The sequence below is a fragment of the Eucyclogobius newberryi genome, unplaced genomic scaffold (assembly GCF_026437365.1).
Source record: "Eucyclogobius newberryi isolate DKJ021-1_F unplaced genomic scaffold, fEucNew1.0.hap1 SCAF_69, whole genome shotgun sequence".
In the NCBI taxonomy this organism is placed as follows: domain Eukaryota; kingdom Metazoa; phylum Chordata; class Actinopteri; order Gobiiformes; family Gobiidae; genus Eucyclogobius; species Eucyclogobius newberryi.
The window spans coordinates 141,003-248,502 of NW_027316378.1; the positions used below are offsets into that span (position 1 = coordinate 141,003).

General features: G+C 46.3%; 1 protein-coding gene across 1 annotated transcript; it reads left to right on the forward strand.

The window, feature by feature from the left end:
- The first annotated feature begins 4,451 nt into the window (after window positions 1–4,451).
- Window positions 4,452–76,304, forward strand: jakmip3 (Janus kinase and microtubule interacting protein 3). Its single transcript, XM_072434354.1, has 23 exons — window positions 4,452–4,818; window positions 9,716–9,903; window positions 11,321–11,563; window positions 13,971–14,210; window positions 35,211–35,384; window positions 43,480–43,593; window positions 43,700–43,855; window positions 49,717–49,854; window positions 50,239–50,274; window positions 50,355–50,414; window positions 50,872–50,979; window positions 51,155–51,277; window positions 51,346–51,429; window positions 61,151–61,213; window positions 61,541–61,639; window positions 61,740–61,838; window positions 61,987–62,040; window positions 63,568–63,633; window positions 63,720–63,788; window positions 65,053–65,130; window positions 67,364–67,582; window positions 75,422–75,487; window positions 75,737–76,304. Exons 2-23 carry the CDS (start codon window positions 9,778–9,780, stop codon window positions 75,785–75,787), a joined length of 2,466 nt encoding a protein of 821 aa, XP_072290455.1. The 5' UTR covers window positions 4,452–4,818; window positions 9,716–9,777; the 3' UTR covers window positions 75,788–76,304.
- Window positions 76,305–107,500: the final 31,196 nt, after the last annotated feature.

A 107,500-nucleotide genomic window follows, 5' to 3' on the forward strand; every position in this document is an offset into this window, starting at 1 on the left:
AGAACTCGCTCAGTAGAACTCGATCACTAGAACTCGCTCAGTAGAACTTGATCACTAGAACTCGATCAGTAGAACTCGCTCAGTAGAACTCGATCACTAGAACTCGCTCAGTAGAACTCTCTCAGTAGAACTCGATCGGTAGAACTCGCTCGGTAGAACTCGATCAGTAGAACTCGATCAGCAGAACTCGATCAGCAGAACTCGCTCAGTAGAAATCGCTCAGTAGAACTCGATCAGTAGAACTCGCTCAGTAGAACTCGCTCAGTAGAACTCGCTCAGTAGAACTCGATCAGTAGAACTCGTTCAGTAGAACTCGCTCAGTAGAACTCGATCACTAGAACTCGCTCAGTAGAACTCGATCAGTAGAACTCGCTCAGTAGAACTCGCTCAGTAGAACTCGCTCAGTAGAACTCGTTCAGTAGAACTCGATCACTAGAACTCGCTCAGTAGAACTCGCTCAGTAGAACTCGATCAGTAGAACTCGATCAGTAGAACTCGCTCAGTAGAACTCGCTCAGTAAAACTCGCTCAGTAGAACTCGATCAGCAGAACTCGCTCAGTAGAACTCGCTCAGTAGAACTCGCTCAGTAGAACTCGCTCAGTAGAACTCGCTCAGTAGAACTCGATCAGTAGAACTCGCTCAGTAGAACTCGATCAGTAGAACTCGATCAGTAGAACTCGCTCAGTAGAACTCGCTCAGTAGAACTCGCTCAGTAGAACTCGATCACTAGAACTCGCTCAGTAGAACTTGATCACTAGAACTCGATCAGTAGAACTCGCTAAGTAGAACTCGCTCAGTAGAACTCGCTCAGTAGAACTCGCTCAGTAGAACTCGCTCAGTAGAACTCGATCACTAGAACTCGATCACTAGAACTCGCTCAGTAGAACTCGATCAGTAGAACTCGCTCAGTAGAACTCGCTCAGTAGAACTCGCTCAGTAGAACTCGATCAGTAGAACTCGATCAGTAGAACTCGCTCAGTAGAACTCGATCAGTAGAACTCGATCAGTAGAACTCGCTCAGTAGAACTCGCTCAGTAGAACTCGATCACTAGAACTCGCTCAGTAGAACTCTCTCAGTAGAACTCGATCGGTAGAACTCGCTCGGTAGAACTCGATCAGTAGAACTCGGTCAGTAGAACTCGCTAAGTAGAACTCGCTCAGTAGAACTCGATCAGTAGAACTCGGTCAGTAGAACTCGCTCAGTAGAACTCGATTAGTAGAACTCGCTAAATAGAACTAATGTGTGTAAAAGTACTACAAGTGTGTAAAAGTACTACATGTGTGGAAAAGTACTACATGTGTGGAAAAGTACTACATGTGTGTAGTAAAGAGTTTATTCTTGTTCTCGAGCCATGGAATGGAACGTTCATTCCATGGAATGCTGGAGTTCTTCCCCTGGGGGCGCGGCCTTGGGGGCGTGGCCCGGGGGGCGCTGCCATGGGGGGTGCGGCCCTGGGGGTGTGGCCCTGATGGTGTGGCCCTGGGGGTGCTGCGCCCGTCCGTGTGGCTCAAGCTCCATTTTATTGGAGTTGGGGCTGAGCCGATGGCGTCTATGTCCCATGTGTGACTTTCATCCATGTTCAAGGTCAAACATGCCCCAGTGTGAACATGAAGAACACGAAGAACACGAAGAACATGAAGAACATGAAGAACACGAAGAACACGAAGAACACGATGAACACGAAGAACACGAAGAACACGAAGAACACGATGAACACCAAGAACACCAAAGAACACCAAGAACACCAAGAGCACCAAGAACACCGAGAACACCAAGAACACAGAGAACACCAAGAACACCAAGAACACCAAGAACACCAAGAACGCGATGAACGAGATGAACGCGATGAACGCGATGAACACGAAGAACACGATGTACACGAAGAACACGAAGAACACGAAGAACGCGATGAACGCGAAGAACGTGAAGAACACGATGAACACGAAGAACACCAAGAACACCAAGAACACCAAGAACACGATGAACACGATGAACACGAAGAACACGACGAACGCGATGAACGCGAAGAACGTGAAGAACACGATGAACACGAAGAACACGAAGAACACCAAGAACACCAAGAACACGATGAACACGATGAACACGATGAACACGATGAACACCAAGAGCACCAAGAGCACCAAGAACACAATGAACACGAAGAACACGATGAACACGAAGAACACGAAGAACACGGAGAACACGATGAACACGAAGAACACCAAGAACACCAAGAACACCAAGAAAACCAAGAACACCAAGAATACGATGAACACGATGAACACCAAGAACACCAAGAACACCAAGAACACCAAGAACACGATGAACACGATGAACACGAAGAACACGACGAACGCGATGAACGCGAAGAACGTGAAGAACACGATGAACACGAAGAACACGAAGAACACCAAGAACACCAAGAACACGATGAACACGATGAACACGAAGAACACGATGAACACGATGAACACGATGAACACGATGAACACGATGAACACCAAGAGCACCAAGAACACCAAGAACACAATGAACACGAAGAACACGATGAACACGAAGAACACGAAGAACACGGAGAACACGAAGAACACGAAGAACACGGAGAACACGATGAACACGAAGAAAACCAAGAACACCAAGAACACCAAGAACACGATGAACAACAACAACAACAACAACATATAGTTTAGTTGTGTAAAGAAGTGTAATGTGCAACATTTGTGGAAAAGGTACTGCATGCATGTGTGTGAAAATACTGCATGTGTGTAAAACATGTGTGACAGAGTACTACATGTGTGTAAAACATGTGTGACAGAGTACTGCATGTGTGTAACTCATGTGTGTCAGAGTACTGCATGTGTGTAACACATGTGTGTCAGAGTACTGCATGTGTGTCAGAGTACTACATGTGTGTAACACATGTGTGACAGAGTACTGCATGTGTGTAACTCATGTGTGTCAGAGTACTACATGTGTCTAACACATGTGTGTCAGAGTACTACATGTGTGTAACACGTGTGTCAGAGTACTACATGTGTGTAACACGTGTGTCAGAGTACTACATGTGTGTAACATGTGTGTCAGAGTACTACATGTGTGTAACATGTGTGTCAGAGTACTGCATGTGTGTCAGAGTACTACATGTGTGTAACTCATGTGTGTCAGAGTACTACATGTGTGTAACACATGTGTGTCAGAGTACTGCATGTGTGTAACTCATGTGTGTCAGAGTACTACATGTGTGTAACACATGTGTGTCAGAGTACTGCATGTGTGTGACACGTGTATCAGAGTACTACATGTGTGTAACACATGTGTGTCAGAGTACTACATGTGTGTAACACATGTGTGTCAGAGTACTACATGTGTCTAACACGTGTGTCAGAGTACTACATGTGTGTAACACATGTGTGTCAGAGTACTGCATGTGTGTAACACGTGTGTCAGAGTACTACATGTGTGTAACACGTGTGTCAGAGTACTACATGTGTGTAACACGTGTGTCAGAGTACTGCATGTGTGTGACACGTGTATCAGAGTACTACATGTGTGTAACACATGTGTGTCAGAGTACTACATGTGTGTAACACGTGTGTCAGAGTACTGCATGTGTTGTGCCCGTCCATGTTTTCTGCTACGTTTTGCGTCACCAATGACGCTCAGTAATTCACAGTTGATGATGTCGTAGTTTGCGACTCAAATAGTTCATCCAGACAAATTGCAAGATGGTGCTGAACGCAGACCTGAGCAGGGAGAAAGAGAGAGAGAGCTTCTGTGACCCGGCTGCACCCCCTCCTCCCTGTAGAGATGCTGATTAGCGTTAGCATTAGCAATTTACAAATACTGAAAAAAAGTACGGTTTGTAAAAATGTCAAAAGCAACAGCCCCTAAGACGGTGAACGCGATCGTAAAGAGGTGAAACTTGTTGAAATCGGTGAAAGTGTTAAGGAGGTGAAACACAATCCTCAAAAGTAATAACATAGTGTCTGTTTTATGACATCATGAACAGACACTCAATAAGTTGAATGTCTTTTCTTTTTGTCTCACTCTTGATCGTAACAAGATCTTTACAAATGTTATGTAATATTATGAATATTACATACGGTAAATGCAGGTCCGAACTAATTTCTAAAATACAAGAGAAGTTTTTTTTTTTTACGTCCTGTTTGTGTAAGTGAGCTCATTAATGTGTATTGTCCCTATCAAATAAATAAATAAGTCACATAGTGCACCTTTAAACATTTTCAAAATTATTATTTGAATTCGTGTTTTCTATATATTTATTTAATTTTCCTGATTTAGAATCGTTGTAATACCTTACTTTTCCAGCAGAGGGCTCTGTCTCCATAACACAGTGAGTGTAGTTCCTCTGAAGCTCCAGCAGAGGGAGCTGTGCTGCAGAGCCACACTCGGCCTGAGGAGGCGCTGTCTCTCCTGTGAGTCAGAGCTGATGCAGCAGAGGATGCTGGGAGACGGAGGAGGCAGAAGGATGCTACTGTGCTCCTCGTCTCCTTTCCTTGCTCCTCGTCTCCTGTGTCCTAGCACCGATCGCCTCACCTCCTGCCTCCTCATCTCCTAGCTCCTGTCTCCTCCTCTCCTTGGCTCCTCACTCCCTCGTCTCCTCGTTTCCTTCCTCACTGCAGAGGAGAAGCTCAGAGGCTAACGCAGCAGCTAACCATTCATTTCTCTGTGTGTGAGAGAGAGAGGGCCACAGACTCATATAAGAGAAGCAAAGACATGAGACTGCACTGAAGAACCCCGAGGAACCCCCGAGGAATGTGTGAGAACATGGAGGAGCCCAGAGTCCAGCACACACTGTGAGTAAAGCTGAACTTCAGTCTGTTCCAGTAACTTTCCTCCTCGTGTCATCTTCATAAACATGAAGTATAAGTTTATTATTGTTACCCAAATCTTAAACTTCACTTTTTAAACAGATTCTGCTCCTCACATTTAGTTTGTGATCACATAATTTGAGCTTCTTTTAGTTTAGGCTCAGGGCTGTGAAATGTACTACTACATGATCCTTTCCTTGAATACTCTTACGTTTACCTTTGTGATTTATGATTATTATTATAATTACACATGAATATAGAGCAAATGTAGGTTCAAAAACCTCTAAACTTTGTTTACTTTTGTTTACTTTGTGGTGTGTACTTTGTGGTGTGTACTTTGTGGTGTGTACTTTGTGGTGTGTACTTTGTGGTGTGTACTTTGTGGTATGTACTTTGTGGTGTGTACTTTGTGATGTGTTCTTTGTGGTGTGTACTTTGTGGTATGTACTTTGTGGTGTGTACTTTGTGGTGTGTACTTTGTGATGTGTTCTTTGTGGTGTGTACTTTGTGGTATGTACTTTGTGGTGTGTACTTTGTGATGTGTTCTTGTTCGAAGCTCTTTGAATTGCCATGTGTATGAAATGTGCTCTACAAATAAACTTGCCTTGCCTTGCCTTCTTTGTGATGTGTACTTTGTGGTATGTACTTTGTGGTGTGTACTTTGTGGTGTGTACTTTGTGGTGTGTACTTTGTGGTGTGTACTTTGTGGTGTGTACTTTGTGGTGTGTACTTTGTGGTGTGTACTTTGTGGTGTGTACTTTGTGGTGTGTACTTTGTGGTATGTACTTTGTGGTGTGTACTTTGTGGTATGTACTTTGTGGTGTGTACTTTGTGGTGTGTACTTTGTGGTGTGTACTTTAACATGTGCGACTAATGATGTCACTAGTATGTAAAAGCCTGTGAGGGGTTTGAGTCGAGTTTGGTCCCGATCTAGTTCTGGTTCAGACTCTGGTTCTGGTTCAGACTCTGGTCCTGGTTCAGACTCTAGTCCTGGTTCAGACTCTGGTTCAGACTCTGGTCCTGGTTCAGACTCTGGTCCTGGTTCAGACTCTGGTCCTGGTTCAGACTCTGGTTCAGACTCTGGTCCTGGTCCTGGTCCAGACTCTGGTCCTGGTTCAGACTCTGGTTCTGGTTCAGACTCAGGTCCTGGTTCAGACTCTGGTCCTGGTTCAGACTCTGGTCCTGGTCCTGGTTCAGACTCTGGTTCAGACTCTGGTCCTGGTTCAGACTCTGGTCCTGGTTCAGACTCTGGTTCAGACTCTGGTCCTGGTCCTGGTCCAGACTCTGGTCCTGGTTCAGACTCTGGTTCTGGTTCAGACTCAGGTCCTGGTTCAGACTCTGGTCCTGGTTCAGACTCTGGTCCTGGTCCTGGTTCAGACTCTGGTTCAGACTCTGGTCCTGGTTCAGACTCTGGTCCTGGTTCAGACTCTAGTCCTGGTTCAGACTCTGGTCCTGGTTCAGACTCTGGTTCAGACTCTGGTCCTGGTCCTGGTCCAGACTCTGGTCCTGGTTCAGACTCTGGTTCTGGTTCAGACTCAGGTCCTGGTTCAGACTCTGGTCCTGGTTCAGACTCTGGTCCTGGTCCTGGTTCAGACTCTGGTTCAGACTCTGGTCCTGGTTCAGACTCTGGTCCTGGTTCAGACTCTAGTCCTGGTTCAGACTCTGGTCCTGGTTCAGACTCTGGTTCAGACTCTGGTCCTGGTCCTGGTCCAGACTCTGGTCCTGGTTCAGACTCTGGTTCTGGTTCAGACTCAGGTCCTGGTTCAGACTCTGGTCCTGGTCCTGGTTCAGACTCTGGTTCAGACTCTGGTCCTGGTTCAGACTCTGGTCCTGGTTCAGACTCTGGTCCTGGTCCTGGTTCAGACTCTGGTTCAGACTCTGGTCCTGGTTCAGACTCTGGTCCTGGTCCTGGTTCAGACTCTGGTTCAGACTCTGGTCCTGGTTCAGACTCTGGTCCTGGTCCTGGTCCAGACTCTGGTCCTGGTTCAGACTCTGGTTCTGGTTCAGACTCAGGTCCTGGTTCAGACTCTGGTCCTGGTTCAGACTCTGGTCCTGGTCCTGGTTCAGACTCTGGTTCAGACTCTGGTCCTGGTTCAGACTCTGGTTCTGGTTCAGACTCAGGTCCTGTTTCAGACTCTGGTCCTGGTTCAGACTCTGGTCCTGGTCCTGGTTCAGACTCTGGTTCAGACTCTGGTCCTGGTTCAGACTCTGGTCCTGGTTCAGACTCTGGTCCTGGTCCTGGTTCAGACTCTGGTTCAGACTCTGGTCCTGGTTCAGACTCTGGTCCTGGTCCTGGTTCAGACTCTGGTTCAGACTCTGGTCCTGGTTCAGACTCTGGTCCTGGTCCTGGTCCAGACTCTGGTCCTGGTTCAGACTCTGGTTCTGGTTCAGACTCAGGTCCTGGTTCAGACTCTGGTCCTGGTTCAGACTCTGGTCCTGGTCCTGGTTCAGACTCTGGTTCAGACTCTGGTCCTGGTTCAGACTCTGGTCCTGGTTCAGACTCTAGTCCTGGTTCAGACTCTGGTCCTGGTTCAGACTCTGGTTCAGACTCTGGTCCTGGTCCTGGTCCAGACTCTGGTCCTGGTTCAGACTCTGGTTCTGGTTCAGACTCAGGTCCTGGTTCAGACTCTGGTCCTGGTTCAGACTCTGGTCCTGGTCCTGGTTCAGACTCTGGTTCAGACTCTGGTCCTGGTTCAGACTCTGGTCCTGGTCCTGGTTCAGACTCTGGTTCAGACTCTGGTCCTGGTCCAGACTCTGGTCCTGGTTCAGACTCTGGTCCTGGTTCAGACTCTGGTTCTGGTTCAGACTCAGGTCCTGGTTCAGACTCTGGTCCTGGTTCAGACTCTGGTCCTGGTCCTGGTCCAGACTCTGGTCCTGGTTCAGACTCTGGTTCTGGTTCAGACTCAGGTCCTGGTTCAGACTCTGGTCCTGGTTCAGACTCTGGTCCTGGTCCTGGTTCAGACTCTGGTTCAGACTCTGGTCCTGGTTCAGACTCTGGTCCTGGTCCTGGTCCAGACTCTGGTCCTGGTTCAGACTCTGGTTCTGGTTCAGACTCAGGTCCTGGTTCAGACTCTGGTCCTGGTTCAGACTCTGGTCCTGGTCCTGGTTCAGACTCTGGTTCAGACTCTGGTCCTGGTTCAGACTCTGGTCCTGGTCCTGGTCCAGACTCTGGTCCTGGTTCAGACTCTGGTTCTGGTTCAGACTCTGGTCCTGGTCCTGGTCCAGACTCTGGTCCTGGTTCAGACTCTGGTTCTGGTTCAGACTCAGGTCCTGGTTCAGACTCTGGTCCTGGTTCAGACTCTGGTCCTGGTCCTGGTTCAGACTCTGGTTCAGACTCTGGTCCTGGTTCAGACTCTGGTCCTGGTTCAGACTCTGGTCCTGGTCCTGGTTCAGACTCTGGTTCAGACTCTGGTCCTGGTTCAGACTCTGGTCCTGGTTCAGACTCTGGTCCTGGTTCAGACTCTGGTTCTGGTTCAGACTCAGGTCCTGGTTCAGACTCTGGTCCTGGTTCAGACTCTGGTCCTGGTCCTGGTCCAGACTCTGGTCCTGGTTCAGACTCTGGTTCTGGTTCAGACTCAGGTCCTGGTTCAGACTCTGGTCCTGGTTCAGACTCTGGTCCTGGTCCTGGTTCAGACTCTGGTTCAGACTCTGGTCCTGGTTCAGACTCTGGTCCTGGTCCTGGTCCAGACTCTGGTCCTGGTTCAGACTCTGGTTCTGGTTCAGACTCAGGTCCTGGTTCAGACTCTGGTCCTGGTTCAGACTCTGGTCCTGGTCCTGGTTCAGACTCTGGTTCAGACTCTGGTCCTGGTTCAGACTCTGGTCCTGGTTCAGACTCTAGTCCTGGTTCAGACTCTGGTCCTGGTTCAGACTCTGGTTCAGACTCTGGTCCTGGTCCTGGTCCAGACTCTGGTCCTGGTTCAGACTCTGGTTCTGGTTCAGACTCAGGTCCTGGTTCAGACTCTGGTCCTGGTTCAGACTCTGGTCCTGGTCCTGGTTCAGACTCTGGTTCAGACTCTGGTCCTGGTTCAGACTCTGGTCCTGGTCCTGGTTCAGACTCTGGTTCAGACTCTGGTCCTGGTCCAGACTCTGGTCCTGGTTCAGACTCTGGTCCTGGTTCAGACTCTGGTTCTGGTTCAGACTCAGGTCCTGGTTCAGACTCTGGTCCTGGTTCAGACTCTGGTCCTGGTCCTGGTCCAGACTCTGGTCCTGGTTCAGACTCTGGTTCTGGTTCAGACTCAGGTCCTGGTTCAGACTCTGGTCCTGGTTCAGACTCTGGTCCTGGTCCTGGTTCAGACTCTGGTTCAGACTCTGGTCCTGGTTCAGACTCTGGTCCTGGTCCTGGTCCAGACTCTGGTCCTGGTTCAGACTCTGGTTCTGGTTCAGACTCAGGTCCTGGTTCAGACTCTGGTCCTGGTTCAGACTCTGGTCCTGGTCCTGGTTCAGACTCTGGTTCAGACTCTGGTCCTGGTTCAGACTCTGGTCCTGGTCCTGGTCCAGACTCTGGTCCTGGTTCAGACTCTGGTTCTGGTTCAGACTCTGGTCCTGGTCCTGGTCCAGACTCTGGTCCTGGTTCAGACTCTGGTTCTGGTTCAGACTCAGGTCCTGGTTCAGACTCTGGTCCTGGTTCAGACTCTGGTCCTGGTCCTGGTTCAGACTCTGGTTCAGACTCTGGTCCTGGTTCAGACTCTGGTCCTGGTTCAGACTCTGGTCCTGGTCCTGGTTCAGACTCTGGTTCAGACTCTGGTCCTGGTTCAGACTCTGGTCCTGGTTCAGACTCTGGTCCTGGTCCTGGTCCTGGTCCTGGTTCAGACTCTGGTTCAGACTCTTTACACTTTAGTGTGATGTTGTTGTTTGTTTGATGTCTTTGTGTTTTCTTTTACAGGAAGTCGAGTCCCGGCTCAGGGGGCGGGGCCGTATTTGATTGACAACTGTCACGTCAGGATCATGGCCAAAAAAGGCAATGGGGGGCGGGGCAAAGTTGACACCATGGCGACGCTGCAGGCGGCAAATGAGGAGCTACGATCCAAACTCACGGAGATTCAAATCGAGCTCCAGCAGGAAAAGACCAAGGTACGAAATATACTTCTACTACTACAAATAGAACTGCAAATACTACTACTGCTGCCGAAACGACTATAAATATCTATCTAAAACTACTGTACCATATATATATAAATATATATATATTTAGAGATACTCTAACAGCCATTTAAATAGGTCAAATATAATAGAACATTATCTGCAGCAGATGTTCTGTCTCACCATCAGTTGAAAGTTGTTTCAGATTGTCTAATATATTAGCTCAGTGCCGCCAGGTGGTGGAGTGGTTAAGGCGGCAGCACATGTGCCAGGCTCCAGGTGCAGCCGGCCGAAGGGTTGTGAGTTTGAGGGACCGAGCACACCCCTGCCTTACCCCTCTGAACACACATACAGGGGGATCGAGTACACCCCTGCCTTACCCCTCTGAACACACTTACAGAGGGACCAAGCACACCCCTGCCTTACCCCTCTGAACACACATACAGAGGGACCAAGCACACCCCTGCCTTACCCCTCTGAACACACATACAGAGGGACCAAGCACACCCCTGCCTTACCCCTCTGAACACACATACAGGGGGACCGAGCACACCCCTGCCTTACCCCTCTGAACACACATACAGGGGGACCGAGCACACCCCTGCCTTACCCCTCTGAACGCACATACAGGGGGACCGAGCACACCCCTGCCTTACCCCTCTGAACGCACATACAGAGGGACCGAGCACACCCCTGCCTTACCCCTCTGAACGCACATACAGGGGGACCGAGCACACCCCTGCCTTACCCCTCTGAACACACATACAGGGGGACCGAGCACACCCCTGCCTTACCCCTCTGAACACACATACAGGGGGACCGAGCACACCCCTGCCTTACCCCTCTGAACACACATACAGAGGGACCGAGCACACCCCTGCCTTACCCCTCTGAACACACATACAGAGGGACCGAGCACACCCCTGCCTTACCCCTCTGAACACACATACAGGGGGATCGAGCACACCCCTGCCTTACCCCTTTGAACACACATACAGGGGGACCGAGCACACCCCTGCCTTACCCCTCTGAACACACATACAGGGGGACCGAGCACACCCCTGTTTACCCCTCTGAACACACATACAGAGGGACCGAGCACACCCCTGCCTTACCCCTCTGAACACACATACAGGGGGACCGAACACACCCCTGCCTTACCCCTCTGAACACACATACAGGGGGACCGAGCACACCCCTGCCTTACCCCTCTGAACACACATACAGAGGGACCGAGCACACCCCTGCCTTACCCCTCTGAACACACATACAGAGGGACCGAGCACACCCCTGCCTTACCCCTCTGAACACACATACAGAGGGACCGAGCACACCCCTGCCTTACCCCTCTGAACACACATACAGGGGGACCGAGCACACCCCTGCCTTACCCCTCTGGTGGTTTCAGGTCAGCAGACTGGAGCGTGAGAAAACGCAGGAGCTGAAAGCCGAGCATCACCGCTCGACCGCCGCGCTCAGCGCGCTCAGGTCCAAACTCCACGAGGAGAAGATGCGTGAAGTGGGCGGAGTCAGGGAGCAGTTGCTACGGCAACACGAGATGGAGCTGATGAGAGTCATCAAAATCAAGGACCAGGAGATCCACCGACTGAACTCGCTCGTGTCCAGCCTCCAGCAGGGCTCTACTGACAAGGTACGAGTACAAAGCTACTACTACGGGTACTACTGGTACTACTGGTATTACTACTGGTATTACTACTGGTACTACTAGTACTATTACTACTACTACTTCTACAACTGGTACCACTATACGGAGCTGAACAGTGACCTCCCATCGCTTGATTCCAGAAGTACATTTCTCATGCAGTTGCTTTCACATTTGTGTGTGATGATGTCATAACTCAGATGGAGGCGGGGCCTGTCTAACCATGTGGAGGCGGGGCCTGTGTAACCATGTGGAGGCGGGGCCTGTCTAACCATGTGAGCGTTAGATATAACATATAAGATATTTACTAAATCTAACTCCACAAATGTTTGTCCTTGTCATTCTCACTTTGGTATTAGCTCCACAAACGTCATGTTCATCTGTCAATCATGAGTTCAATAATGGCACCAATTTAATAATGTGATAATAATGTGGTAATGATGTGATAATAATGTGATAATAATGTAGTAATGATGTGATAATAATGTGATAATGTGATAATAATGTGATAATAATGTAGTAATAATGTGATAATAATGTGATAATGTGATAATAATGTGATAATAATGTAGTAATAATGTGATAATAATGTGATAATGAGATAATAATGTGATTATAATGTAGTAATAATGTGATAATGTGATAATAATGTGATAATAATGTAGTAATAATGTGATAATAATGTGATAATGTGATAATAATGTGATAATAATGTAGTAATAATGTGATAATAATGTGATAATGAGATAATAATGTGATTATAATGTAGTAATAATGTGATAATGTGATAATAATGTGATAATAATGTAGTAATAATGTGATAATAATGTGATAATGTGATAATAATGTGATAATAATGTAGTAATAATGTGATAATAATGTGATAATGAGATAATAATGTGATTATAATGTAGTAATAATGTGATAATGTGATAATAATGTGATAATAATGTAGTAATAATGTGATAATAATGTGATAATGTGATAATAATGTGATAATAATGTAGTAATAATGTGATAATAATGTGATAATGAGATAATAATGTGATTATAATGTAGTAATAATGTGATAATGTGATAATAATGTGATAATAATGTAGTAATAATGTGATAATAATGTGATAATGTGATAATAATGTGATAATAATGTAGTAATAATGTGATAATAATTTGATAATGAGATAATAATGTGATTATAATGTAGTAATAATGTGATAATGTGATAATAATGTGATAATAATGTAGTAATAATGTGATAATAATGTGATAATTTGATAATAATGTGATTATAATGTAATAATAATCTGATAATAATGTGACAATGTGATAATAATCTGATAATAATGTAGTAATAATGTGATAATATTGTGACAGTGTGATAATAATGTGATAATAATATAGTGGTTCTTAACCTGGGTTCGATTGAACCTCAGGGGTTCAGCGGAGGTCAAAACACACATCAGACTCACATGATTAATGCTGCAGGTGCTGCTGCAGGTGCTGCTGCAGGTGCTGCAGGTGCTGCTGCAGGTGCTGCAGGTGCTGCAGGTGCTGCTGCAGGTGCTGCAGGTGCTGCTGCAGGTGCTGCAGGTGCTGCAGGTGCTGCTGCAGGTGCTGCTGCAGGTGCTGCTGCAGGTGCTGCAGGTGCTGCAGGTGCTGCAGGTGCTGCTGCAGGTGCTGCTGCAGGTGCTGCTGCAGGTGCTGCTGCAGGTGCTGCTGCAGGTGCTGCTGCAGGTGCTGCAGGTGCTGCAGGTGCTGCTGCAGGTGCTGCTGCAGGTGCTGCAGGTGCTGCTGCAGGTGCTGCAGGTGCTGCAGGTGCTGCTGCAGGTGCTGCTGCAGGTGCTGCTGCAGGTGCTGCTGCAGGTGCTGCTGCAGGTGCTGCTGCAGGTGCTGCAGGTGCTGCAGGTGCTGCAGGTGCTGCTGCAGGTGCTGCAGGTGCTGCAGGTGCTGCAGGTGCTGCTGCAGGTGCTGCAGGTGCTGCAGGTGCTGCAGGTGCTGCAAGTGCTAAGACCTGTCACCATTCTGGCCCCAAAAGGTCCCAAAGGTCAGCCTCTGGGGTCATTTCCCTTGTCCTTTTCTATAACTACTATAATATAATATAATATAATATAATATAATATAATATAATATAATATAATATGATATAATATAGAGAGGTGAGACCTGAAGCCTCTGAATCCTGCACTAAATATTCATCATGTTTTTGTGTGAAAATCTTGTTTTGATGATTTTGTTCTTGAACACAGCGATGGCCCCGCCCCCCATGGCCCCGCCCCCCATGGCCCCGCCCCCCATGGCCCCGCCCCCCATGGCCCCGCCCCCATGCATGAACCCACATTTGTTGAAAAGAACAAGATGTAACTATGGTTGTGATGGAGTTCTTCTTGTCCCTCAGGTTCGGTCTTCTGTCCTGGCGGAGCTGGAGGAGACACGTCGCTCCTGGGACGTGGAGAGGACACGTCTTCAGCAGGACGTTCTGGAGCTTCGTGGATCCAAACGAAGCTCAGACGACGCGCTGAGTTCTGCCCAAGAGAACGTCCAGGCCCGGTCTAACGAGCTGCGGAGCGCCCACTACAGGCACCAGGAGGAACTGCAGCGCACCCGGAGGGAGAGCGAGAAGGAGATACGCAGACTGGTGAGCTCTAAAGTGACCCAGACCCAGACTGGTGAGCTCTAAAGTGAACCTGACCCAGACCCAGAGCTCTAAAGTGAACCTGACCCTGACCCAGAGCTCTAAAGTGAACCTGACCCCGACCCAGAGCTCTAAAGTGAACCTGACCCAGACCCAGCGCTCTAAAGTGAACCTGACCCAGACAGAGAGCTCTAAAGTGAACCTTACCCAGACCCAGAGCTCTAAAGTGAACCTGACCCAGACCCAGCGCTCTAAAGTGAACCTGACCCAGACAGAGAGCTCTAAAGTGAACCTTACCCAGACCCAGAGCTCTAAAGTGAACCTGACCCAGACCCAGAGCTCTAAAGTGAACCTGACCCAGACCGGGAGCTCTAAAGTGAACCTGACCCAGATCCAGAACTCTAAAGTGAACCTGACCCAGACCCAGAGCTCTAAAGTGAACCTGACCCAGACCCAGAGCTCTAAAGTGACCGAGACCCAGAGCTCTAAAGTGAACCTGACCCAGACCCAGAACTCTAAAGTGAACCTGACCCAGACACAAAGCTCTAAAGTGAACCTGACCCAGAGATCTAAAGTGACCCTGACCCAGACCAAGAGCTCTAATTTGAACCTGACCCAGACCCAGAGCTCTAAAGTGACCCAGACCCAGAGCTCTAAAGTGAACCTGACCCAGACCCAGAGCTCTAAAGTGACCCAGACCCAGAGTTCTAAAGTGAACCTGACCCAGACCCAGAGCTCTAAAGTGAACCTGACCAAGACCGAGAGCTCTAAAGTGAACCTTACCCAGACCCAGAGTTCTAAAGTGAACCTGACCCAGACTGGTGAGCTCTAAAGTGAACCTGACCCAGACCCAGAGCTCTAAAGTGAACCTGACCCCGAACCAGAGCTCTAAAGTGAACCTGACCCAGACCCAGAGCTCTAAATTGACCCAGACCCAGAGCTCTAAAGTGATCCTGACCCAGACTGGTGAGCTCTAAAGTGAACCTGACCCAGACCAAGAGCTCTAAAGTGAACCTTACCCAGACCCAGAGCTCTAAAGTGAACCTGACCCTGACCCAGAGCTCTAAAGTGAACCTGACCCAGACCCAGAGCTCTAAAGTGAACCTGACCCAGACCGAGAGCTCTAAAGTGAACCTTACCCAGACCCAGAGCTCTAAAGTGAACCTGACCCAGACCCAGAGCTCTAAAGTGAACTTGACCCAGACCGGGAGCTCTAAAGTGAACCTGACCCAGACCCAGAGCTCTAAATTGAACCTGACCCAGACCCAGAGCTCTAAAGTGAACCTGACCCTGACCCAGAGCTCTAAAGTGACCGAGAGCCAGAGCTCTAACGTGAACCTGACCCAGATCTAGAGCTCTAAAGTGACCCTGACCGAGACCCAGAACTCTAAAGTGAACCTGACCCAGACCCAAAGCTCTAAAGTGACCCTGACCCAGACCCAGACCCAGAGCTCTAAAGTTACCCAGACCCAGAGCTCTAAAGTGAACCTGACCCAGACTGGTGAGCTCTAAAGTGAACCTGAGCCAGACACAGAGCTCTAAAGTGAACCTGACGAAGAGCTCTAAAGTGACCCTGACCCAGACCAAGAGCTCTAATTTGAACCTGACCCAGACCCAGAGCTCTAAGGTGACCCAGACCCAGAGCTCTAAAGTGAACCTGACCCAGACTGGTGAGCTCTAAAGTGAACCTGACCCAGACCCAGAGCTCTAAAGTGACCCAGACCCAGAGCTCTAAAGTGAACCTAACCCAGACCCAGAGCTCTAAAGTGACCCTGACCCAGACCCAGAGCTCTAAAGTGACCCTGACCCAGACCCAGAGCTCTGAAGTGAACCTGACCCAGACCCAGAGCGCTAAAGTGAACCTGACCCAGATCCAGAGCTCTAAAGTGAACCTGACCCAGACCCAGAGCTCTAAGGTGACCCAGAGCTCTAAAGTGAACCTGACCCAGACCCAAGAGCTCTAAAGTGAACCTGACCCAAACCCAGAGCTCTAAAGTGAACCTGACCCAGACCGAGAGCTCTAAAGTGAACCTTACCCAGACCCAGAGCTCTGAAGTGAACCTGACCCAGACCCAGAGCTCTAAAGTGAACCTGACCCAGATCCAGAGCTCTAAAGTGAACCTGACCCAGACCCAGAGCTCTAAGGTGACCCAGACCCAGAGCTCTAAAGTGAACCTGACCCAGACCCAAGAGCTCTAAAGTGAACCTGACCCAAACCCTGAGCTCTAAAGTGAACCTGACCCAGACCGAGAGCTCTAAAGTGAACCTTACCCAGACCCAGAGCTGTAAAGTGACCCTGACCCAGACTGGTGAGCTCTAAAGTGAAACTGACCAAGACCCAGAGCTCTAAAGTTAACCTGACCCCGAACCAGAGCTCTAAAGTGAACCTGACCCAGACCCAGAGCTCTGAAGTGAACCTGACCCAGACCCAGAGCTCTAAAGTGACCCTGACCCAGACTCGTGAGCTCTAAAGTGAACCTGACCCAGACCCAGAGCTCTAAATTGACCCAGACCCAGAGCTCTAAAGTGATCCTGACCCAGACTGGTGAGCTCTAAAGTGAACCTGACCCAGACTGGTGAGCTCTAAAGTGAACCTTACCCAGACCCAGAGCTCTAAAGTGAACCTGACCCAGACCCAGAGCTCTAAAGTGAACCTGACCCAGACCCAGAGCTCTAAAGTGACCCAGACCCAGAGCTCTAAAGTGAACCTAACCCAGACCCAGAGCTCTAAAGTGAACCTGACCCAGATCCAGAGCTCTAAAGTGAACCTGACCCAGACCCAGAGCTCTAAGGTGACCCAGAGCTCTAAAGTGAACCTGACCCAGACCCAAGAGCTCTAAAGTGAACCTGACCCAAACCCAGAGCTCTAAAGTGAACCTGACCCAGACCGAGAGCTCTAAAGTGAACCTTACCCAGACCCAGAGCTCTGAAGTGAACCTGACCCAGACCCAGAGCTCTAAAGTGAACCTGACCCAGATCCAGAGCTCTAAAGTGAACCTGACCCAGACCCAGAGCTCTAAGGTGACCCAGACCCAGAGCTCTAAAGTGAACCTGACCCAGACCCAAGAGCTCTAAAGTGAACCTGACCCAAACCCAGAGCTCTAAAGTGAACCTGACCCAGACCGAGAGCTCTAAAGTGAACCTTACCCAGACCCAGAGCTGTAAAGTGACCCTGACCCAGACTGGTGAGCTCTAAAGTGAACCTGACCCCGAACCAGAGCTCTAAAGTGAACCTGACCCAGACCCAGAGCTCTGAAGTGAACCTGACCCAGACCCAGAGCTCTAAAGTGACCCTGACCCAGACTCGTGAGCTCTAAAGTGAACCTGACCCAGACCCAGAGCTCTAAATTGACCCAGACCCAGAGCTCTAAAGTGATCCTGACCCAGACTGGTGAGCTCTAAAGTGAACCTGACCCAGACCAAGAGCTCTAAAGTGAACCTTACCCAGACCCAGAGCTCTAAAGTGAACCTGACCCAGATCCAGAGCTCTAAAGTGAACCTGACCCAGACCCAGAGCTCTATAGTGAACCTGACCCAGATCCAGAGCTCTAAAGTGAACCTGACCCAGACCCAGAGCTCTAAAGTGAACCTGACCGAGACCCAGAGCTCTAAAGTGAACCTGACCCAGATCTAGAGCTCTAAAGTGACCCTGACCGAGACCCAGAACTCTAAAGTGAACTTGACCCAGACCCAGAGCTCTAAAGTGAACCTGACCCAGACCCAGAACTCTAAAGTGAACCTGACCCAGACCCAGAGCTCTAAAGTGACCCAGACCCAGAGCTCTAAAGTGAACCTGACCCAGACCAAGAGCTCTAAAGTGACCCTGACCCAGACCAAGAGCTCTAATTTGAACCTGACCCAGACCCAGAGCTCTAAAGTGACCCAGACCCAGAGCTCTAAAGTGACCCTGACCCAGACCCAGAGCTCTAAAGTGACCCAGACCCAGCGCTCTAAAGTGAACCTGACCCAGACCCAGAGCTCTAAAGTGACCCAGACCCAGAGTTCTAAAGTGAACCTAACCCAGACCCATAACTCTAAAGCGACCCTGACCCAGACCCAGAGCTCTAAAGTGACCCTGACCCAGACCCAGAGCTCTGAAGTGAACCTGACCCAGACCCAGAGCTCTAAAGTACACCTGACCCAGACCCAGAGCTCTAAAGTGAACCTGACCCAGACCCAGAGCTCTAAGGTGACCCAGACCCAGAGCTCTAAAGTGAACCTGACCCAGACCCAGAGCTCTAAAGTGAACCTGACCCAGACCGAGAGCTCTAAAGTGAACCTTACCCAGACCCAGAGCTCTAAAGTGACCCTGACCAAGACTGGTGAGCTCTAAAGTGAACCTGACCCAGACCCAGAGCTCTAAAGTGAACCTGACCCCGAACCAGAGCTCTAAAGTGAACCTGACCCAGACCCAGAGCTCTGAAGTGAACCTGACCCAGAGCTCTAAATTGACCCTGACCCAGACTCGTGAGCTCTAAAGTGAACCTGACCCAGACCCAGAGCTCTAAATTGACCCAGACCCAGAGCTCTAAAGTGATCCTGACCCAGACTGGTGAGCTCTAAAGTGAACCTGACCCAGACCAAGAGCTCTAAAGTGAACCTTACCCAGACCCAGAGCTCTAAAGTAAACCTGACCCAGACTCAGAGCTCTAAAGTGAACCTGACCCAGACCCAGAGCTCTAAAGTGAACCTGACCCAGAGCCAGTTCTAAAGTGAACTTTACCCCAAACCAGAGGTCTAAAGTGAACCTGACCCAGATCCAGAGTTCTAAAGTGAACCTGACCCTTAACCAGAGCTCTAAAGTGAACATGACCCAGACCCAGAGCTCTAAAGTGAACCTGACCCAGACCCAGAGCTCTGAAGTGAACCTGACCCCGAACCAGAGCTCTAAAGTGAACCTGACACAGACCCAGAGCTCTAAAGTGAACCTGACCCAGACCCAGAGCTCTAAAGTGAACCTGACCCAGAGTCATAAAGTGAACCTTACCCAGACTCCGAGCTCTAAAGTGAACCTGACCCAGACCCAGAACTCTAAAGTGAACCTGACCCAGATCCAGGGCTCTAAAGTGAACCTGACCCAGACCCAGAGCTCTGAAGTTAACGTGACCCAGACCCCAAGCTCTAAAGTGAACCTGACCCAGACCCAGAGCTCTAAAGTGAACCTGACCCAGACCCCAAGCTCTAAAGTGAACCTGACCCAGACCCAGAGCTCTGAAGTTAACGTGACCCAGACCCAGAGCTCTAAAGTGAACCTGACCAGAGCTCTAAATTTAACCTTACCCAGACCCCGAGCTCTAAAGTGAACCTGACCCAGACCCAGAGCTCTGAAGTTAACGTGAACCAGACCCAGAGCTCTGAAGTGAACCTGACCCAGACCCAGAGCTCTAAAGTGAACCTGACCCTGACCCGGAGCTCTAAATTGACCGAGACCCAGAGCTCTAAAGTGAACCTGACCCAGATCTAGAGCTCTAAAGTGACCCAGACCCAGAGCTCTAAATTTAACCTGACCCAGAGCTCTAAAGTGACCGAGTCCGAGAGCTCTAAAGTGAACCTGACCCAGATCTAGAGCTCTAAAATGACCCAGACCCAGAGCTCTAAAGTGAACCTGACCCAGATCTAGAGCTCTAAAGTGACCCAGACCCAGAGGTCTAAAGTGAATCCGACCCAGACCCAGAGCTCTGAAGTGAACCTGACCCAGAGCTCTAAAGTGACCCAGACTGGCGAGCTCTAAAGTGAACTTGACCCAGACCCAGAGCTTTAAAGTGAACCTGACCCAGACCCAGAGCTCTAAAGTGACCCTGACCCAGACCCAGAGCTATAAAGTGACCCTGACCCAGACCCAGAGCTCTGAAGTGAACCTGACCCAGACCCAGAGCTCTAAAGTGAACCTGACCCAGACTGGTCAGCTCTAAAGTGAACCTGACCCAGACCCAGAGCTCTTAAGTGACCCTGACCCGGACCCAGAGCTCTAAAGTGACCCTGACCCAGACCCAGATCTCTGAAGTGAACCTGACCTGGACCCAGAAATCTAAGGTTACCCAGACCCAGAGCTCTAAAGTGAACCTGACCCAGACCCAGAGCTCTAAAGTGACCCTGACCCAGACCCAGAGCTCTGAAGTGAACCTGACCCAGACCCAGAGATCTAAGGTTACCCAGACCCTGAGCTCTAAAGTGAACCTGACCCAGACCCAGAGCTCTAAAGTGAACCTTACCCGGACCTAGAGCGTAAAAGTGAACCTGACCCAGACCCAGAGCTCTAAAGTGAACCTGACCCAGACCCAGAGCTTTAAAGTGAACCTAACCCAGACCGAGAGCTCTAAATTGAACCTTACCCAGACCCAGAGCTCTAAAGTGAACCTGCCCCAGACCGAGAGCTTTAAAGTGAACCTTACCCAGACCCAGAGCTCTAAAGTGAACCTGACCCAGACCCAGAGCTCTAAAGTGAACCTGACCCAGACCCAGAGCTTTAAAGTGAACCTGACCCCGAACCAGAGCTCTAAAGTGAACGTGACCCAGACCCAGAGCTCTAAAGTGAACCTGACCCAGTCCCAGAGCTCTAAAGTGACCCAGACCCAGAGCTCTAAATTGAACCTGACCCAGTCCCAGAGCTCTAAAGTGAACCTGACCCTGACCCAGAGCTCTAAAGTGACCGAGACCGAGAGCTCTAAAATGAACCTGACCCAGATCTAGAGCTCTAAAGTGACCCAGACCCAGAGCTCTAAAGTGAACCTGACCCAGACCCAGAGCTCTAAAGTGAACCTGACCCAGACCCAGAGCTTTAAAGTGAACCTGACCCCGAACCAGAGCTCTAAAGTGAACGTGACCCACACCCAGAGCTCTAAAGTGAACCTGACCCAGTCCCAGAGCTCTAAAGTGACCCAGACCCAGAGCTCTAAATTGAACCTGACGCAGTCCCAGAGCTCTAAAGTGAACCTGACCCTGACCCAGAGCTCTAAAGTGACCGAGACCGAGAGCTCTAAAATGAACCTGACCCAGATCTAGAGCTCTAAAGTGACCCAGACCCAGAGCTCTAAAGGGACCCTGACCCAGACTTGCGAGCTCTAAAGTGAACCTGACCCAGACCCAGAGCTCTAAAGTGAACATGACCCATACCCAGAGCTCTAAAGTGACACTGACCCAGACCCAGAGCTCTGAAGTGAACCTGACCCAGACCCAGAGATCTAAGGTTACCCAGACCCAGAGCTCTAAAGTGAACCTGACCCAGACCCAGAGCTCTAAAGTGAACCTTACCCAGACCTAGAGCCTAAAATTGAACCTGACCCAGGCCCAGAGCTCTAAAGTGAACCTGACCCAGACCCAGAGCTTTAAAATGAACCTGACCCAGACCGAGAGCTCTAAAGTGAACCTTACCCAGACCCAGAGCTCTAAAGTGAACCTTACCCAGACCCAGAGCTCTAAAGTGAACCTGACCCAGACCCAGAGCTTTAAAGTGAACCTGACCCCTAACCAGAGCTCTGAAGTGAACCTGACCCAGACCCAGAGCTCTAAAGTGACCCTGACCCAGACTCGTGAGCTCTAAAGTGAACCTGACCCAGACCCAGAACTCTAAATTGACCCAGACCCAGAGCTCTAAGGTGATCCTTACCCAGATTGGTGAGCTCTAAAGTGAACCTGACCCAGACCAAGAGCTCTAAAGTGAACCTTACCCAGACCCAGAGCTCTAAGGTGAACCTGACCCAGACCCAGAGCTCTAAAGTGAACATGACCCAGACCCAGAGCTCTAAAGTGACCCTTTACCCAGACCCAGAGCTCTAAAGTGACCCTGACCTAGACCCAGAACTCTGAAGTGAACCTGACCCAGACCCAGAGCTCTAAAGTGAACCTGACCCAGACTGGTGAGCTCTAAAGTGAACCTGACCCAGAGCTCTAAAGTGACCCTGACCCAGACCCAGAGCTCTAAAGTGACCCTGACCCAGACCCAGAGCTCTAAAGTGACCCTGACCCAGACCCAGAGCTCTAAAGTGAACCTGACCCAGACCCAAGGCTCTAAAGTGAACCTGACCCAGACCCAGAGCTCTGAAGTTAACGTGAACCAGACCCAGAGCTCTGAAGTGAACCTGACCCAGACCCAGAGCTCTAAAGTGAACCTGACCCTGACCCGGAGCTCTAAATTGACCGAGACCCAGATCCAGAGCTCTAAAGTGAACCTGACCCAGTCCCAGAGCTCTAAAGTGACCCAGACCCAGAGCTCTAAATTGAACCTGACCCAGTCCCAGAGCTCTAAATTGAACCTGACCCAGTCCCAGAGCTCTAAAGTGAACCTGACCCTGACCCGGAGCTCTAAAGTGACCGAGACCGAGAGCTCTAAAGTGAACCTGACCCAGATCTAGAGCTCTAAAGTGACCCAGACCCAGAGCTCTAAAGTGAACCTGACCCAGACCCAGAGCTCTGAAGTGAACCTGACCCAGACCCAGAGCTCTAAAGGGACCCTGACCCAGACTTGCGAGCTCTAAAGTGAACCTGACCCAGACCCAGAGCTCTAAAGTGAACATGACCCAGACCCAGAGCTCTAAAGTGACACTGACCAAGACCCAGAGCTCTAAAGTGACCCTGACCCAGAACCAGAGCTCTGAAGTGAACCTGACCCAGACCCAGAGATCTAAGGTTACCAAGACCCAGAGCTCTAAAGTGAACCTGACCCAGACCCAGAGCTCTAAAGTGAACCTTACCCAGACCTAGAGCGTAAAAGTGAACCTGACCCAGGCCCAGAGCTCTAAAGTGAACCTGACCCAGACCCAGAGCTTTAAAGTGAACCTGACCCAGACCGAGAGCTCTAAAGTGAACCTTACCCAGACCCAGAGCTCTAAAGTGAACCTTACCCAGACCCAGAGCTCTAAAGTGAACCTGACCCAGACCCAGAGCTTTAAAGTGAACCTGACCCCTAACCAGAGCTCTGAAGTGAACCTGACCCAGACCCAGAGCTCTAAAGTGACCCTGACCCAGACTCGTGAGCTCTAAAGTGAACCTGACCCAGACCCAGAGCTCTAAATTGACCCAGACCCAGAGCTCTAAAGTGATCCTTACCCAGATTGGTGAGCTCTAAAGTGAACCTGACCCAGACCAAGAGCTCTAAAGTGAACCTTACCCAGACCAAGAGCTCTAAAGTGAACCTGACCCAGACCCAGAGCTCTAAAGTGAACATGACCCAGACCCAGAGCTCTAAAGTGACCCTTTACCCAGACCCAGAGCTCTAAAGTGACCCTGACCTAGACCCAGAACTCTGAAGTGAACCTGACCCAGACCCAGAGCTCTAAAGTGAACCTGACCCAGACTGGTGAGCTCTAAAGTGAACCTGACCCAGACACAGAGCTCTAAAGTGAACCTGACCCATACCCAGAGCTCTAAAGTGACCCTGACCCAGACCCAGAGCTCTAAAGTGACCCTGACCCAGACCCAGAGCTCTGAAGTGAACCTGACCCAGACCCAGAGATCTAAGGTTAACCAGACCCAGAGCTCTAAAGTGACCCTGACCCAGACCCAGAGCTCTTAAGTGAACCTGACCCAGACCCAGAGCTCTAAAGTGAACCTTACCCAGACCCAGAGCTCTAAAGTGAACCTGACCCAGACCCAGAGCTCTAAAGTGAACCTGACCCAGACCCAGAGCTCTAAAGTGAACCTGACCCAGAGCTCTAAAGTGAACCTTACCCCAAACAAAAGCTCTAAAGTGAACCTGACCCAGATCCAGAGCTCTAAAGTGAACCTGACCCAGAACCAGAGCTCTAAAGTGAACATGACCCAGACCCAGAGCTCTAAAGTGAACCTCACCAAGACCCAGAGCTCTGAAGTGAATCTGACCCCGAACCAGAGCTCTAAAGTGAACCTGACAAAGACCAAGAACTCAAAAGTGAACCTGACCCAGACCCAGAGCTCTAAAGTGAACATGACCCAGACCCAGAGCTCTAAAGTGAACCTGACCAAGACCCAGAGCTCTGAAGTGAATCTGACGCCGAACCAGAGCTCTAAAGTGAACTTGACAAAGACCAAGAACTCAAAAGTGAATCTGACCCAGACCCAGAGCTCTAAAGTGAACCTGACCCAGAACTGTTAAGTTAACCTGACCCAGACCCAGAGCTCTAAAGTGAACTTTACCCAGACCCAAAGCTCTAAAGTGAACCTGACCAGAGCTCTAAATTTAACCTTACCCAGACCCCAAGCTCTAAAGTGAACCTGACCCAGACCCAGAGCTCTAAAGTGAACCTGACCCTGACCCGGAGCTCTAAATTGACCGAGACCCAGATCCAGAGCTCTAAAGTGAACCTGACCCAGTCCCAGAGCTCTAAAGTGACCCAGACCCAGAGCTCTAAATTGAACCTGACCCAGTCCCAGAGCTCTAAATTGAACCTGACCCAGTCCCAGAGCTCTAAAGTGAACCTGACCCTGACCCGGAGCTCTAAAGTGACCGAGACCGAGAGCTCTAAAGTGAACCTGACCCAGATCTAGAGCTCTAAAGTGACCCAGACCCAGAGCTCTAAAGTGAACCTGACCCAGACCCAGAGCTCTGAAGTGAACCTGACCCAGACCCAGAGCTCTAAAGGGACCCTGACCCAGACTTGCGAGCTCTAAAGTGAACCTGACCCAGACCCAGAGCTCTAAAGTGAACATGACCCAGACCGAGAGCTCTAAAGTGACACTGACCAAGACCCAGAGCTCTAAAGTGACCCTGACCCAGACCCAGAGCTCTGAAGTGAACCTGACCCAGACCCAGAGATCTAAGGTTACCAAGACCCAGAGCTCTAAAGTGAACCTGACCCAGACCCAGAGCTCTAAAGTGAACCTTACCCAGACCTAGAGCGTAAAAGTGAACCTGACCCAGGCCCAGAGCTCTAAAGTGAACCTGACCCAGACCCAGAGCTTTAAAGTGAACCTGACCCAGACCGAGAGCTCTAAAGTGAACCTTACCCAGACCCAGAGCTCTAAAGTGAACCTTACCCAGACCCAGAGCTCTAAAGTGAACCTGACCCAGACCCAGAGCTTTAAAGTGAACCTGACCCCTAACCAGAGCTCTGAAGTGAACCTGACCCAGACCCAGAGCTCTAAAGTGACCCTGACCAAGACTCGTGAGCTCTAAAGTGAACCTGACCCAGACCCAGAGCTCTAAATTGACCCAGACCCAGACCAAGAGCTCTAAAGTGAACCTGACCCAGACCCAGAGCTCTAAAGTGAACATGACCCAGACCCAGAGCTCTAAAGTGACCCTTTACCCAGACCCAGAGCTCTAAAGTGACCCTGACCTAGACCCAGAACTCTGAAGTGAACCTGACCCAGACCCAGAGCTCTAAAGTGAACCTGACCCAGACTGGTGAGCTCTAAAGTGAACCTGACCCAGACACAGAGCTCTAAAGTGAACCTGACCCAGACCCAGAGCTCTAAAGTGACCCTGACCCAGACCCAGAGCTCTAAAGTGACCCTGACCCAGACCCAGAGCTCTGAAGTGAACCTGACCCAGACCCAGAGATCTAAGGTTACCCAGACCCAGAGCTCTAAAGTGAACCTGACCCAGACCCAGAGCTATAAAGTGACCCTGACCCAGACCCAGAGCTATAAAGCTACCCTGACCCAGACCCAGAGCTCTTAAGTGAACCTGACCCAGACCCAGAGCTCTAAAGTGAACCTTACCCAGACCCAGAGCTCTAAAGTGAACCTGACCCAGACCCAGAGCTCTAAAGTGAACCTGACCCAGACCCAGAGCTCTAAAGTGAACCTGACCCAGAGCTCTAAAGTTAACCTTACCCCAAACAAAAGCTCTAAAGTGAACCTGACCCAGATCCAGAACTCAAAAGTGAACCTGACCCAGACCCAGAGCTCTAAAGTGAACATGACCCAGACCCAGAGCTCTAAAGTGAACCTGACCAAGACCCAGAGCTCTGAAGTGAATCTGACGCCGAACCAGAGCTCTAAAGTGAACTTGACAAAGACCAAGAACTCAAAAGTGAATCTGACCCAGACCCAGAGCTCTAAAGTGAACCTGACCCAGAACTGTTAAGTTAACCTGACCCAGACCCAGAGCTCTAAAGTGAACTTTACCCAGACCCAAAGCTCTAAAGTGAACCTGACCAGAGCTCTAAATTTAACCTTACCCAGACCCCAAGCTCTAAAGTGAACCTGACCCAGACCCAGAGCTCTAAAGTGAACCTGACCCAGACCCAGAGCTCTGAAGTTAACGTGAACCAGACCCAGAGCTCTGAAGTGAACCTGACCCAGACCCAGAGCTCTAAAGTGAACCTGACCCTGACCCGGAGCTCTAAATTGACCGAGACCCAGAGCTCTAAAGTGAACCTGACCCAGATCTAGAGCTCTAAAGTGACCCAGACCCAGAGCTCTAAAGTGAACCTGACCCAGAGCTCTAAAGTGACCGAGTCCGAGAGCTCTAAAGTGAACCTGACCCAGATCTAGAGCTCTAAAATGACCCAGACCCAGAGCTCTAAAGTGAACCTGACCCAGATCTAGAGCTCTAAAGTGACCCAGACCCAGAGCTCTAAAGTGAATCCGACCCAGACCCAGAGCTCTGAAGTGAACCTGACCCAGAGCTCTAAAGTGACCCAGACTGGCGAGCTCTAAAGTGAACCTGACCCAGACCCAGAGCTTTAAAGTTAACCTGACCCAGACCCAGAGCTCTAAAGTGACCCTGACCCAGACCCAGAGCTATAAAGTGACCCTGACCCAGACCCAGAGCTGTAAAGTGAACCTGACCCAGACTGGTCAGCTCTAAAGTGAACCTGACCCAGACCCAGAGCTCTTAAGTGACCCTGACCCGGACCCAGAGCTCTAAAGTGACCCTGACCCAGACCCAGAGCTCTGAAGTGAACCTGACCCAGACCCAGAGATCTAAGGTTACCCAGACCCTGAGCTCTAAAGTGGACCTGACCCAGACCCAGAGCTCTAAAGTGAACCTTACCCGGACCTAGAGCGTAAAAGTGAACCTGACCCAGACCCAGAGCTCTAAAGTGAACCTGTCCCAGACCCAGAGCTCTAAAGTGAACCTGACCCAGACCCAGAGCTTTAAAGTGAACCTAACCCAGAACGAGAGCTCTAAATTGAACCTTACCCAGACCCAGAGCTCTAAAGTGAACCTGCCCCAGACCGAGAGCTTTAAAGTGAACCTTACCCAGACCCAGAGCTCTAAAGTGAACCTGACCCAGACCCAGAGCTTTAAAGTGAACCTGACCCCGAACCAGAGCTCTAAAGTGAACGTGACCCAGACCCAGAGCTCTAAAGTGAACCTGACCCAGTCCCAGAGCTCTAAAGTGACCCAGACCCAGAGCTCTAAATTGAACCTGACCCAGTCCCAGAGCTCTAAAGTGAACCTGACCCTGACCCAGAGCTCTAAAGTGACCGAGACCGAGAGCTCTAAAATGAACCTGACCCAGATCTAGAGCTCTAAAGTGACCCAGACCCAGAGCTCTAAAGTGAACCTGACCCAGACCCAGAGCTCTAAAGTGAACTTTACCCAGACCCAAAGCTCTAAAGTGAACCTGACCAGAGCTCTAAATCTAACCTTACCCAGACCCCGAGCTCTAAAGTGAACCTGACCCAGACCCAGAGCTCTAAAGTGAACCTGACCCAGACCCAGAGCTCTGAAGTTAACGTGAACCAGACCCAGAGCTCTGAAGTGAACCTGACCCAGACCCAGAGCTCTAAAGTGAACCTGACCCTGACCCGGAGCTCTAAATTGACCGAGACCCAGAGCTCTAAAGTGAACCTGACCCAGATCTAGAGCTCTAAAGTGACCCAGACCCAGAGCTCTAAAGTGAACCTGACCCAGAGCTCTAAAGTGACCGAGTCCGAGAGCTCTAAAGTGAACCTGACCCAGATCTAGAGCTCTAAAATGACCCAGACCCAGAGCTCTAAAGTGAACCTGACCCAGATCTAGAGCTCTAAAGTGACCCAGACCCAGAGCTCTAAAGTGAATCCGACCCAGACCCAGAGCTCTGAAGTGAACCTGACCCAGAGCTCTAAAGTGACCCAGACTGGCGAGCTCTAAAGTGAACCTGACCCAGACCCAGAGCTTTAAAGTGAACCTGACCCAGACCCAGAGCTCTGAAGTGAACCTGACCCAGACCCAGAGCTCTAAAGTGAACCTGACCCAGACTGGTCAGCTCTAAAGTGAACCTGACCCAGACCCAGAGCTCTTAAGTGACCCTGACCCGGACCCAGAGCTCTAAAGTGACCCTGACCCAGACCCAGATCTCTGAAGTGAACCTGACCTGGACCCAGAAATCTAAGGTTACCCAGACCCAGAGCTCTAAAGTGAACCTGACCCAGACCCAGAGCTCTAAAGTGACCCTGACCCAGACCCAGAGCTCTGAAGTGAACCTGACCCAGACCCAGAGATCTAAGGTTACCCAGACCCTGAGCTCTAAAGTGAACCTGACCCAGACCCAGAGCTCTAAAGTGAACCTTACCCGGACCTAGAGCGTAAAAGTGAACCTGACCCAGACCCAGAGCTCTAAAGTGAACCTGTCCCAGACCCAGAGCTCTAAAGTGAACCTGACCCAGACCCAGAGCTTTAAAGTGAACCTAACCCAGAACGAGAGCTCTAAATTGAACCTTACCCAGACCCAGAGCTCTAAAGTGAACCTGCCCCAGACCGAGAGCTTTAAAGTGAACCTTACCCAGACCCAGAGCTCTAAAGTGAACCTGACCCAGACCCAGAGCTTTAAAGTGAACCTGACCCCGAACCAGAGCTCTAAAGTGAACGTGACCCAGACCCAGAGCTCTAAAGTGAACCTGACCCAGTCCCAGAGCTCTAAAGTGACCCAGACCCAGAGCTCTAAATTGAACCTGACCCAGTCCCAGAGCTTTAAAGTGAACCTGACCCTGACCCAGAGCTCTAAAGTGACCGAGACCGAGAGCTCTAAAATGAACCTGACCCAGATCTAGAGCTCTAAAGTGACCCAGACCCAGAGCTCTAAAGTGAACCTGACCCAGACCCAGAGCTCTGAAGTGAACCTGACCCAGACCCAGAGCTCTAAAGTGAACATGACCCAGACTGGTGAGCTCTAAAGTGAACCTGACCCAGACACAGAGCTCTAAAGTGAACCTGACCCAGACCCAGAGCTTTAAAGTGAACCTGACCCCGAACCAGAGCTCTAAAGTGAACGTGACCCACACCCAGAGCTCTAAAGTGAACCTGACCCAGTCCCAGAGCTCTAAATTGACCGAGACCCAGACCCAGAGCTCTAAAGTGAACCTGACCCAGTCCCAGAGCTCTAAAGTGACCCAGACCCAGAGCTCTAAATTGAACCTGACCCAGTCCCAGAGCTCTAAATTGAACCTGACCCAGTCCCAGAGCTCTAAAGTGAACCTGACCCTGACCCGGAGCTCTAAAGTGACCGAGACCGAGAGCTCTAAAGTGAACCTGACCCAGATCTAGAGCTCTAAAGTGACCCAGACCCAGAGCTCTAAAGTGAACCTGACCCAGACCCAGAGCTCTGAAGTGAACCTGACCCAGACCCAGAGCTCTAAAGGGACCCTGACCCAGACTTGCGAGCTCTAAAGTGAACCTGACCCAGACCCAGAGCTCTAAAGTGAACATGACCCAGACCCAGAGCTCTAAAGTGACACTGACCAAGACCCAGAGCTCTAAAGTGAACCTGACCCAGACCCAGAGATCTAAGGTTACCCAGACCCAGAGCTCTAAAGTGAACCTGACCCAGACCCAGAGCTCTAAAGTGAACCTTACCCAGACCTAGAGCGTAAAAGTGAACCTGACCCAGGCCCCGAGCTCTAAAGTGAACCTGACCCAGACCCAGAGCTTTAAAGTGAACCTGACCCAGACCGAGAGCTCTAAAGTGAACCTTACCCAGACCCAGAGCTCTAAAGTGAACCTTACCCAGACCCAGAGCTCTAAAGTGAACCTGACCCAGACCCAGAGCTTTAAAGTGAACCTGACCCCTAACCAGAGCTCTGAAGTGAACCTGACCCAGACCCAGAGCTCTAAAGTGACCCTGACCCAGACTCGTGAGCTCTAAAGTGAACCTGACCCAGACTGGTGAGCTCTAAAGTGAACCTGACCCAGACACAGAGCTCTAAAGTGAACCTGACCCAGACCCAGAGCTCTAAAGTGACCCTGACCCAGACCCAGAGCTCTAAAGTGACCCTGACCCAGACCCAGAGCTCTGAAGTGAACCTGACCCAGACCCAGAGATCTAAGGTTACCCAGACCCAGAGCTCTAAAGTGAACCTGACCCAGACCCAGAGCTATAAAGTGACCCTGACCCAGACCCAGAGCTATAAAGTGACCCTGACCCAGACCCAGAGCTCTTAAGTGAACCTGACCCAGACCCAGAGCTCTAAAGTGAACCTTACCCAGACCCAGAGCTCTAAAGTGAACCTGACCCAGACCCAGAGCTCTAAAGTGAACCTGACCCAGACCCAGAGCTCTAAAGTGAACCTGACCCAGAGCTCTAAAGTGAACCTTACCCCAAACAAAAGCTCTAAAGTGAACCTGACCCAGATCCAGAGCTCTATAGGGGACCTGACCCAGAACCAGAGCTCTAAAGTGAACATGACCCAGACCCAGAGCTCTAAAGTGAACCTCACCAAGACCCAGAGCTCTGAAGTGAATCTGACCCCGAACCAGAGCTCTAAAGTGAACCTGACAAAGACCAAGAACTCAAAAGTGAACCTGACCCAGACCCAGAGCTCTAAAGTGAACATGACCCAGACCCAGAGCTCTAAAGTGAACCTGACCAAGACCCAGAGCTCTGAAGTGAACCTTACCCAGACCTAGAGCGTAAAAGTGAACCTGACCCAGGCCCAGAGCTCTAAAGTGAACCTGACCCAGACCCAGAGCTTTAAAGTGAACCTGACCCAGACCGAGAGCTCTAAAGTGAACCTTACCCAGACCCAGAGCTCTAAAGTGAACCTTACCCAGACCCAGAGCTCTAAAGTGAACCTGACCCAGACCCAGAGCTTTAAAGTGAACCTGACCCCTAACCAGAGCTCTGAAGTGAACCTGACCCAGACCCAGAGCTCTAAAGTGACCCTGACCCAGACTCGTGAGCTCTAAAGTGAACCTGACCCAGACTGGTGAGCTCTAAAGTGAACCTGACCCAGACACAGAGCTCTAAAGTGAACCTGACCCAGACCCAGAGCTCTAAAGTGACCCTGACCCAGACCCAGAGCTCTAAAGTGACCCTGACCCAGACCCAGAGCTCTGAAGTGAACCTGACCCAGACCCAGAGATCTAAGGTTACCCAGACCCAGAGCTCTAAAGTGAACCTGACCCAGACCCAGAGCTATAAAGTGACCCTGACCCAGACCCAGAGCTATAAAGTGACCCTGACCCAGACCCAGAGCTCTTAAGTGAACCTGACCCAGACCCAGAGCTCTAAAGTGAACCTTACCCAGACCCAGAGCTCTAAAGTGAACCTGACCCAGACCCAGAGCTCTAAAGTGAACCTGACCCAGACCCAGAGCTCTAAAGTGAACCTGACCCAGAGCTCTAAAGTGAACCTTACCCCAAACAAAAGCTCTAAAGTGAACCTGACCCAGATCCAGAGCTCTAAAGTGAACCTGACCCAGAACCAGAGCTCTAAAGTGAACATGACCCAGACCCAGAGCTCTAAAGTGAACCTCACCAAGACCCAGAGCTCTGAAGTGAATCTGACCCCGAACCAGAGCTCTAAAGTGAACCTGACAAAGACCAAGAACTCAAAAGTGAACCTGACCCAGACACAGAGCTCTAAAGTGAACATGACCCAGACCCAGAGCTCTAAAGTGAACCTGACCAAGACCCAGAGCTCTGAAGTGAATCTGACGCCGAACCAGAGCTCTAAAGTGAACTTGACAAAGACCAAGAACTCAAAAGTGAATCTGACCCAGACCCAGAGCTCTAAAGTGAACCTGACCCAGAACTGTTAAGTTAACCTGACCCAGACCCAGAGCTCTAAAGTGAACTTTACCCAGACCCAAAGCTCTAAAGTGAACCTGACCCAGAGCTCTAAAGTGAACCTTACCCAGACCCCAAGCTCTAAAGTGAACCTGACCCAGACCCAGAGCTCTAAAGTGAACCTGACCCAGACCCAGAGCTCTAAAGTGAACTTGACCCAGACCCAGAGCTCTAAAGTGAACCTGACCAAGACCCAGAGCTCTGAAGTGAATCTGACCCCGAACCAGAGCTCTAAAGTGAACTTGACAAAGACCAAGAACTCAAACGTGAACCTGACCCAGACCCAGAGCTCTAAAGTGAACTTTACCCAGACCCAAAGCGGTAAAGTGAACCTGACCCAGAGCTCTAAAGTGAACCTTACCCAGACCCCAAGCTCTAAAGTGAACCTGACCCAGACCCAGAGCTCTAAAGTGAACCTGACTCAGACCCAGGGCTCTAAAGTGAACCTGACCCAGACCCAGAGCTCTAAAGTGAACCTGACAAAGACCAAGAGCTCTAAAGTGAACCTGACCCAGAGCTCTAAAGTTAACCCGACCCAGACCCAGAGCTCTAAAGTGAACTTTACCCAGACCCAGAGCTCTAAAGTGAACCTGACCCAGAGCTCTAAAGTTAACCTGAGCCAGACCTAGAGCTCTAAAGTGAACCTGACCCAGAGCTCTAAAGTGAACCTTACCCAGACCCCGAGCTCTAAAGTGAACCTGACCCAGATCCAGAGCTCTAAAGTGAACCTGACCCAGACCCAGAGCTCTAAAGTGAACCTGACCCAGACCCAGGGCTCTAAAGTGAACCTGACCCAGACCCAGAGCTCTGAAGTTAACGTGACCCAGACCCAGAGCTCTTAAGTGAACCTGACCCAGACCCAGAGCTCTAAAGTGAACCTGACCCTGACCCGGAGCTCTAAAGTGACCGAGACCCAGAGCTCTAAAGTGAACCTGACCCAGATCTAGAGCTCTAAAGTGACCCAGACCCAGAGCTCTAAAGTGAACTTGACCCTGACCCAGAGCTCTAAAGTGACCGAGACCGAGAGCTCTAAAGTGAACCTGACCCAGATCTAGAGCTCTAAAGTGACCCAGACCCAGAGCTCTAAAGTGAACCTGACCCAGATCCAGAGCTCTAAAGTGACCCTGACCCAGACCCAGAGCTCTAAAGTGACCCTGACCCAGACCCAGAGCTCTGAAGTGAACCTGACCCAGACCCAGAGCTCTAAAGTGAACCTGACCCAGACCCAGAGCTCTAAGGTGACCCAGACCCAGAGCTCTAAAGTGAATTTTACCCAGACCCAGAGCTCTAAAGTGAACCTGACCCAGACCCAGAGCTCTAAAGTGAATTTTACCCAGACCCAGAGCTCTAAAGTGAACCTGACCCAGAACCAGAGCTCTAAAGTGAACATGACCCAGACCCAGAGCTCTAAAGTGAACCTGACCCAGACCCAGAGCTCTGAAGTGAACCTGACCCAGACCCAGAGCTCTAAAGTGACCCTGACCCAGACTGGTGAGCTCTAAAGTGAACCTGACCCAGAGTACTGAAGTGAACCTGACCCAGACCCAGAGCTCTAAAGTGACCCTGACCCAGACTGGTGAGCTCTAAAGTGAACCTGACCCTGAACCAAAGCTCTAAATTGACCCAGATCCAGAGCTCTAAAGTGACCCTGACCCAGACTGGTGAGCTCTAAAGTGAACCTGACCCAGACCCAGAGCACTAAAGTGAACCTTACCCCAAACCAGAGCTCTAAAGTGAACCTGACCCAGACCCAGAGCTCTAAAGTGAACCTGACCCAGAACCAGAGCTCTGAAGTGAACTTGACCCCGAACCAGAGCTCTAAAGTGAACCTGACAAAGACCAAGAGCTCTAAAGTGAACCTGACCCAGACCCAGAGCTCTAAAGTGAACCTGACCCAGAGCTCTAAAGTGAACCTGACCCAGAGCTCTAAAATTAACCTGACCCAGACCCAGAGCTCTAAAGTGAACCTGACCCAGACCCAGAGCTCTAAAGTGAACCTGACCCAGACCCAGAGCTCTAAAGTGAACCTGACCCAGACCCAGAGCTCTAAAGTGAACCTGACCCAGACCCAGAGCTCTAAAGTGAACCTGACCCAGAGCTCTAAAGCGAACCTGACCCAGAGCTCTAAAGTTAACCTGACCCAGACCCAGAGCTCTAAAGTGAACTTTACCCAGACCCAGAGCTCTAAAGTGAACCTTACCCAGAGCTCTAAAGTGAACCTGACCCAGACCCAGAGCTCTAAAGTGAACCTGACCCAGGGCTCTAAAGTGAACCTGACCCAGACCCAGAGCTCTAAAGTGAACCTGACCCTGAACCAGAGCTCTAAAGTGACCCAGACCGAGAGCTCTAAAGTGAACCTGACCCAGACCCAGAGCTCTAAAGTGAACCTGACCCAGACCCCGAGCTCTAAAGTGAACCTGACCCAGACCCAGAGCTCTAAAGTGACCCTGATGCAGACCCAGAGCTCTAAAGTTAACCTGACCCAGACCCCGAGCTCTAAAGTGACCCTGACCCAGACCCAGAGCTCTAAAGTGAACCTGACCTAGAGCTCTAAAGTGACCCTGACGCAGACCCAGAGCTCTAAAGTGAACCTGACCCAGACCCAGAGCTCTAAAGTGACCCTGACCCAGACTGGTGACCTCTAAAGTGAACATGACCCAGACCCAGAGCTCTAAAGTGAACTTGACCCCGAACCAGAGCTCTAAAGTGAACCTGACCCAGACCCAGAGCTCTAAAGTGAACCTGACCCAGAACCAGAGCTTTAAAGTGAACCTGACCCAGACCCAGAGCTCTAAAGTGAACCTGACCCAGACCGAGAGCTCTAAAGTGACCCTGACCCAGACCTCTAAAGTGAACCTGACGCAGACCCAGAGCTCTAAAGTGACCCTGACCCAGACCCAGAGCTCTAAAGTGAACCTGACCCAGACCGAGAGCTCTATAGTGACCCTGACCCAGACCCAGAGCTCTAAAGTGAACCTGACCCAGACCCAGAGCTCTAAAGTGACCCTGACCCAGACCCAGAGCTCTAAAGTGAACCTGACCCAGACCCTGAGCTCTAAAGTGAAGTCTTTGTGTGGTGTTCACTTCAGATGGAGGAGATCCGTTTAAAGGACCGAGCTGTCTCAGTTCTGGACAAAGCACTCGGTCTTCAGGCTGGACACGCCCACAGGCTCCAACTGCAGACTCAAGCGGCCGAGCAGCAAATCGCAGCGCTACGAGATGCACAGAGGGCGGTACCAGGGCCAGGACAGGCCAATCAGATTGTAAGAGCCACACAGGAGCTTACCAAGTCTATATTTAATTTAAGACTTTAAAGAACTTTTCTTTCTTTAATTGATCATATTTAGTTTTTCTGTCCAAAGGGCAGTGGTGTCTGAGCAGGGAGGCCCAGTCTGAGCAGGGAGGCCCAGGTCACCTCAGTGCTGATGTTCATCTCAGCTGCGTCATACTTGGCCGTCCCAGTGCATGTTGCAGGTCCAGGAGAACATCATCTGCAAATAACAGAGATGAGGTCCTGAGGTCCTGAGGTCCTGAGGTCCTGAGGTCCTGAGGTCCTGAGGTCCTGAGGCCCTGAGGTCCTTAGGTCCTGAGGTCCTGAGGTCCTGAGGTCCTGAGGTCCCCTGACCCTGTGAGCCCTGAGGCAATAAAAACAATGAACAGAACCGGTGACAAAGCGCAGCCCTGAGGAGACCCACATGTCTGGGAACAGGTCTGACTGCCGGCAGTGAACACAGCTCCTGCTCCGGTCATAGAGGGACCGGACAGCCCTGAGCAAAGGGCCCCGGACCCCGTACTCCTGGAGCACCCCCTAAAGAACACCACGAGGGACACGATTGAAAGCCTTTTCCAGATCCACAAATCACATGTTCTCTAGAGGAACATGTGCCTCTAAGAACTACTTCTCATCCTGAGGTGTTCCAGCTCCACAGTCGATCTGCAAATCCCAGTTTGTCCTCCTGACTGTCCCAGGGGACAAAGGGATGTTTGTCTTTGTCTCAGGACGGAGGTGTTCCTTCCACTGCCAGACAACCTCCTCAGTTGAGGTCACCAGCTCTCCATCCACGCTGTAAAAGGTGATGGTGTAGAACTGCTTCTCATCCTGAGGTGATGGTGTTGAACTGCTTCTCATCCTGAGGTGATGGTGTAGAACTGCTTCTCATCCTGAGGTGATGGTGTTGAACTGCTTCTCATCCTGAGGTGATGGTGTAGAACTGCTTCTCCCTCCTGAGGTGATGGTGTAGAACTGCTTCTCCCTCAAGAGGTGATGGTGTTGAACTGCTTCTCATCCTGAGGTGATGGTGTAGAACTGCTTCTCGCTCCTGAGGTGATGGTGTAGAACTGCTTCTCATCCTGAGGTGATGGTGTAGAACTGCTTCTCATCCTGAGGTAATGGTGTAGAACCGCTTCTCGCTCCTGAGGTGATGGTGTAGAACTGCTTCTCATCCTGAGGTGATGGTGTAGAACTGCTTCTCATCCTGAGGTGATGGTGTAGAACTATTTCTCATCCTGAGGTGATGGTGTAGAACTGCTTCTCATCCTGAGGTGATGGTGTAGAACTGCTTCTCATCCTGAGGTGATGGTGTAAAACTATTTCTCATCCTGAGGTGATGGTGTAGAACTGTTTCTCATCCTGAGGTGATGGTGTAGAACTGTTTCTCGCTCCTGAGGTGATGGTGTAGAACTGCTTCTCATCCTGAGGTGATGGTGTAGAACAGCTTCCCAACCTGAGGTGATGGTGTAGAACTGCTTCTCATCCTGAGGTGATGGTGTAGAACTGCTTCTCCCTCCTGAGGTGATGGTGTAGAACTGCTTCTCATCCTGAGGTGATGGTGTAGAACTCCTTCTCATCCTGAGGTTTTGGTGTAGAACTGCTTCTCCCTCCAGAGGTGATGGTGTAGAACTGCTTCTCCCTCCTGAAGTGATGGTGTAGAACTGCTTCTCCCTCCTGAGGTGATGGTGTAGAACTGCTTCTCCCTCCTGAGGTGATGGTGTAGAACTGCGTCTCATCCTGAGGTGATGGTGTAGAACTGCTTCTCATCCTGAGGTAATGGTGTAGAACCGCTTCTCGCTCCTGAGGTGATGGTGTAGAACTGCTTCTCATCCTGAGGTGATGGTGTAGAACTGCTTCTCATCCTAATGTGATGATGTAGAACTGCTTCTCAACCTGAGGTGATGGTGTAGAACTGCTTCTCAACATGAGGTGATGGTGTAGAACTGCTTCTCCCTCCTGAGGTGTTGGTGTAGAATTGCTTCTCATCCTGAGGTGATGGTGTAGAACTGCATCTCCCTCCTGAGGTGATGGTGTAGAACTGCGTCTCATCCTGAGGTGATGGTGTAGAACTGCTTCTCATCCTGAGGTAATGGTGTAGAACCGCTTCTCGCTCCTGAGGTGATGGTGTAGAACTGCTTCTCATCCTGAGGTGATGGTGTAGAACTGCTTCTCATCCTAATGTGATGATGTAGAACTGCTTCTCAACCTGAGGTGATGGTGTAGAACTGCTTCTCAACATGAGGTGATGGTGTAGAACTGCTTCTCCCTCCTGAGGTGTTGGTGTAGAATTGCTTCTCATCCTGAGGTGATGGTGTAGAACTGCATCTCCCTCCTGAGGTGATGGTGTAGAACTGCTTCTCATCCTGAGGTGATGGTGTAGAACAGCTTCCCAACCTGAGGTGATGGTGTAGAACTGTTTCTCGCTCCTGAGGTGATGGTGTAGAACTGCTTCTCATCCTGAGGTGATGGTGTAGAACTGCTTCTCATCCTGAGGTGATGGTGTTGAACTGCTTCTCATCCTGAGGTGATGGTGTAGAACTGCTTCTCATCCTGAGGTGATGGTGTTGAACTGCTTCTCATCCTGAGGTGATGGTGTAGAACTGCTTCTCCCTCCTGAGGTGATGGTGTAGAACTGCTTCTCCCTCAAGAGGTGATGGTGTTGAACTGCTTCTCATCCTGAGGTGATGGTGTAGAACTGCTTCTCGCTCCTGAGGTGATGGTGTAGAACTGCTTCTCATCCTGAGGTGATGGTGTAGAACTGCTTCTCATCCTGAGGTAATGGTGTAGAACCGCTTCTCGCTCCTGAGGTGATGGTGTAGAACTGCTTCTCATCCTGAGGTGATGGTGTTGAACTGCTTCTCATCCTGAGGTGATGGTGTAGAACTATTTCTCATCCTGAGGTGATGGTGTAGAACTGCTTCTCATCCTGAGGTGATGGTGTAGAACTGCTTCTCATCCTGAGGTGATGGTGTAAAACTATTTCTCATCCTGAGGTGATGGTGTAGAACTGTTTCCCAACCTGAGGTGATGGTGTAGAACTGCTTCTCATCCTGAGGTGATGGTGTAGAACTGCTTCTCCCTCCTGAGGTGATGGTGTAGAACTGCTTCTCATCCTGAGGTGATGGTGTAGAACTCCTTCTCATCCTGAGGTTTTGGTGTAGAACTGCTTCTCCCTCCAGAGGTGATGGTGTAGAACTGCTTCTCCCTCCTGAAGTGATGGTGTAGAACTGCTTCTCCCTCCTGAGGTGATGGTGTAGAACTGCTTCTCCCTCCTGAGGTGATGGTGTAGAACTGCGTCTCATCCTGAGGTGATGGTGTAGAACTGCTTCTCATCCTGAGGTAATGGTGTAGAACCGCTTCTCGCTCCTGAGGTGATGGTGTAGAACTGCTTCTCATCCTAATGTGATGATGTAGAACTGCTTCTCAACCTGAGGTGATGGTGTAGAACTGCTTCTCAACATGAGGTGATGGTGTAGAACTGCTTCTCCCTCCTGAGGTGTTGGTGTAGAATTGCTTCTCATCCTGAGGTGATGGTGTAGAACTGCATCTCCCTCCTGAGGTGATGGTGTAGAACTGCGTCTCATCCTGAGTTGATGGTGTAGAACTGCTTCTCATCCTGAGGTAATGGTGTAGAACCGCTTCTCGCTCCTGAGGTGATGGTGTAGAACTGCTTCTCATCCTGAGGTGATGGTGTAGAACTGCTTCTCATCCTAATGTGATGATGTAGAACTGCTTCTCAACCTGAGGTGATGGTGTAGAACTGCTTCTCAACATGAGGTGATGGTGTAGAACTGCTTCTCCCTCCTGAGGTGTTGGTGTAGAATTGCTTCTCATCCTGAGGTGATGGTGTAGAACTGCATCTCCCTCCTGAGGTGATGGTGTAGAACTGCTTCTCATCCTGAGGTGATGGTGTAGAACAGCTTCCCAACCTGAGGTGATGGTGTAGAACTGTTTCTCGCTCCTGAGGTGATGGTGTAGAACTGCTTCTCATCCTGAGGTGATGGTGTAGAACAGCTTCCCAACCTGAGGTGATGGTGTAGAACTGCTTCTCATCCTGAGGTGATGGTGTAGAACTGCTTCTCCCTCCTGAGGTGATGGTGTAGAACTGCTTCTCATCCTGAGGTGATGGTGTAGAACTGCATCTCATCCTGAGGTGATGGTGTAGAACTCCTTCTCATCCTGAGGTTTTGGTGTAGAACTGCTTCTCCCTCCAGAGGTGATGGTGTAGAACTGCTTCTCATCCTGAGGTGATCGTGTAGAACTGCTCCTCCCTCCTGAGGTGGTGGTGTAGAACTAATTCTCATCCTGAGGTGATGGTGTAGAACTGCTTCTCCCTCCTGAAGTGATGGTGTAGAACTGCTTCTCCCTCCTGAGGTGATGGTGTAGAACTGCTTCTCCCTCCTGAGGTGATGGTGTAGAACTGCGTCTCATCCTGAGGTGATGGTGTAGAACTGCTTTTCCCTCCTGAGGTGTTGGTGTAGAACTGCTTCTCATCCTAATGTGATGATGTAGAACTGCTTCTCAACCTGAGGTGATGGTGTAGAACTGCTTCTCAACATGAGGTGATGGTGTAGAACTGCTTCTCCCTCCTGAGGTGTTGGTGTAGAATTGCTTCTCATCCTGAGGTGATGGTGTAGAACTGCATCTCCCTCCTGAGGTGATGGTGTAGAACTGCTTCTCATCCTGAGGTGATGGTGTAAAACTATTACTCATCCTGAGGTGATGGTGTAGAACTGTTTCTCGCTCCTGAGGTGAGGGTGTAGAGCTGCTTCTCATCCTGAGGTGATGGTGTAGAACTGCTTCTCATCCTGAGGTGATGGTGTAGAACTGCTTCTCCCTCCTGAGGTGATGGTGTAGAACTGCGTCTCATCCTGAGGTGATGGTGTAGAACTGCTTCTCATCCTGAGGTAATGGTGTAGAACCGCTTCTCGCTCCTGAGGTGATGGTGTAGAACTGCTTCTCATCCTGAGGTGATGGTGTAGAACTGCTTCTCATCCTAATGTGATGATGTAGAACTGCTTCTCAACCTGAGGTGATGGTGTAGAACTGCTTCTCAACATGAGGTGATGGTGTAGAACTGCTTCTCCCTCCTGAGGTGTTGGTGTAGAATTGCTTCTCATCCTGAGGTGATGGTGTAGAACTGCATCTCCCTCCTGAGGTGATGGTGTAGAACTGCGTCTCATCCTGAGGTGATGGTGTAGAACTGCTTCTCATCCTGAGGTGATGGTGTAGAACTGCATCTCCCTCCTGAGGTGATGGTGTAGAACTGCGTCTCATCCTGAGGTGATGGTGTAGAACTGCTTCTCGCTCCTGAGGTGATGGTGTAGAACTGCTTCTCATCCTGAGGTGATGGTGTAGAACTGCTTCTCATCCTGAGGTGATGGTGTTGAACTGCTTCTCATCCTGAGGTGATGGTGTAGAACTGCTTCTCATCCTGAGGTGATGGTGTTGAACTGCTTCTCATCCTGAGGTGATGGTGTAGAACTGCTTCTCCCTCCTGAGGTGATGGTGTAGAACTGCTTCTCCCTCAAGAGGTGATGGTGTTGAACTGCTTCTCATCCTGAGGTGATGGTGTAGAACTGCTTCTCGCTCCTGAGGTGATGGTGTAGAACTGCTTCTCATCCTGAGGTGATGGTGTAGAACTGCTTCTCATCCTGAGGTAATGGTGTAGAACCGCTTCTCGCTCCTGAGGTGATGGTGTAGAACTGCTTCTCATCCTGAGGTGATGGTGTTGAACTGCTTCTCATCCTGAGGTGATGGTGTAGAACTATTTCTCATCCTGAGGTGATGGTGTAGAACTGCTTCTCATCCTGAGGTGATGGTGTAAAACTATTTCTCATCCTGAGGTGATGGTGTAGAACTGTTTCCCAACCTGAGGTGATGGTGTAGAACTGCTTCTCATCCTGAGGTGATGGTGTAGAACTGCTTCTCCCTCCTGAGGTGATGGTGTAGAACTGCTTCTCATCCTGAGGTGATGGTGTAGAACTCCTTCTCATCCTGAGGTTTTGGTGTAGAACTGCTTCTCCCTCCAGAGGTGATGGTGTAGAACTGCTTCTCCCTCCTGAAGTGATGGTGTAGAACTGCTTCTCCCTCCTGAGGTGATGGTGTAGAACTGCTTCTCCCTCCTGAGGTGATGGTGTAGAACTGCGTCTCATCCTGAGGTGATGGTGTAGAACTGCTTCTCATCCTGAGGTAAGGGTGTAGAACCGCTTCTCGCTCCTGAGGTGATGGTGTAGAACTGCTTCTCATCCTAATGTGATGATGTAGAACTGCTTCTCAACCTGAGGTGATGGTGTAGAACTGCTTCTCAACATGAGGTGATGGTGTAGAACTGCTTCTCCCTCCTGAGGTGTTGGTGTAGAATTGCTTCTCATCCTGAGGTGATGGTGTAGAACTGCATCTCCCTCCTGAGGTGATGGTGTAGAACTGCGTCTCATCCTGAGGTGATGGTGTAGAACTGCTTCTCATCCTGAGGTAATGGTGTAGAACCGCTTCTCGCTCCTGAGGTGATGGTGTAGAACTGCTTCTCATCCTGAGGTGATGGTGTAGAACTGCTTCTCATCCTAATGTGATGATGTAGAACTGCTTCTCAACCTGAGGTGATGGTGTAGAACTGCTTCTCAACATGAGGTGATGGTGTAGAACTGCTTCTCCCTCCTGAGGTGTTGGTGTAGAATTGCTTCTCATCCTGAGGTGATGGTGTAGAACTGCATCTCCCTCCTGAGGTGATGGTGTAGAACTGCTTCTCATCCTGAGGTGATGGTGTAGAACAGCTTCCCAACCTGAGGTGATGGTGTAGAACTGTTTCTCGCTCCTGAGGTGATGGTGTAGAACTGCTTCTCATCCTGAGGTGATGGTGTAGAACAGCTTCCCAACCTGAGGTGATGGTGTAGAACTGCTTCTCATCCTGAGGTGATGGTGTAGAACTGCTTCTCCCTCCTGAGGTGATGGTGTAGAACTGCTTCTCATCCTGAGGTGATGGTGTAGAACTGCATCTCATCCTGAGGTGATGGTGTAGAACTCCTTCTCATCCTGAGGTTTTGGTGTAGAACTGCTTCTCCCTTTCAGAGGTGATGGTGTAGAACTGCTTCTCATCCTGAGGTGATCGTGTAGAACTGCTCCTCCCTCCTGAGGTGGTGGTGTAGAACTAATTCTCATCCTGAGGTGATGGTGTAGAACTGCTTCTCCCTCCTGAAGTGATGGTGTAGAACTGCTTCTCCCTCCTGAGGTGATGGTGTAGAACTGCTTCTCCCTCCTGAGGTGATGGTGTAGAACTGCGTCTCATCCTGAGGTGATGGTGTAGAACTGCTTTTCCCTCCTGAGGTGTTGGTGTAGAACTGCTTCTCATCCTAATGTGATGATGTAGAACTGCTTCTCAACCTGAGGTGATGGTGTAGAACTGCTTCTCAACATGAGGTGATGGTGTAGAACTGCTTCTCCCTCCTGAGGTGTTGGTGTAGAATTGCTTCTCATCCTGAGGTGATGGTGTAGAACTGCATCTCCCTCCTGAGGTGATGGTGTAGAACTGCTTCTCATCCTGAGGTGATGGTGTAAAACTATTACTCATCCTGAGGTGATGGTGTAGAACTGTTTCTCGCTCCTGAGGTGAGGGTGTAGAGCTGCTTCTCATCCTGAGGTGATGGTGTAGAACTGCTTCTCATCCTGAGGTGATGGTGTAGAACTGCTTCTACCTCATGAGGTGATGTTGTAGAACTGCTTCTCCCTCTTGAGGTGTTGGACGGTTTACCCAAATTTTTTCGAGGCCAACTGGTCCTCCTCCCACACCAGGCCTTTTTCCAGGGAGTTGCCCCGGTAACGCCATTCCGGGCAATGCAACAGACCTCAATCTTTCACTCATCATGGGGGGTTTGGAACCATACTTGGTCTGGCTTGTCACCTGGGACCATGGGAGATCCTAGGACCATGGGAGAACCTACCAGGGGGACATCATATGTCCCCCTGGTAGGGGGGACACTGTTGATCCTACAACATATTATGTTGTAGGATCATCCCAACACTCAAACTCCTCCACCACGTTAAGGTGGTGGTTCAAGGAGATGAACATATTTAATTTTCTTTTCTCTCAGACTCCCGAGGACAGAGACCTTCGGCGCTTTCAGCTGAAGATCGCAGAGCTGAGTTCAGTCATCAGAAAACTGGAGGATCGGAACCTGCTTCTGTCGGAGGAACGCAATGAACTGGTAAATGTGTCTTTACTTTAAGGGAAACTGTCATATTTACATATCTACATTTGTAAGGCTCATGTGTATTTCATTATTCATATTATTCATATCTTTTGTTTTGTAGTTGAAGCGTCTTCGTGACACAGAATCTCAGTTTCTTCCGGTTCTGGACAAAAACAAACGTCTGAGTAAAAAGAACGAGGAGCTGGCTCTGAGCGTGCGTCGCCTCGGCAACAAACTACGATTTGTGACGCAGGAGAACATGGAAATACAGTCCATGGTGAGATACTACTACTGTTATTAAAGTATAACTACTGCTACTGTTATTACAGTACTACTACTACTACTACTACTACTACTGTTATTAAAGTACTACTACTACTACTGTTACTAAAGTACTACCACTACTACTGTTATTAAAGTGCTACTACTACTACTGTTATAACAGTACGACGACTACTACTACTGTTACTAAAGTACTACTACTACTACTACTACTACTACTACTACTGTTATGAAAGTACTACTACTACTACTGCTACTAAAGTACTACTACTACTACTACTGTTACTAAAGTACTACTACTACTACTGTTATTAAAGTACTACTACTACCACTACTGTTATTAAAGTGCTACTACTACTACTGTTATAACAGTACTACTACTACTACTACTACTGTTATTAAAGTACTACTACCATTAATGTTACTAAAGTACTACTACTACCACTACTGTTATTACAGTACTACTACTACTACTGTTATTAAAGTTCTACTACTACTACTGTTATTACAGTACTACTACTACTACTACTGTTATTAAAGTAATACTACCACTAATGTTACTAAAGTACTACTACTACCACTACTGTTATTAAAGTGGTGCTACTACTACTACTGTTATAACAGTACTACTACTACTACTGTTATAAAAGTGCTACCACTACTAATGTTATTACAGTACTACTACTACTACTACTACTACTGTTATTACAGTATTACTACCACTTCGACTGTTATTAAAGTGCTACTACTACTACTGTTATTAAAATACTACTACTACTACTGTTACTAAAGTACTACTACTACTACCACTGCTACTGTTATTAAAGTGCTACTACTGTTATTAAACTACTACTACTACTACTGTTACTAAAGTACTACTACTACTACTACTACTGTTATTAAAGTACTACTACTACTACTGCTACTAAAGTACTACTACTACTACTACTGTTACTAAAGTACTACTACTACTACTGTTATTAAAGTGCTACTACTACTATTGTTATAACAGTACTACGACTACTACTACTGTTATTAGAGTATTACTACTACTAATGTTACTAAAGTACTACTACTACTACTACTACTACTGTTATTAAAGTGCTACTACTACTTCTGTTATTACAGTAGTACTACTACTACTGTTATTACAGTACTACTACTACTACTGTTATTAAAGTTCTACTACTACTACTGTTATTACAGTACTACTACTACCACTACTGTTATTAAAGTGCTACTACTACTACTGTTATAACAGTACTACTACTACTACTACTGTTATTAAAGTACTACTACTACTACTACTACTGTTATTAAAGTGCTACTACTGATATTAAACTACTACTACTACTACTGTTACTAAAGTACTACTACTACCACTACTACTACTGTTACTAAAGTACTACTACTACTACTACTGTTATTAAAGTACTACTACTACTACTGCTACTAAAGTACTACTACTACTACTACTGTTACTAAAGTACTACCACTACTACTGTTATTAAAGTGCTACTACTACTACTGTTATAACAGTACGACGACTACTACTACTGTTACTAAAGTACTACTACTACTACTACTACTACTACTACTACTGTTATGAAAGTACTACTACTACTACTGCTACTAAAGTACTACTACTACTACTACTGTTACTAAAGTACTACTACTACTACTGTTATTAAAGTACTACTACTACCACTACTGTTATTAAAGTGCTACTACTACTACTGTTATAACAGTACTACTACTACTACTACTACTGTTATTAAAGTACTACTACCATTAATGTTACTAAAGTACTACTACTACCACTACTGTTATTGCAGTACTACTACTAGTACTACTGTTATTAAAGTACTACTACTACTAATGTTACTAAAGTACTACTACTACCACTACTGTTATTAAAGTGGTGCTACTACTACTACTGTTATAACAGTACTACTACTACTAATGTTATTACAGTACTACTACAACTACTACTACTACTACTACTACTGTTATTACAGTACTACTACCACTTCTACTGTTATTAAAGTGCTACTACTACTAATGTTATTAAAGTGCTACTACTACTACTGTTATTACAGTACTACTACTACTACTGTTACTAAAGTACTACTACTACTACTACTACTACTGTTATTAAAGTGCTACTACTGTTATTAAACTACTACTACTAATGTTACTAAAGTACTACTACTACTACTACTACTACTACTACTATTACTAAAGTACTACTACTACTAATACTGTTATTAAAGTACTACTACTACTACTGCTACTAAAGTACTACTACTACTACTACTGTTACTAAAGTACTACTACTACTACTACTACTGTTATTAAAGTTCTACTACTACTACTACTACTACTGTTATTAAAGTTCTACTACTACTACTGTTATTACAGTACTACTACTACTACTACCGTTATTAAAGTACTACTACTACTACTACTTCTGTTATTAAAGTGCTACTACTACTACTGTTATTACAGTACTACTATTACTACTACTACTGTTATTACAGTACTACTACTACTACTCCTGTTATTACAGTACTGCTACTACTACTGTTAGTAAAGTACTACTACTACTAATGTTAATAAAGTACTACTACTACTACTACTACTACAGTTATTAAAGTGCTATTACTACTACTGTTATTACAGTACTACTACTACTACTACTACTACTACTGTTACTAAAGTACTACTACTACTACTACTACTGTTACTAAAGTACTACTACTACTACTATTATTAAAGTACTACTACTACTGTTACTTAAGTACTACTACTACTACTACCACTACTACTGTTATTAAAGTGCTACTACTACTACTGTTATTAGAGTACTACTACTACTACTGCTACTAAAGTACTACTACTACTACTACTGTTACTTAAGTACTAGTACTACTACTACTGTTATTAAAGTACTACTACTACTACTGCTACTAAAGTACTACTACTACTACTACTGTTACTACAGTACTACTACTACTACTACTACTACTACTGTTATTAAAGTACTACTACTACTACTACTACTACTACTGTTATTAAAGTGCTACTACTACTACTGTTATTACAGTACTACTACTACTACTACTGTTATTAAAGTACTACTACTACTAATGTTACTAAAGTACTACTACTACTACTACTACTGTTATTACACTACTACTACTACTAATGTTATTACAGTACTACTACTACTACTACTCCTATTATTACAGTACTACTACTACTACTGTTACTAATGTACTATTACTACTAATGTTACTAAAGTACTACTACTACTACTACTACAGTTATTAAAGTGCTACTACTACTACTACTGTTATTACAGTACTACTACTACTACTACTACTACTACTACTACTACTACTACTACTACTACTACTACTACTACTACTGTTACTAAAGTACTACTACTTCCACTACTACTACTGTTATTTCCCGTACTCTGCAGAGATGTTTCTGTACACGATGTCAGCTCCTGGTGATGAAGTTCCATGTATACTGTCCGTGCAGCATCTGCACCTGCAGTTATGTAAGGGATGGTCTCAGGGCCCCCTTTGAACAGCCTACACCTTGGGTCTTGTCTCAGGGCCCCCTTTGAACAGCCTACACCTTGGGTCTTGTCTCAGGGCCCCCTTTGAACAGCCTACACCTTGGGTCTTGTCTCAGGGCCCCCTTTGAACAGCCTACACCTTGGGTCTTGTCTCAGGGCCCCCTTTGAACAGCCTACACCTTGGGTCTTGTCTCAGGGCCCCCTTTGCACAGCCTACACCTTGAGTCTTGTGTCATGGCCCCCTTTGAACAGCCTACACCTTAGGTCTTGTCTCAGGGCCCCCTTTGCACAGCGTACACCTTGGGTCTTGTCTCAGGGCCCCCTTTGAACAGCCTACACCTTGGGTCTTGTCTCAGGGCCCCCTTTGAACAGCCTACACCTAGGGTCTTGTCTCAGGGCCCCCTTTGAACAGCCTAGATCTTGGGTCTTGTCTCAGGGCCCCCTTTGAACAGCCTGCACCTTGGGTCTTGTCTCAGGGCCCCCTTTGCACAGCCTACACCTTGAGTCTTGTCTCAGGGCCCCCTTTGAACAGCCTACACCTTAGGTCTTGTCTCAGGGCCCCCTTTGAACAGCCTACATCTAGGGTCTTGTCTCAGGGCCCCCTTTGAACAGCCTAGATCTTGGGTCTTGTCTCAGGGCCCCCTTTGAACAGCCTGCACCTTGGGTCTTGTCTCAGGGCCCCCTTTGAACAGCCTACATCTTGGGTCTTGTCTCAGGGCCCCCTTTGCACAGCCTACATCTTGGGTCTTGTCTCAGGGCCCCCTTTGCACAGCCTACACCTTGGGTCTTGTCTGGTGCGGTAGATCAGGGCCTCTGTCCTTGAGGACTTGCTACCTTCCCTCTGTGAGGACCACCTTCCCTCTGTGTGGACCACCTTCCCTCTGTGTGGACCACCTTCCCTCTGTGAGGACCACCTTCCCTCTGTGTGGACCACCTTCCCTCTGTGTGGACCACCATCCCTCTGTGTGGACCACCTTCCCTCTGTGAGGACCACCTTCCCTCTGTGTGGACCACCATCCCTCTGTGAGGACCACCTTCCCTCTGTGTGGACCACCATCCCTCTGTGAGGACCACCTTCCCTCTGTGAGGACCACCTTCCCTCTGTGTGGACCACCATCCCTCTGTGAGGACCACCTTCCCTCTGTGAGGACCACCTTCCCTCTGTGTGGACCACCTTCCCTCTGTGAGGACCACCTTCCCTCTGTGTGGACCACCATCCCTCTGTGAGGACCACCTTCCCTCTGTGAGGACCACCTTCCCTCTGTGTGGACCACCTTCCCTCTGTGTGGACCACCATCCCTCTGTGTGGACCACCTTCCCTCTGTGAGGACCACCTTCCCTCTGTGAGGACCGTCTTCCTTCTGTGTGGACCACCTTCTCTCTGTGAGGACCACCTTCCCTCTGTGTGGACCACCTTCCCTCTGTGAGGACCACCTTGCCTCTGTGTGGACCACCTTCTCTCTGTGAGGACCACCTTCCCTCTGTGTGGACCACCTTCCCTCTGTGTGGACCACCTTCCCTCTGTGAGGACCACCTTCCCTCTGTGTGGACCACCTTCCCTCTGTGTGGACCACCATCCCTCTGTGTGGACCACCTTCCCTCTGTGAGGACCACCTTCCCTCTGTGTGGACCACCTTCCCTCTGTGTGGACCACCTTCCCTCTGTGAGGACCACCTTCCCTCTGTGTGGACCACCTTCCCTCTGTGTGGACCACCATCCCTCTGTGTGGACCACCTTCCCTCTGTGTGGACCACCTTCCCTCTGTGTGGACCACCATCCCTCTGTGTGGACCACCTTCCCTCTGTGAGGACCACCTTCCCTCTGTGTGGACCACCTTCCCTCTGTGTGGACCACCATCCCTCTGTGTGGACCACCTTCCCTCTGTGAGGACCACCTTCCCTCTGTGTGGACCACCTTCCCTCTGTGTGGACCACCTTCCCTCTGTGAGGACCACCTTCCCTCTGTGAGGACCACCTTCCCTCTGTGTGGACCACCTTCCCTCTGTGTGGACCACCTTCCCTCTGTGTGGACCACACTTCTCTTGTCCCAGTGACATTCCGATATTTGAGCTGTAGATGCTGGTGGTGTGGATCAAGGAGTGAATGTCCTGCTTGCTCTTAGCATCCAGCGTGATGTCATCCATGTGGAGGAGGTGACTGATGGTGGACCCGTTGATCGGGCGTGTCACATCACTTCGGACCCATGAATACGTTGTGTTGGGACGGTCAGGTTGGGTTGGGCTCCTCACACATTTTGTTTGTCTGCAGCGGAGGCCGTCTTCACTGAACGACCTGGACCGCTCCCATTGCTCCGGTTTCCATGGTTACGCCGTGGATGAGCGAGAGATGGAATTTCTACGGTTACAGGTGATGGAGCAGCAGAACATCATCGATGACCTCAGCAAGGTAAAACCCCGCCCACAAACCCCATGTTGTAAAACCATTGGCTGTATTAAAGTCATAAGTTGTTTACCAGACTTAAGTCACTTCAAGAAATGAAGAAAGACCAAAAGATCAAATATCTGAGCTAAGGTTTTTAGACATATACATGAAAAGTCAAATCCACACTAGTGGGTTAGCTAACCCCTAACCCTAACCCTCTGTGACCTCTGTGACCTCTGTGACCTCTATGACCTCTGTGATCTCTGTGACCTCTGTCATCTCTGTGATCTCTATGACCTCTATGACCTCTGTGATCTCTGTGACCTCTGTGACCTCTGTGATCTCTATGACCTCTGTGACCTCTGTGACCTCTGTTATCTCTGTGACCTCTGTGACCTCTGACCTCAGGCTCTGGAGACGGCTGGCTACGTCAAGAATGTCATTGTGAGTACGACTATGAGAGTCTGAATATTCAGCTTCACAAAAGTCTTGAACAAAACCTCGTCTAACAAACTGTTGTTCAGGAGCGAGATCTTCTGCTGCGGCACAAACTGAAGAGAAGACGAACCTTCAGGGCCTGCAGGGTAAGACTAAACCAGGACTAAACTAGGACTAAACCAGGACTAAACTAGGACTAAACCAGGTCCAAACCAGGACTAAACCAGGTCTAAACCAGGACTAAACCAGGACTAAACCAGGACTAAACCAGGACTAAACCAGGTCTAAACCAGGTCTAAACCAGGACTAAACCAGGACTAAACCAGGACTAAACCAGGTCTAAACCAGGTCTAAACCAGGACTAAACCAGGACTAAACCAGGACTAAACTAGGACTAAACCAGGTCCAAACCAGGACTAAACCAGGTCTAAACCAGGACTAAACCAGGACTAAACCAGGACTAAACCAGGACTAAACCAGGTCTAAACCAGGTCTAAACCAGGACTAAACCAGGACTAAACCAGGTCTAAACCAGGTCTAAACCAGGACTAAATCAGGAATAAACCAGGACTAAACCAGGACTAAATTATCTTGTTGTTTCAGGTGATTGAGACGTATTTTGGTTATGATGAAGAGGCCTCATTTGACTCGGATGGATCCACTCCTTCAGTTCACACGGACCGGACTCCAGAACTGGACCTGGACTCTGAGGTACTGAACCAAAAGCAGCTTTAGAACAACACAGAGCACCTAAAGCTGTAAAATCACAAAAACACAAACCAATCCCAGACTCTTGGGTTTGAAATAAAGAATAACTCTTAATACAAACGTTTCCAGCTCTGAGCACTGTAGATCATCTCACTCTTCTCTTCTGTGATTGGCTCAGGTGCGTGAGGAGGCAGAGCTAAGGTATCGTCAGCTGAATCAGGAGTATCAGGCTCTGCAGCGAGCGTACGCACTGCTGTCTCAGACCTGCGGGGGGCTCTACGACCCCGAGACTGAGCTCAAGGTCAGCGCTCAAGCTTCATGTTATTTGTTTGTTGGTTTCAGTAAATAAATGTTGTCTATGTGTTTCAGAGTCGAGAGCAGCTTCTGGTGGAGCTCAGTCTGTATCAAACCAAAGTCACTGATCTGGAGTCAGCGCTCAGGCAACAAGGACAGGTGAGACAGGTGCTCCCCTCACGCCCAATGTAGCATCAAGATCAAGATTTCTGATGTCAACACTTATCAACTCTTCCCGGCACACGCTGACTTCTACACCAACAAAAGCCCCCCCTCCCACCCCCCCTCGCCCTACACCTGGTATCTCCCATCCCCCCTCGCCCTTCACCTGGTATCTCCCATCCCCCCTCGCCCTACACCTGGTATCTCCCATCCCCCCTCGCCCTTCACCTGGTATCTCCCATCCCCCCTCGCCCTACACCTGGTATCTCCCATCCCCCTTCGCCCTACACCTGGTATCTCCAATCCCCCCTCACCCTTCACCTGGTATCTCCCATCCCCCCTCGACCTTCACCTGGTATCTCCCATCCCCCATCCTCTTTCACCTGGTATCTCCCATCCCCCTTCCCCTTTCACCTGGTATCTCCCATCCCCCTCGCCTTTCACCTGGTATCTCCCATCCCCCCTCCCCTTTCACCTGGTATCTCCCATCCCCCTCGCCCTACACCTGGTATCTCCCATCCCCCTCGTCTTTCCCCTGGTATCTCCCATCCCCCTCGTCTTTCACCTGGTATCTCCCATCCCCCCTCCCCTTTCACCTGGTATCTCCCATCCCCCTCCCCTTTCACCTGGTATCTCCCATACCCTTCCCCTTTCACCTGGTGTCTCCCATCCCCCTCGCCTTTCACCTGGTATCTCCCATCCCCCATCCTCTTTCACCTGGTATCTCCCATCCCCCTTCCCCTTTCACCTGGTATCTCCCATCCCCCTCGTCTTTCACCTGATATCTCACATCCCCCCTCCCCTTTCACCTGGTATCTCCCATCCCCCTTCCCCTTTCACCTGGTATCTCCCATCCCCCTCATCTTTCACCTGGTATCTCCCATCCCCCTCGTCTTTCAGCTGGTATCTCCCAACCCCCCTCGCCCTTCACCTGGTATCACCCATCCCCCTCGTCTTTCAGCTGGTATCTCCCACCCCCCCTCGCCCTTCACCTGGTATCTCCCATCCCCCCTCGTCTTTCACCTGGTATCTCCCATCCCCCTCGTCTTTCACCTGGTATCTCCCATCCCCCCTCACCTTTCACCTGGTATTTCCCATCCCCCTCGCCTTTCACCTGGTATCTCCCTTCCCCTCGTCTTTCACCTGGTATCTCCCATCCCCCCCTCCCCTTTCACCTGGTATCTCCCATCCCCCCTCCCCTTTCACCTGATATCTCCCATCCCCCTCGTCTTTCAGCTGGTATCTCCCACCCCCCCTCACCCTTCAGCTGGTATCTCCCATCCCCCTCCCCTTTCACCTGGTATCTCCCATCCCCCTCATCTTTCAGCTGGTATCTCCCACCCCCCCTCGCCCTTCACCTGGTATCTCCAATCCCCCCTCCCCTTTCACCTGGTATCTCCCATCCCCCTCGTCTTTCACCTGGTATCTCCCATCCCCCTCGCCTTTCACCTGGTATCTCCCATCCCCCCTCCCCTTTCACCTGGTATCTCCCATCCCCCTCTTCTTTCACCTGGTATCTCCCATCCCCCTCGTCTTTCACCTGGTATCTCCCATCCCCCCTCGCCTTTCACCTGGTATCTCCCATCCCCCTCGTCTTTCAGCTGGTATCTCCCACCCCCCCTCGCCTTTCACCTGGTGTCTCCCATCCCCCTCGCCTTTCACCTGGTATCTCCCATCCCCTCGTCTTTCACCTGGTATCTCCCATCCCCCCTCCCCTTTCACCTGGTATCTCCCATCCCCCTCGTCTTTCACCTGGTATCTCCCATCCCCCTCCCCTTTCACCTGGTATCTCCCATCCCCCTCGTCTTTCACCTGGTATCTCCCATCGCCCCTCACCGTTCACCTGGTATCTCCCATCCCCCTCGCCTTTCACCTGGTATCTCCCATCCCCCTCGCCTTTCACCTGGTATCTCCGATCCCCCTCGCCTTTCACCAGGTATCTCCCATCTCCTCGTCTTACACCTGGTATCTCCCATCCCCCCTCCCCTTTCACCTGGTATCTCCCATCCCCCTCGTCTTTCAGCTGGTATCTCACATCCCCCCTCCCCTTTCACCTGGTATCTCCAATCCCCCCTCCCCTTTCACCTGGTATCTCCCATCCCCCTCGTCTTTCACCTGGTATCTCCCATCCCCCTCGCCTTTCACCTGGGATCTCCAATCCCCCCTCCCCTTTCACCTGGTATCTCCCATCCCCCTCGTCTTTCACCTGGTATCTCCCATCCCCCTCGTCTTTCACCTGGTATCTCCCATCCCCCCTCGCTTTTCACCTGGTATCTCCCATCCCCCTCGCCTTTCACCTGGTATCTCCCATCCCCTCGTCTTTCACCTGGTATCTCCCATCCCCCCTCCCCTTTCACCTGGTATCTCCCATCCCCCTCGTCTTTCACCTGGTATCTCCCACCCCCCCTCGCCCTTCACCTGGTATCTCCCATCCCCCCTCCCCTTTCACCTGGTATCTCCCATCCCCCTCGCCTTTCACCTGGTATCTCCCATCCCCCCTCCCCTTTCACCTGGTATCTCCAATCCCCCCCCCCCTTTCACCTGGTATCTCCCATCCCCCTCGTCTTTCAGCTGGTATCTCCCACACCTGGTATCTCGAATCCCCCCTCCCCTTTCACCTGGTATCTCCCATCCCCCTCGTCTTTCACCTGGTATCTCCCATCCCCCTCGCCTTTCACCTGGTATCTCCCATCCCCCTCCCCTTTCACCTGGTATCTCCCATCCCCCTCGTCTTTCACCTGGTATCTCCCAACCCCCTCGTCTTTCACCTGGTATCTCCCATCCCCCCTCGCCTTTCACCTGGTATCTCCCATCCCCCTCGTCTTTCAGCTGGTATCTCCCACCCCCCCTCGCCTTTCACCTGGTATCTCCCATCCCCCTCGTCTTTCACCTGGTATCTCCCATCCCCCTCGCCTTTCACCTGGTATCTCCCATCCCCCTCCCCTTTCACCTGGTATCTCCCATCCCCCTCGTCTTTCACCTGGTATCTCCCAACCCCCTCGTCTTTCACCTGGTATCTCCCATCCCCCCTCGCCTTTCACCTGGTATCTCCCATCCCCCTCGTCTTTCAGCTGGTATCTCCCACCCCCCCTCGCCTTTCACCTGGTATCTCCCATCCCCTCGTCTTTCACCTGGTATCTCCCATCCCCCCTCCCCTTTCACCTGGTATCTCCAATCCCCCCCCCTTTCACCTGGTATCTCCCATCCCCCTCGTCTTTCAGCTGGTATCTCCCACCCCCCTCGCCCTTTACCTGGTATCTCCAATCCCCCCCCCCTTTCACCTGGTATCTCCCATCCCCCTCGTCTTTCACCTGGTATCTCCCATCCCCCCTCGCTTTTCACCTGGTATCTCCCATCCCCCTCGCCTTTCACCTGGTATCTCCCATCCCCTCGTCTTTCACCTGGTATCTCCCATCCCCCTCGCCTTTCACCTGGTATCTCCCATCCCCCTCCCCTTTCACCTGGTATCTCCCATCCCCCTCGTCTTTCACCTGGTATCTCCCAACCCCCTCGTCTTTCACCTGGTATCTCCCATCCCCCCTCCCCTTTCACCTGGTATCTCCCATCCCCCTCGTCTTTCACCTGGTATCTCCCACCCCCCCTCGCCCTTCACCTGGTATCTCCCATCCCCCCTCCCCTTTCACCTGGTATCTCCCATCCCCCTTGCCTTTCACCTGGTATCTCCCATCCCCCCTCCCCTTTCACCTGGTATCTCCAATCCCCCTCCCCTTTCACCTGGTATCTCCCATCCCCCTCGTCTTTCAGCTGGTATCTCCCACCCCCCCTCGCCCTTCACCTGGTATCTCCCATCCCCCTCCCCTTTCACCTGGTATCTCCCATCCCCCTCGTCTTTCAGCTGGTATCTCCCACCCCCCCTCGCCCTTCACCTGGTATCTCCCATCCCCCCTCCCCTTTCACCTGGTATCTCCCATCCCCCTCGTCTTTCACCTGGTATCTCCCATCCCCCTCGTCTTTCACCTGGTATCTCCCATCCCCCCTCATCTTTCACCTGGTATCTCCCATAGTTAGGATGCTCTGGGTCTCAGCGTTGCCGGGACTTATTGTCATATTAAAAATCAAACCCGGGGCCTGTTTAAAACAGCCCCTTGTGCAATTTCTGTGTCACATCACACGGATGGGAAAACAAAATGCGAGTCAGTTCCAATCTGAGAAATCCCTGTTAAAAGATAACGCCCAGTCCCACTGAAACTAGCTGTTCTAAATGTCAGATGTGGCATATACCAAGGATTATATATATATATATATATATATATATATATATATATATATATATATATATATATATATATATATATATATATATATATATATATATATATATATATATATATATATATATATATATATACACAGTGTACAGAAACATCCGTGCAGAGTACGGGCTGGAGACCCCAAAGTGGAAACACCTCCAAAGGTGGAGAACGACCGAGCCAAGGTCCTCTGGGACTTCAGATACAAACAGAACCAGCCGGACATAGAGGTGGTCTCAAGGGTCAGAGGAAAGTCGTGGTGGTCTCAACGGTCAGAGGAAAGTCGTGGTGGTCTCATGGGTCAGAGGAAAGTCGTGGTGGTTGACATGGCAACACTGAGTGATGCAACATCAGGAAAAAGGAACACGAGAAACTGAAGAAATAGCACAGACTCAGAAGCTGGAGAAGGTGGAAGATGAAGGTTATGGGAGGTCAGGAGGTTGTGGAGCTCTCGTCTCTCTTATCATAACATGTTTATATATTTATGTGTTCATGTTTATCTAGGCAAGGCAAGTTTATTTGTAGAGCACATTTCATACACAAGGCAATTCAAAGTGCTTCACACAGCAGGAAAAATGCATTCAAATCACAAAGAAATTACAGAAACAGAAATACAATAAAATTAACTAAATTAAAAATTATCAATCCAACTGATTTTCTAAACTAATAAAATCACAAACAAAAGAGAAGAGTGCAAAGAAAAAATCCTTTCAGTCATATGCGCAGCTAAACAAAACTGTTTTTAGCCTAGATTTGAACATTGTCAGAGTAGAAGCCTGTCTCACATCTTCAGGAAGACTGTTCCAGATTTTAGCTGCATAAAACTGAAACGCAGATTCCCCATGTTTTGTCCTGACTCTGGCATCAGCAGGAGGCCGGTCCCTGAGGTCTTCAGATCCCGAGATGGTTCATATGGCACTAACATATCCAAGATGTACTTTGGTGCTAGGCCATGGAGAGACTTGTACACAAGCAGAGCTGCTTTAAAGTCTCTTCTCTGAGCCACAGGGGGCAGTGCAGTGACCTGAGAACAGGACTAATGTGATCATACTTCCTGGTTCTAGTCAGGACCCGAGCAGCAGCATTCTGGATGTACTGCAGCTGTTTTACAGCTCGTTTGGAGAGACCAGTGAGCAGGCAGTTACAGTAGTCTAATCTACTGGAGACAAACGCATGGATAAGTCTCTCTAAATCTGGTTTTGACACTATATTTTTGATTTTGGCAATGTTTTTTAGATGGTAAAAAGCTGCTGATGTTATTGATTTGACGTGGCTATTAAAGTTCAAGTCTGAGTCCATTATTACCCCCAGATTTCTAATTTGGTTTGTAGGTTTTAGAGCGAGACTCTGGAGGTGACGCTAACACTTTCTCTTTGTTTCTGTGACAAAGACGATTATTTCAGTCTTGTCTGAAATCAGCTGGAGAAAGTTGTTTTGCCTCCACAAACTGATCTGTTGGATGCAGTGACAGAGTGAATCTACTGGTCCATAGTCACCTGCCGATAGTGAAACATAGATCTGAGTGTTGTCTGCATAATTGTGATAGGACACATTTTCACTGCGTATCAACTGACCCAACGGCAGTATGTAGAGGTTGAACAGAAGAGGACCCAGGACTGACCCTTGGGGCACTCCACAGGTCAGGGTCATGTGGTCTGAGACACAGCTACCAATTTCAACAAAGTACTTCCTGTCTTCCAGATAGGACCTTAACCAGTTTAGGGCAGTGCCAGTGATGCCCACCCAGTCCTCTAGTCTCTGTAAGAGGATCCCATGATCGACAGTGTCAAAAGCAGCACTCAGATCTAACAGAATTAAGACTGAGGCTTTGCCCGTGTCAGTGTTCAGGCGGATGTCATTTGTCACCTTGACAAGAGCAGTCTCAGTGCTGTGATGAGGTCTAAAACCTGACTGAAAAACATCAAATGAGTTGTTTATTAAGAGGAAATCTGTGACTGTTGTAAACAACCTTTTCAAGGACTTTGCCCCAAAATGGCAGATTAGAGATGGGCCGGTAATGACTCAGTACTGCGGCATCAAGACTGCTCTTCTTTAGGAGAGGCTTTATGACCGCAGTTTTCAAAGACATTGGGAATGTTCCAGATTGAAGCGACATGTTAACTATGTGAGTGAATGGTGCTAACAAACTGTTCAGCACAGACTTTAGAAATCTGGTGGGTAACACATCAAGGCAGCATGTAGATGAACTCAGACTGGTGATGATCTCATGGACAGTTTTGTCAGTTACTGGTGCAAAGTGAGTTAGCTCTAAGTGTCTTGGTGGTTTTAGGGTAATTTTTTGCATTGTGGGATTTATAGCATTTTTAATGCCCTGAACTTTGTCATTAAAGAATAATGCAAACTCATTACACTTGGATGTGGAAATGAGTTCTAACGGCAGCTGAGCTGGAGGGTTTGTTAATCTGTTACTGTGGCAAACAGGACACGCGAGTTGTTACTGCAGCTTCCAATTATTTCAGAAAAATATCTTTCCCTAGTTCTACATAAGATTAGGTTGTACATGTTCAGCTTTTCTTTGTAAATCTCTTTTTGAACCTGGAGCTTTGACTTGCGCCATTTCCGTTCGGCCCTGCGGCACTCCCTTTTCTGTGCCCTGACCGAATCATCATTTCTCCACGGCGCCTTCTGCTTATTTTTAACCATTTTAGCCTTTATAGGGGCGATGGTGTCCAGAACATTCAAAACACTAGATGTAACAGAGTTCAACAAATCATTTACATTAGAACATGAGACATTTTCAAAGTTTATCATTTCCATAAACAGTGCACCTGTGCCATCACTTATGTGTCTCCTCTGAACAACTGCAGGACCAACCGGTGGTTTGGGAGAAACAGACAGGTCAAAGAAGACACAGAAATGATCAGACAGAGCAACATCAATCACATTAACATTTGAAATATTTACCCCCTTTGTAATTATGAGATCTAGAGTGTGTCCTTTGCTGTGGGTGGGGCCACTCTGCTGTGGGTGGGGCCTCTCACATGCTGAGTAAGACTGAAGGTTTCAAGGACAGCATCAAGCTCTTTAGCGTTTCTGTCACAAATATTATCAACATGCACATTGAAATCACCTGTAATGACCAAACCATCAAAGTCTGTGCATATGACTGAAAGCATCTCAGTAAAATCATCAATAAAACTTTGGCAGTGCTGGGGAGGCTTGTATAAAACAATGAAGAGAATGGATGGAGACCGTTTTAGCTCCATTTTAAAGGATACATACTCAAATGATGAAAACACCCCAAAAGACAACCTGCGGGTAATTATTTCATCTATAAAGACAGCACAGACTCCACCCCCTTTTTTGTTTTCTCGTGTTTCAGATTCAAACTTAAAGTTGGGTGGAGCAGATTCTATCAGAACTACATTTCCTGTGTTTTTGTCAAGCCATGTTTCAGTTAAAAACATAAAATCAAGATTATAAGAAGAAATAAAATTATTAATTAAGAGAGATTTGTTACATAAGGATCTGACATTTAGCACAGCAAGTTTCAGACTAGTTTCAGTGAGACTGGGCTTTATCTTTTCACAGGGAATATGAATCACATTTCTCAGATTGGGCCTGACTCGCATTTTGTTTTTCCATCTCTGTGATGATGTGACTACAGAAATAGCACTAGGGGGGGCTCTTTTTACATAGGGCCCCGGGTTTGTTTGATTTTTAATGTGACAATAAGTCCCGGCAACGCTGAGACCCAGAGCATCCTAGCTATGGGAGATACCAGGTGAAAGGCGAGGTTGGATGGGTGGTGGGGCTTTTGTAGCCAAGGAGAGTTTGGGACCAGGTGAGAGGCGAGGGGGGATGGGTGGTGAGGCTTTTGTTGGTGTAGTCGGTACTGACATAGCCCTTGCTATATTGGGCGTGAGTGGAGCCATCTTAATGACTTTCAAAATGGCTGGGAAGGCCCATGGGTGAGAGTGGAGATGAGAAGGAGAATGATGAATCTTTAGTGGGAGTAGATGTTGCAGGGGGAACCCAGGGCTGGTGTGAAGGCAGGGGCGATGACAGGGATGTTGTTGGGCTTGTCACAGATGGGTCCAAGGCCTTTGAAGATTGTTCCTTTGCTGGAGGCGGTGGAGGTGAATGTGGAGCAGCTGGAGCTGAATCCTTTGCTGGTGGTGGTGGAGCAGCTGCTGATGAATCCTTTGGTGGAGGCTGAGGTTGTGGTGCTTTTGATGTTGAAACATTGGCTCGGTCTCTGGCTGAGGGAGCAGGAATTCTTCTCTCATTCCTCTCTTCTCTAACTATCTGCTCAGGACCCTGTCCAGGCCCAGTCCAATGCCTCAGAGCGTGGAGCAGGTTCTCTGTCAGCACCCTCACTCCACCTCTGCATAGGTGGGGGCCATTTCTCTTAAACAGGTCCTCTCGTTTCCAGAATAGATAGAAGTTCTCAATATAGTGTAGTCCTCTCGGGGGACACTCTTTGGACAGCCATGTGTTCAGCTGAAGAAGCCGGCTAAACTTGTTTATCCTCCTGTCGATGTTTGGAAGACGTCCACTTATGAATGTTTTGATTTCCATTTTATCAAGCACGTCGAATAACTTCAAGAAGTCTTTTTTCAAAACTTCAGTCTGTTCCCGCCGCATGTCCACTGCACCCACGTGCACAATCAGCTGTTTAGCTCCTCCATGCTTAGCCATAATATTTGGAAGGAGTGACGTTATCTCAGAAACAGTGGCGCTTGGAAAAGAATGCGTGTTTATCTTTTCATGCGTCACGTGACTTATCGCCCCGTCTCCTATCAAAACAATCCGTGTGACCTTGGCTCCTGGCACAGATCCTCCTCGCTGTATTTTGGCCACGTCATCTTTCCTTTTTTCATTTAATTCTATCTCTGAAAGTGGTAAAAATCTGTTGGTGAGCTGTATTTTAGGTGACTTCACGTTATCTTTGTATCGTTTAGGCTTTGCTCCAAGTTTGTTCCAAGAAACAGCCTGGTCTTTCTGGTTTTTAGACAGTTTTGGAAACGACACAGAGTCACTGCGGTGTAGGTTGAAAGTAGCATTTTTTCTTGTAAAAAGTGTGCTCTTCTTACCGTCGGTTGACACAGGAATGGTATCGTGAAGAACTTTTTCAGATTCCAAAACAAATATCCATGTTTTCAGCTCTTTAATTTCTTGTTGATATTTCCGACAGCGTTCACAGTCTTTTTCCCTTCTTCTCCCGACATGTCGCTGGCGTCAGATATGTCGTTAAAACTGGAAAAATGTTCTTAAAATCCTTGGTTTACTTGAAAAAGTCTAAAGCAAAAATGTTTGGAAGACAAAAACTGATTAAAAAGCAAAATAAATAAGGAAAGCAGCAATAGCAAGCGGAGCGAGCAAAAAAGCGTGTGCACTCTTCGGAAGCGTTCTAAATTACTATTATCTATATCATATTTCATATATCATATTTGTGTTATACATCATATTCATGTGTGTTTTAGGATGTGCAGTGGGTGGAGCAGAAGCAGGCTCTGTTTCAGAGGAACCAGGAACTTCTGGAGAAGGTCAGAATTCTGCTTCATGAGAATGTTCTTAGGAAAAGTGCATGATGGGAGATGTAGTTCTCAGGAAAAGTGCATGATGGGAGATGTAGTTCTCAGGAGAAGAGCATGATGGGAGATGATGTTCTCAGGAGAAGAGCATGATGGGAGATGATGTTCTCAGGAGAAGAGCATGATGGGAGATGATGTTCTCAGGAGAAGAGCATGATGGGAGATGTAGTTCTCAGGAGAAGAGCATGATGGGAGATGATGTTCTCAGGAGAAGAGCATGATGGGAGATGATGTTCTCAGGAGAAGAGCATGATGGGAGATGTAGTTCTTGTGTTTCAGCTGTCAGAGTGTGAGTGTGAGGAGCTGCGTCTGAAGAGCGACATTCAGGATGTGAAGGACCAGAACGAGCTGCTGGAGTTCAGGATCCTGGAGCTGGAGGTCAGTTTGACCTCTGACCCTCAGTTTGACCTCTGACCCTTGACCCCAGACCCACCTCCAGCAGATCACAGTGATAACCTCCTGCTCTTCTCCTCCTCAGGAGCGAGAGCGTCGCTCTCCGGTGCTCACTTTCCAACAGCTCCATTTCCCAGAAGGCCTCAGTGCTCTGCAGATCTACTGCCAGGCTGAGGGCCTCACCGTGAGTGGCCGCAAGGACCAGAACCAGAACCAGAACCAGAACCAGACCAGAACCAGACCAGACTCTGAGTCCAGATCCAGACCAGGATCTGAGTCCAGATCCAGACCAGGATCTGGACTCAGAGTCTGTTTCTTGTGTTTTGTTCCAGGACATAGAGATAAATGAGCTGATGAAGAAGTTGGACATTTTGGGCGATAACGCCGTAAGTGTATGTTCTTTTCATGAAGTTACCTTACTTTCAGGTCCCCAGTCCAGACCTGAGACCTGAGACCAGACCTGAGACCAGAGACCAGAGACCAGAGACCAGAGACCAGAGACCTGAGACCTGAGACCTGAGACCTGAGACCTGAGACCTGAGACCTGAGACCTGAGACCTGAGACCTGAGACCTGAGACCAGAGACCAGACCTGAGACCTGAGTCCAGACCTGAGACCAGAGACCAGACCTGAGACCAGAGACCTGAGACCTGAGACCAGACCTGAGACCAGAGACCAGACCTGAGACCTGAGTCCAGACCTGAGACCAGAGACCAGACCTGAGTCCAGACCTGAGACCAGAGACCAGACCTGAGACCAGACCTGAGACCAGACCTGAGACCAGACCTGAGACCTAAGACCTGAAACCTGAGACCAGACCTGAGACCTGAGACCAGACCTGAGACCAGAGACCAGAGACCAGACCTGAGACCAGAGACCAGACCTGAGACCAGAGATCAGACCTGAGACCAGACCTGGGACCAGACCTGAGACCAGAGACCAGACCTGAGACCAGAAACCAGACCTGAGACCAGAGATCAGACCTGAGACCAGACCTGGGACCAGACCTGAGACCAGAAACCAGACCTGAGACCAGACCTGAGACCTGAGACCTGAGACCTGAGACCTGAGACCTGAGACCTGAGACCTGAGACCTGAGACCTGAGACCTGAGACCTGAGACCTGAGACCTGAGACCTGAGACCAGACCTGAGACAAGAGACCAGACCTGAGACCAGAGATCAGACCTGAGACCAGAGACCAGACCTGAGACCTGAGACCAGACCTGAGACAAGGGACCAGACCTGAGTCCAGACCTGAGACCAGAGACCAGACCTGAGACCTGAGACCAGACCTGAGACAAGGGACCAGACCTGAGTCCAGACCTGAGACCAGAGACCAGACCTGAGGTAGAGTAGCTCAGTGGTAGAGTGCTCGTCTTCTGATCCAAAGGTCGGCGGTTCGACTCCCCGCTCGGTCAGAGCGGTCAGATCCACTGGCCCGCAGGTTGGCGGTGCGATCGCAGCTGCCTCATGTGAATACTGCCGTTGTGTCCTTGGGCAAGACACTTAACCCAACTTGCCCCCCAGTGTCTGCGTATATCTGGGTGTGAGTGAATGGGTGACTGGTTCCTTGATGTAAAGCGCTTTGAGTACCTTGATGGTAGAAAAGCGCTATATAAATGTGACCATTTAATTTACCACCTGGGACCAGACCTGAGTCCAGACCTGAGTCCAGACCTGAGACCGGACCTGAGACCAGAGACCAGACCGGAGACCAGACCTGAGTTCTGACCAGAGACCAGACCTGAGTTCTGACCAGAGACCAGACCTGAGTCCAGAGACCAGACCGGAGACCAGACCTGAGTTCTGACCAGAGACCAGACCTGAGTCCAGACCTGAGTTCTGACCAGAGACCAGACCAGAGTCCAGACCTTGATGAAGTCGTGTTGAAGTAAACTCTTGTTTCCTTCAGAACTTGTCCAATGACGAGCAGGTGGTGGTGATCCAGGCCAGAACTGTGCTCACTCTGGCTGAGAAGGTACTGATTTTACACATACTTGTACTTGTACTTGTACTTCAATGTGAGTCAGTACTTCAAACTAACATCCTCTTTCTCTCTTTCAGTGGTTGGAGTCGATAGAAATGACACGTTCTGCTCTGAACCAAACCAGACTGGACATCCAGAACGAGAAGGTACAAGTACAAGTACTCTGTAGTGAAGTACTCTGTAGTGAAGTACTCTGTAGTGAAGTACTCTGTGTAGTGAAGTACTCTGTAGTGAAGTACTCTGTGTAGTGAGGCACTGTGTAGTGAAGTACTCTGTGTAGTGAAGTACTCTGTAGTGAAGTACTCTGTGTAGTGAAGTACTCTGTGTAGTGAAGTACTCTGTGTGGTGAAGTACTCTGTAGTGAAGTACTCTGTGTAGTGAGGCACTGTGTAGTGAAGTACTCTGTGTAGTGAAGTACTCTGTAGTGAAGTACTCTGTGTAGTGAAGTACTCTGTGTAGTGAAGTACTCTGTAGTGAAGTACTCTGTGTAGTGAAGCACTCTGTGTAGTGAAGTACTCTGTAGTGAAGTACTCTGTGTAGTGAAGTACTCTGTAGTGAAGTACTCTGTGTGGTGAAGTACTCTGTCTAGTGAAGTACTCTGTAGTGAAGTACTCTGTAGTGAAGTACTCTGTAGTGAAGTACTCTGTGTAGTGAAGTACTCTGTAGTGAAGTACTCTGTGTAGTGAAGTACTCTGTGTAGTGAAGTACAGCTGTTGAAGTACTCTGTGTAGTGAAGTACTCTGTGTAGTGAAGTGCAGCAGTAGAAGAACTCTGTGTAGTGAAGTGCAGCAGTAGAAGTACTCTGTGTAGTGACGTGCAGCAGAAGAAGTACTCTGTGTAGTGACGTGCAGCAGTACAAGCACTCTGTGTAGTGAAGTACATAAGTAGAAGTACTCTGTGTAGTGACGTGTAGCAGTAGAAGTACTCTGTAGTGACGTGCAGCAGAAGAAGTACTCTGTGTAGTGACGTGCAGCAGTAGAAGTACTCTGTTTAGTGAAGTGCAGCAGTAGAAGTACTCCGTATAGTGACGTGAAGCAGTAGAAGTACTCTGTGTAGTGACGTGCAGCAGTAGAAGTACTCTGTGTAGTGACGTGATGCAGTAGAAGTACTCTGTTTAGTGAAGTGCAGCAGTAGAAGTACTCCGTATAGTGACGTGAAGCAGTAGAAAACTCTGTGTAGTGACGTGCAGCAGTAGAAGTACTCTGTGTAGTGACGTGCAGCAGTAGAAGTACTCTGTGTAGTGACGTGCAGCAGTACAAGCACTCTGTGTAGTGACGTGCAGCAGTAGAAGTACTCTGTGTAGTGACGTGCAGCAGTAGAAGTACTCTGTGTAGTGACGTGCAGCAGTACAAGCACTCTGTGTGGTGAACTGTGTAGTACTTGGTCTCTGATAGTATTGGGTGGTTGCAGGATCAGTTCTCTAAACTCAAAGGTTATCTGGACGAGGAGCTGGACTTCAGGAAACAGTCCATGGACGAGTCTCACAAGGTCAGACTCCTCGTGTTCTTCTAAGTATTATTATTAATAACATGTATTTATTCTATATTTATATGTTTAGTATGTGTATTATCTGTGTATTATCTGTGTATTCTCTGTGTATTCTCTGTGTATTATGTGTGTATTATCTGTGTATTCTCTGTGTATTCTCTGTGTATTATCTGTGTTTTCTCTGTGTATTATCTGTGAATTATCTGTGTATTCTCTGTGTATTCTCTGTGTATTATGTGTGTATTATCTGTGTATTCTCTGTGTATTCTCTGTGTATTATGTGTGTATTATCTGTGTATTCTCTGTGTATTCTCTGTGTATTATCTGTGTTTTCTCTGTGTATTATCTGTGAATTCTCTGTGTATTCTCTGTGTATTATGTGTGTATTCTCTGTGTATTCTCTGTGTATTCTCTGTGTATTCTTTGTGTATTCTCTGTATATTATGTGTGTATTATGTGTGTATTCTCTGTGTATTCTCTGTGTATTCTCTGTGTATTCCCGGTGTATTCTCTGTGTATTCTCTGTGTATTATGTGTGTATTCTCTGTGTATTCTCTGTGTATTCTGTGTATTATGTGTGTATTCTCTGTGTATTCTATGTGTATTCTCTGTGTATTCTTTGTGTATTATGTGTGTATTCTCTGTGTATTCTCTGTGTATTCTGTGTATTATGTGTGTATTCTCTGTGTATTCTATGTGTATTCTCTGTGTATTCTTTGTGTATTATCTGTGTATTATGTGTGTATTATGTGTGTATTCTCTGTGTATTCTCTGTTTATTATGTGTGTATTCTCTGTGTATTCTCTGTGTATTATGTGTGTATTCTCTGTGTATTCTCTGTGTATTCTCTGTGTATTTTCTGTGTATTCTCTGTGTATTATGTGTGTATTCTCTGTGTATTCTTTGTGTATTATCTGTGTATTATGTGTGTATTATGTGTGTATTCTCTGTGTATTCTCTGTGTATTATGTGTGTATTCTCTGTGTATTCTCTGTGTATTCTCTGTGTATTATGTGTGTATTCTCTGTGTATTCTCTGTGTATTCTCTGTGTATTCTCTGTGTATTATGTGTGTATTCTCTGTGTATTCTCTGTGTATTATGTGTGTATTCTCTGTGTATTCTCTGTGTATTCTCTGTGTATTCTTTGTGTATTCTCTGTATATTATGTGTGTATTATGTGTGTATTCTCTGTGTATTCTCTGTGTATTCTCTGTGTATTCCCGGTGTATTCTCTGTGTATTCTCTGTGTATTATGTGTGTATTCTCTGTGTATTCTCTGTGTATTCTGTGTATTATGTGTGTATTCTCTGTGTATTCTATGTGTATTCTCTGTGTATTCTTTGTGTATTATGTGTGTATTCTCTGTGTATTCTCTGTGTATTCTGTGTATTATGTGTGTATTCTCTGTGTATTCTATGTGTATTCTCGGTGTATTCTTTGTGTATTATCTGTGTATTATGTGTGTATTATGTGTGTATTCTCTGTGTATTCTCTGTTTATTATGTGTGTATTCTCTGTGTATTCTCTGTGTATTATGTGTGTATTCTCTGTGTATTCTCTGTGTATTCTCTGTGTATTTTCTGTGTATTCTCTGTGTATTATGTGTGTATTCTCTGTGTATTCTTTGTGTATTATCTGTGTATTATGTGTGTATTATGTGTGTATTCTCTGTGTATTCTCTGTGTATTATGTGTGTATTCTCTGTGTATTCTCTGTGTATTCTCTGTGTATTATGTGTGTATTCTCTGTGTATTCTCTGTGTATTCTCTGTGTATTCTCTGTGTATTATGTGTGTATTCTCTGTGTATTCTCTGTGTATTATGTGTGTATTCTCTGTGTATTCTCTGTGTATTATGTGTGTATTCTCTGTGTATTCTCTGTGTATTCTCTGTGTATTCTCTGTGTATTCTCTGTGTATTATGTGTGTATTCTCTGTGTATTCTCTGTGTATTATGTGTGTATTCTCTGTGTATTCTCTGTGTATTCTCTGTGTATTCTCTGTGTATTCTCTGTGTATTCTCTGTGTATTCTCTGTGTATTCTCTGTGTATTATGTGTGTATTCTCTGTGTATTCTCTGTGTATTATGTGTGTATTCTCTGTGTATTCTCTGTGTATTCTCTGTGTATTATGTGTGTATTCTCTGTGTATTCTCTGTGTATTATGTGTGTATTCTCTGTGTATTCTCTGTGTATTCTCTGTGTATTATGTGTGTATTCTCTGTCATATTCCAGCGTATCCTGGAGCTGGAGGCCATGTTGTACGAAGCCTTACGATTGGAGGAACAAACGTCTCTGAAACAGGAGCTGCGAGCTGATAGGATGACGGAGGAGCAGAGGGCGGAGCTTAGCCGAGCCGTGGACCAATGGAAACGCAGCGTGATGTGCGAGCTCAGAGAACGCGACGTACAAATCCTGAGGGAGCGAATGGAGCTACTGCACTTAGCACAACGGGTACTTCAAATACTACTAAATTATTGATACCACCGATACTACCGATACTTATAATACTACTAAAGTACTGATACCACCGATACTACCGATACTTATAATACTACTGATACTTATAATACTACCGATACTTATAATACTACTGATACTTATAATACTACCGATACTTATAATACTACTAAAGTACTGATACCACCGATACTACCGATACTTATAATACTACTAAAGTACTGATACCACCGATACTACCGATACTTATAATACTACTGATACTTATAATACTACCGATACTTATAATACTACTGATACTTATAATACTACCGATACTTATAATACTACTAAAGTACTGATACCACCGATACTACCGATACTTATAATACTACTAAAGTACTGATACCACCGATACTACCGATACTTATAATACTACTGATACTTATAATACTACCGATACTTATAATACTACTGATACTTAAAATACTACCGATACTTATAATACTACTAAAGTACTGATACCACCGATACTACCGTTACTTATAATACTACCGATACTTATAATACTACTGATACTTATAATACTACCGATACTTATAATACTACTGATACTTACAATACTACGGATACTTATAATACTACTAAAGTACTGATACCACCGATACTACCGATACTTATAACACTACCGATACTTATAATACTACTGATACTTATAATACTACCGATACTTATAATACTACTAAAGTACTGATACCACCGATACTACCGTTACTTATAATACTACCGATACTTATAATACTACTGATACTTATAATACTACCGATACTTATAATACTACCGATACTTATAATACTACTGATACTTATAATACTACCGATACTTATAATACTACTGATACTTACAATACTACGGATACTTATAATACTACTAAAGTACTGATACCACCGATACTACCGATACTTATAACACTACCGATACTTATAATACTACTGATACTTATAATACTACCGATACTTATAATACTACTAAAGTACTGATACCACCGATACTACCGTTACTTATAATACTACCGATACTTATAATACTGCTGATACTTATAATACTACCGATACTTATAATACTACTGATACTTACAATACTACGGATACTTATAATATTACTAAAGTACTGATACCACCGATACTACCGATACTTATAATACTACCGATACTTATAATACTACTGATACTTATAGTACTATGATACTTATAATACTACTGATACTTATAATACTACTCATACTTATAATACTACTAAAGTACTGATACCACCAATATTATCGATACTTGTAATACTACCGATACTTATAATACTACTGATACTTACAATACTACGGATACTTATAATATTACTAAAGTACTGATACCACCGATACTACCGATACTTATAATACTACCGATACTTATAATACTACTGATACTTATAGTACTATGATACTTATAATACTACTGATACTTATAATACTACTCATACTTATAATACTACTAAAGTACTGATACCACCAATATTATCGATACTTGTAATACTACCGATACTTATAATACTACTGATACTTATAATACTACTAAAGTACTGATACCACCGATACTACTGATACTTATAATACTACTGATACTTATAATACTACTGATACTTATAATACTACTAAAGTACTGATACCAACGATACTTATAATACTACTGATACTTATAATACTACTGATACTTATAATACTACTGATACTTATAATACTACTAAAGTACTGATACCACCAATACTACGATACCTATAATACAACTGATACTTATAATACTATCGATACTTATAATACTACCGATACTTATAATACTACTGATACTTATAATACTACTAAAGTACTGATACCACGATACTACCGATACTTATAATACTACTGATACTTATAATACTACGGATACTTATAATACTACTGATACTTATTATACTACTGATAATGAGCCTGTGGGAGCTGCTGCACTTGGCACAACAGGTACTTCAAATACTACTAAAGTACTACCACTGATACTTCAAATGAATACTACTAAAGTACTACCACTAATACTTCAAGGGAATACTACTAAAGTACTACCACTAATACTTCAAATGAATACTACTAAAGTACTACCACTAATACTTCAAATACTACTAAAGTACTACCACTGATACTTCAAACAAATACTACTAAAGTACTACCATTAATACTTCCAATGAATACAACTAAAGTACTACCACTAATACTTCAAATGAATACTACTAAAGTACTGCCACTAATACTTCAAATGAATACTACTAAAGTACTACCACTAATACTTCAAATACTACTAAAGTACTACCACTGATACTTCAAACGAATACTACTAAAGTACTACCACTGATACTTCAAACGAATACTACTAAAGTACTACCACTGATACTTCAAACAAATACTACTAAAGTACTACCACTGATACTTCAAACGAATACTACTAAAACACTACCACTGATACTTCAAATGAATACTACTAAAGTACTACCACTGATACTTCACATGAATACTATTAAAGTACTACCACTGATACTTCACATGAATACTATTAAAGTACTACCACTGATACTTCACATGAATACTATTAAAGTACTACCACTGATACTTCACATGAATACTATTAAAGTACTACCACTGATACTTCACATGAATACTATTAAAGTACTACCACTGATACCACCGGCACAACAGGTACTTTACACGAATACTACTAAAGTACTACCACTGATAACACCGATACTACTGATACTTAGAATAATACTTCAATGATCCAGAGGCACAGGTACTTTCAATACTTGAATCTAAATAATACAGAGGTTATGCAGACGACAAAACCACGAGGTCAAAGGTCATGAGACTAATAAAGAGCTTGGTCACTGACCCTCGGTGTGAGATAACTCTGTGGACCGCGAGGTGCTAGTTCTGGGTTTGTAGAGGTCACTGCTCGGGTCATGGTTAGTGCCGGTCAGAGCACTGCTGATGTAGAGGTCAATGCTCAGGTCATGGTTAGTGCCGGTCAGAGCACTGCTGATGTAGAGGTCAATGCTCAGGTCATGGTTAGTGCCGGTCAGAGCACTGCTGATGTAGAGGTCACTGCTCGGGTCATGGTTAGTGCTGGTCAGAGCACTGCTGATGTAGAGGTCACTGCTCGGGTCATGGTTAGTGCTGGTCAGAGCACTGCTGATGTAGAGGTCACTGCTCAGGTCATGGTTAGTGCCGGTCAGAGCGCTGCTGATGTAGAGGTCACTGCTCGGGTCATGGTTAGTGCCGGTCAGAGCGCTGCTGATGTAGAGGTCACTGCTCGGGTCATGGTTAGTGCCGGTCAGAGAGCTGCTGATGTAGAGGTCACTGCTCGGGTCATGGTTAGTGCCGGTCAGAGCACTGCTGATGTAGAGGTCACTGCTCAGGTCATGGTTAGTGCCGGTCAGAGCGCTGCTGATGTAGAGGTCACTGCTCAGGTCAGGGTTAGTGCCGGTCAGAGCGCTGCTGATGTAGAGGTCACTGCTCGGGTCATGGTTAGTGCCGATCAGAGCGCTGCTGATGTAGAGGTCACTGCTCAGGTCATGGTTAGTGCCGGTCAGAGCACTGCTGATGTAGAGGTCACTGCTCAGGTCATGGTTAGTGCCGGTCAGAGCGCTGCTGATGTAGAGGTCACTACTCGGGTCATGGTTAGTGCCGGTCAGAGAGCTGCTGATGTAGAGGTCACTACTCGGGTCATGGTTAGTGCCGGTCAGAGAGCTGCTGATGTAGAGGTCACTGCTCGGGTCATGGTTAGTGCCGGTCAGAGAGCTGCTGATGTAGAGGTCACTGCTCGGGTCATGGTTAGTGCCGGTCAGAGCACTGCTGATGTAGAGGTCACTGCTCAGGTCATGGTTAGTGCCGGTCAGAGCGCTGCTGATGTAGAGGTCACTACTCGGGTCATGGTTAGTGCCGGTCAGAGAGCTGCTGATGTAGAGGTCACTGCTCGGGTCATGGTTAGTGCCGGTCAGAGCGCTGCTGATGTAGAGGTCAATGCTCAGGTCATGGTTAGTGCCGGTCAGAGCACTGCTGATGTAGAGGTCACTGCTCAGGTCATGGTTAGTGCCGGTCAGAGCACTGCTGATGTAGAGGTCACTGCTCAGGTCATGGTTAGTGCCGGTCAGAGCACTGCTGATGTAGAGGTCACTGCTCAGGTCAGGGTTAGTGCCGGTCAGAGCGCTGCTGATGTAGAGGTCACTGCTCAGGTCATGGTTAGTGCCGGTCAGAGTGCTGCTGATGTAGAGGTCACTGCTCAGGTCATGGTTAGTGCCGGTCACTGCTGAAGGAAGGATGATCAGAAAGACCAGAAGATACAAGGGGCTTTTGGAAGCTTTATTTAGGCTCACAATTCCACACAGACAAAAAGACGTGTTTCCCACTTCTACGCCTAACGACAGGATCAAAGGGTCAAAGGGTCAAAGGGTCAAAGGGTCAAAGGGTCAAAGGATCAAAGGGTCAAAGGATCAAAGGGTCAAAGGATCAAAGGGTCAAAGGATCAAAGGGTCAAAGGCTGAATGTAGCTGCGATGCAGCGTCACCAAAGAACATCCCGGTGACGGCGTAGGACACTCACTGATGCAGGAGGAAAGAGTAAAGAGAGGAATACAGCAATGTCATAAGACACCCTGTGGTGCTGGAGCGCCTCTAGTGGTGGCTCCATGAACTACAAGAGCAGTTTAAATGTGTTTAAATGTGTTTAAATGTGTTTAACCTGTTACCATCCACCTATTTGGCCCTGTGCACAATGATCAGACCCAAATGGCATTGCTTATTAAAAGAGGATGTTACGTTCCACATGTGAGTGTGATGCATCATGGGAAAGCTTAGGCCTTTTAGTTTCTGCAGATGTGCAGATGTCACACTGTCAGGGCTTCAGAACTTACACTACAGAAGCACAAACATAAACAAAACATCCTTTTTTCAGTCTCGCCTGAATATTGTCCATGTGTAAAGGTCCTGAGCATGAAATACTTCATTGTGTTTATGCTGTTCACTGCACATGCTGTTGTCATGACAACAACTGTGTCAAGTTTCAGATTTCTAGAACAGGCATTTTGGTGCTGTTGACCTTTTGTATCAAAAAGTATATTCAAGTGATCCAAATATGGGCCAAACTGTTTTATGACAATTTTAGCTCCTCTATGATCATAAAACATACATTTTGATGTTTTGTAGAACCACTAATACCTATTATAACTGATAAAAAAAATATATTTGAAAATGTGTAAATATGAGTTTACCCATGAATTTCCCATATAGAGGTGAAAAATTATCATATTTTTATTTTATTTTTGTATTGATATAATAATACATATATCTAACAAAATACGCGTCCCAAAGGCAAATAAAATCAGAAAACGTGATGCGTAAAATCTAGTCGCAAAATGCAGAAAAATCGAGGCTCTGACCCCGGCTCTGACCCCGGCTCTGACCCCGGCTCTGACAGCCTTAGGCACGAGAACCGGGAGAATTCTGTGTAAATAAACCCTTTGTCCCGCCTACCAGGAGAAAGCTCTTCTCATTGGCTAGAATAATATGTCACTCAAAGTCTCCTACGTGCCTGTTAGCAGAAGCTAAGGGCTAAAAACAAAGATGGACGCGCGCTTCGGAAGTGCTGCATTCTTTTCCTCCGGAGTCTGTAGCAAACAAACCCGGTGACAGAAAAATGGATGGTTTCATTCTGTAGGAAACAGTCTGAGGAAGAGATCGATGTCAAACACTATCGTATAAGTCAAACAGGTCATTTGTTATGGACGGAGAAATGCGGCGGACAAGCGCATTCTCGTCCGGTGAGAAACAAAGAAAACTTTGTTTACTTGACAATATCTCGAAATGTGAAAACTTCAGGAAAAATACAAGTGGATATTGTTTTTCAATGGTTCCTTACGGACAGACTGAGCACAAGGATGAACAGAATTAAAGCTGTTTCGTCAGGACATGCGTTTGTAAAAGTTGAGACTTTCTCATAAACTATTGGCAATTGCTTCTTGGGGCAAATTATTCAATATAAATCAATGACATATTCATTTTGTTGAGAAAATAAGCTTTAAAATGATGTATAACTTATGGTATTGACCACGGAAATAAAAGTGATGATGTAAGAGAACTTTTGTAATTTGGAAAATGCTCGCTGGCCACAGGTGGATGGAAACAGGTTAAATGTGTTTAAATGTGTTTAAATGAGTTTAAATGTGTTTAAATGTGTTTAAATGTGTTTAAATGAGTTTAAATGAGTTTAAATGAGTCTAAATGAGTTTAAATGTGTTTAAATGAGTTTAAATGAGTTTAAATGAGTCTAAATGAGTTCAAATGTGTTTAAATTAGTTTATATGTGTTTAAATGAGTTTAAATGAGTTTAAATGAGTTTAAATGTGTTTAAATGAGTTTAAATGAGTTTAAATGAGTTTAAATGAGATCAAATGTGTTTAAATGAGTTTAAATGTGTTTAAATGAGTTTAAATTTGTTTAAATGAGTTCAAATGTGATTAAATGTGTTTAAATGAGTTCAAATGTGATTAAATGTGTTTTAAATGAGTTTAAATGTGTTTAAATGAGTTTAAATGAGTTTAAATGTGATTAAATGAGTTTAAATGTGATTAAATGGGTTCAAATGAGTCTAAATGTGTTTAAATGGGTTTAAATGAGTTTAAATGTGTTCAAATGAGTTTAAATGTGTTTAAATGGGTTTAAATGTGTTCAAATGAGTTTAAATGTGTTTAAATGGGTTTAAATTAGTTTAAATGAGTTTAAATGTGTTTAAATGAGTTTAAATGAGTTTAAATGAGTTCAAATGTGTTTAAATGGGTTTAAATGAGTTTAAATGAGTTCAAATGTGTTTAAATTAGTTTAAATGTGTTTAAATGGGTTTAAATGAGTTTAAATGTGTTCAAATGAGTTTAAATGTGTTTAAATGGGTTTAAATGTGTTCAAATGAGTTTAAATGTGTTTAAATGGGTTTAAATGAGTTTAAATGAGTTTAAATGTGTTTAAATTAGTTTAAATGTGTTTAAATGAGTTTAAATGAGTTTAAATGTGATTAAATGTGTTTAAATGAGTTTAAATGAGTTTAAATGAGTTCAAATGTGTTTAAATGAGTTTAAATGTGTTTAAATGAGTTTAAATGAGTTTAAATGTGTTTAAATTAGTTTAAATTTGTTTAAATGAGTTCAAATGTGATTAAATGTGTTTAAATGAGTTTAAATGTGTTTAAATGAGTTTAAATGTGTTTAAATGAGTTCAAATGTGATTAAATGTGTTTTAAATGAGTTTAAATGTGTTTAAATGAGTTTAAATGAGTTTAAATGTGATTAAATGAGTTTAAATGTGATTAAATGTGTTCAAATGAGTCTAAATGTGTTTAAATGGGTTTAAATGTGTTCAAATGAGTTTAAATGTGTTTAAATGGGTTTAAATGAGTTTAAATGAGTTTAAATGTGTTTAAATGAGTCTAAATGAGTTTAAATGTGTTTAAATGGGTTTAAATGAGTTTAAATGAGTTTAAATGTGTTTAAATGGGTTTAAATGAGTTTAAATGAGTTTAAATGTGTTTAAATGAGTTTAAATGTGTTTAAATGAGTTTAAATGGGTTTAAATGAGTTTAAATGTGTTTAAATTAGTTTAAATGGGTTTAAATGAGTTTAAATGAGTTTAAATGTGTTTAAATGAGTTTAAATGAGTCTAAATGAGTTTAAATGAGTTTAAATGTGTTTAAATGAGTTTAAATGAGTTTAAATGAGTTTAAATGTGTTTAAATGAGTTCAAATGTTTTTTCAGAGAAACAAAGACCTGGAGGAGGTGATCGAAGCACAGAAACGACAGATCAAAGAGCTGGAGGAGAAAGTGAGACACTTTTAGTCTTCATTCTGATAAATATGTGATTATGAAGAGTTTTAGGATAAATATGTGATTATGAAGAGTTTTAGGATAAATATGTGATTATGAAGAGTTTTAGGATAAATATGTGATTATGAAGAGTTTTAGGATAAATATGTGATTATGAAGAGTTTTAGGATAAATACTACAGATCGTTCACTGAAGCTTTTATTTTGAAGGATTCACAGACTCTAACCTGAGTTTTTGTCCTTTCAGTTCCTCTTCCTGTTCCTCTTCTTCTCTCTGGCCTTCATTCTCTGGTCCTAGCCCCGGATCATAACCGGACTACACCTGGTTCTAAGCCTGGATCATAACCGGACTACACCTGGTTCTATCCCCGGATCATAACCGGACTACACCTGGTTCTAAGCCCGGATCATAACCGGACTACACCTGGTTCTAAGCCTGGAGCATAACCGGACTAGACCTGGTTCTAACCCCGGATCATAACCGGACTACACCTGGTTCTAAGCCTGGATCATAACCGGACTACACCTGGTTCTAACCCCGGATCATAACCGGACTACACCTGGTTCTAACCCCGGATCATAACCGGACTACACCTGGTTCTAAGCCTGGATCATAACCGGACTACACCTGGTTCTAACCCCGGATCATAACCGGACTACACCTGGTTCTAACCCCGGATCATAACCGGACTACACCTGGTTCTAAGCCTGGATCAGAACCACAGTTTACTGGACTTTATGGACTTCCTTCCTCGGCTCCTCGGCTCCTTTCCTCCACTTTTTCCTTCGCACGACTAATTTCCTTTTCTCCTTTTCTCCTCCTTTTCTCCATCTCACCTCCTCCTTTTCTCCATCTCACCTCCTCCTTTTCTCCATCTCACCTCCTCCTTTTCTCCATCTCACCTCCTCCTTTTCTCCATCTCACCTCCTCCTCTCCTTCCTTCCTTTCTTCCTGGATGTTTACTTATAAAAGTCAGGACTAAAGTCAGGACTAAAGTCGGGACTAAAGTCTGTTTTGGTGCTGAATCCGTGGAACTCGAGTCAAATTGTGCAGCTTTTATTTGTGTCAAAAGAAAAGACAAATATTTATTCTTCTTTCTGTAAAAATTAAATAAAAATTTCTGCATCTGCATCATGCTTTTATTCTGAAGGGCTGTGCTGAAGTCAGGCTTTTATTTTAACCTCAACTTGTGTCCTAGACCTCCCATTCAGAGCCCACCACAGCAGGGTTCAGAGCCCACCACAGCAAGGTTCAGAGCCCACCACAGCAAGGTTCAGAGCCCACCACAGCAGGGTTCAGAGCCCACCACAGCAGGGTTCAGAGCCCACCACAGCTGGGTTCAGAGCCCACCACAGCAGGGTCCAGAGCCCACCACAGCAGGGTTCAGAGCCCACCACAGCAGGGTCCAGAGCCCACCACAGCAGGGTTCAGAGCCCACCAAAGCAGGGTTCAGAGCCCACCACAGCAGGGTTCAGAGCCCACCACAGCAGGGTTCAGAGCCCACCACAGCTGGGTTCAGAGCCCACCACAGCAGGGTCCAGAGCCCACCACAGCAGGGTTCAGAGCCCACCACAGCAGGGTTCAGAGCCCACCACAGCTGGGTTCAGAGCCCACCACAGCAGGGTTCAGAGCCCACCACAGCTGGGTTCAGAGCCCACCACAGCAGGGTTCAGAGCCCACCACAGCAGGGTTCAGAGCCCACCACAGCAGGGTTCAGAGCCCACCACAGCAGGGTTCAGAGCCCACCACAGCAGGGTTCAGACGATGGACTGGTCTCAGTCCTGGTCCTAACCTCAGCGTTTGACCATCGATCACAACATTCTACTGCAGAGATGTCAATGTGATGTAGGTGTCAAAGGCCCCGCCCTCAGAGGCCCCGCCCTCAGAGGCCCCGCCCTCAGAGGCCCCGCCCTCAGCTGCTTTACATCCTGCATATCGGATCAGAATCAGAACGAGAAAAGCTGGTTCAAAATGCAGCAGCAAGATTACTAACAGGAACTAAAAGAAGAAGCACATTACGCCAGTGCTGGAGTCTCTTCACTGGCTCCTGTCCAGTTTAGAATCACATTTAAACTCCTCCTCCTGATTTACAAAGCCATAAATGACATGGCCCCTCCCACCTCAAAGATGCTATAGAACCATCTCATCCAAACAGAGCTCTTCACTCTTAATGCTGGCCTTCTGGTGGTGCCAAGAGTCTCTAAAAGCACAGTAGGAGGTAGAGCCTTCTGATGGTCCCAAGAGTCTCTAAAAGCACAGTAGGAGGTAGAGCCTTCTGGTGGTTCCAAGAGTCTCTAAAAGCACAGTAGGAGGTAGAGCCTTCTGGTGGTTCCAAGAGTCTCTAAAAGCACAGTAGGAGGTAGAGCCTTCTGGAGGTCCCAAGAGTCTCTAAAAGCATAGTAGGAGGTAGAGCCTTCTGGTGGTCCCAAGAGTCTCTAAAAGCACAGTAGGAAGTAGAGCCTGTAATGGCAGAAAATGGGTCATGTCATGTCATTCTAATGTTGTTTTAGGCCATGACATGTCACAGAATTAATATCTTTGTTGTTCTCCTGTGCAGATGGGATAAGAATATGAGGTCCTGATTATACTGAATATCTACTGTCCGGCGCCTCTTAATCATCAATTAATGCGTCAGGACCGGATTCAGTGTGGAAATGGTCTTTGATTAAACCTCTGAAGAGATGGAACCGTCACAGACGTGATAGTCTGGTCTATCTCTTTTTGAGCTGATTTGGGTTGTGATTATGTTATGTTTGTTACCACCTATAAAAGGTGAACTTTGTAAATTGTAAAGTGAGGTAGGGACAGAACGAACTTGTCTTAGGGAGAGAGAGGGTGTTTATCCACTGTGCACGTGAATAAACTTCCACCTTTTGAGAGAGACCGAGAGACTCTGTTTCTGCTTCAAGTTATTGCCTGGTTACTCTTTACTTGATCATTGTTTACAGGAAACTGCCGTAACAAGCCTTCTGATGGTCCCAAGAGTCTCTAAAAGAACAGTAGGAGGTAGAGCCTTCTGGTGGTCCCAAGAGTCTCTTAAAGCACAGTAGGAGGTAGAGCCTTCTGGAGGTCCCAAGAGTCTCTAAAAGCAGAGTAGGAGGTAGAGTCTTCTGGAGCTCCCAAGAGTCTCTAAAACACAGTAGGAGGTCCTATCCATGTTAAAGAGGCGACACAGTCTCTTCATTTAAGTCCAGGTTTAAAACGTTCCTCTTTAAATGACTTATGTTCAGACCAGATAGGAACAGAAATATGAAGCTACAGTTTCAGCTCCGCTGCCCTAGGAGCAAGTATGAACTCTGTCCTCTGATAAACACTTATTCTATCAAACTATATTTCATATCTTATCTTATCTTATCTTATATTTAATTTCACTTGTGTTCATCGTATTTTCTTCTTCTCTCACTTCCTGTTGAGAGTGAAATAGACACATCGAGGATGAACTGGTTCTCCTCCTGAAGAACTGGTTCTCCTCCTGAAGAACCGGTTCTCCTGCTGAAGAACCAGTTCTCCTCCTGAAGAACCGGTTCTACTCCTGAAGAACCGGTTCTCCTCCTGAAGAACTGGTTCAGGTCATTTAATGCGTTAGGACTTTATGTGTGAAAACATGAATCAGAAGCTGATGGTTTGTTTTGTCTCTTTTGTCTCTGATGTGATTGTGGTTTTGTGCAAAATGTTTGTCACTGTCTCTAAAAGTTTATTACTCTGTAAGTGCAATGTCAAGGACAGACTCTGTCAGGGACAGAAGACTCTGTCAGGGACAGAAGACTCTGTCAGGAGGGACAGACTCTGTCAGGAGGGACAGACTCTGTCAGGGACAGAAGACTCTGTCAGGGACGGACGACTCTGTCAGGGACAGAAGACTGTCAGGAGGGACAGAAGACTCTGTCAGGGACAGAAGACTCTGTCAGGAGGGACAGACTGTCAGGGACAGAAGACTCTGTCAGGAGGGACAGACTCTGTCAGGAGGGACAGACTCTGTCAGGGACAGAAGACTCTGTCAGGGACGGACGACTCTGTCAGGGACAGAAGACTGTCAGGAGGGACAGAAGATGTCAGGAGGGACAGAAGACTCTGTCAGGGACGGACGACTCTGTCAGGGACGGACGACTCTGTCAGGGACAGAAGACTCTGTCAGGGACGGACGACTCTGTCAGGGACAGAAGACTCTGTCAGGGACAGAAGACTCTGTCAAGGACAGACGTGAATAAACCTCCAGCTTTTGAGAGGGACAAGACTCTTTTCAGATCCTTCAGCTCCAGTTTTATGCTTTATTATTCCCAGAGTTAAACTAAAACTATCTCAAATGTTCCGACCTGAGTGTAGTTCATGTGTTTGTCCACCAGAGGGAAGCAGAACTACACCAATGTGGAGCAGGTTCCAGAACCAGGTCTAAACCAGGACTAAACCAGGACTAAACCAAGTCTAAACCGGGACTAAACCAGGTCTAAACCAGGACTAAACCAAGTCTAAACCAGGACTAAACCAGGTCTAAACCAGGACTAAACCAGGACTAAACCAGGTCTAAACCAGGTCTAAACCAGGACTAAACCAGGACTAAACCAGGACTAAACCAAGTCTAAACCGGGACTAAACCAGGTCTAAACCAGGACTAAACCAAGTCTAAACCAGGACTAAACCAGGTCTAAACCAGGACTAAACCAGGACTAAACCAGGACTAAACCAGGACTAAACCAGGACTAAACCAGGTCTTAACCAGGTCTTAACCAGGTCTAAACCAGGACTAAAGCAGGACTAAAGCAGTTCTAAACCAGGAATAAACCAGGACTAAACCAGGTCTAAACCAGGACTAAACCAGGTCTAAACCAGGTCTAAACCAGGACTAAACCAGGACAAAACCAGGTATAAACCAGGACTAAACCAGGTCTAAACCAGGTCTTAACCAGGTCTAAACCAGGACTAAACCAGGACTAAACCAGGTCTAAACCAGGACTAAACCAGGACTAAACCTGGTCTAAACCAGGTCTAAACCAGGTCTAAACCAGGTCTAAACCAGGACTAAACCAGGACTAAACCAGGACTAAACCAGGTCTAAACCAGGACTAAACCAGGACTAAACCAGGTCTAAACCAGCACTAAACCAGGACTAAACCAGGACTAAACCAGGACTAAACCAGGACTACACCAGGTCTGTGATGAAACTAAACTGAACTAAACTTAAACTTAAATGTTACACATTTATGTTAAAGTGAATAATGTGGGCGTGTCCCTCATTGGTCCAGGCGTGTTCCATTGTAGAAAAAGCTTCAGTTGTTTCATCTGGACTCAGTTAGAAAAAATAGACGTTTCGACTTCATCCAAGAGTCATTGTCAATGAGAGAATTTAGGTCGAGAACTCCCATATTTATACTATTCTGTGGTAAGCCCCTCCCATTGGGAGGAGCCTCCTGAAGAGGAACGAGTTGTTTGTTTCAACAAAAACTTACCCTCTTTGTATCTACTGAGCCTATTTAATGGACTCTTAGTCTCCCCTTTGTCTTTGTGAGACCCTGGCTCACCCTGAGGACCTGAGGACATCTAAATGTCCTGGTCCTGGTCCTCGACCTCTCCAGGGGTTCAGAATACCATTGTAGACCACAGGAAGATTGAACCTTAGGCCACCGTTTCTGTTTAAAGAAGGTTTTTCTTTTTAACAAAAATAGCTTCCTTGACTCCTCTTTCAAACCATCTTTTCTCCTGCTTCAAACCTTCACCTCACGTCTTCAAACCAGTGATTAGAGGCTTCAAGATGGAGATGCACGGCACTCTGTGGTCCTGAACTCCAGTGTCTTCTGTGGTCCTGAACTCCAGTGTCTTCTGTGGTCCTGAACTCCAGTGTCTTCTGTGGTCCTGAACTCCAGTGTCTTCTGTGGTCCTGAACTCCAGTGTCTTCTGTGGTCCTGAACTCCAGTGTCTTCTGTGGTCCTGAACTCCAGTGTCTTCTGTGGTCCTGAACTCCAGTGTCTTCTGTGGTCCTGAACTCCAGTGTCTTCTGTGGTCCTGAACTCCAGTGTCTTCTGTGGTCCTGAACTCCAGTGTCTTCTGTGGTCCTGAACTCCAGTGTCTTCTGTGGTCCTGAACTCCAGTGTCTTCTGTGGTCCTGAACTCCAGTGTCTTCTGTGGACCTGAACTCCAGTGTCTTCTGTGGTCCTGAACTCCAGTGTCTTCTGTGGTCCTGAACTCCAGTGTCTTCTGTGGTCCTGAACTCCAGTGTCTTCTGTGGACCTGAACTCCAGTGTCTCCTGTGGTCCTGAACTCCAGTGTCTTCTGTGGTCCTGAACTCCAGTGTCTTCTGTGGTCCTGAACTCCAGTGTCTTCTGTGGTCCTGAACTCCAGTGTCTTCTGTGGTCCTGAACTCCTGTGTCTTCTGTGGTCCTGAACTCCAGTGTCTTCTGTGGACCTGAACTCCAGTGTATTCTGTGGTCCTGAACTCCAGTGTCTTCTGTGGTCCTGAACTCCAGTGTCTTCTGTGCTGATAGAGCCTCTTGTGTAGAGGCTGTTTCGTCTCACCTATGTAACGTTCTTTACAACTTTCTTCACTGCATTGGACAGAATAAACTACATTGCTCTGTTTTTGAGTCGACAACTTGTCCTTAGGATGAACCAGTTTTTGTCTTAAAGTGTTTCCTGGTTTAAAATAAACAGGGACTTCGTGTTGTCTAAAAATTCTCTGCAGTTTTTCCGACAGGCCAGAGACATAAGGGACAGAAACACTTCCTTCTCTGTTCACTTTCCCTTTTGTCCTGCTTCTTGGTTCTCTTCACTCTGTTGAGAGCCCAAGCGGGGTAACCACAGGCTGAGAGGGCATTTCGGACATGTTTTTCCTCTTTCTTCTTGCCCTCTGAGCTGGTGGGCACACCTTGAGCTCTGTGTTGTAAGGTTCTGATCACACCCAGCTTGTGCTGTAGTGGGTGGTTGGAACCAAAGAGCAGATACTGGTCCGTGTGTGTAGGTTTCCTATATACTTCTATTAGGAGTTTCCCGTCCTCTCCTCTGATCGTGGAACAATCAAGAAAGGCCAAGCGATTCTCCTTAGCGTCTTCTCTTGTAAACCTGATATGTGGGTCCACAGCATTGATGTGATCAGAGAAGGTTTCCAGCTCTTGTTTCTTGATTGTTACAAAAGTATCATCGACATAGCGGAGCCACAGTTTTGGGGCGGAGCCTGAGAATGAGGCCAGTGCCTTCTTCTCAAAGTGCTCCATGTACAGGTTGGCCACTATGGGAGAGACGGGCGAGCCCATGGCACAGCCATGAATCTGTCTGTAAAATTGTCCCCGGAATTGAAAGTAAGTGGTGTTCAGACAGATGTCCAACAGTTTGCAGATGTGTTCAGGTGTCAGTCTGGTCCATTCCTGTAGGTGGTGTCTTCCTGCAGTCTGATCCTCACCGCTGCTACTGCATCAGAGGTCAGAGGTCAGATGCAGGTGAACAGGGACACCACATCATATGAAACCATGAGGTCATCTGGGTCCAGTTGGAGATGTTTCACTTTATCCACAAAGTTGTGCATGTTTTCCACATGATGTTCCGAATTCCCCACAAGCGGAGCCAATATAGTTGTTAAATGCTTGGCCACATTGTAAGTGATGGAATCTGTGCTGCACACGATGGGTCTGAGTGGAACATCCTTTTTGTGTCTTTTTGGAAGGCCATAAATGGCACGGCTTCCCCAGGACACAGTCTGTAATACAGAGGCCGGTCCATCACTTCCTCTTTCTCCAGACTTTGTAAAGTCTATCACTTTCTTCTTGTAGCCACTGGTGGGATCTCTTTTCAAGCGTTCGTATGTGGGCGTGTCCTCGAGGAGGGTGTGGACTTTGGCTTCGTAATCAGCTGCGTTGAGAATCACAGTGCAACGTTCCTTGTCGGCTGGGAGGATGTTGATGCTGTGATCTTTTTCTAGTGCTGAAAGTGCTTTTCTCTCTTCAGATGTGATATTTGAAGGTGGTTACCCCGCTTGGGCTCTCAACAGAGTGAAGAGAACCAAGAAGCAGGACAAAAGGGAAACTGAACAGAGAAGGGTGTTTCTATCCCTTATGTCTCTGGCCTGTCGGAAAAACTGCAGAGAATTTTTAGACAACACGAAGTCCCTGTTTATTTTAAACCAGGAAACACTTTAAGACAAAAACTGGTTCATCCTAAGGACAAGTTGTCGACTCAAAAACAGAGCAATGTAGTTTATTCGATCCAATGCAGTGAAGAAAGCTGTAAAGAACGTTACATAGTGAAACTAAACAGCCTCTACACAAGAGGCTCTATCAGCACAGAAGACACTGGAGTTCAGGACCACAGAAGACACTGGAGTTCAGGACCACAGAAGACACTGGAGTTCAGGACCACAGAAGACACTGGAGTTCAGGACCACAGAAGACACTGGAGTTCAGGACCACAGAAGACACTGGAGTTCAGGACCACAGAAGACACTGGAGTTCAGGACCACAGAAGACACTGGAGTTCAGGACCACAGAAGACACTGGAGTTCAGGACCACAGAAGACACTGGAGTTCAGGACCACAGAAGACACTGGAGTTCAGGACCACAGAAGACACTGGAGTTCAGGTCCACAGAAGACACTGGAGTTCAGGACCACAGAAGACACTGGAGTTCAGGACCACAGAAGACACTGGAGTTCAGGACCACAGAAGACACTGGAGTTCAGGACCACAGAAGACACTGGAGTTCAGGACCACAGAAGACACTGGAGTTCAGGACCACAGAAGACACTGGAGTTCAGGACCACAGAAGACACTGGAGTTCAGGACCACAGAAGACACTGGAGTTCAGGACCACAGAAGACACTGGAGTTCAGGTCCACAGAAGACACTGGAGTTCAGGACCACAGAAGACACTGGAGTTCAGGACCACAGAAGACACTGGAGTTCAGGTCCACAGAAGACACTGGAGTTCAGGACCACAGAAGACACTGGAGTTCAGGACCACAGAAGACACTGGAGTTCAGGACCACAGAAGACACTGGAGTTCAGGACCACAGAAGACACTGGAGTTCAGGACCACAGAAGACACTGGAGTTCAGGACCACAGAAGACACTGGAGTTCAGGACCACAGAAGACACTGGAGTTCAGGACCACAGAGTGCCGTGCATCTCCATCTTGAAGCCTCTAATCACTGGTTTGAAGACGTGAGGTGAAGGTTTGAAGCAGGAGAAAAGATGGTTTGAAAGAGGAGTCAAGGAAGCTATTTTTGTTAAAAAAGAAAAACCTTCTTTAAACAGAAACGGAGGGCTAAGATTCAATCTTCCTGTGGTCTACAATGGTATTCTGAACCCCTGGAGAGGTCGAGGACCAGGACCAGGACATTTAGATGTCCTCAGGTCCTCAGGGTGAGCCAGGGTCTCACTAAGACAAAGGGGAGACTAAGAGTCCATTAAAGGGTTGAATAGGCTCAGTAGATACAAAGAGGGTAAGTTTCTGTTGAAACAAACAACTCGTTCCTCTTCAGGAGGCTCCTCCCAATGGGCGGGTCTTACCACAGAATAGTATAAATATGGGAGTTCTCGACCTAAATTCTCTCATTGACAATGACTCTTGGATGAAGTCGAAACGTCTATTTTTTCTGACTGAGTCCAGATGAAACAACTGAAGCTTTTTCTACTAAAGTGAATAATGGAAAAAGCAGAATGACTCTCACTTTCACTGACGCGTAATTAAACCTCTTTAAAGTCCTGGGCGCTCTCACCATGTGAACCTAACCACAAGGGGGCGCTCTCACCATGTGAACCTAACCACAAGGGGGCGCTCTCACCATGTGAACCTAACCACAAGGGGGCGCTCTCACCATGTGAACCTAACCACAAGGGGGCGCTCTCACCATGTGAACCTAACCACAAGGGGGCGCTCCCACCATGTGGACCTAACCACCAGGGGGCGCTCCCACCATGTGAACCTAACCACAAGGGGGCGCTCTCACCATGTGAACCTAACCACCAGGGGGCGCTCTCACCATGTGAACCTAACCACGAGGGGGCGCTCCCACCATGTGAACCTAACCACAAGGGGGCGCTCCCACCATGTGAACCTAACCACAAGGGGGCGCTCTCACCATGTGAACCTAACCACGAGGGGGCGCTCCCACCATGTGAACCTAACCACAAGGGGGCGCTCTCACCATTTGAACCTAACCAGAAGGGGGCGCTCCCACCATGTGAACCTAACCACAAGGGGGCGCTCTCATTCCACAAGGGGGCGCTCTCACCATGTGAACCTAACCACGAGGGGGCGCTCCCACCATGTGAACCTAACCACAAGGGGGCGCTCTCACCATGTGAACCTAACCACGAGGGGGCGCTCTCACCATGTGAACCTAACCACGAGGAGGCGCTCCCACCATGTGAACCTAACCACAAGGGGGCGCTCTCACCATGTGAACCTAACCACGAGGGGGCGCTCTCACCATGTGAACCTAACCACCAGGGGGCGCTCTCACCATGTGAACCTAACCACGAGGGGGCGCTCCCACCATGTGAACCTAACCACAAGGGGGCGCTCCCACCATGTGAACCTAACCACGAGGGGGCGCTCTCACCATGTGAACCTAACCACCAGGGGGTGCTCTAACCATGTGAACCTAACCACGAGGGGGCGCTCCCACCATGAGGACCTAACCACCAGGGGGTGCTCTCACCATGTGGACCTAACCACCAGGGGGTGCTCTCACCATGTGGACCTAACCACCAGGGGGTGCTCCCACCATGTGGACCTAACCACCAGGGGGCGCTCTCACCATGAGGACCTAACCACCAGGGGGCGCTCCCACCATGTGAACCTAACGACGAGGGGGCGCTCCCACCATGTGGACCTAACCACCAGGGGGCGCTCTCACTACTAAAAGTTCTGAAGTCTAAATGTCTTTATTTTTTATTATTACATTTCTACTACATAAAACAGAAAGTAATAATTAGGATTGCAAAATATCGACCAACAAAAGAAACACAATCATGAATCAAAATAAAAATATTTATTAAAATAAAAGTCCCATTTGGTCAAAACTGTCTATTTCCAAAATCAGTCCAAATGTTAGTTCATCAATTTGCCTGATGTCTGTTCCTCTCAGTCCAGTTGTGATGGTCTTTTTCCTGCTGCCAAAAATATATTCCAAAAGTACATTCTAAAGTACGTTCTAAAGTACATTCTAAAGTACGTTCTAAAGTACATTCTAAAGTACGTTCCAAAGTACGTTCCTAAAGTACGTTCAAAAGTACGTTCAAAAGTATGTTCTAAAGTACGTTCTAAAGTACGTTCTGAAGTACGTTCCAAAGTACGTTCTAAAGTACGTTCTAAAGTACGTTCAAAAGTACATTCTAAAGTACGTTCTAAAGTACGTTCAAAAGTACGTTCAAAAGTACATTCTAAAGTACGTTCCAAAGATCGTTCTAAAGTACGTTCTAAAGTACGTTCTAAAGTACGTTCTAAAGTACGTTCAAAAGTACGTTCAAAAGTACATTCTAAAGTACATTCTAAAGTACATGCTAAAGTATGTTCTAAAGTACATTCAAAAGTACATTCTAAAGTACATTCTAAAGTACGTTCTAAAGTACGTTCAAAAGTACATTCTAAAGTACATTCTAAAGTACGTTCTAAAGTACATGCTAAAGTATGTTCTAAAGTACATTCAAAAGTACATTCTAAAGTACATTCTAAAGTACGTTCTAAAGTACGTTCAAAAGTACATTCTAAAGTACATTCTAAAGTACGTTCTAAAGTACGTTCAAAAGTACATTCTAAAGTACATTCTAAAGTACATGCTAAAGTACGTTCTAAAGTACGTTCTAAAGTACGTTCTAATGTATGTTCTAAAGTACGTTCTAAAGTACGTTCTAAAGTACATTCTAAAGTACACTCTAAAGTACATTCTAAAGTACATTCTAAAGTACGTTCTAAAGTACATTCTAAAGTACATTCTAAAGTACGTTCTAAAGTGCGTTCTTAAGTACATTCTAAAGTACATTCTAAAGTACATGCTAAAGTACATGCTAAAGTACGTTCTAAAGTACGTTCTAAAGTACGTTCTAAAGTACATTCTAAAGTACACTCTAAAGTACATTCTAAAGTACATTCTAAAGTACGTTCTAAAGTACATTCTAAAGTACATTCTAAAGTACGTTCTAAAGTGCGTTCTAAAGTACATTCTAAAGTACATTCTAAAGTACGTTCTAAGGTGCGTTCTAAAGTGCGTTCTAAAGTACATTCTAAAGTACATTCTAAAGTACATTCTAAAGTACGTTCTAAAGTACATTCTAAAGTAGATTCTAAAGTATCCATTTATTGTGTCCATGGCAGGAGTTCATAGTAGTATAGTTCAGGGGTAAATGCTGTATCAGAGCGTGGTGAACTTCACTCACATATTTTATTGACAGGACAATCCCAGGTCATGTGACAGTGGTTCACCTCCTGGTGGCGCTGTTTCTACAACAGTTGCATTTCCCTGGGTAGAATGAGACTTTTGACCTTTGACCTGGAGTTATGAAGAAATGTTTCAAAATTATCTCTAAACATGTGATTTAGAGGCTGTCCACAGGGAGGCACACTCTCCCTCCCACTCTTCATCTGTCAACACAAGATTCTTGCATTTGGTACAAAACCTTTGGTCATAAAACTTTACCAGTTTAAGATTGTAACGTCTGTGTTTAGTTTGTTCTGATCAGCTCCTTCCATGTTGTAAGAACAGATTTGAGCCTTCACTTCCTCCTCATGACTCAAGCGTCTGTCATCTGCAACAAGACCTGTACAGGAACCTCAGGCACCACATGACTCTCAGTATAAGACCTGTACAGGAACCCCCGGCACCACATGACTCTCAGTATAAGACCTGTACAGGAACCTCAGGCACCACATTACTCTCAGTATAAGACCTGTACAGGAACCTCCGGCACCACATGACTCTCAGTATAAGACCTGTATAGGAACCTCAGGCACCACATGACTCTCAGTATAAGACCTGTACAGGAACCTCAGGCACCACATGACTCTCAGTATAAGACCTGTACAGGAACCTCAGGCACCACATGACTCTCAGTATAAGACCTGTACAGGAACCTCAGGCACCACATTACTCTCAGTATAAGACCTGTACAGGAACCCCCGGCACCACATGACTCTCAGTATAAGACCTGTACAGGAACCTCCGGCACCACATGACTCTCAGTATAAGACCTGTATAGGAACCTCAGGCACCACATGACTCTCAGTATAAGACCTGTACAGGAACCTCAGGCACCACATGACTCTCAGTATAAGACCTGTACAGGAACCTCAGGCACCACATGACTCTCAGTATAAGACCTGTACAGGAACCCCCGGCACCACATGACTCTCAGTATAAGACCTGTACAGGAACCTCAGGCACCACATGACTCTCAGTATAAGACCTGTACAGGAACCCCCGGCACCACATGACTCTGAGTATAAGACCTGTACAGGAACCTCAGGCACCACATGACTCTCAGTATAAGACCTGTACAGGAACCTCAGGCACCACATGACTCTCAGTATAAGACCTGTACAGGAACCTCAGGCACCACATGACTCTCAGTATAAGACCTGTACAGGAACCTCAGGCACCACATGACTCTCAGTATAAGACCATAGAGCACAACATTCTGGATCACACCAGCACCGTTCTCATTTCACCTGAAATAAAGTACTTTACACACAAGGTAAATCCCGCCCCCTTTTACATTTGAGAATTGTAGAATTTTGAATCAGATTCGAGTTTTCTTGCCACATAAATCCAGAAATAGTTTTATTCCATCATCAAACAGCCGGTCAAAGATGGAAATCAGTTTTATGCAATTTTTCAGCAGTTTATGTTCCGTCCCATCATTGTTTCCAATCGTCTCAAGTACAAAGTGAACAAAAGGAGGGACCAAGAACAACCCTGTCTGACCCCTCTCTCTGTTTAGTGACCATTTATTGTAGTTCTTGATGTTGGACCATCATAAAGAGCCTCAATATTTTATTTAATTATGAAATGATCTTTTTTAATTGTGTTTAGTACTTTAAATAAACGCCGGTCTCGGAGCCAGAATGTGCACGGACAATCCATCCATCCATTTTCAACCGCTTCTCCGGGGCCGGGTCGCGGGGGCAGCAGTCTAATCAGGGACTCCCATACTTCCTTCTCCCCAGACACTTCCTCTAACTCCTCCGGGGGGATCCCGAGGCGTTCCCAGGCCAGCCGAGAGACATAGTCTCTCCAGCGTGTCCTGGGTCTTCCCCGGGGCCTCTTCCCGGTGGGACATGCCTGAAACACCTCTGAGGGAGGCGCCCAGGAGGCATCCGGAACAGATGCCCGAGCCACCTCAGCTGGAGGAGCAGCGGCTCTACTCCGAGCTCCCCCCGTGTGGCCGAGCTCCTCACCTTATCTCTAAGGGAGCGCCCAGCCACACAGCGGAGGAAACTCATTTCGACCACTTGTATCCGCGATCTTGTCCTTTCGGTCACCACCCAAAGCTCATGACCATAGGTGAGGTCAGAACGTAGAGGCTGAGGAGTGTGATCCCTCTGTAGTTGGAAAACACCCTCCGGTCCCCCTTCTTGAACAGAGGGACCACCACCCCGGTCTCCACCACCCCGGTCTGCCAGTCCAGAGGCACGGTCCCCGAACGCAACGCAATGTTGCAGAGACGTGTCAACAAAGACAGTCCTACAACATCCAGAGACTTTAGGTACTCAGGGCCGATCTCATCCACCCCCGGAATGCTGGCCTTCTGGTGGTGCCAAGAGTCTCTAAAAGCACAGTAGGAGGTAGAGCTCCTGTCCATGTTAAAGACACAGTCTCTTCATTTAAGTCCAGAAACAGAACAGAAATATAAACCCACAGCTTCAGCTCCACTGCCCTAGCAGCAACTGTGGGGAAGTATGGCAGCTTGAGCTCTGTCTTCTTCTTCTGACTTATTCTATCAAACAATATTTATTTTTTAATTCCACTTGCAAACTGTTCACCGCCTTCTTTGTCTTTGTCTCACTCCTGAGGACCTGTGGACCCAGATGTCCCTCTCCTGGTGAAGTGTCCCTGCCCTGTGTGGACGGTCCCTCATCTGCCTGAAGAGTGGCTCCAGCTCCAGTCGCCCTCACGTCTGTGAGAGTCACATCCTCCTTCACTGGAACTAACACAGGTCTAAGGACAGAAGGAGGAGCTAAGGACAGAAGGAGGAGCTAAGGACAGAAGGAGGAGCTAAGGACAGAAGGAGGAGCTAAGGACAGAAGGAGGGTCTAAGGACAGAAGGAGGAGCTAAGGACAGAAGGAGGGTCTAAGGACAGAAGGAGGAGCTAAGGACAGAAGGAGGGTCTAAGGACAGAAGGAGGAGCTAAGGACAGAAGGAGGGTCTGAGGACAGAGGGAGGGTCTAAGGACAGAAGGAGGAGCTAAGGACAGAAGGAGGAGATAAAGACAGAAGGAGGAGCTAAGGACAGAGGGATGGTCTAAGGACAGAAGGAGGAGCTAAGGACAGAAGGAGGAGCTAAGGACAGAAGGAGGAGCTAAGAGCTAAGGACAGAAGGAGGAGCTAAGGACAGAGGGAGGGTCTAAGGACAGAAGGAGGAGCTAAGGACAGAAGGAGGAGAAAAAGACAGAAAGAGGAGCTAAGGAGAGGAGGGTCTAAGGACAGAAGGAGGAGCTAAGGACAGAAGGAGGAGCTAAGGACAGAAGGAGGAGCTAAGGACAGAAGGAGGGTCTAAGGACAGAAGGAGGAGCTAAGGACAGAAGGAGGAGCTAAGGACAGAAGGAGGAGATAAGGACAGAAGGAGGGTCTAAGGACAGAAGGAGGAGCTAAGGACAGAAGGAGGAGCTAAGGACAGAAGGAGGAGCTAAGGGCAGAAGGAGGAGCTAAGGACAAAAGGAGGAGCTAAGGACAGAAGGAGGAGCTAAGGACAGAAGGAGGAGCTAAGGACAGAAGGAGGAGCTAAGGACAGAAGGATGGTCTAAGGACAGAGGGAGGGTCTAAGGACAGAGGGAGGGTCTAAGGACAGAAGGAGGAGCTAAGGACAGAAGGAGGAGATAAGGACAGAAGGAGGAGCTAAGGAGAGGAGGGTCTAAGGACAGAAGGAGGAGATAAGGACAGAAGGAGGGTCTAAGGACAGAAGGAGGAGCTAAGGACAGAAGGAGGAGCTAAGGACAGAAGGAGGAGATAAGGACAGAAGGAGGAGATAAGGACAGAAGGAGGAGCTAAGAGCTAAGGACAGAAGGAGGAGCTAAGGACAGAAGGAGGAGCTAAGGACAGAAGGAGGAGCTAAGGACAGAAGGAGGAGCTAAGGACAGAAGGAGGAGCTAAGGACAGAGGACTCTGGGACATCGTCCCTTGTCTCCACAGACATAGTTGATTCATGTCTCACTGTCTCAGAGGAAACTGTGGTTGTGATTTTGGGCCTGACAGAAATATAATATTATCATAAAATTACACCAGGTTCAGAGATTTTTCTTTGTTTTCTTTGAAATGTTCCGGAACTTTCCAGTTTATTATTGTGACCACACGACATGTGACCACAGCGGTCACTCACGACATGTGACCACAGCGGTCACTCACGACATGTGACCACAGCGGTCACACACGACATGTGACCACAGCGGTCACTCACGACATGTGACCACAGCGGTCACACACGACATGTGACCACAGCGGTCACTCACGACATGTGACCACAGCGGTCACTCACGACATGTGACCACAGCGGTCACTCACGACATGTGACCACAGCGGTCACTCACGACATGTGACCACAGCGGTCACTCACGACATGTGACCACAGCGGTCACACACGACATGTGACCACAGCGGTCACTCACGACATGTGACCACAGCGGTCACACACGACATGTGACCACAGCGGTCACTCACGACATGTGACCACAGCGGTCACTCACGACATGTGACCGCTGGATTTATTTGTAGATTTTTCTCGTCATTGTCTTTGCTCAGCGCCGGGACTTAAACTGAAAACCATGTGGCTAAATGTCTCTAAAGCTGTGAATAATAAAGCCTTAAATGTAAAAGTAAATCATAAAATTTGTGACATTTCTACTTGACTTTGACTCCAAGTTTGTTCCTCTGAGACTCAGAGGCTCGTTCACTGGAGCAGAAACTACATTTAGTGCAGAGCTGTGTACTGCGTTTCCCACAAGGCCGAGCGGCTGCCTCAGACCAAACCCTGTTTCCCAGAAGGCCGAGCGGCAACGCTAAAAACTGTGTTCGACAAACGGAGCGAAAAACACGACAAACTGAAGAAACCTCCAGAGTTTAGACTGTATTTACTGAAGAAACCAGGACTAAACCAGGACTAAACCAGGACTAAACCAGGACTAAACCAGGACTAAACCAGGACTAAACCAGGACTAAACCAGGTCTAAACCAGGACTAAACCAGGTCTAAACCAGGACTAAACCAGGACTAAACCAGGACTAAACCAGGTCTAAACCAGGACTAAACCAGGTCTAAACCAGGACTGAACCAGGACTAAACCAGGTCTAAACCAAGTCTAAACCAGGACTAAACCAGGACTAAACCAGGTCTAAACCAGGACTAAACCAGGACTAAACCAGGACTAAACCAGGTCTAAACCAGGACTAAACCAGGTCTAAACCAGGACTGAACCAGGACTAAACCAGGTCTAAACCAAGTCTAAACCAGGACTAAACCAGGACTAAACCAGGACTAAACCAGGACTAAACCAGGACTAAACCAGAACTAAACCAGGAGTAAACCAGGACTAAACCAGGACTGAACCAGGACTAAACCAGGACTAAACCAGGTCTAAACCAGGTCTAAACCAGGACTAAACCAGGACTAAACCAGGACTAAACCAGGTCTAAACCAGGACTAAACCAGGTCTAAACCAGGACTAAACCAGGACTAAACCAGGACTAAACCAAGTCTAAACCAGGAGTAAACCAGGACTAAACCAGGACTAAACCAGGAGTAAACCAGGACTAAACCAGGACTAAACCAGAACTAAACCAGGACTAAACCAGGTCTAAACCAGGACTAAACCAGGACTAAACCAGGACTAAACCAGGTCCAAACCAGGACTAAAGCAGGTCTAAACCAAGTCTAAACCAGGAGTAAACCAGGACTAAACCAGGACTAAACCAGGACTAAACCAGGACTAAACCAGGACTAAACCAGGACTAAACCAGGTCTAAACCAGGACTAAACCAGGACTAAACCAGGACTAAACCAGGACTAAACCAGGTCTAAACCAGGACTAAACCAGGACTAAACCAGGACTAAACCAGGACTAAACCAGGACTAAACCAGGACTAAACCAGGACTAAACCAGGTCTAAACCAGGACTAAACCAGGACTAAACCAGGACTAAACCAGGTCTAAACCAGGACTAAACCAGGTCTAAACCAGGACTGAACCAGGACTAAACCAGGTCTAAACCAAGTCTAAACCAGGACTAAACCAGGACTAAACCAGGTCTAAACCAGGACTAAACCAGGACTAAACCAGGACTAAACCAGGTCTAAACCAGGACTAAACCAGGTCTAAACCAGGACTGAACCAGGACTAAACCAGGTCTAAACCAAGTCTAAACCAGGACTAAACCAGGACTAAACCAGGACTAAACCAGGACTAAACCAGAACTAAACCAGGAGTAAACCAGGACTAAACCAGGACTGAACCAGGACTAAACCAGGACTAAACCAGGTCTAAACCAGGTCTAAACCAGGACTAAACCAGGACTAAACCAGGACTAAACCAGGTCTAAACCAGGACTAAACCAGGTCTAAACCAGGACTAAACCAGGACTAAACCAGGACTAAACCAAGTCTAAACCAGGAGTAAACCAGGACTAAACCAGGACTAAACCAGGAGTAAACCAGGACTAAACCAGGACTAAACCAGAACTAAACCAGGACTAAACCAGGTCTAAACCAGGACTAAACCAGGACTAAACCAGGACTAAACCAGGTCCAAACCAGGACTAAAGCAGGTCTAAACCAAGTCTAAACCAGGAGTAAACCAGGACTAAACCAGGACTAAACCAGGACTAAACCAGGTCTAAACCAGGACTAAAGCAGGTCTAAACCAAGTCTAAACCAGGACTAAACCAGGTCTAAACCAGGTCTAAACCAGGACTAAACCAGGACTAAACCAGGACTAAACCAGGACTAAACCAGGACTAAACCAGGTGTAAACCAGGACTAAACCAGGACTAAACCAGGACTAAACCAGGTCTAAACCAGGACTAAACCAGGTCTAAACCAGGACTAAACCAGGACTAAACCAGGACTAAACCAGGACTATACCAGAACTAAACCAGAGTCCAGAGTCCAGTCCAGGCTCATGTGGACTAGAGTCCCTCAGGAGACAGTGGGACGAGGTCCAGGACTTGGTCAGGTCTGAATCCAGCTTCAGAGTCTGTTTCAGACGATAAAAATGAAGAACAGATTGTGTCCTTTATTCATTCATTTGAGCAGCAGCAAAACAACAAACAAACAAACAAACAAACAAAGTGCATTCCAAACTCATTATGAGAGCAACTCGACTGCAGAGGTCAAAGGTCAAACGCAGACTCTCGCTCATGTAAATATCATTAATCATAAAAGTTCAGAACGTGTTTTTAAACAAGTCTGAACGAGTTTATGCAAATGAGAAGGATCGATTCTACAGAGATCTGAGACTAATGAGCCCCACAGGGTCTAATGAGGCTACCCACTCTGCCACTGCTAAAAGAGCCCCACAGGGTCTAATGAGGCTAACCACTCTGCCACTGCTAAAAGAGCCCCACAGGGTCTAATGAGGCTAACCACTCTGCCACTGCTGAAAGAGCCCCACAGGGTCTAATGAGGCTAACCACTCTGCCACTGCTGAAAGAGCCCCACAGGGTCTAATGAGGCTAACCACTCTGCCACTGCTGAAAGAGCCCCACAGGGTCTAACCTCCAACAGAGTCTACTGCACAGCCTCCAACAGAGTCTAACCACAGCCTCCAACAGAGTCTACTACACCCCCCCAACACAGTCTAACCCACAGCCTCCAACAAAGTGTACTGCACAACCCCCAACAGAGTCTGATGCACCCCTCCAACAGAGTCTACTGCACAGCCTCCAACAGAGTCTAACCACAGTCTCCGACAGAGTCTAACCACAGCCTCCAACAGAGTCTACTACACCCCCCCCAACAGAGTCTAACCACAGCCTCCAACAGAGTCTACTACACCCCCCCAACAGAGTCTAACCCACAGCCTCCAACAAAGTGTACTGCACAACCCCCAACAGAGTCTGATGCACCCCTCCAACAGAGTCTACTGCACAGCCTCCAACAGAGTCTAACCACAGTCTCCGACAGAGTCTAACCACAGCCTCCAACAGAGTCTACTACACCCCCCCAACAGAGTCTAACCCACAGCCTCCAACAAAGTCTACTGCACAGCCTCCAACAGAGTCTACTGCACACCCCCCAACAGAATCTAACCACAGTCTCCGACAGGGTCTAACCACAGCCTCCGACAGGGTCCAACCACAGCCTCCGACAGAGTCTAACCACAGTCTCCGACATGGTCTAACCACAGCCTCCGACAGGGTCTAACCACAGCCTCCGACAGGGTCCAACCACAGCTTCCGACAGGGTCTAACCACAGCCTCTGACAGGGTCTATTGCACAGCCTCCAACAAAGTCTAACCACAGTCTCCGACAGGGTCTAACCACAGCCTCTGACAGGGTCCAACCACAGCTTCCGACAGAGTCTAACCACAGCCTCCGACAGGGTCTAACCACAGCCTCTGACAGGGTCTATTGCACAGCCTCCAACAGAGTCTAACCCACAGCCTCCAACAAAGTGTACTGCACACCCCCCAACAGAATCTAACCACAGTCTCCGACAGGGTCTAACCACAGCCTCCGACAGGGTCCAACCACAGCCTCCAACAGAGTCTAACCACAGTCTCCGACAGGGTGTAACCACAGCCTCCGACAGGGTCCAACCACAGCCTCCAACAGAGTCTAACCACAGTCTCCGACAGGGTCTAACCACAGCCTCTGACAGGGTCCAACCACAGCCTCTGACAGGGTCTATTGCACAGCCTCCAACAGAGTCTAACCACAGCCTCCTACAGGGTCTAACCACAGCCTCCGACAGGGTCTAACCACAGCCTCCGACAAGTATAAATTGTATAAAAAGTATAAATAGTATAAAAGTTTAAATAGTATAAATAATAAAAATAACATTAATAGTATTAATAGTATAAATAGTATTTATAGTATAAATAATATTAATAATATTAATAGTTTAAATAGTATAAATAGTATAACAAGTATAAAAAGTATAAAAAGTATAAAAAATATAAATAGTATTAATAATATAAATAGTATAAATAGTATAAATAGTATAAATAATATTAATAATATAAATAGTATAAATAGTATAAATAGTATAAATAGTATTAATGGTTTAAATAGTTTAAATAGTATTAATAGTATTAATAATATTAATAGTATTAATAATATTAAGGCAAGGCAAGGCAAGTTTATTTGTGTGGCACATTTCATACACAAGGCAATTCAAAGCTTCACAGCAGGAAAAATGCATTAAAATCACAAAGAAATTACAGAAATACAATAAAATTAACTAAATTAAAAATTATCAATCCAACTGATTTTCTAAACTAATAAAATCACAAACAAAAGAGAAGAGTGCAAAGAAAAAATCCTTTCAGTCATATGCGCAGCTAAACAAAACTGTTTTTAACTTAGATTTGAACATTGTCAGAGTTGAAGCCTGTCTCACATCTTCAGGAAGAATGTTCCAGATTTTAGCTGCATAAAACTGAAACGCAGATTCCCCATGTTTAGTCCTGACTCTGGCACCAGCAGGAGGCCGGTCCATGTTTAGTCCTGACTCTGGCACCAGCAGGAGGCCGGTCCATGTTTAGTCCTGACTCTGGCACCAGCAGGAGGCCGCTCCATGTTTAGTCCTGACTCTGGCACCAGCAGGAGGCCGGTCCATGTTTAGTCCTGACTCTGGCACCAGCAGGAGGCCGGTCCATGTTTAGTCCCGACTCTGGCACCAGCAGGAGGCCGGTCCCTGAGGTCCTCAGAGTCCGAGATGGTTCATATGGCACTAACATGTCTGAGATGTACTTTGGTGCTAGGCCATGGAGAGACTTGTACACAAGCAGAGCTGCTTTAAAGTCTATTCTCTGAGCCACAGGGGGCAGTGCAGAGACCTGAGAACAGGACTAATGTGATCATACTTCCTGGTTCTAGTCAGGACCCGAGCAGCAGCGTTCTGGATGTACTGCAGCTGTTTTACAGCTCGTTTGGAGAGACCAGTGAGCGGCCGTTACAGTAGTCTTATCTACTGGAGACAAACGCGTGGATAAGTCTCTCTAAATCTGGTTTTGACACTATATTTTTGATTTTGGCAATGTTTTTTAGATGGTAAAAAGCTGCTGATGTTATTGATTTGACGTGGCTATTAAAGTTCAAGTCTGAGTCCATTATTACCCCCAGATTTCAATTTGGTTTGTAGGTTTTAGAGCGAGACTCTGGAGGTGACCGCTAACACTTTCTCTTTGTTTCTGTGGGCCAAAAACGATTATTTCAGTCTTGTCTGAGTTCAGCTGGAGAAAGTTGTTTTGCATCCACAAACTGATCTGTTGGATGCAGTGACAGAGTGAATCTACTGGTCCATAGTCACCTGCCGATAGTGAAACATAGATCTGAGTGTTGTCTGCATAATTGTGATAGGACACATTTTCACTGCGTATCAACTGACCCAACGGCAGCATGTAGAGGTTGAACAGAAGGGGACTCAGGACTGACCCTTGGGGCCTTCCACAGGTCAGGGTCATGTGGTCTGAGACACAGCTACCAATTTCAACAAAGTACTTCCTGTCTTCCAGATAGGACCTTAGCCAGTTTAGGGCAGTGCCAGTGATGCCCACCCAGTCCTCTAGTCTCTGTAAGAGGATCCCATGATCGACAGTGTCAAAAGCAGCACTCAGATCTAACAGAATTAAGACTGAGGCTTTGCCCGTGTCAGTGTTCAGGCGGATGTCATTTGTCACCTTGACAAGAGCAGTCTCAGTGCTGTGATGAGGTCTAAAACCTGACTGAAAAACATCAAATGAGTTGTTTATTAAGAGGAAATCTGTGAGCTGTTGGTAAACAACCTTTTCAAGGACTTTGCCCCAAAATGGCAGATTAGAGATGGGCCGGTAATGACTCAGTACTGCGGCATCAAGACTGCTCTTCTTTAGGAGAGGCTTTGTGACCGCAGTTTTCAAAGACATTGGGAATGTTCCAGATTGAAGCGACATGTTAATTATGTGAGTGAATGGTGCTAACAAACTGTTCAGCACAGACTTTAGAAATCTGGAGGCTCACACATCAAGGCAGCATGTAGATGAACTCAGACTGGTGATGATCTCATGGACAGTTTTGTCAGTTACTGGTGCAAAGTGAGTTAGCTCTAAGTGTCTTGGTGGTTTTAGGGTAATTTTTTGCATTGTGGGATTTATAGCATTTTTAATGCCCTGAACTTTGTCATTAAAGAATAATGCAAACTCATTACACTTGGATGTGGAAATGAGTTCTAACGGCAGCTGAGCTGGAGGGTTTGTTAATCTGTTACTGTGGCAAACAGGACACGCGAGTTGTTACTGCAGCTTCCAATTATTTCAGAAAAATATCTTTCCCTAGTTCTACATAAGATTAGGTTGTACATGTTCAGCTTTTCTTTGTAAATCTCTTTTTGAACCTGGAGCTTTGACTTGCGCCATTTCCGTTCGGCCCTGCGGCACTCCCTTTTCTGTGCCCTGACCCAATCATCATTTCTCCACGGCGCCTTCTGCTTATTTTTAACCATTTTAGGCTTTATAGGGGCGATGGTGTCCAGAACATTCAAAACACTAGATGTAACAGAGTTCAACAAATCATTTACATTAGAACATGAGACATTTTCAAAGTTTATCATTTCCATAAACAGTGCACCTGTGCCATCACTTATGTGTCTCCTCTGAACAACTGCAGGACCAACCGGTGGTTTGGGAGAAACAGACAGGTCAAAGAAGACACAGAAATGATCAGACAGAGCAACATCGATCACATTAACATTTGAAATATTTACCCCCTTTGTAATTATGAGATCTAGAGTGTGTCCTTTGCTGTGGGTGGGGCCTCTCACATGCTGAGTAAGACTGAAGGTTTCAAGGACAGCATCAAGCTCTTTAGCGTTTCTGTCACAAATATTATCAACATGCACATTGAAATCACCTGTAATGACCAAACCATCAAAGTCTGTGCATATGACTGAAAGCATCTCAGTAAAATCATCAATAAAACTTTGGCAGTGCTGGGGAGGCTTGTATAAAACAATGAAGAGAATGGATGGAGACCGTTTTAGCTCCATTTTAAAGGATACATACTCAAATGATGAAAACACCCCAAAAGACAACCTGCGGGTAATTATTTCATCTCTAAAGACAGCACAGACTCCACCCCCTTTTTTGTTTTCTCGTGTTTCAGATTCAAACTTAAAGTTGGGTGGAGCAGATTCTATCAGAACTACATTTCCTGTGTTTTTGTCAAGCCATGTTTCAGTTAAAAACATAAAATCAAGATTATAAGAAGAAATAAAATTATTAATTAAGAGAGATTTGTTACATAAGGATCTGACATTTAGCACAGCAAGTTTCAGACTAGTTTCAGTGAGACTGGGCTTTATCTTTTCACAGGGAATATGAATCACATTTCTCAGATTGGGCCTGACTCGGATTTTGTTTTTCCATCTCTGTGATGATGTGACTGGAGAAATAGCACTAGGGGGGGCTCTTTTTACATAGGGCCCCGGGTTTGTTTGATTTTTAATGTGACAATAAGTCCCGGCAACGCTGAGACCCAGTGCATCCTAGCTATGGGAGATACCAGGTGAAAGGCGAGGTTGGATGGGTGGTGGGGCTTTTGTAGCCAAGGAGAGTTTGGGACCAGGTGAGAGGCGAGGGGGGATGGGTGGTGAGGCTTTTGTTGGTGTAGTCGGTACTGACATAGCCCTTGCTATATTGGGCGTGAGTGGAGCCATCTTAATGCCTGATTTGATCAGACTTTCAAAATGGCTGGGAAGGCCCATGGGTGAGAGTGGAGATGAGAAGGAGAATGATGAATCTTTAGTGGGAGTAGATGTTGCAGGGGGAACCCAGGGCTGGTGTGAAGGCAGGGGCGATGACAGGGATGTTGTTGGGCTTGTCACAGATGGGTCCAAGGCCTTTGAAGATTGTTCCTTTGCTGGAGGCGGTGGAGGTGAATGTGGAGCAGCTGGAGCTGAATCCTTTGCTGGTGGTGGTGGAGCAGCTGCTGATGAATCCTTTGGTGGAGGCTGAGATTGTGGTGCTTTTGATGTTGAAACATTGGCTCGGTCTCTGGCTGAGGGAGCAGGAATTCTTCTCTCATTCCTCTCTTCTCCAACTATCTGCTCAGGACCCTGTCCAGGCCCAGTCCAATGTCTCAGAGCGTGGAGCAGGTTCTCTGTCAGCACCCTCACTCCACCTCTGCATAGGTGGGGGCCATTTCTCTTAAACAGGTCCTCTCGTTTCCAGAATAGATAGAAGTTCTCAATATAGTGTAGTCCTCTCGGGGAACACTCTTTGGACAGCCATGTGTTCAGCTGAAGAAGCCGGCTAAACTTGTTTATCCTCCTGTCGATGTTTGGAAGAGGTCCACTTATGAATGTTTTGATTTCCATTTTATCAAGCACGTCGAATAACTTCAAGAAGTCTTTTTTCAAAACTTCAGTCTGTTTCCGCCGCATGTCCACTGCACCCACGTGCACAATCAGCTGTTTAGCTCCTCCATGCTTAGCCATAATATTTGGAAGGAGTGACGTTATCTCAGAAACAGTGGCGCTTGGAAAAGAATGTGTGTTTATCTTTTCATGCGTCACGTGACTTATCGCGCCGTCCCGAACTAAAACAATCTGCGTGACCTTGGCTCCTGGCACAGATCCTCCTCGCTGTATTTTGGCCACGTCATCTTTCCTTTTTTCATTTAATTCCATCTCTGAAAGTGGTAAAAATCTGTTGGTGAGCTGTATTTTAGGTGACTTCACGTTATCTTTGTATCGTTTAGGCTTTGCTCCAACTTTGTTCCAAGAAACAGCCTGGTCTTTCTGGTTTTTAGACAGTTTTGGAAACGACACAGAGTCACTGCGGTTTAGGTTGAAAGTAGCAGTTTTTCTTGTAAAAAGTGTGCTCTTCTTACCGTCGGTTGACACAGGAATGGTATCGTGAAGAACTTTTTCAGATTCCAAAACAAATATCCGTGTTTTCAGCTCATTAATTTCTTGTTGATATTTCCGACAGCGTTCACAGTCTTTTTCCCTTCTTCTCCCGGACATGTCGCTGGCGTCAGATATGTCGTTAAAACTGGAAAAATGTTCTTAAAATCCTTGGTTTACTTGAAAAAGTCTAAAGCAAAAATGTTTGGAAGACAAAAACTGATTAAAAAGCAAAATAAATAAGGAAAGCAGCGATAGCAAGCGGAGCGAGCAAAAAAGCGTGTGCACTCTTCGGAAGCAGGATCTAATCTCTTTAATAGTATAAATAGTATTAATAGTATTAATAATATTAATAGTATAAATAGTATAAATAGTATAAATAGTATAAATAGTATAAATAGTATTAATAAATAAATCTCTCTTAATTAATAATTTTATTTCTTCTTATAATCTTGATTTTATGTTTTTAACTGAAACATGGCTTGACAAAAACACAGGAAATGTAGTTCTGATAGAATCTGCTCCACCTCCAACTTTAAGTTTGAATCTGAAACACGAGAAAACAAAAAAGGGGGTGGAGTCTGTGCTGTCTTTAGAGATGAAATAATTACCCGCAGGTTGTCTTTTGGGGTGTTTTCATCATTTGAGTATGTATCCTTTAAAATGGAGCTAAAACGGTCTCCATCCATTCTCTTCATTGTTTTATACAAGCCTCCCCAGCACTGCCAAAGTTTTATTGATGATTTTACTGAGATGCTTTCAGTCATATGCACAGACTTTGATGGTTTGGTCATTACAGGTGATTTCAATGTGCATGTTGATAATATTTGTGACAGAAACGCTAAAGAGCTTGATGCTGTCCTTGAAACCTTCAGTCTTACTCAGCATGTGAGAGGCCCCACCCACAGCAAAGGACACACTCTAGATCTCATAATTACAAAGGGGGTAAATATTTCAAATGTTAATGTGATCGATGTTGCTCTGTCTGATCATTTCTGTGTCTTCTTTGACCTGTTTGTTTCTCCCAAACCACCGGTTGGTCCTGCAGTTGTTCAGAGGAGACACATAAGTGATGGCACAGGTGCACTGTTTATGGAAATGATAAACTTTGAAAATGTCTCATGTTCTAATGTAAATGATTTGTTGAACTCTGTTACATCTAGTGTTTTGAATGTTCTGGACACCATCGCCCCTATAAAGCCTAAAATGGTTAAAAATAAGCAGAAGGCGCCGTGGAGAAATGATGATTCGGTCAGGGCACAGAAAAGGGAGTGCCGCAGGACCGAACGGAAATGGCGCAAGTCAAAGCTCCAGGTTCAAAAAGAGATTTACAAAGAAAAGCTGAACATGTACAACCTAATCTTATGTAGAACTAGGGAAAGATATTTTTCTGAAATAATTGGAAGCTGCAGTAACAACTGGCGTGTCCTGTTTGCCACAGTAAACAGATTAACAAACCCTCCAGCTCAGCTGCCGTTAGAACTCATTTCCACATCCAAGTGTAATGAGTTTGCATTATTCTTTAATGACAAAGTTCAGGGCATTAAAAATGCTATAAATCCCAAAATGCAAATAATTACCCTAAAACCACCAAGACACTTAGAGCTAACTCACTTCGCACCAGTAACTGACAAAACTGTCCATGAGATCATCACCAGTCTGAGTTCATCTACATGCTGCCTTGATGTGTTACCCACCAGATTTCTAAAGTCTGTGCTGAACAGTTTGTTAGCACCATTCACTCACATAGTTAACATGTCGCTTCAATCTGGAACATTCCCAATGTCTTTGAAAACTGCGGTCATAAAGCCTCTCCTAAAGAAGAGCAGTCTTGATGCCGCAGTACTGAGTCATTACCGGCCCATCTCTAATCTGCCATTTTTGGGCAAAGTCCTTGAAAAGGTTGTTTACCAACAGCTCACAGATTTATTCTTAATAAACAACTCATTTGATGTTTTTCAGTCAGGTTTTAGACCTCATCACAGCACTGAGACTGCTCTTGTCAAGGTGACAAATGACATCCGCCTGAACACTGACACGGGCAAAGCCTCAGTCTTAATTCTGTTAGATCTGAGTGCTGCTTTTGACACTGTCGATCATGGGATCCTCTTACAGAGACTAGAGGACTGGGTGGGCATCACTGGCACTGCCCTAAACTGGTTAAGGTCCTATCTGGAAGACAGGAAGTACTTTGTTGAAATTGGTAGCTGTGTCTCAGACCACATGACCCTGACCTGTGGAGTGCCCCAAGGGTCAGTCCTGGGTCCCCTTCTGTTCAACCTCTACATGCTGCCGTTAGGTCAGTTGATACGCAGTGAAAATGTGTCCTATCACAATTATGCAGACGACACTCAGATCTATGTTTCACTATCGGCAGGTGACTATGGACCAGTAGATTCACTCTGTCACTGCATCCAACAGATCAGTTTGTGGATGCAAAACAACTTTCTCCAGCTGAACTCAGACAAGACTGAAATAATCGTTTTTGGCCCACAGAAACAAAGAGAAAGTGTTAGCGGTCACCTCCAGAGTCTCGCTCTAAAACCTACAAACCAAGTTAGAAATCTGGGGGTAATAATGGACTCAGACTTGAACTTTAATAGCCACGTCAAATCAATAACATCAGCAGCTTTTTACCATCTAAAAAACATTGCCAAATCAAAAATATAGTGTCAAAACCAGATTTAGAGAGACTTATCCATGGGTTTGTCTCCAGTAGATTAGACTACTGTAACGGCCTGCTCACTGGTCTCTCCAAACGAGCTGTAAAACAGCTGCAGTACATCCAGAATGCTGCTGCTCGGGTCCTGACTAGAACCAGGAAGTATGATCACATTAGTCCTGTTCTCAGGTCTCTGCACTGCCCCCTGTGGCTCAGAGAAGAGACTTTAAAGCAGCTCTGCTTGTGTACAAGTCTCTCCATGGCCTAGCACCAAAGTACATCTTGGATATGTTAGTGCCATATGAACCATCTCGGACTCTGAGGACCTCAGGGACCGGCCTCCTGCTGGTGCCAGAGTCAGGACAAAACATGGAGCGGCCTCCTGCTGGTGCCAGAGTCAGGACTAAACATGGACCGGCCTCCTGCTGGTGCCAGAGTCAGGACAAAACATGGACCGGCCTCCTGCTTGTGCCAGAGTCAGGACTAAACATGGACCGGCCTCCTGCTGGTGCCAGAGTCAGGACTAAACATGGACCGGCCTCCTGCTGGTGCCAGAGTCAGGACTAAACATGGACCAGCCTCCTGCTGGTGCCAGAGTCGGGACTAAACATGGACCGGCCTCCTGCTGGTGCCAGAGTCAGGACTAAACATGGAGCGGCCTCCTGCTGGTGCCAGAGTCAGGACTAAACATGGACCGGCCTCCTGCTGGTGCCAGAGTCAGGACTAAACATGGACCGGCCTCCTGCTGGTGCCAGAGTCAGGACTAAACATGGAGCGGCCTCCTGCTGGTGCCAGAGTCAGGACTAAACATGGAGCGGCCTCCTGCTGGTGCCAGAGTCAGGACTAAACATGGACCGGCCTCCTGCTGGTGCCAGAGTCAGGACTAAACATGGACCGGCCTCCTGCTGGTGCCAGAGTCAGGACAAAACATGGGGAATCTGCGTTTCAGTTTTATGCAGCTAAAATCTGGAACATTCTTCCTGAAGATGTGAGACAGGTTCTACTCTGACAATGTTCAAATCTAAGCTAAAAAACAGTTTTGTTTAGCTGCGCATATGACTGAAAGGATTTTTTCTTTGCACTCTTCTCTTTTGTTTGTGATTTTATTAGTTTAGAAAATCAGTTGGATTGATAATTTTTGATTTAGTTAATTTGATTGTATTTCTGTTTCTGTCATTTCTTTGTGATTTGAATGCATTTTTCCTGCTGTGAAGCACTTTGAATTGCCTTGTGTATGAAATGTGCCACACAAATAAACTTGCCTTGCCTTGCCTTATAAATAGTATTAATAGTATAAATGATATTAATAGTATTAATAGTATAAATAGTATAAATAGTATAAATAGTAATAATAATATTAATAGTATAAATAGTATAACAAGTATAAAAGTATAAAAAGTATAAAAAGTATACAAAGTATTAATAGTATTAATAGTATGAATAGTATAAATAGTATAAATAGTATTAATAGTATGAATAGTATAAATAGTATAAATAGTATAAATAGTATTAATAGTATGAATAGTATAAATAGTATAAATAGTATTAATAGTATGAATAGTATAAATAGTATAAAAGTATAAATAGTATTAATAGTATAAATAGTATAAATAATATTAATAGTATTAATAGTATAAATAGTATTAATAATATTAATAGTATTAATAGTATAAATAGTATAAATAGTATTAATAGTATTAATAGTATTAATAGTATAAATAGTATAAATAGTATTAATAGTTTAAATAGTATAAATAGTATAACAAGTATAAAAAATATAAAAGTATAAAAATTATAAATAGTATTAATAAGATAAATAGTATAAATAATATTAATAGTATTAATAGTATAAATAGTATAACAAGTATAAAAAGTATAAAAGTATTAAAAGTATAAATAGTATTAATAATATAAATTGCATAAATAGTATAAATAGTATAAATAGTATAAAAAGTATAAAAGTATGAAAAGTATAAATAGTATTAATAATATAAATAGTATAAATAGTATTAATAGTATAAATAGTATAAATAGTATAAATAGTATAACAAGTATAAAAAGTTTAAAAGTATAAAAGTATAAAAGTATTAAAGTATTGATAGTATAAATAGTATAAATAATATTAATAATATTAATAGTTTAAATAGTATAACAAGTATAAAAAGTATAAAAGTATAAAAAGTATAAATAGTATTATAATATAAATTGTATAAATAGTATAACAAGTATAAAAAGTAAAAAAGTATAAAAAGTATAAATAGTATTAATAATATAAATAGTATAAATAGTATTAATAGTATAAATAGTATAAATAGTATAAAAAGTATGAAAGTATAAAAAGTATAAATAGTATTAATAATATAAATAGTATAAATAATATTAATAATATTAATAGTTTAAATAGTATAAATAGTATAACAAGTATAAAAAGTATAAAAGTATAAAAGTATAAAAAGTATTAATAGTATAAATAGTATAAATAGTATTAATAGTATTAATAGTATAAATAATATTAATAGTATTAATAGTATAAATAGTATAACTAGTATTAATAGTTTAAATAGTATAAATAGTATTAATAATATAAATAGTATAAATAGTATAAACAATATAAATATTATTAATAGTATAAATAGTATAAATAGTATAAATAATATAAATAGTATAAATAATATAAATAGTATTAATAGTATAAATAGTATAAATAGTATTAATAATATGAATAGTATAAAAAGTATAAATAGTATAAATAGTATAAATAGTATAAATAATATAAATAGTATAAATAATATAAATAGTATAAATAGTATAAATAGTATAAATAATATAAATAGTATAAATAATATAAATAGTATAAATAATATAAATAGTCTTCTGGACAGAACGGCCTGAACGTGTTCAACGACTTTATGGAATTATAATCCAAACTCAGTCAGAAGAAAACTTTACTGAGCGTTTAATAATAATAATAACAAATGATGAAATGAATAAAATGTTAGTAATAATAAGTCCAGATGCTCACAATCCTAAAAATGACAAAACTGTGACGCTCGTCCATAACAACAGGAAGTGAACATGACAGCGCTAAAAGTTGTGCTAAAGGTCGTGCTAACTATGC

Bases quoted from the DNA above. Each gene is read 5' to 3' on its own strand.
- jakmip3 (XM_072434354.1), top strand. From the start codon at position 9,778: ATGGCCAAAAAAGGCAATGGGGGGCGGGGCAAAGTTGACACCATGGCG. The intron at 51,430-61,150 runs GTGAGACAGGTG...TGTGTGTTTTAG, and splicing joins CGCTCAGGCAACAAGGACAG to GATGTGCAGTGGGTGGAGCA. The intron at 67,583-75,421 runs GTACTTCAAATA...ATGTTTTTTCAG, and splicing joins TACTGCACTTAGCACAACGG to AGAAACAAAGACCTGGAGGA.